Genomic DNA, 144,179 nt, shown 5'->3' on the forward strand with positions numbered 1-144,179 from the left:
TTTGACTCAGGTTTTATCAACAGGACCGAGTTTACACACATTGACTTAACTGTATGTCAGGCATTTCAAAACATTTAACATTTTCAGCTTCCCAACGAGAAACACAGCGACAAAAAACAACCGGAACAATGAATACCACAAGAACAATGAACAACATGGATCAAAGCTATATACTAGCCACAATGGAGAGAATTCGTCCAATTGTCCGCATGTTTTTGGACCAACTGTCAGCGGTACAATGGGACAATCTGGAGGCAGGGTCTGTGGACAAAGAAACTGAAAATATCTTAATGGACATGTGTTTAGATATAATTGACGTTATGTCTAAATATCTCATGTGTGAGATATTCAAAGGAGAGTTAACGGAGGAGAGTGACGTGCCATCCAAATCATCCAAAATCTCTTCTGGATCCAAAGGATCACAGAAGAGCTTGGGTCTATCTGAAAGGCAGGTCCAAGAGTGTTTGGGTGACATGGGTGACACCATTGCACAGACTATGGCTGAGGTGGTGGGTGTAAAAGGTAACATCTGCTGCCCCGTGGCAGAGGACGTGACAGAACTCATGGTCACAGAAATAATGGAGAAAGTAAACAAGGAGCTTTCCCAAAGTGGTGGAAACAGCACAAAGAAGAACGAGGGAGGCAAGCCTTTCCCCATTAGACTCTGCAAATTAGTTAAAAATGTCGGGCAAATCCTTAAGAGCTGTGTGTTAAAAATGTCAGGTTGCTGGGTTAAAAACAATGCTCAGCAACATGAATCTACCTCAACATTAGGACAGTGCACTGAGCAGGAGGGGGAGGAAGATGAAACACCTCAGACCCCCGTCACTCAGTCTGTTACAAGCGAGCAGACGAGTAATGTTGGCTTTGACCATTTTATGGAGCATATGCTGGGATGGCTAAAGGCACAACAGCTACAGAGAAGGAGGGACCCTGTGAGCAAGGCTCCGGGGCAGATTGAACAAGTTATTAACAGAGCTCAGTCTGCTACAAGCAAGTTCCACTCGTCTGTCAAAGCAGTCAAGATGATCCTAGAGGAACAGATGTGTAATGTTGCTCGCTTTGACGGTGAAGAAATCGACCTGCTTCAGTCCAGATCTTCTCAGGACACAGAACGGACATCGGTTGAGATTGTTGAGATCTTAACGAACGACGAGCAAGAGATGGTTGGCACTGCTGATCAGGAAATCAAATCACAGCCTAAACCAATCAAACAATCAATCAGGGAAAGGGTGGCAAGTAAAATCAAGGCCCTGTATTTGCACAAATTTGCCCGGGAGTCAATCCTGAGCATTATGACAAAATTGAGGAGCAAGCTTCACGGCGACCAACCCTGTAAAGACAAAAAAATAACAAAGGTGTTAATAGATGGGGTGGACAGCCTGATGGAAGACATGATTGTGCAGGCAGAAGATCAGGATGTAACAATGTGTACAGATGAGATCTGCCTGTACGAGAGAATTGCCGAAGACATTTCCAGCGGCCACAATGAAGATTTTGCTCAGCATCTGAGTTGTATACTACTCCATCACCTGAAACCTGGAAAAGACAAAAAGGTCAAAGTTCATGTTGAGATTCGCACTGAAGTGGAGCATTTTATGAAGCTGATGTGGGAATGGCTAAATCAGCAGGCACAACAGCACCAGAGAAGGAGGGACCCTGTGAGCAAGGCTCTGGGGCAGATTGAACAAGCTATTGTCACTCGGCCAGCAGCTTCAAGTCCCCTGGAGTCTGAATTTAAAATCCTGTTGTCTGAGCCAGCTGATGAAGCTGTTTATGAAGTTATGGCCCCCATTGCCCAACAGCACCAGAGAAGGAGGGACCCTGTGAGCAAGGCTCTGGGGCAGATTGAACAAGCTATTGTCACTCGGCCAGCAGCTTCAAGTCCTCTGGAGTCTGAATTTAAAATCCTGTTGTCTGAGCCAGCTGATGAAGCTGTTTATGAAGTTATGGCCCCCATAGCCCAACAGCACCAGAGAAGGAGGGACCCTGTGAGCAAGGCTCTGGGGCAGATTGAACAAGCTATTGTCACTCGGCCAGCAGCTTCAAGTCCTCTGGAGTCTGAATTTAAAATCCTGTTGTCTGAGCCAGCTGATGAAGCTGTTTATGAAGTTATGGCCCCCATAGCCCAACAGCACCAGAGAAGGAGGGACCCTGTGAGCAAGGCTCTGGGGCAGATTGAACAAGCTATTGTCACTCGGCCAGCAGCTTCAAGTCCTCTGGAGTCTGAATTTAAAATCCTGTTGTCTGAGCCAGCTGATGAAGCTGTTTATGAAGTTATGGCCCCCATAGCCCAACAGCACCAGAGAAGGAGGGACCCTGTGAGCAAGGCTCTGGGGCAGATTGAACAAGCTATTGTCACTCGGCCAGCAGCTTCAAGTCCCCTGGAGTCTGAATTTAAAATCCTGTTGTCTGAGCCAGCTGATGAAGCTGTTTATGAAGTTATGCCCCCCCAAGCCCAACAGTTGGATGACATCTTCTGTGAACTGATGGTGTCGGAGCTGGTAAGGCAGGTTACGAAAGATCTACCGACTGTTCAGTCTCTTGATAATTACAAAACCACCATAGTGACATTGAAGGAGATGCTCTTGAAAGAGATAAGGGGCTCTGACGTTGATTTTTATTTAGCTCCCAAAATAATGAAAAAGATCTGCAAGGCAGTGGGCAAGGACCTGCGAAAGAAGATTGATAAAGGGAAGATTTGTTGGGGCGTGCTGGCAAAGGATGAGTCGGTGAACAACTGCGTCATCGAGACTCTGAAAAAGCACCTTTTACCAAAGAAGAGCAGTGCCATCAAGAGGTTCTTCAAGTCCCTCTTCAAGCCTCTGACTGCCTGCTTCAAACGTGGCTAAAGGACAAGTCATCGGTGGTCTACGGGTGGTTGGGTGGGATAGACTTTTTTCACAGCTGTCATGTTGTCTGGTAGTGTGCCTACTGGCTCCTGCTATGACAACACCTCAGCTGTGGAAAAGGTCGTCTGGGGCCTGAAGTCCTTCCTCACATCCAGATCAGAGTCTCTGCGCGACCAGCCTCACTTTGGCTCGTCGCACAGAGACTCTGATCTGGATGTGAGGAAGGACTTCAGGTCCCTTCAAAGCCACACAGGTGTACATGTGAGCCTGCGTGTGCTCCTGTGTGGTGTGGGTTTACTCCGAGCGCTTCGGTTTCCTCCCACAGTAAAATAAATTTAAAAAAAAAAAAAACTATCTGTTTCTGAAAAAATAATTTGTGTTTGAATATATGTTCATATCTTTTTCTAAAATGTGCCGCACAGGTTCAAAGATGTAAATCTCACACTTAAGCTCTGCTCTGACACTGTCAAAGGTTCTGATTTATGGTTTCAATCACTGGCGTTATTTTTCCTATCTTTATAAACTGAATATATTTGGGTTTTGGTCTGTAGGTTACAAACACCGTTCACTTTGAGAACTTTCGTCATTAAACATGTATTTTTAAAAAAAGGTATATTAACAGGTGATTATAAAATAATTAAAAATGTACAAACAAACAGACATGAAGACAAAATGGTTGAGGATCTCATACAAGTGACTTCTGTTTGATTTAAATGCATAATGTTGAGGTTCAGAGTGTTGACTTTGATTTCTTCTTAAAGCTGCAGTAGGTAAGATGGAGAAGAGAGCGGACTTTGCTTAAAAATTTGAAAGACCGCAACCTCAAGCTAATGTTAGCCCAACTGCAACACCAACGTAACATCACAGTAACCACAGACATCTTAGCAATGTGGAGACATTTTTTGAAAGCAAATACAGCAGAAATTAATCTGGGGTAATTACCTGTCAAGCAGAAATGTCTAAGGGCCCGATCAGACAGAGGCGCACCGCACTGCTTTTTTTGTTGAAGCCTATGGTTAAAAAAAAGAGCAGCTCACTGCGCCTTTTTTTTTAACTGTTGTTAAGGCAACCACCTTACCACCAACCACCGCTTTTCTGCTTTGAGTTGAAGTTTTTCAACTCAAGGCGGTCAGAGCGTTTCCTCAAAAACACGAGGCACCGAGAGCGAAAAAATGCAAGGTGCTCTGCAACGCAAAAGTAGCGCGCAAAAAGCGTCCCTCTCAATAAAACAATGACAAAAAAGCTGCCCCCAGCTGCTAAAACGCGTTCTGTCTGATCGGGCCCTAACTCAGCATCACTTTATAATCATTTCAGGTCCCGTAGATCTCTCTCAGAAATGTCGGGTCGAGGACTGTCAACATGGAAACCAGAGACCAGCTTTAGTCCAATGTGAGACCAAAAGTCAAAGTTAAATTATTTTAACTAATGTAAGTTACATCATGTCCGTCACTTGTCCTGACTCCCTGCTTCTAAAGTCTCCTCAAAGTCCCGAATGTTAACTTAAACCACATCAGAGTCAGCATCTCCAAGTCTGACACCATGGTTCTCTGACTGAAATGGTGGACTACTTCCTCTGGGTGGGGATTAAGTAACATCCTAAGTAAAGGACTTTAAGTATCTCAGGCTCTTATTCAATAGTGAGAAGTAAAATGGATCGTGAGATGGACAGATGGGTTGTTGCGGTGTCAGTAGTAATGTGGGCTTTGTGCCGAACCAGCGTGGTGAAGAGGGAGATAGCCCGGCAACGCTTTCAATTTACCAGTCGATCTATGCTACCGTCCTCACTTATGCTCACAAGTTTTGGTTAGTGGTCGAAAGATGAGTGCAACTCGGCAATGATTTTAGGGTAGATCAAGAGCTCACTGCTGGAACTACACATCTCATCAGGAATGGGGATCCCAAGGAGGAGCAGAGAAACGTTGCTTGCGAAAGGAACGTCTGGGCTAACTCTGAGCCCGCTGTGACCGTGACCCATCCCACGGATAAGTGGAAGAAAGAGGATGAATAGCCAAGTAGTTTTGGTATCTAAACCAAACCAAACAGAGTGTTTTTTGTTTGGTCAAGATGAGGAAAAGATCAGGGTTTTGGCTTAAATGATACTAAAAATATACATCAAACTGAAAAGCATCAGTTTGGAATTTGTGCTGACCAACAAAAAAATACATAAATATTTTGTCCGTCTGCACTATTATCATTATCATAGGCAGATGTGAGAAAACACTGTGGTTTGGGTTAAAATGAGCAAAGAAGTTATGTAACTTAAGTTCTGTATCGGGAAAATATTGGACACAAATATGGTACAAACTATGGTTCAAAGTCTCGAGTTCCCACGACCCAGACGCCTCCTTACAAAGTTTCTCCCTCTAAAATCTACAGCCACTAGAGGCAAACGTCCTTAAACGTCCTAAATATGGGTCTTTTTTGCTGCTTGAATTGATGACATTTACGGCTTTGTTTTTGGTGGACTGCATATTATGTTGCTTTAAGCTAAGTACAGATAGCTCCATATGTTAACAGCAATACCCATTTATGTTATACTCAATCACACCAAATATAACTGACAAAAAACAAGGCACCTGCTGAACTCTGACTATCTTACCTCCTGCATTGATGTGGGGATCTATACAGCCACATTTTTTTCGGTGTCCGTGTCGTAACATTTCACCACGCTTCCAAAGGTACCTTCCCACAGCTCCTCCATGAACATGTATTTTTCTGGGAGTAGTCCACCATAGATTTCATACAAGAAACATACATTTTTTTTCTGTCCGAAATCTGGAAAGAAATGAGAGAAATAAAGAATGAAGTAGAAGTTTCTTTGCTTAAGGATAACAGGTTATCAGCTACATTGCTGTATTGTACGCCTGTCTGTTAGACACATAGATTCTCTCTTTGCAGTAAAATGTAGACGAAACAGTTTGTGTCTCCTGAGCTCAGAAACGCTGCTTCATCAAGGAGAAAGAAAGAGTAACTTACCTGTAGCACGGTGGTAGATTTCTGTTGCTGTAACGATGTTATTTGGTTCATTGTAGATTAAACTAATGAATCCTTAACTTTGAAATCAGTTTGATCAACTTTATGCTATTTACAAAGAAAAAAATGGATTCAAAGTAGAAACATTTACCTTTACATAAATAACATTGCATGAACTGTATTTGAAAGTGTGTATTTAAAGTGTCTACAAGTAAATGAAATGCATTTTAACATGACAATAAATCCATGGTAATGTAAATACATGTACTGTGATGTCACAGCCACCAAATGACCGTGATGTCACAGTGATGTCACAGTCACCAAATGACCGTGATGTCACAGTGATGTCACAGTCACCAAATGACTGTGATGTCATAGTCATATGGTCTCAGGTTCCACAAGCAGGTCTTCAATGTTCTGGAATGTCATGACATCATAGAGGATCATGACATCATAGGATGAAAGCCAGAATGATCAAAGCCAGACATCCAAGCAAAGGTTATGAATAGGACCCAAAAATTTGACTCGGGTTTTATCAACAGGACCGAGTTTACACACATTGACTTAACTGTATGTCAGGCATTTCAAAACATTTAACATTTTCAGCTTCCCAACGAGAAACACAGCGACAAAAAACAACCGGAACAATGAATACCACAAGAACAATGAACAACATGGATCAAAGCTATATACTAGCCACAATGGAGAGAATTCGTCCAATTGTCCGCATGTTTTTGGACCAACTGTCAGCGGTACAATGGGACAATCTGGAGGCAGGGTCTGTGGACAAAGAAACTGAAAATATCTTAATGGACATGTGTTTAGATATAATTGACGTTATGTCTAAATATCTCATGTGTGAGATATTCAAAGGAGAGTTAACGGAGGAGAGTGACGTGCCATCCAAATCATCCAAAATCTCTTCTGGATCCAAAGGATCACAGAAGAGCTTGGGTCTATCTGAAAGGCAGGTCCAAGAGTGTTTGGGTGACATGGGTGACACCATTGCACAGACTATGGCTGAGGTGGTGGGTGTAAAAGGTAACATCTGCTGCCCCGTGGCAGAGGACGTGACAGAACTCATGGTCACAGAAATAATGGAGAAAGTAAACAAGGAGCTTTCCCAAAGTGGTGGAAACAGCACAAAGAAGAACGAGGGAGGCAAGCCTTTCCCCATTAGACTCTGCAAATTAGTTAAAAATGTCGGGCAAATCCTTAAGAGCTGTGTGTTAAAAATGTCAGGTTGCTGGGTTAAAAACAATGCTCAGCAACATGAATCTACCTCAACATTAGGACAGTGCACTGAGCAGGAGGGGGAGGAAGATGAAACACCTCAGACCCCCGTCACTCAGTCTGTTACAAGCGAGCAGACGAGTAATGTTGGCTTTGACCATTTTATGGAGCATATGCTGGGATGGCTAAAGGCACAACAGCTACAGAGAAGGAGGGACCCTGTGAGCAAGGCTCCGGGGCAGATTGAACAAGTTATTAACAGAGCTCAGTCTGCTACAAGCAAGTTCCACTCGTCTGTCAAAGCAGTCAAGATGATCCTAGAGGAACAGATGTGTAATGTTGCTCGCTTTGACGGTGAAGAAATCGACCTGCTTCAGTCCAGATCTTCTCAGGACACAGAACGGACATCGGTTGAGATTGTTGAGATCTTAACGAACGACGAGCAAGAGATGGTTGGCACTGCTGATCAGGAAATCAAATCACAGCCTAAACCAATCAAACAATCAATCAGGGAAAGGGTGGCAAGTAAAATCAAGGCCCTGTATTTGCACAAATTTGCCCGGGAGTCAATCCTGAGCATTATGACAAAATTGAGGAGCAAGCTTCACGGCGACCAACCCTGTAAAGACAAAAAAATAACAAAGGTGTTAATAGATGGGGTGGACAGCCTGATGGAAGACATGATTGTGCAGGCAGAAGATCAGGATGTAACAATGTGTACAGATGAGATCTGCCTGTACGAGAGAATTGCCGAAGACATTTCCAGCGGCCACAATGAAGATTTTGCTCAGCATCTGAGTTGTATACTACTCCATCACCTGAAACCTGGAAAAGACAAAAAGGTCAAAGTTCATGTTGAGATTCGCACTGAAGTGGAGCATTTTATGAAGCTGATGTGGGAATGGCTAAATCAGCAGGCACAACAGCGCCAGAGAAGGAGGGACCCTGTGAGCAAGGCTCTGGGGCAGATTGAACAAGCTATTGTCACTCGGCCAGCAGCTTCAAGTCCCCTGGAGTCTGAATTTAAAATCCTGTTGTCTGAGCCAGCTGATGAAGCTGTTTATGAAGTTATGGCCCCCATTGCCCAACAGCACCAGAGAAGGAGGGACCCTGTGAGCAAGGCTCTGGGGCAGATTGAACAAGCTATTGTCACTCGGCCAGCAGCTTCAAGTCCTCTGGAGTCTGAATTTAAAATCCTGTTGTCTGAGCCAGCTGATGAAGCTGTTTATGAAGTTATGGCCCCCATTGCCCAACAGCACCAGAGAAGGAGGGACCCTGTGAGCAAGGCTCTGGGGCAGATTGAACAAGCTATTGTCACTCGGCCAGCAGCTTCAAGTCCTCTGGAGTCTGAATTTAAAATCCTGTTGTCTGAGCCAGCTGATGAAGCTGTTTATGAAGTTATGGCCCCCATAGCCCAACAGCACCAGAGAAGGAGGGACCCTGTGAGCAAGGCTCTGGGGCAGATTGAACAAGCTATTGTCACTCGGCCAGCAGCTTCAAGTCCTCTGGAGTCTGAATTTAAAATCCTGTTGTCTGAGCCAGCTGATGAAGCTGTTTATGAAGTTATGGCCCCCATAGCCCAACAGCACCAGAGAAGGAGGGACCCTGTGAGCAAGGCTCTGGGGCAGATTGAACAAGCTATTGTCACTCGGCCAGCAGCTTCAAGTCCCCTGGAGTCTGAATTTAAAATCCTGTTGTCTGAGCCAGCTGATGAAGCTGTTTATGAAGTTATGCCCCCCCAAGCCCAACAGTTGGATGACATCTTCTGTGAACTGATGGTGTCGGAGCTGGTAAGGCAGGTTACGAAAGATCTACCGACTGTTCAGTCTCTTGATAATTACAAAACCACCATAGTGACATTGAAGGAGATGCTCTTGAAAGAGATAAGGGGCTCTGACGTTGATTTTTATTTAGCTCCCAAAATAATGAAAAAGATCTGCAAGGCAGTGGGCAAGGACCTGCGAAAGAAGATTGATAAAGGGAAGATTTGTTGGGGCGTGCTGGCAAAGGATGAGTCGGTGAACAACTGCGTCATCGAGACTCTGAAAAAGCACCTTTTACCAAAGAAGAGCAGTGCCATCAAGAGGTTCTTCAAGTCCCTCTTCAAGCCTCTAACTGCCTGCTTCAAACGTGGCTAAAGGACAAGTCATCGGTGGTCTACGGGTGGTTGGGTGGGATAGACTTTTTTCACAGCTGTCATGTTGTCTGGTAGTGTGCCTACTGGCTCCTGCTATGACAACACCTCAGCTGTGGAAAAGGTCGTCTGGGGCCTGAAGTCCTTCCTCACATCCAGATCAGAGTCTCTGCGCGACCAGCCTCACTTTGGCTCGTCGCACAGAGACTCTGATCTGGATGTGAGGAAGGACTTCAGGTCCCTTCAAAGCCACACAGGTGTACATGTGAGCCTGCGTGTGCTCCTGTGTGGTGTGGGTTTACTCCGAGCGCTTCGGTTTCCTCCCACAGTAAAATAAATTTAAAAAAAAAAAAAACTATCTGTTTCTGAAAAAATAATTTGTGTTTGAATATATGTTCATATCTTTTTCTAAAATGTGCCGCACAGGTTCAAAGATGTAAATCTCACACTTAAGCTCTGCTCTGACACTGTCAAAGGTTCTGATTTATGGTTTCAATCACTGGCGTTATTTTTCCTATCTTTATAAACTGAATATATTTGGGTTTTGGTCTGTAGGTTACAAACACCGTTCACTTTGAGAACTTTCGTCATTAAACATGTATTTTTAAAAAAAGGTATATTAACAGGTGATTATAAAATAATTAAAAATGTACAAACAAACAGACATGAAGACAAAATGGTTGAGGATCTCATACAAGTGACTTCTGTTTGATTTAAATGCATAATGTTGAGGTTCAGAGTGTTGACTTTGATTTCTTCTTAAAGCTGCAGTAGGTAAGATGGAGAAGAGAGCGGACTTTGCTTAAAAATTTGAAAGACCGCAACCTCAAGCTAATGTTAGCCCAACTGCAACACCAACGTAACATCACAGTAACCACAGACATCTTAGCAATGTGGAGACATTTTTTGAAAGCAAATACAGCAGAAATTAATCTGGGGTAATTACCTGTCAAGCAGAAATGTCTAAGGGCCCGATCAGACAGAGGCGCACCGCACTGCTTTTTTTGTTGAAGCCTATGGTTAAAAAAAAGAGCAGCTCACTGCGCCTTTTTTTTTAACTGTTGTTAAGGCAACCACCTTACCACCAACCACCGCTTTTCTGCTTTGAGTTGAAGTTTTTCAACTCAAGGCGGTCAGAGCGTTTCCTCAAAAACACGAGGCACCGAGAGCGAAAAAATGCAAGGTGCTCTGCAACGCAAAAGTAGCGCGCAAAAAGCGTCCCTCTCAATAAAACAATGACAAAAAAGCTGCCCCCAGCTGCTAAAACGCGTTCTGTCTGATCGGGCCCTAACTCAGCATCACTTTATAATCATTTCAGGTCCCGTAGATCTCTCTCAGAAATGTCGCTCTAATTTTTACTCCCATTACGTTTCAGTCTCGGTCCAACTCTTTCTTTTTAGCTTGCCTCTTCCTCTTTTTTCTCCTTCGGTTTAACGGTCCTGTAGTGTAAGCCGTATAGTCGGCAGTGGAGGGATGGGCAGTTTTTCGTTCCCTGTGGTTGTGTTTTTAGCCATTGTGGACACAAACCAGCTGACGCTGCGCACACTGAAGAAATTTAGCGTGACCGTGTGTGCATGCTGAGAGACTGCTCGGCTCTGATTGGTTGTTGTGTTTCGGGAGCATTGGGTTCTTGCAAATGCCCTTAGGAGCAGTAGGAGGAGCCAGAGGAACATCATTTTTTTCACAGATGATCTTTCTCATGTACTACTGCATGTTTAAAGTGACAGTTGTAAACAAATCTGACAAAAAGTTAGTTTTAATAATGTTACCTACTACAGCTTTAAACCATTCTATGTAAAGTCTCACTGTGATGAGATGTAATTTTAAAAAAGATAAACAAAGATTTTTAACCTCTGTGATTTTAATACTTTAAAAACTAATGGATTTGTTTTCCAATAAATAAATACACTCAGATGATACTGCTTTTATTGTCCTAATTTCAATCTAAATACATTAATGAAATGTATTATGAAAGGTTTGTTCAAATTAAAGTGACATCTGTTGTATTTAAATGCATAATATTCTGGCTCAGATAGTAAAAAGTAATTTAAAATAATAAATAAAAATGTCAAATTTTAAACTTGGAGTATCAGAAGTTGAGCTGTTAAGGTGAACGTGTCTGGTCACCATGGCAGAGCTTTTATTTCAGAAAATGGTGTACAGTCTCTCTGTGATGAGATATAGTAAAAAGCTGCTGTCATACCAACTGCTGCTATGGTACCAGTGTCTCATATTAATAAGTTCAACCTGGCAAATTTCCGTCATAAAAGACCTTTTCTGACTTCGCAGTCAGCAAAAGCTTATATGCATGCAATATTTTCTCACAAAAAAAGTTGTTTTGCAGCCTGGTCACACACAGCAGTGAGCACATTAAAACCCATCAAGTTTCTCTTCAAGAAGACAGTAGAACTTTGCTTTTTAATGACGTGGTCAGAAGCCCCAAAGGTTGTGAAACCTTTTCATTTCCATTACTGTAATATCAAAAATATAATATTTCAACAAATATTATATTCCAAAATTTCATGGATGTTTGTCTTGTATGGGCTTGCTCCCCCACCATTAAATTATTTTATACAGAAAAAACACAACAATACCATAAATACCAGAGCACAAACTAGAGGAGACTGTAATAGGCATTGAACAAAATTTAGCCAAATGGTGGTATCTGTTCAAGATACACACTCCTGGAACAAATTACCAGCATGTATCAAAGACTGCAACAACTACTTAACCTTTAAAAAAACACTCAAACATTGGTTAAAAACAAACCAGTCATGCACTCACGCACAACATTTGTCTCCTCCTCTGATGCCCTTTCCCCGGGGCTTCAGGATAATCTTACAATATAACCAACTCGTATGTGGGCATGTTATTTGTCATACATGTTATTTGTCATAAAATAATACATTTTTTTGGAAAATTTGGATACAATTTTAAAAAATATATTTAAAAGATAGACGAAAACAAAATGGTAATATTTCATTAGAATCCCTTTAATTTTGTTGTATATTATTTTGTTTCGTTAGTGACAAATTTTGGGAGTGGAAAAATATTCAGAAACTGTCTGAAAATACAAAGCAAGAATGAAATGTACAATTCCAAGAAATGTGTACCTTGGATATTATACAATATGCATACATAAAAGGTTTTGGGAAAAAAACAACTTTTTTCAGGATGATTCCAACTCTGACTTCAACCCAATTCTGTAGAAAGGTAATGGTAATGGAGAATAAGTACATGTACCATTCCATTTACAGTGAGGACTAAACAAACTTGTTTGTTGTCTACTACTTAGACACACTTTTTAATAAATAATATCAAAAATATATTTTATTTCTTGTGCATAATAATGCAAACTCATCTGATTCTATTACTGATGGTTAAAAAATACCTTGTGCTTTAAAAAAATAAAAAAAATCTTTACTTAAGAAAGGGCATCCAATCCTGAAATATGAGCGCATTAAATTTTGACTTGTATACCAACCACAATATGACCACCAGAGGGCAGCGAAGTTCATATTTTCAACTCCAGGTTTTCGCAGTGTTGTAGTCTACATATTTCATTAATATTATACCAGGGGTATTAGACCTACACAACATTTAATTTTCATGGTTTATCATGGTGGCTAAAGGTAAAATAAAATAATAGCTACTACCACCCCATGTATAATCTGACTGCATTCAAATGTGGTGCTTGCCTATTGCGGGATTTCATATGGAGGAGGTTGAAAAATATTGCGTTTCCGGGTGAATCACTGCTCAGAAGTTATGTGCCGGTGGTATGTGGTTAGAAGAAAGCCGGCTGCCCTCAATGCCTCAGCCGGAGAACTGCACCAATTAGCTGCTGAAAGACAGATGGTAACCAGAACACAGGAGATCCGGCCTTCACAATAAAAGCCTCATACGGTCAGCGTGGAACAGCAGGAATGGTTTCAGTCCATTTCTTTCTGTTTTTTCCCCCAAACTTTAATAAAATAAATTCTGATTGTTGAGATATTTTATTGTGCAATTTTACATGGACATGCTGCCATGTTGTTATACTGCAAAAGACTATTGACGCATTATGTATCTATTATTTATTTACAGATATATGCTAGTGTCGTTTTCAAGTTTTGTTTTGATTTAAATAATCCATTGGTGAATTTACTGGCACATTTTATTCACAGCTATAAAGCCTACACTCAGATAAACCTATATCATCTAATTGGCCGTAGTCAGGGCGGTGCTGGACACATCACTTTTGAAATCACATTTGCTTCTGCATCTTTTTTATGCAGAAACGCACTATAATAAATTATATTAGAATTATATATACTGGCATTGATAGTGTGTTACATTGTACAAACTGCAATAAAATGTAATTTAAGGACATTATCACTTTAAATCGTTATGCTCTAAATCCCCTACACAATAAAATAAAAATTCCAGACTATGTGAGTCAACTAAAGGGCGGATTCTCCCTTTAATCATATCGTTGCAGCTTGACCCTCATTGTAGGCTTTTTATTTTGAACATGTCGAGCGGAGGTCCTGTTTGACTGACTCAGACTTGACAGCGGTGGCGGATGGAGAGCTGGCGTAGGGAAAAAGCAGCGGCTGTGGTTCACCTTCTGAAACAAACAGGAAGCGAGACTGCGCTCCTGTCCACCTGCGAGGACTGTGGGCTGCGTAGGTAGAAAGCGGCGCCGTGGGTCGTGTGTCACGTTGACTTTTCTGCAAGTGAAACTACTCAGGCGTGAAGACAACAGAATTATTAACTTTCGACTGTTTGTTCGGCCGGTTAATTTCTTCAACGACCTCACACCGGAGAGTGACTAAAGGTAAGTTCAAATTTGTCATTTTTATGTGATTTATTTCAGCCACGTTCATTGCACTTGACGAGTGAGGACGTCACGCCAAACTTCGTTCATCATTCTGACAATTTGATGTCGCATTGCTTATGCTGTCCTAAAAATATAACGCTCCCTGGAAGATAATAAGAACTTCTTTAATCCATAGCATTTTCACCTATCACTAACATTCAACAAGCAAAATAGTGAACCTCTCATTATTTAGAAAATATCTGGTGGTATTGTTTAATCAAAGCAACGTTCACTAAACTGTTTCTTCCTAAAAGGCGGTCGCGACGAGTTTTTAAGTTGCACTTTTGTGTATCTCAAGTGTTGTTTCCCGGTCAGTGTCGCAGCCGAATTTTTCAGGAGACCATGTGGATTTATTTAGGCTTCTAACATTGACTGTCGAGTGTTGACTACACCTGCGAGACGAGCCGACAACAAACTTGTTACATTTGTAGGCTGAGTTAGCTCTGTGCTCCCTCCATACGATAGAATTTAGCGTTCCAGAGTGTTACATAGGCTACCTCAACTCGATAGGCGTAATTGATACGTGCTTGAATTGACAGAAGCACTTTAAGCTCTTGAGGCATGAAAGGTCCTTACCTCTATATTTCCACTTAGCTGTGCTTTTTATTGGACGAATCAAGTCCCAGCTATTTCATATTCTGTGTTCTGTAAGAGGTTTTCATGTGGCAAACTCCTGGCAACAGTCATGGAGTCTGCATTCTGTTCTTTTGTGGTTATTTGTGATGACATTAACCTTTATTCTGAAATAGATACCGTTGATCGTCTTTATTGGCCCCCTGAGCCCAAGACCAAAAGTCAAAAGGAACAAGCTAATACTCTCAGTAAATGTGCCACTAATGACAGCTGTGTCTTTTTTATTCAAAGAGGATGTGAAACTTTGAAAAGAGTAATTTATTTAGTCAGCTTTTCTGACATATCCACATTAACCTTTTGGTTTTATTTTCTCAGAGACAGACGATGGCAGAGGCTAAATGCAAGCTTAAGTTATGTCATCCTTGTAATGTAGGTGATCTTTAGCCGATTCATTAAAACCTCTATGAATCAACACTTGTGGATTAATCATACTTAGTTTGGGCACAGCATCTGTCCCAACAAGTCATAATAGCTTTAAATGTTGTAGTCAAGCTTGCAATTGGCATTAATGTGAGCCTGGAAGACGTAAAAGGAGATTTTTTTATTCGACAAATAAAAGCTGACCTGACTGTTAAGTTCCTTTTAGAAGTACTAATTTGAATCATGTTTCAGCATGTCTCGTTACTCAGACATCCCCTCTCACTCAACAAAAAGGATCCTATTCCGCTTTTCTTACCTGGAAATTGTGACCACGAAGCTTTTAGACTGTATGTTTGTGTTCAGAAAGCGACAGTCCTCTCACATCTTCAGGCTGAGCTCACCTCAAGTGGCCTCTCTGCTCTTCATTCACAACAAACCCAAGGTAATGGATTAAATGGATTTGTGAATCTGAGTTCAGTTTGAGCTCAATCTGTGTCAGTGGAGGTCGTCAGTGATAATAATGTCAGGCATCATGAGAAGGATGTAACCAGCAGCCGTGTTGACAGGTGTGTGTGCGCGCTGTGTTTACATGGGTGCCATCATTTCTCAACAGTTTCTCAGTTTAGTTTCCAAGAAATTGCGTTACACAATATGATATAAGTTTACATAACTTAGTACCATGACAGGACTCTTATTGTTGGGTAAATGGACAGTGATTGTGGCTGAAATCAGAATATTTTATGTGACTTAATCAGACAGTTAACTTTTCTTTTAAGACGTATTACCTGAGAGATGACATGCCTGTTAACTAGTCTTAATATCCACAGTTACAGCAGTTCACCCACAGTTACAGCAGTTCACCGTGTGTATTGGCAAGAATCTGGCATCACAACATGTATTGCCAAACAGAGGTTATGATTCAATGTATGGCAATGGATATTGTGATACTGTAAACATGGCTGTGATTAAATCCAATTTTAGGAAAGGTTTTGTATAAAGAACGCATCAACAAATCTGGGTTAAAAATATTGTTACCTTTTACTATTCTTTTCATGCATTCAAAACAATTGTATCTGTTATCATTGTCCCTGTAATCTCTATTTACAGATTCTACATAGAAATGTAGAATCTGTAGGCAGGGACTTGGATTGTAGGGATGGCTGTGTGTTCTGGTTTCCATTTATAGTACGCTTGTAGTCAGAGTAATATTGACCAGTCATGTATCTGACATACGCTGCGGCGTATCCAGGAAAAACAGTCCGTGTTGAGAGCAAAGACAGACCTGACAAAGCTTCATTTTTACTTTTTACTCAGCTGCATCATGATGTTGACATTTCAGCAAACTTAAGACCCGTTAATTAAAGTTAATCACAAGAAAAAAGTTTATTTTTCTGTAACAATGCAGCACACGGAAATGGAGGTCTTGACTGAAAGTCGTTTATCGCTAAACTCTGGCTAGACACCCGGCATGTTCGCCGTTGTCCCAGAGGCAATATCGTCATCAGACTATAGCTGATGGGATCCAGGATCCGATCCCTGTAATCATAGCACTCCTTTTTATACATGCTGATTAATTCACTTTTGCCTACATCAGTATAGAGTAAAATCTTTGCCTGCAAACTATTAATCAAAAACATAGTAACTGTGAATTGATATAGTATACCAAAACATATCAATATTTTCTCACATATTTCTCACAACAGCGCAAACTTGGATCAATGTTTGCAGGGAGAGGATGTGAGAGCCACACAGCATGAAAAGAAAGGGTAGAAGAAGAGTGTAGCTTAGGCTGGGGTTTAGCTCTATGTTACTTCTATCAGGCAATGATACCAGCTGCCGGGCTTTGGGCGGGGTCTGATTTCAGGCCCCTCCCTGAGGTAAAGTTAGAGAACACTGATAAGACTAACTGACGTCACTCCACCGACATCAGCCAACAATGCAGCTATTTACTCCAAGCCAGATTTATTGTAGTCCCAGGCCTCTCCTGAGAAACTGGGCACAAATGACCGCTGAATTCTAAATAACTGTGCCAACTTTACAACTGTGGCGACGTCCATGTCCCGTAGCATTGACCTCACTAAGTTTAACCGCACTGTAATGTGATGTAATTTTCTGAAGGCTTCTGATTCGCATTATGGTTTCAGACTGAGTAACCTGAACATGCAGCGTGTTTGGGGCTGAATTAACAGAGAAAAGAGAAAGTGGCCTGCGACTGTAGTAGTGTGACATTATGATGTAAAGCTAAGGGCAAAGAGGCCTCAGACTTACCTTTCATTCAGCAGTTTGTTTGGTGTCTTTAACGAGAACTGCAATGCATTTCCTTGGAACAGAATGATGCATTCACTGTCAAAGACTCAAAGTATTCCAGTAAATCGAAAGAAAACATCAGGCTGTAATGGAATATTGCATCATGCTGTCTGTAAGTGATAAGTTTTCATTGTTTTGGATCGACTACACCATGTTGGATTTCAAATGAAACAGTGAAAATGCTGACTTTGAACTTTTAAGGTTGTTTGCATCCGTACAGTACTGGCCGAACAGTGTGTGAAAGCTTTAGGTCAACATTTGAGTGTTTATTGCTGGAGTGCACAGTCGTACTATTGCAGACTGCATAGTGGGGATGTACTGGTTATCGGTCTTGTGTCAGGACTGGACTTTTCAGATGTCTTAGACTTGACAGCAGTTTTACTCTGAGCCTCCAATATAGCCTCTTGGAGCGACGGCCAACTTTTCGGGCCTTCCTGTTTAGCCAGCGGTTAGCGATTGTTTACAGTCAGATAGGATTGTTAACAGTCCGGCTAGCAGCTTGAGAACTGAGTTGGAGTTGAGATACGACCTCTAAGAGTGGATTGTTACCCGCACTTGCATGCAGATGTAAGTTTATAGAGATGCATAAAAAGCTAAACCTTCATCTGGATGGCATAACGGTGGATTGTGTTCTGTAAATTGGCACTTAGGTCATTGCTATATGAATGAGTGTGTGAATGTGTATGTAAAAGCGCTTGGTCCATTTACCATTTTATAACTGTCAACGCCATGCTTTGTAATATAGTTAACATTTGGTAAATTGAGGAATAAGGCTAATGCAGTGTAGCCTTGTGGGTAGTTTGAGGGAACATTTGTGATATGCAGTGTGGCTCTCACACTGGTCCGGTTTTGGTCTTTTTAGTCTCAATCCCTCAGATTCAATCAATCAAACGTCCTTTTAACTTCCTGACTCATTGGTGATGGGCCATCTGCTGAGACCGGAGTCCTGGTCCAGTCTTTGTGTCCATACACTCTGGCCTTGGTCATCTGTTTAGGTGATTTTGACTACAACACTACTAAAATAATAGTAACGCTGAATGTTTCGTGTATACAAGAAGTACAAGTACAGGAGAGGAGATGGAAAACAAATAGGAAAATGTGGATGTTGAAGGTTTAATATGGACAACAATTACCAGCAATGTGTTTGTGTGCATTGTCAGGCTCTGACTGTATTGTGTCAATGGTCCTTCACCAGCTGATTTTCTCCTGACAAGTGTGTTCTCTACCTTTTGAGTTTGTGTCTCACTGATTGCCTGCTGTTTTTGAATACGGCTAAATGTTGCTGTAGCACTGAAAAGAAAAAAACCACAGCAGTAGAATTAGAGAAAACTGTGCTTTTCAGTGTTTTTGTTATAATAACACATTCATATGAGACCCAGTTTGCTTCCTGGATTGTATGATCTGTTGTCAGTGTCTTTGTTTGGACTAAAACACCTGTTTTAACCTGTGTGTGTGCACATTTATCCTCAGTGTTTTCTATATCTCCCATCTCTCCCGCTGTGCTCTCTCTCTCTCCACGTACTCATCCACACTTCCTGCTGTTATAGTTTTAGAGTAATCACCCTTCATTACAGTGAAAGGCTTGTGTAACCTCCTCTCAAAGGGTACTATGAAAGGGAGTCTGTACACGTGTGTCTGCTAGCTGGCTTTCATAATTTGTCTGCTACTGTAGCTCGCATGATTTGAGCCACTCAATCTCATCCACTAGCAGTGCTGACGAAGGAAGGTGGATGTTCAATATTTGCCTGCCTTAGTGCCTCTTATAAAACGATATAGATAGAAGTTGCGAGAACAGTGACTGACAGGGAGATGAGAGCGGCCTGCTGGAATTCTCCACTTTGCTGCACAGCAGGCCGGGACCTGCCGAGGAATGCAGGGAAGACAGCAGGAGAGGGAGACGTTATGAACAGAGAGGGAAATGTCAGAGAAGTTACAGTGAAGACCACGAGAGAGGGAGAGAAAGGCGAGGGGGGTTACTATGTAAAATGTGTGAGGTGATGTGTGTCTACACAGTAATATGATAAAATAATGGAGCTGTACCGATACAGATACCATTGGAAAAGGCCTCTGATACCACTTTAAATGTGGCATGTGGTATCAGTGAGTACACCAGTCTGTGCAGCGATCTGATACTGTTATTTTTTTAGCCAACTTGTTTTAAATCCGCTCCTCTTCCATGCTCTAAAACAGTAGCCAACACAGAAAGCTACACTGTACTGCCGCCATCTCTGTGTTATGGCTGCCACAGGAAAATACTTCATTTCAGCAGCGAAGAAGAACTGATTTCAGGTCAGTAATCTCGTCACAGCAAATAACGGTATTGAAGGAATATAGCATTGGTTTGAGAACTACACTTTCTCAATCTAGGACGCCTCCGATGTCATGTCTCGTTCAAAATCGCAGACTGCAGACCCGAAGATCTTTTTTTTTTAGACGACCCACCGCTATATTCACGTCGTATTTCGGATTCTGTATCACTCTGACCCATTGCATGCAGCGATCAATGTCCTTGACTGGAAAACAGTAGTATTTCACTCCAGCGTCTCTCACTGGGTCGTTCCTTTCAGAGGGAGGGGCGCAATGCACGCTGGGTGTTGTAGGAATGTAGAATGGGTGAAACCACGAGCTGTTTGTACAACTATGGCGCCAATTTCAAATATTATTGCTTCTATCGATTACAGAGAACACCAGCTTTGAGTGGCAGTGGCTTTTTCCAGGGGCGATTTGCTCCTTTAAGCAAGCAATTATTCTCCATTCTAAAGTTGAGGCTTTAAAACAGAAGCCCACAAAGCTCTATATTTGATGGAAGGCAATGCTGAAGTGTGTGGCTACCTTGTGATTGAGAAGTTGCTAACACAGTGACCTTAAAAGTAAATTATTTTTTAAGCAAGTACTTTTGTTTAAACACTCTTTTCACCTCGACACTTTAGCATCTGAATCAATATCACAGTCACCGCAGATTTAATATAAAAAATACTTTACATTTAAAAACCACAAAAACAAAATGGCGACAAGGAAAACGTGAACTCGAGGGCTGCATGGTAGTGCACAAACCAATGGGTGAGGTCATGGTAACTAATCATTTAAACAAACAACAGATCTTCCAACCTACATATTTTAATTGTTTCTAATACAGACACTTTAGTAAAGAATGTGGCAACTGGTACGGCATCAGTGGTGGTTTGTCATCTCCTCGCCTATACAGTAGCTTGATGCGGTAACCACAGCAGCCCTAGATGCTATCGGGACTCCATCCTCCACTCTGTAACCTGAGAGGGCAAAATATCATCATCACATAGCACATGATGCACAGCTCCATATCTGCAGCTGCTGATGACGCCCGCACATTATATAAAGAGCACACAAAGTGCCTTGAGAAATCCCAATATGCATACAGCCCTATGGTTAAATGTGCTTCTTATACACATGCTGAGGTGTACACATGCTGACATTATACCGACACTCACCCACCCACGTATCCAAACACTGCTGGAAACTGGTTATGTTTTGCATATTACATGTCGATGTATGTGCTTATTTAAAGACTGCACAAGAGGACTTAAATGAACAAGTCAAGGCAGGTCAGGTCAGTTTATTTTAAGAGCACATTTTAACCCATAGCTGAGAGAATAAGTGTTGCACAAACAACAGAGAAAAGCCATTGTGTGGACAGGCTTATGATGACAATTAAGATAGAGAAAGAAAAGAGACCAGTCTTAAAGAAATCAATATGGGGTAAAGGTCTAATTCTTAGTTGCAAACTGTTGCACAATTTAGGGCCAAAAACGGAAAATGCTCAATCATCTCTATTGGCCCCTGCTGACTGGCTGCAGTACAGGTCATAAAGCCCGCCTCCTTCATGTTATCAGATGGACATGAGTCAAACTATATAATCAAAATACACAGCAAAAACATTTTCTCAAACATGGTTTTTATAGTTAGTTCTTATCATGCTGATTTATGTCCAAGTGTTCATTTTTCGTTGAGTTTAGTTTTAATTACTTGGCATGTAAAAAGGATGATTGACAGCTCTGTTGACAAATCCGGCTCCTGCAGCCGATCTGTTCCTTATTATCAGAGTAGAGGAGGATCAGAGAGAGGAAACAATTAGGGCTGGGTTTAAACAATTGTTTTTCTCCGATTCGAATCGATTCTCATTTGAATTACCCAATATCGATGAATAAATCCCAAGATTGATCTTTAAAAATATGTGTAAAAACATGCCTGATCGCTCACGTTTCTGAGAGCTCCTGAACGCAGCACAACTCAGCCGAAACACGGCAGTGAGGGAGACATGCCCGGACTCGTTTGCTGCATCTACTACGGAGACATCAGTGATCGCCGACGGAGTCTTGCAGGTTTTTGTTCGGTAATTAAAGTGTGTGTTTTGGTTAGCGGAAGTGGCTGTGGCGGCTCCACCCGCCAATCTCCACTGCACAGCTCTGGCTCCAAATGATGTCACCATCGCAAGGTGGCAGCGCCTGTCACGGGGGATTTTTTGGCATCAATTTTGTATAATGAAAGCAGATGGAGATCTATATAGTCACTGGTACCAGCTAGGAGTCTCACTGCTGTAGGCCAGATACAGTATTAGTTGTGAGCATTTCAAGTATAAATAGAAAATTGTCGCACAGGGTTTGGGAACTTTTAGTCAGCAGTTCATGCGTCACAATAAGCCAGACAGCGTTCAGTATGCATGCAGTTTAACACCATCTTCCACCTTTCTCTGGAGTGTTTAGTGCAGGATTCCTTTGGAGAGATCACATTTGTCTTGAACTATATATAGTTGTAAAGCGGTGTCATGCTGTCCTCATGATGTCATTGGTTCATCAAGTCCACAAAGTCTGGAGGGTGTCAAAAGTTTATCTCTCTCTCTCTCACCGTCTCTCACTTCTGTTTTCCTTTCCTCCAGTCAAACTATATGACGTACGACTGATCTCAGCCGGCGGCATGACTCTGCGTGTGTCCGTCTGCGTTGTAATTATGGTGTGACAGATTTGTGTGCGTTTCTGAGTGATCAGCAGTGGGCTGAGACGGACCTTTGCTCAGCCAGACAGCAGGAAGGTAACTGATTTACAGCATCCGAGTGGAACTTTTGATAACACACTCACACTCCACCCACCTGAAGGGCAGCCTCACAATGGCGCCTTAAAATAGAGACTGAAGCAAGAAGCTAAGTAAAGTGCGACAGGAGGAAGAAGTGTGTAAAGGCCAGGGGTGGACAGACACTGACAGAGATGCATTAATAAAAAGACTCCGCTTTGATGATGGTGAACCCCATTTTTGTGTGTGTTTTCGTGTGATGAGGGGTTATAAACATCCCACTGTGCTAATGAGTGGGTGTGTATTGTTTTTTAGAAATGGACAGACAGGGCTCTTTTGTTTACGGTGAGGCAGTGATGACGCATGGTCAAATGTATTGGCCCTTCAGACCACGCTCGGTTTGGGGAGTGTGTGAAATGTGTGCGCTGGTGCATTCCTCTCGCATTCCTTTTGCATGTTTTGAGCCCATTACCTTAATCGTCTTCGCTTGACGATCTCCAGAGACTCACTCGAGATCCATCAGAGTGAAAATAGTTTGTTGACATCTTGCCCTGTTTTTAGTGTTGAAAGCAGTAGTTAGGATATGTTTGCATTTCACTGTATAGGTGTGTCCTACTCTTATATATCCATGCAATAGTTCTACCCCTAACTAAAAATGTTCCCAGTCAACAAGTAGGGATGCACCGATAGCACTTTTTTTTCAGGCCAAGTACAAGTACTTTTGTTTGGGTACTTGCCGATATGAGTACTTAATAATATCATTACAGTTCTCATAATGACTTTAAAAACATGTTTAATTTTTATCAGATATTCCCTAACTTTCTGACTGTAACAAGGTAAATAGACAAAATGGGGTTCAGATTTTCAGTCTGTACATCTGACTCATGGTTTTGATTAAACGAACTGGGGGTCATCTTGAGATTTCGCCACAAGATCTCATAGCGCGAAGAACAAAGCCACATGAGACTAAGAGATATGGGGAAAAACAACATGCCGAAAATACACTTACAGAGTCTAACATAAACATCAGCGCAAAACTAACTTACATATTCCTGGACGCACACACGATAAAAAGAGTCCGTCGGCGATCGCTGATGTCTCCGTAGTAGCTGCATTAAACAAGTCCGGGCATGTCCCCCTCACTGCCGTGTTTCGGGGGGATGCGCTGAGTCGTGCTGCGTTCGGAAGCGCTCAGAAACGTGAGTGATCAGACACGTTTTTACACGTATTTTTTTAAAGATCAATCTCGGGATTTATTAATCGATATTGGGTCATTCAAATGAGAATTGATTTGAAGCGGAAAAATCGTTTTTTTTTTAAACCCAGCCCTACTGCAGATGTCTGTTTATAGAGATTAATAAGAAGCTAAATCATTGTCAGATGACCGCCTGTTTTTGCTCTCCACATGGACTGTTTTTCCTGCATACGCCGATACACGTACGATATACGTGATTGGTTAATATTACTCGGACTACAAGCGTACTACAAATGGAAATCAGAACACTTCCCTTGCTAAAGATTCTACATTTCTATGTAGAATCTGTAAATACGGATTACTTGATAGGTAACATATAAATACAAAACCGTTCTAATAACTGCATGGTTACAGAAATGCAAATGAAAAGTGGTGACCTTTCTCAATGTGCTGAAACCAGCGAAGAGACTGAACATTACACAGTCTAACATCGTCCCTCTCCGCTTACGTCCTGGGACACCTCTGCTTTCTCACAGCTGTTTGGCTTTAGCATGGCGTTGTGGAAATGTTGCATAAAGCAGGGTTGTAATCACGCAGAGTACCAAACACGACACACGTCACTTTGCAGAACAGTGGTACTTGAATGTCAGCGTATTTGGACAGTTCCTCCTGACAAGTGTAGCTTAACTACAGATTTAATGGCCTGCTGAACATCATCATACTTTTGTCACATGGATGCGTTACCCACAAGGCCACCTTCTAATGGAAGTATAGGCAAGTGGCACTACAGATAGATCTAACAAGGTCGAGGTGCAGCTCCAGGATAGAAAGTTTTGGGCTCTACTTTTGTCTACTAGGAGTCTTTATGAATACATTTTGTTTACTATTAGGAAGTAGCCCTATATGCTATATTTCCTTGTAATTAGGCCCCAGGGTTTATTAATTGCCTGTGCATTAAGAATACAATGGAGAAGTCTGAGGACAGGAGCCTTCAGGAGTTTTGGTTTATAATGTAACCTCAGGGCCTGAAAACTCAGCTGCTTACAACAGGAGATACCACTGCCCTTTATGGCCTGAAGGGTGTAACAACATTAAGAATATTTATGAGAAGGGTAGTGACTGACACAATTAAATGAACAATAGAGGGCATATATGGGGAAACGGTTTGTGTGTGTGTGTATGGAAGTGGTCCAAGGTGAGGGACAGAGAGAGACTTGGCTGCCGATGAAGCCCACAGTCCTTCAGCATTTTAGCATTCCTCACATTCCTGTAGCAGAGAATGGGTGGAGGAGAGGAAGGGTGTGTGTGTGTGTGTGTCTGTGTGTGTGTCTGGGGAGAGAGAAAGTCATATCAATGTTGGATTCTCACTGTGGTGTTTATTCAATGATAAGAGGGACAACAATTCCGGGGGAGGCTCTGAGAAAGCTTATTTTGTGTGCATGTGTACCGTCAAATCTTTTTGTGTAAGAATCCACCTACATTACACTTTAAGCTAACGTCACGACCCTTTGACCTGTGCATTGTGCTGGAAGTTGTTCTCCTAGTGCTATAATCCCTCAGAAACAACTTTTACTTTGGCAAATAATTGTTCAGACAAACATGGAGCAGAGGTCATCCCAGCTGCATTGAAGATTCTGCTTTAAAAATGTAGCTAAAGTCATTTCTTTGGGTAAACTGGCTTGACAAAACCTTGAGCCCCAGTCAGAGATAAAGGTGGTTATCAACTTTCTCTGTTAACCTGACTTTCTGTGCAGGCTCACATGAAAGGGGGCTTCTGACACGACAGTTGCCGCTTCTTCTGCATAAATAGGATTGATTGCACACTGCCTACTTCAGTCAGGCTGTTTTAAATGAACAGCAATGTTGAATATTAATACGGCAAAAATAACAACACAGCTGCAACAAATAGGGCAACAGAGAAGTGCTGCAGAAAATTCTCCAGGGTTTCCGTGGCTCCTTAAAAAGTCTTAATCGTTTTAATCTCCTTTTCTTTCTCTTTGGCGGCAACTATGGTGATAAATGGTAATTGCATGAGCACACTTCCCAGACAGTGTTGCATGTGTCACGTCCACGGTTGGCTCCGGTTGTAACTCTTGATTTTCCTGGCTGATGGTCGCTTTCCTTTTCAGACTGTTTGCCTTCATCTGAGCGCCCAATTTGTTTCTTTTTCTTTGGATTTTCACTTGAAGTTGTATCTGTAGTCATCGATCTTTTCTTTGTTTGTAGGTAATAAATTGTCTTAAATTTACCGTAAACTTAGTTTGGGAAAGGCTGATGGAAAAATGGTCATGCAGTGCTCTAACATTACCGTAATAAAGATTATAGAAGCAATCTAAGTTGTTTGACCGTAATGTCTAAGACACTCTGCAAGCTTTACGTGTTATGTTGGCCAGCTACAAACGGCAACAGATGCCTGCATGACATTGTTTTGTTGCTGTCAGTGGCTAGATACGCTAAGTGTAATATATGCTGAAAGACATTCTCGTTAGGGACCACGGGGGTTACACTGTCACTTACTAAGAAGTGGAAATCACACAAGTATTTGGCCAAATCAAGGTTTAAATTGATTAAATATAATTTGTAATAAATGCCTTTAAAAGAATCAACTTTGTAATCAGAAATGTATCTGCAAAACCAGCAGGAAATTGGGACCAAAAACATGATCCACAGTGTGCGTAGCTGCTCTGCATCACAAACTGAATGCATGTAGAGTCCCGAGCTGTGATGCTACCATGACGTGTTGTTTGATGCACTGTAACTGCACGGTTTAATTCTGTGGCTTTACTAACAAAAATGCCGGCTGTAGACTCAACATACCTCGCTAATTTTATTAGTCTTGCTTCGTGGTGCAGCCCTCTGGTCGTATGGGGGGGGGGGGGGGGGTGATGCAAAGCTACACTGATGATTAAACACCCCTCAGGTGCTGGTGAGGCTCTCAGAGAGGGTGTAACCTGAAACACAGAGAGAGAGAGAGAAAGAGAGAACTTAAAATGAGGCCTCAGTCGCTGAAAACAAGCACTAAACTCAATTTTGATGCTTCAAAAGAATCTGAATCCATTTTTACAATCTATCATTCAACAGATTACTTCAGCATCAAACAGCCATTGACGTAAGAGCGAGATTGTTTCCAGAAAACGGCAGCAGAGCTAACTTTGGTTTCTGCCCTCCAGCTGTTATGTCATCGCTGGGTCGCTCCATAGTGAACCCTCTGTCTGTCTGTCCTCTCAATGTCTGCCAAAGTCACTGTAACACTGAAACACACACACACGTACTGTGGATCATGTGATGTATCCAGTCGGTAAGTTAAACATTGACTCTCTCTGGCCTCAGATTTGATCGTTGTGTTAAACAGCACTCTTCCTGGAACTGGTCGTCGCACGTTAAGTATCATTTAATTTGTGTGTGAAAACAACATTTTTTGGGAAAACCCAAATTCCCCTTTATTTTTAAAGACTTATTTTCATCCCCTGTGCTCATACATAAAACTTCCTGACGCACACACATGGGAGTTGTTTTCGTGAGTATGTGTCACACCCTGGTAAACAAGATAGAGCATCATAACCACTGGGGGAACAACAGGAAGTTTACAGGCCTCAGTCAGAGTTTGCATTGCGTGTCATCAGCGTGTATAGCCTCACTGTGTGTTTTTGCCCACAGTATATTTGTTTATCGTATCGCATCTTGGTTTTGATGGTTCGCATCTCTTTGAACTGTGGCTAGATTGTACTGATGGAGAGGCTTTGAGCACTTTGTCTGTACTTACAGAGGTCACGACCTTCGGTTTAATAGACTTTTGAGAAGCTCGATGCACCAAAACCCACGTTTAAATGGAGCAACCCTTACAACCACGAAAGATCCAAATCAAATGACTCAGCAAACTATTATTATAAACCTAACATTAAGGTTTTATCTCATTGCAGCTATTAGCAGAGCTTCTTTAGTTTATGTTACCTTTTTTATTTTCACTCTAACATTTCTCTATATTCTAATGTTTCCATTATATGCAACCCTTATGTTCTTAACAAGTTATTTTTTGATTACTTAAGAGGTGTAAAAATACTGCAATTCAGATCATCTTTAAGAAACACTTAAGGCCTGTGTCCACTAACACCCTTTTTTGCGCCCACGACCTCAATTTCAGAGCTCTTCTCACCTTACTGTCGCTAGGTTATGAAAGTTGTCTGGCGACACTTTTGCTTCCCTTGGAAGTGATCCTTAAGGTGGTAGGCCTAATCTCAAAGATCTCAGTTTTGTTCTCCTCGGTGCCACCTATGGTGATAAGCGGCAATTTCGGGAGCACACTTCCCAGATATCCAGACATGCATGTGTGACGTCCACAGTTGGCTCCAGTTGTAACTCTTGATTTTCCTCGCTGACGGTCGCTTTCTTTTCAGACTGTTTGCTTCATCTGAGCGTCGAATTTGTTTCTTTTTCTTTGGATTTTCACTTATTGTTGAAGTTGTATCTGTAGTCATCGATCCTTTCTTTGTTTGTTCAGCCATAGTAGATTACTGTTTACTCGCAACACTTGCAGAGACTGGAAAAGTAGCCGCTTAGCTCTGCCTACCCTCTCTGGCAGACACCCAGTCCATAAAAATACTATATCCTGCAAATGCTCAGGCTTTCATCAGTGGGCCATAGGCTCAATCACCATTGTGTTACCTCATTCAGCGATAGATAGTGACTTAACAGACATTTATTTACATGAAAATCTTCGATTGTTACTTCTAAGTCTGTTTTAAATCGCTCTGTGTGCTTAATGTTTGCTTTTATTCAAGAAAATATAACAAAGAAAACAAAAACAATGGAAAAGAACCATGTCCCGGCATTAGCAGCAGCTCTAGACCTGGATATTGTACAAAATCTGAAAGTCCCTGTGGATGAGTGAGAAGTGACATTGACGAGCACGCCGGTGTTCCAAAAGTGGAACTATTTTCAGCTGAGAGCACGGCGACACAACACAGCTGCCGCCGAGCCGAGGCTGTTCCTGCGCATGGTACGCCGAGTGCAGAAAACACTCAGATGTGTTGGTTTGGTGCAGAAAACAGACACACACAGGCCCTTACTTTGAAAATCCACTGGAACATTTGTGTTACTGTTTCAGCTCTAGTGCATCTCCTCACCAGGCAGGTGAATGACAAATCTATTAGTTTTATTTTGAAAATACTTTTTTTTCATTTAAAAGGCTGGAAGACTTCAGTAATTACATTTTCAAATCATATTCTGTGAATCAAGATGAATAAAGATTGTAATAAACGGCACAATGAGCTTCATATATACAGTTCAGCAGTTCAGTAGAAAATGTATGACAGCAGACTTTGATCTTTTATTGATTCTTTGAACTGTGCACTATTTTTGAGTTGTGATTCAACTTGTGATATACAGACCTTATGTTCTTCATTAATCAATTTAGTGTTCCATCCATAAAATGGTGAGAAATCCCCACGATGGCCTCCTGGCGTTTGCTTTTAAATCTATAATAAGACAAAAAAAAGCGGCAAATTCTGCGACACTGAAATCAAAGAAATAGAAAGACAATTAATAGATAGTCAAAATGGTTAAAAATATATATTTCTGTGTCTGGTTTTTATTTCTATGCTAAAACAAGCAGAAGAAGGCCAGTGATCTGTAATTTTAAGCTTGTACTCATCTATACAGCTAATATCAGGTGGAGTATTTTAACAAGAAAAACACAGGTGACTACCACGTTACCTCTAAATCCTGCTGGATGCTCACAATATTTACTCTTCCTGCTTGTTAATGGAGGACTTCCACCTGACTGCAGCATTAGCTGCAGGGAATTCCTCGTCCCTCTCGCGGCTGCTGCATCCTGCTTGTGTCTGCGAGGTTTTATTTTGTGCGCTAAAAGGATTTCACACCTTGCCGATGTGACTCATGACTTTCCTTGTAGGTGTGACTGATATTTTTTTCCACGAGAGGCCTTTTGCTTTTCTCTGCTGCTGCAAAAGAAATACTCCTGGCCACAGTGAGCATGTCAGTGGTTGTTACATGCAATTATTGTCCTTGTTAGAACTTATGACCATGACTTAAAGTGGAAAAGATGAATCATACACTGTTGTTTTTCTCCCCTGGTGTTCATGTTGCTCTGGTACATCTGCTTGTCGTTTCAGAGGTCTTTCCAGGGTTAAAAAATTCCTGTTGGATGATTAGTCTTGTTTGTGCACTGTGCATTCTCAGTGGTTGCTAAAATTATCTTTACAAGGACCTTGAGCTGAAGGAATCGATTATGTATCATAGAAAGAGGAGGCAGAAAGAGGAGGATAGATGGAGGTAGAAAAACAGGGGTCAGAGGGGGCACTTTGCAGTGAGCACTCTGTACATTCTGTTGTCTTATCTCGAATGACGGGGCGGCTGGGGCCCCTTCAGGGGGGGAGTTTACACATGCTGATGCAGACTTGAGTTGAGTGCAGAGTCTCACACTGAAAGAGTCTTATTCTGTCTCCGTCTTAAATCAATCACTTTTTACCCCTTCCTTCATAAGTGCTGTCTCTTAAACTTGTTCTTCAACTTGCTCACCTTCTTCTCACATAGATTATTATCACACAAAACAAGGCACCACTCCTAGACATCTACTACATTTTGTGGTTTAACCCTCCTCCCCTAACAGTCACTTTTTTCTGTCCTGTCCTCCTTCAGATGCAGAGTCCCAGCCGCTGTCCAGACACCCCCAGCAAGGAGCAGAGGCACAGGAAATAAGAGACTTAAGGAAACGGCAGGTAAAAACCTCTGCAGTAGTGTGTGGGAACATGCTGTATCTTGTAATTATCGTGACCTAGTTTACCTGTGGTTCTGCCGTGTGCGCGTGTATATACTGTGTGTGTGTGTGTGTGTGTGTGTGTGTGTGTGTGTGTGTGTAAGAGAGAGAAGAGCAACAGAGCGCTGACTCGGCTGGAGGAGGTCCTGACAGGCGGGGAATGCGGGGAAGTCAGCCTGCATGCTTGACTTTCATGTCAAGAGATCAGTGTTACACCACCTGTGTGCACTGTCACTGCATTTGATGTATTGTATCCTATTAGGCTGAGTAACAATGGAACTCGCCCATTTTTTTTTCTTGTCTTACTTCAGCTTTATTGAGGTGTTTGATCTGCTATAAAACGTTGCTGCACCTGGTATTAGTAGTACTTATTTCTTTGTCATAAGTATTGCTTACTTAATGCCATCTTTAGCCAGACTTTAAGCTCTTTACGTAACAGTTTGTCCTTGCAGAAAATAATGTGCAGTATTGCACTTAGGGGTGTCACAATTCTCCAAATCCGCAATACGATTTTCATTTTCAATTTTAAGGTCAGGATTTGATTCAATTTTAAAGTTAAAATGTCAATGAAGGCTGCTTTTCATCTGCAGTATCCGGCTGTGTGTGAAGTCTGCAGCCTAAGATGTAAAATCAAGAAACAAGTAACAACAATCACTATGATTCCAAGCATGTCAGTACAACACGGACAGGGGCAGTAATTCAACAAAGCATGTAAACAGCATATTCTGTTTGGTTATCCGAATTTAAGTCTTATAAATGTAGCGTTTTCTGATTAAGACGTGGGATATGCCGATATTTTTCTGTTTTAGGAGCATGTTTGGGAAAGCACATTCCGAATATTCCTCTCAGTTGTTTTTTTTGCGACCAATGGCCTCTTGTCTTTTTACAGACTCCGAATATTTAGTGCATGTTAAGGTTGTAATTGCGATTAGGGGTGCAACGATTAGTCGACATTAGTTGCCAACGAATTTAAGTGGCAATAATTAGTTGTTGATAATTAGTTAATGAGTTGAGCATGCACATGAGTGACTGGGAAAATTGCGGCGGCTGATGCACCAAAGTCGCATCACTGAATCGCAAAACTTAAAAACTAAAGCCTGGGTGCATTTCACCCTCAACACTGCAAAAAATCGCCTTTTCCGATTCGAATCGATTCATATTTGACTGACCCAATATCGATTAATAAGTCCCGAGATTGATCTTTAAAAATATGTGTAAAAACGTGTCTGATCACTCACGTTTCTGAGCGCCCCTGAATGCAGCACGACTCAGCGCATCCCCCCCAAAACATGGCAGTGAGGGAGACATGCCCAGGCTTGTTTACTGCACCTACAACGGAGACATCAGCGTTCGCCGACGGACTCTTTTTAGCGTGTGTGCGTCCATGAATATGTTAGTTAGTTTTGCACTGATGTGATGTTTATGTTACTCTCTGTTAGCGTCGGCTTTGGCCGCGAATGTATTTTCGGCATGTTGTTATACAGTATGCCTTTCCCCATCACTCTTAGTCTCGTGCGGTTTTGTTATTCGCGCTATGAGATCTCATGGCCAAATCTCAAGTTGAACCCCAGTTTGTTGGATCAAAACCATGAGCCAGATGTATGGACTGAAAATCTGAACTGGAAAAAAAGTTCATAAGCTGTCTAATTTATAAAATTGGTAATATTGTGCTTTCCGTTTTACCCCTAAACAAATCGAATCGAATCGGAAATCGAATTGAATCGGGACCTTGTGAATCGGAATCGAATCGAATTGAGAAATCCTTATCGATACCGAGCCCTATCCAAAAGTACATTTCAATTATTTAAATCATCGAAAGGTAATTTTGATCAATATTCAGTTATGAATTGAAATCCTGGCACCCTGAGCGTTGATTGCTACCTACAGTATATGTGAATGATGTTCTCCCTCACTGTAGTTGCCCAGTGAGCAGATCAGCGGGCCCGTTTTTAGAACAGATGTGGTGATTGGATGAATGGCGATGTAAAATGAACCATTAAAGCAGTGAACTGTGTTACTCTCAGCACTACTGACCCAGTTTGTCAACCAAACCCCAAGTGGAGTTGAGTAAGTCTGCTGCTTGTCAAGTGCTGCATAGTTTGTTCATTACAGATGGTATTATTTGTGTCGTAACTCACCGCATTCTATCCTGCCCCTTTTACCGCTTTAGCATACGAGAGCTGTTGAACTGTTATTTCAACTCTTACTGACAGATTAATTAATAATAGAATAATCATTAGCTGCAGCCCGATGTCGTATTACAGTTTTATTTCCTTCTGTTGTTCCCCACGCAGAGCTCACAGAGTAAACACCGTCTATACTTCCTCCTCCGCTCAGATGTCGCGCAGTCGTACAGGTGCAGCTTCGACAGCTATATGCATAAAAACCCAATTTCCTGCTGTCAATCAGTGCCGGTGGCCAACAAGCACCAATAATCAGCGCAGATGCCTCCCACCTGCACTCTCTGTTTGTCTTCCTTCACTCCTACTAAAATGTGGAAAAAATAGCTTGATCCAATTACTCATGCTGTGCTCTGTCTCCGGTGATCTTCCCACCGACTCCAGAGGTTTAAATGGCACTGCAACATCATTACATAGCTCCCCATAAGGCAAATAAGTTTCGTCTGCACTGACTTTTTTCTGAGAAATGACCTTTATCGCTTTCAGTATTAAAACTGTGTGTTGAAACCGCTTGACTCGCACAATCCTAGGAAACCCTGCCCTCAGGCTCATTCTTAGTAGTGTTTGGGTGGCATTATACTCTTTGCAGCGACCTTGTAACCCGATGTATTTCAGAAGCTGTGTATAATTAGACTTGCGTGTGTTTTCAGCCGGACAATAGAACAAGTACTAGCACAGCTTAATTATAGACTGTCAGTAAAATACGCTGCGTTCTCGCATGAAACATTATATTTCCTGTCTGCAGAAACATGATGTTTTTGTGCGTCTGTCTCAGCAGATGACAAAGATAACACAAAATATGTTTGGCATCGATTCCTGTGGAAAACATTGGCTTGTGTGTGCTGTATTAATAGTTAAACAGGAATGGATTCTGTGGCGGCGCAGCCCAGACGGACGGATGGATGGATGGATGGATAAACTGGAGAGACGATCAGCGGCGTGTCATTTACCCCGGCTAAGTGTTCCAGGCAACCCGGTCACCTCCTATAGCGAGACGACATCCGCAGCCAAGAAATGTCTCCCATTTCCAGGCGTGTGTGTCATTCAGTGCCAGTGTGTGGCCCTTTGTTTATGAGGGAGATAAATGGTGGATTGGCAAGATGCTAGGAGACGAATACTGAAAAATCAGCAGTGTGTGTGGGAGCCGTCCCCGCTGCATTCACACCAGCTCGGTGTTATTTCTGCTTATACCTCTCTGTTTTTTTCCACTTTTCACGATAGCAGCCGTGGAGACTGTGTGACTCTGTCTGACTTTTTTTTAAACTCTATTTTTAAACTTCCCATATTTGAAGAATCAAGTTGCAGTGTCGTGCGGCCTGCCATGACCCTAAACAACCTCTCAATCAGCTCTGTTGTTCTCTGTTGTTCAGAGCGTGTTTTTCACGTCCGTCAGACTCCTCTGTTGTGGTTGTAAATGATGTCAATGCCTCTTAGAAGATTGCTCGTAATGTTAAACATTGTTCAAGAGTACATTGTCATGAAAATAATGCCATTGTTGACAGTAGTACTACATTCTACTTATTATAAATAGAGCTGAACCACCTCAGGGGGGACTGAGAGTGAGACAAAGTTACTCATAAGACAGGTGAATGCTGTTCTGAAAACAACAGGAAGTCGGTTATCAAAGTTTGGCCCCATGATTTGGCTCACAAATCATCAACTTCAGCAGCTGTAGCTGCGGTCACATGCGACTCCTGGAGGCTGCTTGGTTATTTTAAAACTCTTCTGATTTGGTCAATTTACATCAAATCTGAAGATGTGGACCTGATGCACATGGATGTAATGAATCAGTGTGATGTACACTGTTTCAAGAATCATCATTATCTTCATCTTCATTCTGCCTAGAACGCCAGAGCCTGCTTAAGAGTCGTGTTTTTTTACTATCAAAGTCATTCAGTGATAGTTGTGAGAACTGCTTATGCTACTATTCTTCTACTTAAATTGTACTTATTCATACTTGGAATGTGTGGATTTGCCCAAAATATAAACAGATGTCAACTTACACTATAGTTCGCTATTTGCATCCCCAATCTTAGCTCACATAGCACATCCTCGAAAAGGCATAATGGGAGCTGTAGGAACAGTAAGATTTTCTTCCAAATAGAATTAAGACTGAAAAAAATAAAAGTAACAATATATATCAGATTTTTGTCCTTAAAGACCCCCTCCAGTGAAAATCAAGTGTTTAACCTTGTAAAAATTCCCATGTGGTGTTGTTCATGTGCTACAAGACACATCAGGGACAACATCAGCAGTCATCTCCATGGCTGCAGCGTACCAAGGACAGGCTGAACAACACGTTTTCAGATTGGCAGGTTTGAGACTTCACAAACCTAAGGAGCCAATCCGGTTAATGAACGGGGTGATGCTATGCATATCATTATGTGTAACCTATGGCAACCACTTTGGTGATGCGTAACCGTCATCGTAATTTTTGCAAACTCACTACTGAGTACTAACGTTGACGTTACTGCTACTAATTACTACATTGCAAGCTAGCTAAGTTACAAGCTTACAAGTTTCAACAAGTTGCCTCTAAATGATGGCAGAGACGTGTTTTGTTTTTGGCTGTAATTTTTACGAAAAATTGAAGCACGTAGTGGGCGGGGACTATGCAGGGAGAAGGAGGAGATGCCTTAGGAATATTTTTACAAGGTAATTAAACGTATTTTGCAGAATAAAACATATCAGACACAATTTATTATTTCAAGTAGAGCATTTTATTTCTTTAAACAGGACTGGAGCTGCTCCTTAAGGAATATTTTGGACATTGCTCAGGCTGTGGATGTCTGTTTGTCATGGAGAGATGGAACTGTGCTGGTGTTTGTGGGGGGCAAAGTTATCTCGAGTTTGTCTGAGAGAGGCCCAGACTGGGTCAAACTTTAAATAGTCATGGATTAGACGAATCAATTTTGATGAGCAACTGTAATAAATACATATATTTTCTGGTTCTGTTAGCTCACAAAGCTCAAAAAGACATTTTTAGTTTTCTGAAACTTTATCGACTTCTATTAAAAAGGTTTTAACATGCAGCTGTAGAGCTAATATATACATACTAGGTTAGACAGGCAATGTTAATATTAACCGAAAATTTTTAGATACAGCTGTCAGTTGACAGTTAAAGTAGCCAAAGGTTGATGTTGTCTTCAATGGAAAAATATTGACCTCCATACGAAAAAAAACAAAACACGTTCACTCCCTAATGATAGCTGTTCATTGTTTCCTCTTTGTCAGAGTTTCCGAGGGAAGGCTTCCTCTTGCGCTTTTCAAAAAAAAAAGAAGCTGTGGTGTCGAATGGAACAAAGGCTAAACCTTATGTCATCCTCACAGAGCAGCTGTTAGCACACGGTGCCACTCGACATCAAAACAGGACGAGCCATACGGGCCACCTCCAGTCAGCCTGCTATCATCTGTGGATGCTTCAAACCGTCCTTTTTCATAGGAAGGCACAAGGAAGTGAACCCAAAATGTAGACTCTTAAAAACATCTTCTGGTTTTGTTTTGATGACATCAAGTGTGTTCCTGGAAGGCAGGAACTACTTTTATTAAACATCTTCCAAGAAATGCCCTGCCTGCATTTGATTCATTGTCAAGAGCAGAAAAGGCAAAGAAAAGGACATCGGAGTGTGTGTGTGTGTGTGTGTGTGTGTGTGTGTGTGTGTGTGTGTGTGTGTGTGTGTGTGTGTGTGTGTGTGTGTGTGTGTGTGTGTGTGTGTGTGTGTGTGTGTGTGGGTGTGTGTGTGAGAATTTGCCTGTGCGTTTAATTTCTGTGTTTCCTGTTCCACAGAATCAGATTAATTGGAAAGGTCATTTTGAATATGTGGGGTTTTTTGTCTCCTCAAGGCTTCCCTGTGCACGTAGTGTGTGCGTGTGTGTGTGTGTGTGTGTTTGCATGTCTGGGAGCTTGCTTTGAATAATGAACTGTTGTGGTGATAAGAGTTTGCATAGTCTGTAGCTTTTTAGTGACGCTGTGTGAAGGTAAACTGAAGCAATGTTTGGTTGCTTTGCTTGCATGTCGTCAAGAAGTCTGGTGTAAAGATGTTCCGATACCAAGTTTTTGCCTAGTACCAAGGGCTGCGCATTAAATTACAATATAATCATTATTGCAGTAAGTACACATTGCAAAAGCCTGAATTTAACCCAATGTCTAAGAAACATTTTAATGTAAACAAGCCATGCCTTCTCACTAAGCATGCACATTAGACGGTAAAATGCTTTCACACTAGGGATGCACGATATTAGATTTTTTGCCGATATCCGATATGCCAATATTTTACAACTCATTTAGCCGAGTACCTACACCGATATTTTTTCCCCGCACACCTAATTGCAGAGATCATCAACTCTCTTCTGTATTGGAATTAGCGTACAGTATAATGGTGATACTCTTATCACATCTGTTACAACGGTCGGGGTGACGGGCTTGAGATGGTTAATCAAGTTTGTAGTGTTGAAAGACTTTGCCTTGGCTCCTCCTCGCATCACTAAAGCTGAGCAGTCATTGCAAATAGCAGTTTTGCTGTCTATTTCGGACACTTTGAAAAACTTCCACACCACAGACATTTTGGCTTCTAACTCTCTCATGCTGCAGGTAGACACACGTGACGTCATCACGCTGCGCCGCGCAGGTCTTCTTCGCGCCGGGGACATTGTGCCGAGGTCGGGATTTAATCAAGTATGCAGCAGCCCATTATTTTATCGGTTAATTATATATCGGCGTGTTGGCCGATACCGATAACGTGCTGATAATATCGTGCCTCCCTATTTCACACCATTTCGATTCGATCAAATGAAGCCCAGGTTACCTAGCAGCTTAAATTAGGGCTGTCATGGTAACCGCATGACCCCATGACCGCAAAACCAACCGTGGGGTGGACCCAGTGACCGTCATCACCACTTTTTTTTTATTTTTTATTTTATAGACCAACTGATGTTGCAAGGTATGTGTCCTGCATGTCATTGACGCATTCAAATCTAAAAGGGACGCATTAAACTCACTATCCATGCGTCCCAGGGAAACACCTCATCTTTCCCATAAAGAACGATACATTATGAACAATAAACTCATTTTAAATATCACAGTAATCACCAAAAGCAACCTGGCTGTCGGTCTCGCAACATGCTCGTTTAGCCGCTACAACGACAGCTAGCCCGTCACCACAGATTTCATTTCAACAATTAAGGATACGAACTTAGAGTGACTGCAGGTTTATTAACCACTGCTGTGTTCGCTCATGTCGATGATGTCTTACCGTCTGGGGGACGCGCTGTAGTTAAACAAAACATACTCAGGCTGGGACGTCGATTAGCCACCGAACAGCAAATCATGAAATCGTTGTCATTTCCAGTTTCTTTCATATCGTGCAGGCTAGTACCCCTCCAATACTAGTGTGTTATAAAAATGTATTCATAATATTGGTAGAAATAAACAGATTTTGCTCACTATGACCAACATTTCACTCGGCTAGCACCACACTGTTGCTGTTTGTTGCCTGATATTGCTTGAACCAGTGGATTTGGGGGGTTAATGGTTATGGTATAGGATTGGTGCATTGACTGGCGTACTCGCTGATACCTGATAAATGCCTGTTAGGGACAACTCTAGTCTGTTGTATATGTACTGTAGTGTTGTTGCCTCTAATCTGAGTGTTCAGACTTTAAAAAAAGCAGCTAATTTGCATTGACCCTTGTGACTGATATTGTTGGGGGGGCACTGTGTGACCAGCGCCATGTGACCCTGTTGCCCCCTCCAGTGTTTTTACTGGAGCTCAGTGTCTGTGTGTGTGTGTCTGTGAGGCCGAGCTTTGTGTGTCCGTGAGGGGGGAGAAATGCTGCAAAAGGGGGGGTGGGTTTGTTGTGAGGGTTGATGGGGGGCAAGGGCATTACAAGGGCAGTGTTTGTGCAGGGCACGGGACTGTCCTCACTGGCACGCACGTACACATACAAACACGCACACACACTTGGCAAAGACAGAGGCTTATTGTGGACACCCAGCCCAGTCGGGTCCACGCACTACAGTCGCACATTGTGTCGCACTTTGCCTCTGCAGCTCTTTTTCTCTCATCTTTCTCTTTCTTTTTCTACTCAAATTAAAATCTCTTTTTCTTTATTTCCTTACCAACTTCTATTCTTGTGTAACTTCTGACGTGATTATCCTCACCTGAACGTTCAGCTCTCATTTGCGTCCTTCCTTCAAGGCCGTCAACATCTTTTTTTTATCTCTTAACCACCCTTTCTTCGTAACAGAGTCCTTCTCCCCTCGTTTTGAGGCATCCTCCGCTCCCCTCTCTCCTTCTTCCTCTGAGCGAGGTGAGAAAAGTCTGACAGTTGAGTCACGGAGAGCGAGAACAACGTTTTCACGCTGCTTATATTGACGTCTGTGTGTCGCCTGTGTGATTCTCCTCACTTGCCTTGTGTCTGTGAAGTGAATCAGGCTCTGTGGAACATCACACTTGCAAAACACTCTCTCACCCCCCCCCCTCCTGGCATACACACTGACACTCAGATGGAAGCTAATAAGATTAACTCATAATCCGACTTTATTATGCAGACAATCTGCAATAGCAATTAAAATCCACATCATATTAAACTACTCTTGAAATATTAGCGATGTAATTACAACTTCTTAATGCTAATCATCGTATTGGGCTTTGTTTTTTGCAATATTTAACTCTCATTTTCTCAAGATGTGACCTCCCGCCGGTTGTGCCATCAGTGTGCGAGTGTGCATTAGAATCTAAGCCTCCAACATTAATGTATGAATGTGTGTGATTAGGCTGAAGGCGTGTATTAAAAAGCGCTTTGAGTGGTCTGAAGACAAGAAAGGCGCTATATAAGTGCAGTCCATTTACACTATAAGCTAATTGATATTCTTTGTAACACTTGAGGTTTATTACCGCGGTCACTAATGCAACAATATTGTTCATCCCTCCTCTTCGCTCCCTCCGTTGCCAGCCCTTCCCTGCACCGGAACTGCATTTCCACCCAAAATAGTTTTAGCCCCAGGAACTACTTTTAACAACTTTCCCCTGCTTTTTATTATTGTTAATCTTCTTATCACAGCTGCTTTAATCTATTGTTTTAGCTTATTAGCACATTACCCGCAACTGAGGATAAGGACCTTTGCTTAAACCTAAAATTTGCAGGAGTTTTGTAAGAGTTTTGGGGGGCATCCTGGAGGGAAAAAGCTTTTCTACAGCTATTTATGAATAAAAACGTGTTCAACTTCAACACTATTACAATTTATTTTCTTTTTAAACACATTCAAAACACGCAAAATATAGCCTACCATCTGTTTTGGAAACCAGAGGCGTAAAAGTCCCGCCTCGAACTGGCAGTGTGAAAGGAGCTGTGGATTGTTGTGAGGGTGGCGGCTGCACTGGCGATCATGACGAAGCTTTAGCGAGATTATAGCGCCGTTGTCTGGGTAACGTAACACGAGATAAAATCTCTCTCTCTGCCTTTTATACTGGTATATTGGTCGCACTGCTATGTAGGAAGCAACCCACCTTTTTAGATGGGAAAAAAAAGCATTAAGAGTGCGTCTTATACACCGAATTTTACGGTAGATGTATTCGGGATGGGCATTTGAAGGCATATCAATATTCAAATAGTGTATTTGCTGACAGTGAAACGTAGTTGTTTATGGGACAGAGCAGAGGACGTGAGGAGACGAGGGAAACAAAAACACGCCGTCTCTCAATCGTGATACTGCTTTCGGTTTGGTGCCGATCTGGTGATGCCAGAAGGCTCCACACACGCCTGCTTCACCTCAAGGAGACCCCTACTCATGCCCCACATGGGCCAAACAGCCAGAGACCGACACCAAGCTCTCTAACACACACACGACTAAATTTATTATAATCCTCAAACATAACGACCTGTGGCACTTACAATCGCGCCCACAGATAAGAATACACTGTCCTTACCTGACTACATCGATCACACTTTCAATTAAGATATTTAAATGCAAAGCTTAATAAACATGCAACTTCAGGACTACAAGAACTCCACCACACCGTCCTTCTTACTTTTCAAATATTTATAAAATCAACATTGCTGTTTGTTCTACCTTTTGAAAAGCATAAAACAGTCCAGCAGTAAGCGAGACGGTGTGTGGGAGTTCTTCTCATTGTTCTCAGATTTACAAGAACGACCACGTTTGGTTCACAGCTTTTTATTTGTCTGCAAAAATACGAACGTGGAACACAAAAGGTGTTTGTGTGCTTCAGCAGGGACGTAGGCTGCTGATGGCTGCAGTTCACTGCGCACAGCGTCTGATTACAAAAACACATTAAAAACCAGGTTTTGTCTCACTGTGATATGACTGACAACAAATCACTTTGTATGGTCGATTCAGCCAAACTTTGCTTTGTTAACACCACAACTCTACACCAGTAGCAATGCAATAGCATGTATCTAACAGGCTAGGGTAAATATAGCATGGCATCAGTTAGCGTTTAGCATCGCTAAGCCGTATGTAATTTAAAGTCAAGCGACTTGCATTTCTGTTTATTCCAACATGGCTTCCAGCAAAGCAGTAGCTTGTCTGCCCATGCCACAGCACCAGAGAAGGACAGCCTGTGACCAAGCAACACATTCAAACCCCTCTGCCAGTCCTCTAATGCTGCAAGTTACAATCATAATGTTCAGCATTGTAAGCTCTACCCCCAAAGAGTACATTCGGAAAGTACTACCCCCCTGAGCAGGGACATTTTTGGGACTACATAATGTCACCAGGACATACTCTATACCCTGCAGCAGCAATTCACTGAGGTCCTCCAAAGATTCCTCGTCCCTCCGGAATGTTCCCTCTGCAGACACACAACTTTAATTTGTATTCCTCAAGTAAAAACACACACTGTCAAGGCTACACCAGTGTCCCAATATGATCTCTTGCAACACTGAGGCGTGATTATATCCTTTTACTACAGATATCTTCACTGCTCTCTGACAGTTCACCATCTCCGAGTTTATCGCCAGTTTATGAGTTGAAAAGAGCGATAATTACACATACAGTTTGCACATTTGTCTGTTAACATACACCAAAAACACATGTTAATTATATGTCATATGCATAGTGGGAATTTCTGAAATGACACAACACACCAGCGCTCATCTTTATACAGTTCAGTGTGGACAACATGTTCTGGGCAGGTTCAAACTCATGCTGCGTTTAAGTGGAACTTGTGAGAGCATGTGTGTGACGGGGAAACATTAGCACGTAACATTCAAGTAGCTTAACTTAAGAGACCTTCGTTTCCAGGCAACTGATTTCAAAAACGAGATGTTGCCTTGTTTGTCTTTTCAGAAGTGATGAATGATTTTGTTCCAAGCTTTTCAAAGCACCTTTGAAGCCATGCTGTTTTCACACCCCGTGACGTTACTTCACTGCAGGTGTTTTCCATCAATAGTGATGAGCAAAGCTCCTGCTGTGACACAACTGGACAGAGTTCAAGTCAAAGAGGTTAGCTTTGGCAAAAGGACACGTATAGATAATTTGCTGTATGTTCAGGTACAGTAATAGGCAAAAATGCCTCATGATGCATGCACATGGATGCCTTAGTTGTCCCAAGTGGATTTTGATGAGTTAGTTGACACTTTAAAACGTGCACATGCCAAATGAAGCATGTATTTTGCATCAATATGACATATGCAAGATAATGAAGGTGTAAAACAAAGTATGTGTAAATTTACAATTTACAACCGTTGTGGCAATAAAACTTTGTCAGTTGTGTCAACCTTATCAAACATCCACACATGCATGAGTCCGGGCATTTTTCTTTACATTATAAACTGCACACTTTGGCTACATCATAAGCACATCCCAAAAGTCGCAATGAATTAATTACAATACAGAAGAAGCATTATTTTATGTAAACAAGCCCTGCTCTCTCACTAAGCATGCAAAGATTTGACATTTTGGATGGAGCCCTGAATATAATGGCCGTGCTTTATTACCATTTCGATTGGATCAGATGAAGTAGGGGTGGGAATCGCAGGATAACTCATGTCACGATACAAAACATAATACTGGGACTATGATAACGATAATTTCACGATGCAGCAATTCTGCGATAATCGATATATTGCAAGACAATCATATAATGATACATTGTGATATCTGATTAGCTGCAGAAAAGACAATGTCTCTGAAAAGGTTAAGAGCAGGATGAATGTATTTATTCACTGCAATTTGGTGTCAGTTTCACAGAATTTGACAGAAACTGATATGACCCGATGTACGTGTTTTCAGTTGTTTATTTTAAATTACAGAACTATAGAACTATAAAAATAAATCAGACACATCTGGCACATCTCTTGACTTCTTTTCACCGCTGTCCAACATTATCACGCTGTCTTCTTCTTCCTTTATCCTGCTGTCAACTTCTTCCTCAGCCAATTAATTTCCATTCACGGTACCCTCATTCATGTCATAAGCGCCACCGCGAGGAGTCATGAAGTAGTGAGTCAAAATCGCAGGGAAATCTGTTTAAAGCGCTGTATATTTAAAATATCGATATATGGCACATGAGTCAAGATGACGATATATTGCCGTATCGATATTTTGTCCCACCGCTAAGATGAAGCCCAAGCTAGCTAAGATTAATTGGTATCAAGTTAGTGGTAAAAAATAATTGTAAAATTTATATCAGATTCAGAAGGGGCATGTTGCAAGCACAGGTATTGTCTATATAGCTGTGCACCCTTTAATATTTGTTAATTCATTGCACTTAATATCGTAGCATTGAACAACGTACTCACACATTGCAGAGTTTCTCATATCATGCAGGCCTACAACACACAGTTACAACTTGCTCAGCATATCTGTGTTCACAGCTGCAGTCCGCACACAGCACTTTGTCTTCATTGCTTTTACTGAGTACTGTTAGATGTGTTATGCAATGCTCTGAGAGCAATCTGCGGTGTGCATGAAACGGATCTGTTCCCGTTGCACTTCCCTCATTCTCTCTTGCACCTGAGCTGACCTGATCCTCCTGCTAATGATGCTGCTGCAGAAATAGGTAGCAAGGAGAGCACGTCAGACCCCCTAATGTCATCCAAACTCGATGCAGTCACAACGCAGACTCGCGCTGTCAGAATCCATCTGGCAGATCGACACATCATGATGTCAGGGATAGGGGGACTTTGATGTGTCGTGCACAGTTGTCACAAGATGTTTACGAGGATATGTCCTCTTTCTTTGTCTGTGATGTAACAAGAAGCAATGGACTGGATACAATTAGCGTCACTGTGGATTAATGGTCATTATACACATTCTATTTTATCAGAGGTGAATTATAACCATCTTAACTGTAATGTAGTTAAGTTAAAGTCATATAGGAATCCATTACTCAAGGTATCCGTGCTTGATAAAGTCATGATTGTGATGCAACAGTGATGCTAGGGGAAACTGCGTACATCCTCCCTCCTGCACTGATAAGAGTGAGATGGTGGGTCTGGAGAGCTGTGTTGTCATCCTTCAGCCTGGAATGGAGATTACTGACATAATGGGGGGGATGAGCAGAGGCAAAAGCTGGCACATAGTCAGGAGAGCAAGGAACATTCCTGGAGTAAAAGGGGAATTAGTTGAGTGTACATAGGGCTGGACACAGCAGGCGTTAGGGGGAGTAGAGACCCGCTCATGCTCTGCGAATGTTTACATTTGACATTTAATTTGTTTACCATAAATTGTTAACTTTAGCTGCAGTTAGTTTTGGTGCAACAGTCTTCCTCTCACATCTTTGTCCACTTGTCTGATTTGGAACGGAAGCACTTAGCCTCTGCCATGATGAAAGGAATCTGTTGTAGGGCTGCCGCCAAGCAGTCGACTAAGCCAGTAGTCGATGAGAAGAGACCATGTTTCATTTGGTTTGTATTTTGCAAAACAAAAAAAAACCTGCCACTATAAGACAGGTGGTCTTGTGAGTTACTTATGCATGTTACGCAATCTGGTCGGTTTGTTATCGAAAGTGAATTTCTCCCGTGTGTAACAAGAAAAATCCAAGAATGCATTTTGTGTTTGTGTTGTATGTTTGATGTGTTTGTCAAGTGAACTGAGTGAATAACCTGTTTTATGCAACATTTCATGACATCTCACGACCTTTCTCACTAGTTGGTTAGTTAGCTAGCTAACAGCTAAAAGCCAAGCTAACGCAAATGAGCTTAAAGAAGCCAGTGAGGAGGCTCGATGTTATGCTAAGTAAGGGATAATATATGGAGAGCTTCACGTCAGGGCCTGGTCACCCTGTCGGGGTTCCATTTCACCATAACAACCTGCTCACTATACATTATCCCCCACTTATTACACAGCTTTTACTTACAAAATCAATTATTTGACAAGATACATTGTTTTCCGTTTTTAAGAATAGCCTGTCACACTCACAGTGGGAGCTGTGTCCATAGCAATGGCTAACTCTGTAGCCTTCTAAGCTAGCTGTTTTTACTCACATTAAATGGAGACATTTTCACTGATGGTGAAGTAAGACAAGGTGAACTGGACCGCAGGAATCAGCACCTGATTAAGGTTTTCTGTCTCGTCCCTGTCGGAGCCTGTTGACATTTTCTTTACCATTCCACCATCTATAAACACTGCCGTATCCAGTACTGTGTTCTGTTTAATGTTTACTTTATGCCGTCTTCAGTTTTGTAGCCTTCAGTTTAACCTTTGTTGCTTTCTCTCCACTGTTGTGTCTCTTTTCTTTTTCCCCAATGTAAACAAGCCAACATCAAATTTTTCTTTTGGCACACAAGACACACATCACTAGCAACAGTCTGTTCTACGTAACAACCGTCTATATCCGAGAAATAACAGACCTCAGAATGTTGTGATTAACCAATTAGAATCAAGTATTTAACACAGCTGTGTAATAAGTTGAAAATAAAAGTTCCTTGTGTTGCCTCTCCTTGTGGTTGTTGCGACACATTCAGAATCATGTCACTGCCGCGGTTAGCCTCGTCATTAACAGGCAGTTTGCTTTGTGTATGTCTGTTAAAAAGCAAATGTTTTAAAGGCTAATTATAGGGTTATTAAAGGGTTTTATAGATCTTTTAAATGTAGTGCAGTGTTAACAATGTTACCGATAACATTCTTTCTCAGCCCTGGAACTTCAACCATTTTTCGAAGCCCTTCCAAAAATATATCTTTGGATAATTAAATTTATAGCCTATCATAAACATGTAACAAGCTCATCAACTGAGCGCTTGAACTACTACCCGTCTAGGAAGATCTTTAGTCGAGGTGGCCTTTATGTGTTTCCTTTTATGTAAGAGAGACCATGATCATTTGTGCACTATGAATTCTGTTGCTCCAGCCATGCAAACATATTTTTATCTTCGACCATGTTGGTTTGGCTACAACACAGTGAGCCACATTGAAAATAACTCTCCAGGAACAGGAATAACATCTCAGCCTCTGATTCAGCATTCATCATCCGTTTTATGAATGACTGGCAGGGACTTTGGCTCTGGTTGTTGTTTGTCACTCATATCCTGTTTGGTGTCATTGCTTCCTGTCTGAGAGGCGGGCATGTGGCACTGTGTCACTGGAGGTGGTTAGCACGATGGAGCTCCGTTAGCTCTCCGGATGTGGTTGGTTTTCACACAATCTTACACACACACACACACACTCCTGTACTCACACACTCCCACTCATTTACTTCATTCACATTTCCTCTCAGATGCAGCTTGTACAGATATGATTTGTTCCCTTGTGACTGTAGGAATAATTTTACAGGGGATTTTGTGTCCAAACACTTCCTCTTTTCTAGTTCTGAGTGTGATGCATTTTTGGTTTCCTGTTGGAAGCAGCATCGAGATGATGATTCGATTGTTAACATCAAATGAAACTGACCTTTGTAGAGGAACAAAAACATTTAAGTCGTAGGATTCAGCAAAGTTCTTAAAATCAAATCATGCATCGGTTACAGAATGTTACAAAGGAAGGACACAAAGTCATGCACGCACACACACAAACACGTCTGTTGAACGAGCCACAAAGCGTGTCAGAGGTAAAATGACCGTGACACCCATGTGAGCGTTTACTGTCTACATCCACTCCTAAATACAGTAAGTGTTAGTATTCACACATACACTTAAGCCTCAGTACACAGACACACACTCCATCTGAACTCTGATCCACTCGCCAGACAAACACATACTCTGTTCACTCTCACAAACACACACTCATACACAGGCAAACAAGCACTAATATGCATCCAGATTTTCACACAGGAAGTATATTGTTCACAAAGCTACTACCGCGGTTCTTTCATCTCCGCCGCTCAGACTCTGATGTGCCATGTGCTGTTTCTAGGAACATTTCAGTGTCGGTCTTAAATCACAGGACTAATAAAACACGATGTGAAGAATAGTGGGTACAGTACAGTTGCTTCCAGCACCACTTTTATCTTTGTGGAAGACGTGGATAATGTGACAATTACAATGCTTAATTATTATGATGGTTAATTTTGATACCATATGTAAATGAAATTAGGCTCCAACTAATTTTTTTCTTCATCGTTTGATTTGATTTTTTTTTCTTCATTAATTAGTTTATGTAAATGATACAATTCCCAGAGCCCAAAGTGCTTTTTTCTTTTATTAAATGATCAATTTCATCAAACGTAATCAGAGAATTATAAGCACCTAATCAACTAATCATTTAATTGCTCAAAGTAAAGTAGTTAAAATAGTCAAAATGACTATTTCCCCATCTACTTATATTGTTAAAGCATCTTCCCAGTGCAAACACTTAAATGGCACTTAAGATTTAGCAGTTACTGAGTGAACAACTTTAGGACCCAATGATTTCAATATATATTGCGTCATAGCCCCAGAAGTCAGGAGGCGGGGTTAAAAGAAACGCTAATACCCTTACTGTATGGCCCCTCAGATCTGGGTAATTAAGTCAAACCTGGTGATTTAGTGTTGAGTTCTCCTTATAGATCCATGATGGAGCCATGCAAGGTAACATACACCGCAAACTACCCCCACACACTCAAACTGACACACACACACACTCACTGTGCTTGGTGGAAACACTGACTCAGGAAGTCTCACTGTTGCCTGTGTGTATGTCACAAACTCATTTACGAGAGTACAGTGTTTGTGGTGTGGAGGTGAAGAGTTCTGAGGTCCTCTTTGTGAACTCTATTTTTAGCACAGTGTGGAAGAAAATGTGTCACAGGACCCTTAATCACCAGGCATGACTTTTTTACACACACACACACACAAACACACATTTATGTTAGCCCTTCTTTTTTCAATCAGTCACACCCACAGACGCGTGGACACACACTCTATTGTGGAGCGCCTCACAGGACTCTTACTGTCAGACAGAGAGAGCTTTAGAAACAGAGTGCTGAGTAACACCAGTGTTTAAATAACCATAAATGCATCTGGGCCTGAAAGCCTTCACAACATGTCACTGTCACTGCTTCAGAGGGACTGCTCTCATGACGAGCAGAGATTTACTTTGTCCATATTTTCTGAGGTATCTTATTGTGGCGGGTTGTAGGGTACTTTATTTTGAAGGTGTTCTGTGTTTTTATCTTCCTTTTTAAAAGTCAATGTTACAAAAGCCACACCACTATTTCTCTCAGCTGAGCTTCCCTTTGATCTATCAGCTCTCTTTTGATTTACTGACACGCCCTTCTCCAGATGTTCGATCAAACGTGAAGATTCAGAGATGTGAACAGATGACAGTTTCTTTTTCATCCCAGCCAGCTGTAGTTTTGTGAAAGGAAACAAGCAAGGCCACAATTTGGAACAGTAATGAATCTTTTGATATAAAGAATGTGGACCAAAAAAAAAAGGCAGACTGATATATATGTTGCCTTAAGCCAACTCGGTGTGAGGCCAAAGTAACCTCCTCTATCAAACAGGACTTTCTCTGTACATATAGGTATCATCTACAGCAGACATCACCTGTGGTGTACCCCAAGGCTCAATTCTTGCCCCCCTCCTATTCTCCCTATATATGCTTCCACATATGCTTAATCTGTCTCCTTTCACAGCTATGCAGATGATTCACAGTTATATCTACCTTTAAAACATAATGAACCAAATTGCCTCAACTCCCTCAGAAACTGTCTCAAAGCCATCAAATGCTGGATGTCAGAAAACGTTCTTCAGCTGAATGAAAACAAAGCTGAAATTGAGGTTTTTGGCCCACAAATTGCCAAGAAAAAAGACATTTTAAAGGACTTATCATGTTATGTAGTGCCAACAGCCAGAAATCTAGGTGTCATTTTTGATTGTCAGCTGACCTTTGATGAGTAGGTGAGGAGAGTTGTTCAGTCTTGTTTTTATCAGCCCAGAAACGCATTATAAAATAAGAGATGAGAGAAAAAAAATTGTCATTTTTATCTCGGAGATAACGAGAAGTCGAGATCTCAAGAAAACAACAGGAAATTACTCGTTATCATGAGGGAAAAAAGTAAAGAAAATGTATGGATGCATGTCCGCTTAGGGCTTCCGCAGTTACCCGATATTATCAAGCCGATATAGGCCCATTAGGGGTGTAAATCCCAAGTTTGATAATTGTACAATATTATATTGATTCTTTGGACACCAATAAGATATATGATGATATCATGAAGTCTGCCACGATACAATTGACATTTTATTTACTTTATGGGCCCACGGTCAACATAACACGATATCAGAGGCCCATTTTATATAATCAGTTACATTTATATCAGCTTCAAAAACTTTGGACAATTTAACTGCTGAACTCTCAGAAATTAAATGAAAAAGAATTATTTTAAAGTCTTAAGCCTTTTAGATCACATCCCCAGTAATACTGTGCATCTATTTGACAATATAGGCCCTGATCATTTTTTCTTCCTGTAAAACAAAAGATCACGTGTGCTTACGTAAGCTAGTACCAACCAATTTCAACCAATAACATCATGACATCCACCTGTCAATCAATCTGCAAACTTTAGCCGCAGAGCACCAAGAACGCTCGGTCAGTTAGCTAGCTACTGCGCTGTGGAGAACGTCTGTCTACGCCCACTTCTCAACGGTCAAATCAAATCCCTCTAATGATATGTCCCGCCCGCACGTCCTGTTTCACTCGGAAATACGTCTCGATACGGAAGCTAGATACTCTCGAGATGCCGTTTCAGCTCCACTTTAAATACAAAGAAAAAATATCCATCTATATGTGTCAGGTGGAGCACTTTAGAGATGACTATATGGATCAATGTTTTTACTTGTTCTGAATCATTGATGAGTGAATCAATATACTGATCCATACTGATAGATCGTCACGCCACAAAGATACAATGCTTGGGGTGATTTAGAGATGGTATGTAGACAATGTGTGTTTTCATTTGAGCTCAAAGATTCACTTTAATTGATACACAGCAATTGATACATTGAGATACAGTTGGTTTTGTTATATAAATACAGAATCTGCCTTTGTTTGCACAGAAAACCGGCAAAGCAAATGTAAGTAAGATCCTATTTCTGCACCTTCGAACTCACACAGTCATGAAAATGTGCCTCGGGAGCTGTGAACTAAAGGATCCACCATGAAACATCGTTTGACGTCTGATATCGTAGCGAACTGCACGGTTCCCCTCAGGCCCCGCTGTTTGTCGTCACATGAAACTCTCTCTCCTTCGCCCTGATCTCGCAAACCCATTTGCTCCAGTCTGATCCAGCCGCTGAAACCTGACCTCGCTGCAGACCTCTGGCTGTCTGCCACCACACCCTCAATAACCCTGCTCACCTGTGTATATACAGCTTGTGTGTGCGTATGAGAGAGAGAGAACCCTACTGTGTTAGCCTCACAGCCGGATGAGACACTATTCAAGCTGTCTGCTGTGAAACCGTCACTCTAGAAACTCATCAGTAATGAGACGAGTGTTTATATGCAGAGACGTGAATGCACATGTACTTTATCATCCATCCCTGACTGCCGGTGTTGTCTGTGCGTCAGGCAGACATGCACGGTGTCATGTTACCTTTCATGTGTGTAACTGTGCACCTTTGTGACGTTTCAGGCTCGCCATTGTCTGCCCTCTAACTGTTCCACTGAATGGTTTCTTGAGTTGTTTTGTATAATGTTGCTTCCTAAAAGTGCGTGTGTGTGTTTCATTGATGTAAGAATTCCTGGGTGAGATAATGTGTGTGCTTGTGTCTTTTGTTTGAAACTGATTTTGTCCATGTCGCCCATTATCACGTGCCCTAATCTGCCCTTTAAGAGATGTTCAGATAACAGTCTACAGTTTGCGCAGCACACTAGAAACACACACACAACATTGTTTCCATTTGCATGGCCGATAATGTTAAGTGGTTGAGATGGTGGCTCCAAACACACAGCAGATATTGCACAGTTCTGAGGCACGTGGCGTAGCGGCGTCCCATCTGCTGCTAGCTCGAGCACTTAACTTGGAGGGGAAAGACCATTAGAGGCAATCAGGGCTGCTGTTTTTAATGGGCGGATCGAGATGAAACGGAGATGGACCTGTGGCCGAGTGGAAGAGTTAATGTTCTGGGCCGTTTGAGGACGAGGTGAGGAGAAAAAGGCAGGTGGAAGTGGTGACATTACAGCTGCGGTCGAGGCAAGAGCCCAAATGGAAACCAGGCTGTGGGCTGGTTTTACATCAGCAGCTGGGAAGCCACTTACTGCAGTTCACTGGAACTCACGACCAATACCTGCACATGCTCCACATTTGTTTTTGTTGTTGGAAAAAAAGGCCTACGCTGTTACTTTGCATGCATCTAAGGCCTGAACAGTATGGGGAAAATCTGCAATGTGCAAAGCTTTAATAATGCAGTGATCATATGATGTGCAATAAATAAACAAATATTATTTTTAGGGATGTCCCGATACTTTGCCCAGTTAATAGAGCGGCACACAGAGCTGTTTACAAAAATAACTAAAGTAAACAAATGACCTAAAAGATGTCTTCAGTTTATTCCATTTAACTTAGTCCAGCTAGCATTGTTGAAAAACTGACATATAAAATCAAAATTTGAATCATCTAACAGCTTCATTTAACTTTCATATTCAGTCACAAAATAAATCACAAATCCACTTAGTGCTATATTAAAAAAACAAAACAAGTATACTTGAATAGAAATCTTATTCAAGGTGTCCGAGATGGCAGGGCATTACATTGGATCCAAAAGACTACAAAATCCTGCATTCTCCACCACGAACATGTGCTGGTTGTCTAAAGCGATGAATTCACCCGCCTTCTTCATAATCTTTTTGGCCTTTTCACTCTCTCAAGGATATTTATCCTTTTAAAGTCCAGAGTTTGTTGCTTCGGCGCAGCAGCCTTTCCTCTGTTGCTTTAGTGAACGTGCCGTATTCTGCTGCATGTTTAGTTTCACCAAATGATCGTATTGCATATATTGCAAGTGGCTGTTGGACCGTTTTCGCTTTCTAGTTTCAAATATTTCCACACTGCTGACATTTTAGCCACAGGGTTGCTAATGCTAAGGTGCTTGCGGGTTTGCATTGTGACACAAATTGTGCTCAGTTTACGACAGCTGGCGTAAATGATCGGGATGAGATGATCGGCTGAAATTGACGATCCCAGATCAGTAAAAAATGCCCAGATCGGCTCCCATCCGATACTTGAGATCGGGATCCTTACATCATCCCTAGTTATTTTTTCTTTCTGCTTCATCAACCACATTTTCCATTACTTTGAGACCAATGGGTCTGAAGGTAGCTGACAGTTAGCTGAGGCTTCACCTGAAGTCCACAGCCCATGTATCCAGAGCTGCATTGGATTGGTCACATGTTGCTTCCTTAGTGTGAATGCATTGCAAGTGTTGTTTTTTTCTTATTTGCTGCTTGTTAGCCGTCTTTTGCTATGTGTTTTTAAAAATGTCCATGTTGCAAACACTAGGAAAATACTAACACACCTAATTTTATGGTTTGAGTCTTCTGCATGTCTCACTGGCAGACAGAAATAGCTTTTCTCAGCCGGTCGTTTTGAACATGTAGAGAGGAACAGTGGCAGGCTGACCCCCTCCTGCTTGATAATTACCTCAGCAGCAGCCACCCTGTGTGCGTGTGCGTGTTGGGATAACATGCACGGTGTGTTACATGCACTTTAAAGCATACATTATCCGTCTGAGTGTGAGAGTTTTCTTTGCGTGTGTGTGTGTGTGTGTGTTTGTGTCTGCCTGGGGACCAGCTTGTCAGAGGAGGGTTGGGGGGGGGGCAGGCTGACCTTTTGTTCTGTTTGCTTAGTGGGCATTCCTCTGAGCACTGGCCCTCACCCAAGTCAAAGCCTCCGGCTTCCCACTGGACTCAGCGCAGTGCTGCCCCCACAGACCGACACTGACAGTGAATCATTTGCCCCCGTCACCTTGTTCTTGATGAAAACTATACTAGAAACAGCACATGGTGGTTTTTATATTGTTAGAGTGTTTAGACTTATCTATCAATTTAATTATGAGGGTTACATCTGGGTTGGAGACATACAGTGTGTTTGCATAGCCATTACTGGTGCAAATCTTCTACAGCCTCTCGAAATCAGCATGTTTAACATATCTTTACACAGCTAGCACATATCTTTATAGCTTAAAGCAGGTTGTGTTAGACTAAGCAAGCTTTGAGGAATGGCCTAATGGCTCTCTGGAACACCACCGTAAGCTGCAAGGTCACCACAACATATGATTATAACGTGTTCACATGAAGCGTATTTGCCTTTATGTTGATTTAGCCCATATTCAATGAATGACTCATGATATAGTTTTCTTTTTGTTAGTTCTGCAATTGTTACTTTACCAGCTATCTAGCCCTAGCTTTCATTATCTCCTCTGTTTATGCTGTTTCTACTTCAAGAGAATAAATGCATCTTAAAAAATGTGAAATAATGCTCTGTTCAATCATTACAGTCAGCCTGAAATCTGGTGTTTGTTTTTGCCCCCTGTCCCTCCAGGTCCTTATGGTTGAGGTGGTGTGTGTTGCCCCTTGCCATGCCTCCTGCCATGACAGACCTCCTGGACATATGGGCGGCCCACTCGCCCCTGGCCGGCCACGCTCTGGACCAGATCACTGTGGACTTTCTGCTGCCCACCGGTATCTACATCCAGATGGACGTTCCGCGCGAGGCCACCATTCAGCACATCAAACTGGTGAGTGGCAGAGGGTGCATCTGACGGCACGGGTTTGGACTTCAAGGGGATTTTCAAGCCCCAACATTTGCAGTATTCTTCTCACTTAAGAGAATACGTGGAAGCAGGATACTGTTTTCTGTTCATTGTCATTGTTGGATTACTTTGGCCATACGAACAAAGAAAGGGGATGTTGACTACAGACGATAAAACTATTAAAAGAAAATAATTGGACAGTCAGACAAAGTCAAAAAGCCAAACCATCGCTGTAATTACAATTAATGACATAGGTGCTGCCAAGCATTACGAAGCTGACATCTTTAAGAGCCATACTTTAAGCAAAATGCTCTTTGAAGTTAATCCAGCTGTGTTGTGATGAATATGAATTTAATACTGAATATATCCTAATAAAATGTAGTTCAAACACACTTTAAAGACATTAAATTAATTTGTTTTCCTGTTGTGTGTCCTGACGTAATGCTATTGTCTTTACACGCCTATTGTCAAAAAAATAGAGCCCATAGTCCACACACACACACACACACACACACATACTTACAAACACACACACACAGACGCACAGCTGGTCGGTCAGACATGATCTAATGCCTGTTTTCATAGACTCGGCTGTTACGACTGGCTGGCTGTTTTTTGTTTGCGTGTAGCCATGTCATGACACAAATAGCTCCTGACATCGTGCATGACTGCAGCTGATTTTGTGAAGTGGAGGTCAGAGGTCACAGATTGATCACTCTTTTTGAAGTTGTTTTGACTTAGAGTGTTTACAAAGCTGTGCAACATGTGTATCCGTGTGAAGGTGTTTGAATGCGCATGTGATGTTTGTGTGTGTCTGTAGTGAATTTGAGGCTGAGCTTTATGGTTGTTTTTAATGACTTTGTGTGTTGATATATTGAAAAGAAGTTTGTGCAACTAATTTACACTTAAAAAGAGTCTATGTAGACTATGTAATATAATCTATTATCTGACAATGTATATAATATAATATGATTAAAGGATTCCATTTAACAAAACCAGAGTTGGATTACCGTAAAATTCGGCGTATAAGACGCACTGTTAATACATTTATTCCATCTAAAGATTGGGCCGCGTCCTATATACCGGTGCGACCAATATACCCGTATAAAATGCAGAGAGGCATTTTATTGTGTTACGGTATTTTACCCCGACGATGGCACTATTAGCTAGCTGACGCTTCGCCGTAGGCATGCAGCGTCATGACCGCCAGTGTAGCTGCCACCCTCATAACAATCAATGTTAACGTAGGCTGCTAGCCACCGCACCAGTAGCTAGCAAGACTGCAAACTCTACATGGCGAAAACAGATGGTAGGCTATAATTTGTGTGTGTTTCGAATGTGTTTTAAATAAAAAGAAATTGAAATAGTGTTGATAAATGGTTATAAAAAAGCTTTTAAGAGTGCCTCTTATATTCCACATTTTACGGTAATTGAAACATAACTTTGCTGCAGTGTTAGTATTTATTATTTTTATTATTAGTGTATTATTATCATCTTTATAGAGGGCTGTTTTGTTGGATTGCATTATATCCATAAAAAAAAATAGTTTCTGGTTACACAATGTAAAAACTTTTTAGGACACGTCAAACATGTCCTGCTTTGACACAGCAAAAAAAACATGTTTTTCACACACTATTAAACAAAGCCAGAGGGAGGAACTTGTTCTGAATAGCAAATAAACAAGTCTGTCTCTTTGTGTGTAAACATTTTCTAGAAATCTTTCTCGGCTTTATCAGCCCAACCAAAGATGCAGACAGATTTCACTTTGACATTCATAGATATTTGCTCTTTGAACTTTTGTTTTCCTCTCCACGACAAGCAAACTTTCAGTGGACTAAATGTACAGTACAAATGGGTGTGCATCCATAAAAGTCTGTTGGCACGAGATCTTCATCCCCTGAAGCAGCGGAAAGAGAGTTATACAGAGAATGAAAGAGAGGGGATGAAGGGTTAGAGAGCAGGAGGTGTTTTAGTTTAGCCAAAGGGTGGAATATAACTTTGGCCTTTGCAGGCCTCTCACAAGCTTCATACTGGACTCTTTATTAGTCATCACAAGCCATGAATAACTGTGATTTTCCCAGAAAGCACAAGTTTTCAAATGTTTTGTGGAACTGACTTTATCATTTGAACAAAACAAAAGTCGCTGTGTGGCAATGGTCAAAGCATCGATATATAACTTCTAGGAACCTAAAATAATGAAATCCTCTATGCATGTAGCATGTGGTTTGTGCAGAGATGTGATCAACATAACATAAAATCACGAGTGTTCCTGCAGAAGGAGGTATTTGTTGGGAGGGCATATGTGACCTGTTTACAGTGTGCCACAGCCGAGCTCTCATGCTGCCGGGGCACATGGACATGAATCATGCTGGGATCGTCTGGTTAACGTATTATTCACATCCTGATCGGCTCACCGAAGAGATGCGTCATGCTGGCATGAGTCATGTTTGTTCCTGACCATGAAACTTACACTTTTGTCAATAGGTTACATAATTGTATGTTCCTGTTAGTTTCAAGGCCCTTGTGAAATAAGACTTTTTCTGACAGTCATTCATGGTTCAACTCCACAGAAAGCACTGTGGTGCTCCTGTGAGTGTTAATAAGATACTATAAAGCTACCTTAGTCCAACTCCAACAAAAAACAATAAATATTCTCCTGTTTTCAAAACAAGGAAGCTGTTCTTCCTGGTTGCGCACAGTTAAAGTGGAAATTATTTCATTGAATCTCCTGGAGACATAAAACACTTCCTGTGGTTTAAAGCACTTATGTGAACTCTTCTTCTTCTCCCTTCCAGCTCTTATGGAAGCAGGCTCAGTCTTTCCCACTGTTTCCCTCCCTGGGCGAGATGGAGAGCCACATGTTCGAGTGCGTCAACCAGGCAGCCGTGCACGAAGAGCTGGAGGACGAAACTCGCCGGCTGTGCGACGTTCGGCCTTTCCTGCCGGTGCTCAAGCTGGTGACGCGCAACTGCGGCCGAGCAGAGCGCCTGCTGGACTCCAAAATTGGCGTGCTCATTGGCAAGGGTAAGCAACATGACTTCTATTTTCCTCTAATATAAAGCAGCAGATTATCATGCAAGCTTTCACGCACATTACTCCCTCCCTGAATGATTCGTTTACTGTCTCTGTTCGACACTCCCAATAAAGAAAAGCACTTACAAGTTGGTAAGTGGGACAGTAAATCTTTCCCACACACATCACGCTGTAAGCGCCTCCTGCAGTACAATAAGTAGCTCTCCCACTCAGCACTTTCACCCCAGCCATCAGACATGAGGCCCATCTGCAGCTGGCTCCTATCAGAGGCCCTGCTGTCTGATAGAGAAGCGTGAGGATTGACTGGACGTGTTCCTGACATGTCTTCCATCACTTGTCACTTTGTATTATCTCAGGCGAGGATAAGGCCTTTTAGAGCAGCAGAGGGGATCGATCCGAACTGTAAAAAAGCAAACTTCTCTGAGGTCATTAAACATTAAACTTCGATACGGTGACAGAAAGTTTATTTCTGAATAAGAAAGCCACTGAAACACCCAAAAACATGAAAATGCACTCCTCACGACTGGATCAGGACCAGTTACAGCAGAGTGTGGGGAGAGGACCGCAGTCCAGCAATCTTTCTCTGCTGTTCTCGAGCAACCAGCTCGTTGGCTTGATCGATAAGTTAGCCACCCAATCATTTAGTTTTGTCCAAATAAAATACTTGGATGGACTTACTGCAGGGCTGCGATGGCAGCAGCCTTATACCCTAGAAGTGGAAAATTGAAAGATTAAATGATAATGAAAACAAGCCTTTCTTGTACCCCTACTAGTTATAGTTGCATGAATTATAATACTATACATGCATTCATACAACTACATACATGCTAAGCAGTGTTGAGTAACGTTTCTTTTAAAAGTAACGTTACTGTGTTACCTACTGAGACTGAAACGTGTTTGATTACTTTTGTGTTTCCAAACATGTAACCCACTTTGCGACTCTTGACACATGTCGATTATGTTGTCAGGACGGCCTACTGTAGCCTACTGTACCTCTCCCTTTGAATGTATTGACTCTACCGTCATTGCAGAGCCTCGTTTACTGCTCATAATCTGTAACTCTGCAGCCTAATAACAGGAATGACAGACACAGAATAACCTTTACAGCTCTTTATTATGCTAACAGTCTGACAGTGAACTGGGCAGAGGCATACAGTGTAAGGCACAGCTGTTTCCATGACAACAATACAACACGGGCTCTTAGTCCCACTAGTGTAGCAGAGCTGTGTTGAGCTGCAGATGCTTCTTCACACTTGAAGTAGAGCTCTTTGCCGCTGACGAGCACTTATCCTCCAGGCACAACTTACATTTCACCATGATGTTATCGTTTAGCCCAAAAATAAAAATGAATGGGAAAATTTCCACGGAGTAAATGCTGTCCTCTCTGTCAACTCGTTAGCTAAATTAGCTATCTTCACATGCGCACTGCCACAGAAAGGAAAGTACGGCATTTCTTTTTATGACAATGTAACTAATAACGGATTACTTAAATTGCATAACTAATGTGTAACGTTACTCGTTACTTTTTATTTTGTCACCTGACCTACAAAATCATACAGAGAATCAACTATTTCATCTCGCTCTCTAACAAGTGAAGGCTCAAACTCACACATTCAGCCGCCCTGTGAGTGAGATATCGAGGATGAAGTCCTGAGGTCACAGCAGACCTCTCCAGAGGAAGAAAGAGGGAGAGAAGGGTCTCTGAGTCTAATTGAAGGAGACTCAGACGATATTGATATTCTCCCCTCCTGGCTCCACTTTGGTCTGACATGATCTTTTGTCAGACTCAAGTGGTGTTTTCAAAAGGAACCCCACAGGCACGTCTGGATAGTCCCACACACACGCACAGACACACACACTTAACCTGGTGCAGACGAGTATTACACGCTCACACAGCCGCCCTCGCACAACAAAGCTAATGTGGTCCAAAACCCTTCTTTGAGTGCTGAGGGTCATATGAATGTTTAATGGCTTTAAATGTCAACATGTTGTTTTCATTCTCCAGAGGGTATTGTGCAGAGCGCTGCTGATAAAAACACAGCAACAAAAGCTCAACAAGAAGCAGAGATAAAGTGTCATCAGCCACAGTTCATACCTCTGGCATTTAGTAGCAGTGTGAATATTAGGAAGCTGCACTTTAATCCTTTTTACACATTCAGTACCAACAGGTGCCCGAGTCAAGTGTTGCACAGGTGTTCGTGCATGTTTAATGAAAGTTGAAGCATGTTGCCTAATGTAACAGCATCCTCCTTGACAGCTTGATGCTGGGTTTACTCAAAGGAAGAACACAGAAGAAAAAAAGAGTCTTGATCTGTTTCTAAAGACAATATTAGCACCTAGTAAGAAGTCATGTTATTAAATATACTGTTCCAAAATGTTCCACTAATCTATCTGAATAATTATATATTCCACCATACAGCAATGCTATAACAAGGATCTTGCCTTTTAGGTCTCCATGAACTCGATGGCCTAAACGACCAGGAGGTGAAGGACTTTCGCAGTAAGATGTTTCGTATGAGTGAAGAAAGGATGCAGCGAGTCCAGGTGATGACGTGTACGGAGTGGCTGCAGGCCTGCTTCTCCCCACAGCTGGAGCCCACAGCAGGGACGCCCATCACAGACGGGCTCAACGACCTGCAGGCCGACCTGAAAGTCATTATCCACTTCGACCAGTCCCAGGTGAGAGTCTGCAGCTGCGAGTGCTGAAAGCTGTGGACCGTGAGATCATGTCTCAACTTTGATTCTTTTAATTATTCTGATGGTAACCAGTTTAAAGCCCAAACTGAATAAAAGTGCTCACTAACAATATAACGGAAACTACAGTGCTTCAACGATGATAGATTTCCATCTTTAGGTAGATGATCAAACTCACGGAAAAGAGATGTGTGGGGACGGAAATGTAGTCCTTGATAAATGCATGATTTATACTTCGCTTTCGCCGTTGCAAACAGATTATATGCATTGGCTCATGTACCCACCAGACTATAAGATCACATCCCATGAACACAGCTGACCAGAAATCTTCAACCGGCTTAGTTCCATCAGAATGGAAAGATTGTGCAGGTTGTTGCTGCTTCTGATAGCATTCAAAGGGACTGTCATGGCCGCCAGCACACAAAGTCCCCCATTGAAGAGAAAACCTTTATTGAGGCTCAGGATTTACCTCTTGATAATAAACAAATCTCTTTATTTCCGTCCATTATAGATTGCAACTATGCTGGGAAGCTTTTTTTTTTATTATGAGTTTTTTTCAACTTGTACAAAGTAGTTTACAGTGTACATTTATTTAAGGCAGAACTATTCTCTATTTACAGATTCTACATAGAAATGTGGAATATGTAGGCAGGGACGTGGATTTGAGGGATGGCACGTGTTCTGGTTTCTGTTTGTACTACGCTTGTAGTCTGAGTTGATCAATCACGTATCAGCAGGCTACGGCGTATGCTGGAAAAACAGTCTGTGTGTAAAGCAAAACACACGGCTATGTGATGATGATTTAGCTTCTTATTAAATAAACAGACATCTACATGTAAGTTCAGCTAACAATCCCTTCTAGATCTTAAAATTCAACTTGAGATAAATTCCCATGACGCTGTGTCACGAAAGCAGTTCAGCATTCAGATTTCCCAACTCCCTCGAATGCATCAGAAATAATCGATCCGACCTCCGTTCAACAAACGAGCATTTTGAAAGTTTTCTTCTCCTCTTGAGGACAGACCCGACAAAGCTTCATTTTTATTCTTAAAAATTCTGCTTGGCAAAGGTAAGACCCGTTAATTAAAGTCAATCACAAGAAAAACTGTTTTCTGTAAACAAAGCAGCACGCAGAAAAGGATGTCTTTACTGGAAGTTGTTTATCGCTTACTGCTGGCTACACGCCTGGCATGTTCGCCGTTGTCCTCAGAGGCTATATCGTTGTCAGACTTTAGCCGATTTTTGCCAAATATTGAGTCAGACCAACAAAAATAAACGTGACAAACAGAAAAAAAACAGACAAATATATAACAAACACAAAAGCATAGCAGTCCATGCGTAGCAGAGAACCAGAGGGGTTATAAAAAGAACTGGATCCCTTTACCTGAAATCTGTTCTATTATGGGTCAATAAAGTTTTACAGTTTTGAATCTGAGACATTAGTTATTACATTAATACCAATTAATATATGATGAGAACCAATGCACTAAAGAACATAAAGTTGCTCAGTGACCTGTTGGCTTTACAGTAATTTAACCGGCCACAATAAACTCTCCAAAATGAATTATTACTGTATAATCAAACATTATAGGCAGCTGTTATGTTTAATGACATTGAGATCAATTCTATGTTAAGCGGCTCCTGGATAGATCACATTATGCTGGGAGATTGTTGTACTTCTGAGTAAGCAGTTACTAATAACTAATTTATGTTCTTTAATCTAATTTTTGAACTGCAGGAAACTAAAAGAATCCATTGATAAACCCATAAAGTGCAGCCTGCACAATAACAGCTTGGCTTACTACCGGCTACCGGAGCTATTTGACTCCCACCAGCACAGCTCAGCCTCTTCTTCTGCTTGTAGTTGGCAACTCCACAATATTCACGTGACTGAGGCCAAATAGGAAGTCACGTGACCACACTAAGTGGGTCAAAATCATCAGAGAAATTATGCCATCCTCCCGGACACACACTCACATTAGCTTGGCAGCTCAAGGGACCGAGGCACTGATTAAAATGATTCCTTTCCCTCTCCTTCCCTGAACTCTGTGACTGTCTCCTTCCATCTGTCTTTGTCTCCGTGTGTCTCTCTGTGTCCTCGGTCGTAGATTTAATGTTATTTAATAACAAAGCAGATGGTCAGGTCCGTTCAGACCTCTGTATATCGCTTTTGATTAACATCACAGACACACACATACACAAAGACGGGCCATCTGTGCCGCTGCGCTCAGGTGCACACTGGCAGGAAGTCTTATTTAGGGGTCAGACACAATAAGCCACATTATTGACAGGAAGTGTGGTGGTGTGGTTTAGTGCACCAAAGTTTCTACGACCAGACCCATGCATCAGTTGGCTATATTATTGGCAGACATGGGCCTTCTACAGATGTATGTACCAGCATGAAAACAGGAAATATGCAGAAAACAATGCTTGGGGTGTTTAAGAAATTGTGTCATCGATTTGTTTTCTAAGCAGTGTGCACTTACACTTCATAGTTTATTCTTAACACTGTTTGCAGCACATGTGATATGGTATGCTCTAGAATTAGATGACAATGTATAATAATGTGACATTCTACAATACAGGCATCGTTTAAAGTCTTTTAAAGTCGTATAATCTTGAAGATTTTAATTTAAATAAATGTCTGTTAAGTCACTATCACTGAAGTAGGTGAGTCTATGGCCCACTGATGAAAGCCTTTGCATTTGCAGTATTACAGACTGGATGTCTGTGGCGACTTTCACAAAAAAAAATCACAAGCTGCGCCCAGGTAGTGACTCGTTTTCCATCACCCAGCAGTGGTTGGTCTGCCAGAGAGGGTAGGCGGAGCTAAGCGGCTGCTTTTCCGGTCTCTGCAAGTGTTGCGAGTAAACAGTAATCTACTATGGCTGAACAAACAAAGAAAAGATGGATGACTACAGATACAACTTCAACAAGAAGTGAAAATCCAAAGAAAAATAAACAAATTCGACGCTCAGATGAAGCAAACAGTCTGAAAAGGAAAGCGACTGTCAGCGAGGAAAATCAAGAGTTACAACCGGAGCCAACCGTGAACGTCTGGATATCTGGGAAGTGTGCTCCTGCAATTACAGCTTATCGCCATGGTAGCCACCAAAGAGAACGAAACTGAAATCTTCAAGATTAGCACTTCAAAAAGACATGATAAATTAAAATACAATTTTAATAAAAAATAAATAAATAAAAGTTAAATTAAAAGAATTGTTTATCACTGAATTCTCTGCTTTAACCGTCGCAAAAATCCTGTATCAGATGGGCTGTAATGACCGCGGTTTGGTGTGAACCCGTTTTAAATTAAGTTTTCCGCTCTGCACGGGCATTCAAATATTATCCAACTTCAACTTTTGATAATGTTTAAAGGACCCCCATAAAGGATCTATTTTATGTTGTTAAATATTAATAGATGGCAATTTATCAAACCCCTAGGATATGATCATTCCATCTCAGGTATAAGGTGAATGCTGTGCTATAAATAGGACGAAGCAGCGAGCCTGAGTGTAACGCTCAGAACATTTGGTTCTGGAGATCTCACATGCTTGTTCATGCATTTTTAGCGCACAGTCTGTTGCAGCGTGAGTGCATTTACTAACGAATGCACACATGGATCAGATCTGTTGATTTAGAATTCTACGTATTAACACCTGTGTATGTCTGTTTGTCATTGAGATAATGTTTTACTATCTTAGCGTAACTCTTCAATACCTCCTGCATTCTCGTGTTTCTTTCCTTATACCTTCTCGTGTAGTTCAGATTTTGCAAAAAAACACACAAAAGTAGTTATTAGAACAGTTATACTCTCTTACAATGTTACAATTTCAGTTAGCAAACACTTCTGTCCATCTGCTCAGCTCTCACTTCACAGAGATCACTACAATCAATCTCTCTGCCTCTTGTTTTCCTATCTTGTCTTGCAGGACTCAGCCAGTGTGATGGTGCCATCGTCTTGCACCCCCACTGAGCTGATGGAGCAGGCCGTGAGGAAGTGGCTGACCACCCACGGGCCTGAGGAGGAGGCGTGGCGGGGTCAGTACGTGCTGAGGGTCAGCCACTGTCTGGAGTTCCTCTGTGGAGACCAGCCCCTGAGTCAATATAAGGTCAGTTGCTATGCAGTGGACACAGTCAGGTGTCTTTAAGTTACTGTGTGTCACCTCTTGATGGAGAGATTAAAGGAGCTGTTAGAAACGATCTAGAGGAGGATGTCACACAAAGAATACATAAAAGCAGGTTAACAGTAGCATATTAAAGACATTTACTGGTAGAATTTCATCTGACACTTATTGTTTTTAAGGGAAAGAGTGATTGCAGAAAAACATATTCAGTGTGTTGTTTCATCAAGATAAACTCAGTGTATGTTTCACCAGTGCTGCCTCACCTTTGAGGGGTAATTGTCTTATAGTAAGTTTGGGTATCTGTTGCTCTTGGACTTCACTATGAGACAAGTATCAAAGATTTTAGGAATATCCCAATCAGAAGTCCATTAAGCCGGAGATATACTTGCTTTTAACTACACGTTCGAGTGCGCATGATTTCTGCCCCGTGTGCCCTGCGTCTGTTTGGAGCGGCAGCTGTGCATGTCCTTAAAACTTTACTCTACTGGTACGCAAGATGCAGTGTGCACATGAACGGTAGGGGCAGAGGGGATGTGACGGGGTCAACCCAGCAGCAGGGACAACAATGGCAGAAAGTTTTGAAGAAGAGGTGATAGACCAATTTTCCACATCTGTACGATGCGTCATTGCCACTGCACAGCGACAAACATGCCTGACAAGATAGCAGCGACAGATAAGTTCCAATTTAGAAGTCCGGGACTGTGACTTCTGTGCACGGAGGAACATGTTGGAGAAACGGAGCGGGGACGGTGCTGACGGTGTGTTCTGTCCACCGAACACTGTCGCTTTTTCTTCTGCGATCTCATAATTAACATAATAGTTGCCCCCTGGGGTGTTGCCATGTCTGTTGTTTACATCCAGCGCATACGATATTTGCATACAGCCTGAGCTCTCTGCTGTGTTCTCTAGAGGTATCCTCCAGTAACACGCGTAGTGTTAATAGCACAAGTATGAACAATTAGGTTTGTGACGCAGCGATTGTGGATGCGAACGCAAGGCTAAAAAGCAAGTATATCTCCGGGCTAAGAAGCACTCCCTGAGGGTGAACTCAGTAATGTTATGTGTCCAACTAGACAAAAGCTTTTGTGAGGAACACTTACATCTTCAAAGCAGCGTTTTTGCAGCCTCAGTAGGTAAATATACATATATCAGAAGTTCAGCTCGCTTTTAACATAACATTTAAAGCAGTAAAGTATTTGAAATGTGACTGCTTTCTGTCTGCAGGCTGTCTTGCATGTCAATTTCATCAAGTTTGCTTTCAAGCTGCACTTAGATTAACACTTGTAATGGCTTGTTGTTTTTCTCTGTAAACTGAGATGGGAATTAACAAGTTAGATGACCTTAGATAACCTTGAGTAAGTAGTGCTTGTTTGTGAAGTTGTAACAGCATACATTTCACCAACACTTAAGTCCACTTTAGAGAAAACTATTCTGCATTAGCTCTGTTACATTGGCCTCCATTATGCTTTTATTTATTTACTTTTCTATGCATTCATGCACAGTCCATTAAGAGACTGGAGGTCGTGTGGTCCTGTGTCTGTTATCCTTCTGCAACCATACCTCCACTTGACTCTGTCTATAGCAGCTACAGTCCTGACGCCACAGCAGGTGTACCGCTTTCATACAGCGTTAGCAGCTAACGTTTACACACACATTAAGAGCACACGGTGCATCAGGGCTCTGAGGTCAGGTCGTGTGAGAACTGTGAGACACTGAGTTCTTTCTTAATGTAAATATTTAAGGTACTGGTGTGCAAGCTGTGTGTACATTTAACACGGTACACTCATTAGTTTACCTTAAGATACAGAGAAACAGAGGAGTAGGGACTGCTAATGCTTTAACCTCAGATGGTCTCCCTGAGTTCGAAGAGAAGTGAACGCACGTCTGAATGTGCAGTTAAACATGAACGTCACAGCATATTCTCCTTATAAGCCTTATTGAGTCCTCTGATATGGACCTGTGATATAACTCGCTCCTTAAGTCATTTGACCTACTAGTTTTGATCTGAGCAGACTCTCATCTTGACATACTGTACAGCACAAACACAAAATTGGGCTTAGACATGCAAATAGCTGAAGACATTTCCTGTCCTGTCTTGTTTTGCAGTACATCCGCACATGCATGCAAGCCAAGGAGCCTCCACACCTCACCCTGGTGCACACCAGCACCGTCAAGGCCATGTTCGACAAGGAAATCTCTGCTATCGGCGCGGTGGTTAGCCGCAAGTCATCCAACCCACCTTTACCACTACCTCCAAAGAGAAGAGTTCCCACGGTCAGTCGAGTAACATGTGTGGCTGTGTGAACGAATGTACTTCTCTTTTGTTTTGTGGTTTCTTTTTTGCTTTTAATATCAGCCGCAGGTGCAACAAAAGTGGTTGTTTTGTGTCTTCAGCAGCTAAAATACGGAAGCCCAAAGAGACAAGGGAGAAAGAAACATTCTCACGATCTGCTCTCTCTTCTCTTCTGTGTTTATGGCATAAAAACTGGTTGAAAAAAGTTTATAAAAGCATAATCTTTCTAAGTTATTTAATTATTTTTCATCTGAAAAAACAGGCGAGAAAAAAGAGACACTTTTCGTGGGGAAATGTTTTTGCAATAAGAAAAAAAACTGTTCTAACTCAATCTGGAAGTAAACATGAGTGCTTTTAGTTTATAGAACATGGAGGAGAGTTGCACTTCAGACTCTTGTGTTTGAAGTTATCTGGTTAAACAGATGAAAAATAAACAAACAAACAAAAAGTCGAAAGGCAAAAGGAAAACAATTATACAGTTTAGTTTATTTTTGCCACCTAATTAAACTTTTTTTCAGCTGTTATTCAAGTACAACCTTTTTTACCACCTGTTCCAAAGATGAAATAATACATTAAAGCACTTTATTACACAGCAGTGTGTTAAATACTTGATTCTGATTGGTTAATTATGGCAATCCGAGGTCTGCTGTTTCTTGATAACAGACCGTTGCCATGAAGAACAGACCATTGCTAAGGATTCGGTCCTAATCACACAATCCGGAGGACTAACTGTAATCATATCAATCCACTGAAAGAAGTCTAGTAAATTGGACGTGGGTCTGTTTACAGAGGGAAAAAAGAATAGAGACAAAACAGCGGAGAGAAAGTAATAAAAGGTTAAACGATGTAAAAACTGAAAAGCTTTTGAAAAACTGAAGCTACGACAGAGAGATCTACAAAACTGAGGACGGCACATGAAGTGAACATTAAACAGAATACAGTACGGGATACGGCAGCGTTTAAAGAATGGAAAGGACTCTCTGCGATAACAACCTGCTCACTAAACATTATCCTTACTTGAAAGACTTTGCTGGCAGAGTTTTTGTTCTACTGTTCTTCAGTCACAAACACAGAAGAGAAAACAATTAAGTTCTGGATTTAAAAAGAGAAAGATATTTTCCCTGCTTGCCTCTCAGGACTGAAGTCAAGAAAAAAATATATATTCTGGTTCAATTTTGTGTCAGTGACTGATGGTTTTAACTTTATGATCTGTAATTTTTAAGATGTTCTAATGTATTCTCGATAACAACCACTCACTGTAATATCCGCCAATGTTTACTGAGTGGTGTTATTCAGTTAGATTGATTCACCTGCACTAAAGGAAGCAGGTGTGGGGGTTTACCAAGTAAACATGTACTCTGCAGCTGCCACCTGCCATTTATGAGGCTGTGTTGTCAGTGCGTCACATTAGCCCCGCGCGGCCCTGCCAGCATTCGCCACGTTGTCAGAGAACATTGCTGCCTCCTCGCTGCTGCTGCTGCTGCTGCTGCCGCTGCCAGGTGCACGGTGACATCACTCCTCGGTGTGTGCATCCACATTTTAAATGTCAGGTTGGATTTAATTGCTGTTAGTGGGTCTCCTGGGGGTTTTAATTGCCCAATACCATACTGATGCCCAGTGATGTGACAGTCTGTACATTCAGTATGGGTGTCAATCATCTTACAAAACAGTGTCACGTAACAGTATCACATATGATCGTCCCAGCGTTTATAGTCATTTCATCACTGTTCCCACCTTATGATTAAACATGGTTTACGGTAAAAGCAGCCACTAATTTCATAACACTTCCACATTTTTTTTGGACAGTACACTTACAGGAATATCTGACTCGAGCGGCGTCATCACAAATTCCTAAAGATAAAGCTCTCATAATTCTTCTTATTATCAGTTAATCTGTTATTATTTTTCTTCCTATAATAAATGAGTTCTTTAGTTCTTTCAAAAATTGTAAACCATATTGCCACAATTTTCAAGATCCTCATGTCATGCCTTCAGGTTGTTTTTATTCTGTTGGACCCAAACGTGCTCAATTTACTGTCCTGGAAGGTGACGAGGTGGAAGTACTTTGAACTTTAACATTCATATCATCAAAAGTGTGGACAGTCAACTTTATTTAGTTTGTATTATGGATTAATTGACTATTTTATTTAGCTCTTAACCCCCTCTGTAAACCCTCTTGTTCAATCTTATTTTTATCAGCACATGAATATTTCAGGCTTCACATTTTCTCTCCACATCACACCAAAGAGCCTCCATCCTCTCCTGACTACACCACTGTAACACCTGGTGAATATCTCTTCTGTTTAAAGCCCCCTCAACATTCAACTGACAAGGTGTTAACAGGAATAAGATACGGCATCACCGACTCTGGTTTCACTATAGTGACTAAAAGTTGACTTTTTAAAGATATTTTCTTTTCTATTTCTTTTTCTTTTTACCGGTGTCTGTTCTCAGATCCTTTGATGTTTTTGTCCTGTGTTTAGACACAAAGATAGAGAGAAAGACCAAAGTATGTCTTGCTTGAGAAGACGAGGGCCACAAATCTTTTTTTATGATAATAGTCCTTCTTTAAGTATCTTGTCTTTGATTTGTTCATTTGTTTTCTGTTATGGCAATCTTATTTAAAGTGATCATCTTGAAACGGTAACTGTGTGAGCACACTTCCCAGATATCCAGACAGTGCTGCATGTGTGACGTCCACGGTTGGCTCCGGTTGTAACTCTTGATTTTCCTGGCTGACGGTCGCTTTCCTTTTTAGACTGTTTGCTTCATCTGAGCGTCGAGTTTGTTTCTCTTTCTTTGGGTTTTCACTTATTTTTGAAGTTTTATCTGTAGTCATCCATCTTTTCTTTGTTTGTTCAGCCATAGTAGGTTACCGTTTACTCGCAACACTTGCAGAGACCGGAAAAGCAGCCGCTTAGCTCCGCCTACCCTCTCTGGCAGACCAACCACTGCTGGGTGATGGAAAACGCGTCACTAACTGGGTGCTGCTTGGGATTTTTTCCATGAATGTCGCCACAGACACCCAGCAAATGCAAAGGCTTTCATCAGTCGGCCATAGTCTCAGTCACCATTGTGTTACTTCATTCTGCTATAGATAGTGACTGAACAGACATTTATTTAAATGAAAATCTCATTGTGATCCTCTGATGCTGTTTCTTTTTTTTGTTGTTCATCTGTAAAGGTTTTAAGGGCACAACAAAAACTGTATAGCAGCGCACTGGATAAGGGGTTATAAGAGGAGACTGTTATAATGTCACCATAGCAGTTTTGTTGTCTGTAAAAGGAAGTTGGGTATATTTTCACGAAAGGAACCTGTTATTGGATTCTCCGCTGTCGTGCAGAAGGAAGCCTGACTGATAATTCGTCCCGACAAGGCCGGAATAGAAGAAAAGGACGGGTTGTTTTTTTGATGATACAGTACAGGAAGCTCTCGTTTCTGCATGTAATTGTAGAGGCAGACACAAATATAGTCTCTTATCTCACAAGAGAGCAAATCACACACACGCCCTCACGCTCACGCAGACATTATAAACACGTCTACACACACACACAGACAGAGGCAGCAAACAGCAGGAAGTGTGCTGGTTAGTCATGTTCATACACTCCAGAGGTCATGTGATGCTGTTTTTCCTGCCGACTGCTGACCCTCGCAAATCCACTTGGCTTGACATCAGAGTGACCTGCCTGACCTCCCACACTGTTTGTGTTCCTATATGTTTGTGAGTGCAGGGAAGTGGCGGGTGTGAAGGAGCAGCGTGTGGGAGTACACATTTTTTACAGTGCATTACGCTGATGTTGCTCATTTAAGTGTCTCTTTCTCCTCTCACTTTCCCCTCTGCAGCAAGTACAGACGTGCGTGTGGGACGTGTCTAGCCCGTTTAAGATAGTCCTGGTGAAAGGCAGCAAGGTGAACGCAGAGGAGACTGCCAAGGTAAACTCCTACTTTGTCCACGTCCATGAAACAGTCATTTATTCCTGTTAATATGTCACTGCCCACACAGAAACATCTCCCACACTGCTCCACATTTACAGTAGTAACACACAAACATTGCCAGTCAGTTAGCGTGTCAGAAAAGGTTTTGAAACACTTCAGATTAGAGCCCAAAATACTTTTTAGACACATTTTTTGGGTGGGTGAATTCACAGATGACCGATATTTATGTAGGGTGATATAGTCAATTGTGGAGCTGATCTTAAGAAAGACCTTTTTTATTTGGCCTGTGCTCAATTAAGATTATGTAATGGTTCTAAAAATGCTGCTTTCTTACAAATAACTTCATTTAAAAACATTATTATACATTGTCAGCTAGGGGTGCAAACAAGTATTTTCGACTAAACGAGTACTCGCTAAATAAGTCATAATCGTTTACAAAGAAATCTAATCGATAATCATTTTGTAGTCCTGTATTTTTTCTACATTTTATCCCAGTAAGTTCCCTGTGTCATGTGGGCCCTTTCCTTTTATTTAAAAAGCTTTCATGCTTGTTGCTTAGTGTTTTAATAATAATCCCCATGGCAACGTTGCAAATTCCGCGATGAGGTCATAGGAACCGCACGCACCCGGCTGTAGCTGAAGAATCCTGTGAAGACTCAAAGCTAAAAGCACTACCGGGAGTCGGTCAGCTGCTTGGCCCCGCACGCTCCAGCTGGTCATCATTGATGCTTTCAAGGCTGACGCTAACGTAGAGCAGCTTGTCGAAATGTGGCACATGTTCACCACACGCTCACTCCACCTGAAGCAGGATCAGACGGCCCTCACAAAGCACAGCCAGTGTTGTAAAACCACGCTGGAGCTCCGTTTATGAAATGTTTTTACGCCTTGGTGAACAGAGGTGGGCAATCATTGCTGTCCTCTCTGACCGTTCTTTCACCAGCCATAGCAACGTGCGCACACACTGGAGCTCCAGGGGAAAAAAAATGTAATCGGTTAGAGAAAATATTGAATTTCTCCCTATTGTCAACCAAGTCAAGTGAGGGCCAGCGTCTGCTCAGCTGTGACGCTCTGCTACATGTGCTGCAGGCATTGTAAACTACAGTCTGCTGGAAAAACTATGTGATGAGACCATTTCTGAATCACACATCATTGATTTTTGCATTTTATGATCTGCACAAGAAGTTTTTTATCGGCGCATATCAGAAAACATACAGGTTAATATCGATATATCTTTGATAGACTAATAATATCGGCCCAAGCGATATATCTGTCTGGCTCTATTTCGGATTAGCTTGCTATCCTGCATTTGTGATACTTAATGATAAATAAATAATGAAACTGATGGTCAATTTGTCGTTTGTGCATCCAGAGCCTGATGTAGTGTATTTCTCTTTTACATAGAGCGCTATTGTTGTCCAAAAACTATTAAAAACACATAAAAAGTTAGTCACTCTGTCAAACTAGTTAATTTGCTCCTCCATTACACACTCTAGTGTAATATAAATCCATCCTCAAGACGTATCCTGCCAGCAAAACCCACAAATGCATTAAATGTGGATTAAAAGTCAACAAAAGACACTATTCTACACTTCAAGTCAGACTTATCCTCTAATTATGGACCAAAAGTTATATCTTATCAAATGGTTCAAGCTGGAAAAATTCAAAGCAGGCTGACAAATATCTGTAAAATTAAATAACTGTATCACACTATATTGCCAACCCGCTCAGGTCCAGGTGAGGGCGGGGCTCTTCCACGGCACGGAGCTGCTGTGTAAGACGGCGGTGAGCAGCGAGAGCAGCGGCCGCTCCGACCACACGTGGAAAGACAGCACGCTGGAGTTCGAGCTCCCCGTCTGCGACCTGCCGCGCATGACCCGCCTCTGCTTTGCGATCTACGCCGTCATGGACAAGGTCAAGAAGCAGAAGTCCACCAAAAACCCTCACATAAACAAATACCAGACCATCCGCAAGGCAGGGAAAGTGGTAAGACACAAACCCTGATTGTCTGTCGTTTGAAGTTCAACATAAAAACCGTACGCCACCTTTATTCATTTTGGCATATTTCCCTCTGCTTGTGAACCAGCACTACCCCATAGCCTGGGTCAACACCATGGTGTTTGACTACAAAGGTCAGCTGAAGACAGGTGACATCATCCTGCACTGCTGGTCCTCATTTCCTGGTATACACACACACACACACACTCACTTATTTACTTTGTAGCTACCTAAACAATGACACAAGAGTTAAATGAGCTTCTCCATTGATTGCCACCTTGTCTAAACGTATGAGGTTTCATGTGTGTGTGTGTCTTTCCCAGATGAACTTGAAGAGATGCTGAACCCCATCGGAACCATTCAGACCAACCCGTACACTGAGAACGCTACAGCACTGCACATCCACTTTCCAGAGTACTCGTCACACCCCATCATCTTCCCTCCCTTCGACAAGGTCAGACAGCTGTCATTGTCCTCCCTCCCACTCACAGAGACTTACCCTCTAGCCAGCAGCTATGACTTTAAATTTGTAGTAAACATGAACAAGTCATTTCATCAGTCGTGGCATGTCATGGCTGCCATGATTGTAACGTACTATCTTTAGACTTTGCCTGATATTCGACAGCGTTTTTTGGCCCATTTTCAAGACTTGACTGCAGCTGAATTTGTCATCGCAGCGGCTTAGAGCTCTTCATAATGGTTCCTAGTGATTATGATGAAGTGGTGGCTGTTAGCATGAGAGGATCAGGATGTGCTCGGCCTGACTAATGCGCTGTATCAGCGTGTGTATGTGTGTGTTCATACGGTGCTAACTGTCCTTTTTGCAGATACTGGAAAAAGCTGCAGATATTGCCGGAGCAAGCGACAGCGTACCCGTGGTGAGTTCATGTGCAGTGGGAGATAATTGAGTGTCTAGAGCTGCTTTCCCAGTGATCAAAAAACTCAACACTCGCTAACACACAGCTTTTTTGCTGAGTGGGAAAGGCTACAATCTGAGTTCAGACCCGGGTCAAATAACTGCAGCAGACCTGGGTAATTATCGCCTCGGCTCCGATCAGCATTATTGGGAACACAAACCCGGGTCGACATGCTAATGTCCGGCGCGATGCTATGCTCCCTCGGTAACTTCTGCAACTTGTCATCTCGGCTACAAATTCCGCCCGTCTCCGTCTGAGCAGTGCTCGAACATCGCTCCAAATTTTGTCGACACCGAGTTTGATAAATAGACTGAATGAGTAATAGATACAATAAAGACCTAACCACTGAAACATCTTCACTGTTTACCAACCCTGCTTCTGGCACGTTTGTGCCGCCAGACTTGACACAGCAGAAAAGACACCGAAAGGAGTATACTCCACTGGCAATGGGAAAGGGGTATATGTATGCGTTTGACATATGAGAGATAAACCGTTAGAAATAAAGTGGTGCATTTGTCTAAAGTTGGGCTGTAAAGGAATCTCTGCTCTCTCCCCTTCACGTACACACTCTTAAACTTATACTATAAAGGCGCACACTGCTGTTGCCTGGGAAACACGTAGTAACTTCTGCAGGGTGTAACAGCAAAAATATTTCAATCCCCTTCAAAAGTAACAGGACGCTAATCAGATTATTGTATGTTTTCCTGTCTCAGCCCCCTCAGCCACAAACGCCTTTCTGGGTGTGTTACAGCCGCTTACGTAATCCTGTGTTATGTAGAGGGCATGTCTGAACGCACCCCTCTGATGTGGGTGTATGTAGAGAAACTGTGGATTAGCACCGGCTACGACTTAGTGTTTGTTTTTCTACTGTGTGTCAATTTGTGTATCAGTTTAAAGATGCACATTTATTCCTCTAATCTAAGTTTGACCATCTGGTTTATTACAGTCTTACTCAGTTAGCTTTTATATTGTTGCCTGCTTAAAGAATATGAATCCTCTTTTAATCAGACAGCAAACAACATGATTCAAACAGACAAGTTGATGATGTTCGTCCTTGGTTTAGGCATTTTGATTAACTGCTTTCAGGACAGAGAAACAGCTTGATACTTTGATACACTCCTGCCATCTTGTGGGTCTTTTCAGTTTCTGCTGCTACTCATCCTCATCTTCTCATTTCCTGTAACGTCCTGCCGCTTCTTTTCAATTATATTCCCCTTCACCTTTCTCTGTCTCACACTTCCCAACCCCGCTGACCTTTCTCCCTACCTCCTCCTTGTTTTATCTCAGGGTCGCGGGGGTAAGAAGTTCCACATAGAGCTGAAGGAGATCATGGAGCGTGACGCGCTCTCTCAGCTGTGTGAAAACGAGAAGGATTTGATCTGGACACTACGCTTCGACTGTTGGGATAATTTCCCTCAGTCGCTGCCGAAGCTGCTGCTCTCCGTCAAGTGGAGCAAACATGAGGACATGGCCCAGGTAAGCCGTGGTTTTCTCTGTTAATGCATTTTAGCAGGACAAAATCGGCTCTTTTCAACCTGCAATCGTGTGAAAACAAAGATTACAATTAGTTTATCAGGCTATTGAACATAAAAGTTTGCTTTACAACTGTGTACTTTTAAAGTGATGAAGCTTTTCAGGTAAAATATATTCGTAATGGGACTACTTTCAGAGAAATGTATCTTTCACACACTCATTTTAAAACTTAAATATAGTATTTTTGAAACGTTCTGTCACTCTATATAAATATTTACATGTTTTCACGCTTAGCACATCCTCCTCTCCTGACAAAGCTCTAGTTATCCATCCATCTATGGTGACAGAATTGTTTTAAGTGCATTAACAAATCTTAAAATGACAGGAAACTGCCCTCATGATCAGATAACGCCTCATCGTCCACAGTATTAAAATGATTCTTTGTTTCAAACTAAAGCTGACTTTCTTTACGTGAAATTAACAAGACTTCTTAAAGATAAATGCAACAAAATTGTGCCAACCAACTTTTCACACAAACACTGTTTAGATTGCACCTGCATGTTACTTGTGGACAGACGCAGCTGTTGCCTGCAGAGAGTACCGTGTTTGAAAAGCAGAGACCTGGCAATCACAGCAAACACACACCTGTGACAGACCTGGGGTATTTACTTCAGTGCACCAACACAGAATATGTGAAAATAAAGTATTAGCTGAACACATTCTCAATTTAAATTCATTCAGATTCAGAAAAAGATCTCACGATCCATTGATCAAAAATCAGCAGTGTTGCGGGCGCTGTGCCGGACCGTCGTGGTGAAGATGGAGCTGAGCCATGAGACGAAGCTCTCAATATACCAGTCAGTCTACATTCTAACCCTCACCTGTGGTTGTGAGCTTTGGGTAGTGACCGAAAGAGTGAGATTGCAGATACAGGTGGCTGAAATTGGTTTCCTTCAAAAGGTGGCTCAGCCTTAGAGATAGGGTAAGGAGCGCAGACATCCTGAGGGAGCTCTCCTTCGCATTGTAAGGAGCCAGTTGAGGTGGTTCAGGGATCTGATTAGGATGCCTCCTGGGTGCCTCCCTGTGGAGGTTTTCCAGGCACGTCCAACTGGGAGGAGTCCACCGGGGCAGACCCGGAGCTTAATGGAGGGATTATATATCCCACCTGGCCTGGGAACACCTCCCCAGGAGGAGCTTGAAAATGTTGTTAGGTAGAGGGACGTCTGCCACCGCTACCCGACTCTGGATAAGCGGAAGACAATGGATGGATGGATGGAACTCAGAAAATTATGATTACACCTATTATAACTTTGAGAATAATTGTATAAGTGTCTCATGTTCTAAGCATCTCTGTGTTTATGTTTGTGTGCTTCAGCTCCAGGCGCTGCTTCAGATCTGGCCCAAACTGTGTCCCAGAGATGCTCTGGAGCTTCTGGACTTCAACTATCCAGACCAGTATGTCAGAGAATATGCTGTGGGCTGTCTGCGGGATATGAGGTAAACGCATCGATGCACCCACGCATACATTCTTAAATAATACACTAACTTCTCTGTTGTTCTTTATTTCATATTCATGCCTCTGCATTTATATCATCCAATGTTATCCAGTACACTGTTACATTCCCCCTCCTCCTTGTTGTTTTTATTTGATTAGAAATGATTATATCCATTAACTTGTTTCAAAGGAAGCAAAGACACATAATTATTTATAATCCAATGAAAAAGGAAAGATGGGTAAAAGTTATATTGACTGAAATCGCTCCTTTCCCTCTCCAGTGACGAGGAGCTGTCGCAGTACTTGCTACAGTTGGTGCAGGTGTTGCGATATGAGCCCTACTATGATTGTGCCCTCACCCACTTCCTGCTGAAGCGTGCTCAGGGGAACCGCAAGATAGGACACTTCCTCTTCTGGCATCTACGGTGAGTACGGACACGTGTGTCTGTGTGTTCAGTATGTATGTTTGAGTCATCCTCCTCTCACGGCGTGTGTTCTGCTGCCCTCTACAGGTCAGAGATCCACATGCCCGCTGTTTCGGTCCAGTTTTCTCTCATTCTGGAGGCCTACTGCAGAGGCAGCATCCCTCATATTGAGGTTCTAAAGAAACAGGTAGGTCACATGCAGAGGTTGAATTGAGTCCCCAACATAGTCCAAAGCGGCCTGCGACAGCAGTATTTGCAATAAAAAGAAGACTGACCCTTCTCCAAAGAAGATCCTGGGTTACAAAGAAAATAGAAAACAGAACAAACAAACAGAAAACACACACACACTTGTGTGGGGATCAGCCATAATATCAGCCAGGGTACAAGATAAGGCAGAGTTTGCAGAGTAAAAACACAACATAGCAGCAGAGATCATGATTCATACAGTTAACTAAGCGTTATCTAGGAATGTCAAATATGGCTTCCACACCTTTAGGAAATAACTGAGAATTTAATCTGCTAAAGCAAATCTGTTCCATCTTAGCAACAGAAAGCATTTCTCTGAGCCACCTCTTGAAACATGGGGATGCTGGAGACTTCCAGTTTGGTAATATTCATTTTTTAGCCTCAACCATGCCTGCATCAAGAGCCTGTTTGTGATGGGAGGGAAGGGGCCTCGTCCTATCAGAGCAGCCACATTACAGTCTTGTTGAGTGTTGATTTCATACTGTTTGGAAAACCATTTAAATGTCACTCTGAAAATTATGTTAAGGGCCAGTTTGTCGATTTTCAACCTCAGTCCTATCATGCTATGATGGGGAGCTAATGTGATTTAGGTAGAAAAACCTTTGGAGGACGCTATCCGCTTCTCCAATGAGCCCTTGAAAACCTCCACCAGACCACGTAAAACGTGTCATCTGGCGGAGGCCAGGGAGCTCGCCAAACTACATTTTCTCAATCTAGGCCGCCCGCCTCAGAGAAAACGGCCGTACTTCACTCCAGCGTCTCTTTTCCTCTTGCTCTCCTTACACTCCGGTACAGAGCAGGTGGACACCATGATGCTCTGTTTCTTTTATTTCTAGATATACTTGGTAGAACTCTATGTTGCAGACCTATAACTTCCTTATGAAACCACGCCCTCGCTGGGCCGTTCCTTAAGGAGGGGCGCAATGCACGCTGGGTGTTGTAGGAATGTAGAATGGACAAAACCACGAGCTGTTTGTACAACTTTCTCCACAGCTATGGCGCCAGTTTCAAATATTATTGCTTCTATCGATTACAGAGAACACCAGCTTTGACTGACAGGCGAATTGCTCCTTTAACACGGGACAATGCCAGAAGAAGTGTGATAGTGATCCTTCTGCAGTACCACATCTATCACACATGATTCAAATATCTGTTGCTATAACTTTAACTCAGGATAAGTTGCAGCAGGTTGCTGCCCCTCAAATGACACCATAGCTAGGTAACACAGCCTAAGATTTTTACCCCGATCATACGTGTATTTGTATAGATGTATTTCCTTTATATTTCTAAATATCAGAGGTTAAAATTCAATTTAGTAATGGGTGAACTAAAGCCTGTCTCACCTTGTTATATTTTACCTTGTTATAGTTTTATAAGTTGAAGTTATCAGCAAGCATATCCCAGTTTAACCTCTGGTGTCCAAAACACATTTTCTCATTGTTACTTTTCCATTATGTCCCGTTCCTTCATTCCATAGTTATGTTTCAGCCTTTTCCTCCAGAACCAGAATAGCTTCAGTCTATTGTCGACCCCAGCAGGACCAGATTTATGGTATTTTTAGCCCGTCACAGCGACAGCAGTGTCACTCTCCTGCCCTTAAACCTTTGCCCTCTACACTGTTGATTCTGCATGTCCTGACCTCCTACTTCCTCATCAGCCCGTCATTTATCTGGCCCACTTTCCTGTTTGTAAGAGCGCGCACACTGCTTTCACAATGCCGACGTGGTCTGTTTAGGAGAGTGAGCTCTAACAGGAATAAATAATTCATATGTACAACTTATTCTGCTCTTGTCTGCGGCAGGTGGAAGCCCTGAGTAAGCTAAAGTCAGTGAACGAGCTAATCAAGCTGGGAACCATCAAGAACGCTCGGAGCAAAACCAAGGAGGCCATGTTGACCAAGGAGGCCATGATGACTTGTTTGAGGCAGAGCGGCTACTCTGAGACCCTGTCAGACCTGCACTCCCCTCTTAACCCCAACGTCCTGCTGTCTGGCATCAAGTAAGACAACAGTCTTCTGATCGTAGTTTGAGATCAGTTTGAACTTAGTCTCTTCTTTATCATCATCCCCCGCTTCTCTCATTCGTCTGTCAGTGTGGAGAAGTGTCGGTACATGGACTCCAAGATGAAGCCGCTCTGGATCGTTTACAACAACAAGCTGCTGGGGGGAGACAGCCTGGGAATCATCTTCAAGAACGGAGATGGTAGGAGGGATCAAAGAAGAGGGAAGGGAGGTTTGGGGAGGAGGAGGAGGTGTAGCGATACCGCAAGGCCATGAGGAAAAATTACTGATATCAGTTTTCATCTTAAAGTTAACTCTTCTGTTTCTTTTAAAAGCACAATATTTCATTTTGAAGGTAAGAAAACTGTCCTCTTTTTCTTCCCAGACTTGAGACAAGACATGTTGACGCTCCAGATTTTGAGGTTGATGGATCTACTGTGGAAGGAGGCTAATCTGGACCTCAGGTAAGTTTTGTTTACTTCCATCTGTCAAGGGTTGGATGATAAAAAGATCTCAGTAGTATACATTGAAAACGATTATTTACAGGACATTTTTTTACTGTGGCGGCGGCGGCTCAGTGGTAGAGACGGTCGTCTCTCAATTGAAAAGTTGGGGGTTCGATCCCTCGGCGCTTTTCTAACTTGCCTGTGAATTACAGGCCTGGCTTCAGTACCAAATTATATACCATGATAAATACCAATATTGATCAATATAATATAAAATACTGTGATCATATTTGTTGCCACAGGCCCGACCTCGGCAGCCCTTTGTTATACAGAGACTCTGTCTTTGTTTCACACTGAACCAAACAGCGCTGAAATATAGCTCTGTGTGATTTGACAACATTATTGTATTGCGGAAGCAAAAGAGGGGTGACGTGTATACAAACAGCAGCAGTGTCACACACACACACTCACACTCACATTTACACAGATGCCTCTGTTACACCTCCGCTGCTAGCTTAACTTAAGAACTATTTATCCCGCCTCTGCACCTCTTATGCAGTACTGCAGGGCAGATAAAGGCGTAACAGTCTGGCCTTGGACAGGCTGTGTAAAAGGGGCCTGTGTGCGTTAACCAGACAGACTTTAGAGCTTGTTTGTTCCTGCTCTCTGTGGGGAAGAGGAAGCTCTGGTGGGGTGCAGCAGAGGAGGAGACACTAAATTACCCCATGCTAGTTTGACCTCTGACCCTTTTACACCCTAGATTTCCACACACACAAACGCACAATTTCTGCATTACATCCTAATCAAACCCACACTTTCACACTTTTACAAACCGCTCTCCTCCCTCCGTCGTACCCCGACACATCTGGAGCCGAGCGGTCGCCGGGGTTGTTTTGACAGTTGAGCTCGAGGACGGTGCTTCGGATTACAGAGGACGTGGGTTCACAGTTCGAGCACAGTGAAGGGACATTGTGAATGAAGGGAGGGGCGTTGTAATGAAAGCACTATGATGCGATGAAAGAGTTCTGTTCTGGGAGTTCTTGCTCATGCATTTTGCAGCAGACGTCCTTACTTGTCCGATGTCTGTGGCCTATTTTCTAATGTTATAAACTCAACACTCGTCACGTTAAGTAAGACATTCCTTAAAGGCGTTTGGTCTCTTTTAAACCTCTCTCAAACTGCAAATGAAATATGTCGTCTGTTTTGTTTAGTATGAAAGTCTTGCAGGCACTTTGTCACATAATTCTGCAAAAAGAAAACCTGCTCCCATCTTGTAAGGAGAATGTTTGCTCCACATGCCGTCACATAATCACCATATGTTCTTCACCATATGGCCCCATCTGTCCTGTCTCAGCTCAGTGTAAACACCATGATACCGTATACTCCCTGACAGGGGTTAATTGCACCTAGGAGAGCAGTATATGAATGACCCTACAAATAAACCGCAGCCTGATACTTTAATCTTATAAACACACAACACTGGAGCTGGATCAACAGCAACAGTTACAGTGGATATAATTAAGCCCTTCGCTTCTCTTTCTCCTCCTGTCATGCAGAATCGTACCGTACGGCTGCCTCGCCACAGGCGATCGAGCGGGGCTGATCGAGGTAGTGTCATCGGCAGACACGATTGCAAACATCCAGCTGACCAGCAGCAACGTGGCCGCAGCCGCCGCCTTCAACAAGGATGCTTTACTCAACTGGCTGAAAGAGAGAAACTCCAGGTAAGATCAACATAATTTAAAGCTCCTGTGAGGAGTTTTTAGCTGGTTATGAAACGGACTGAAATGAATACTGATGCCTCTATGTGAGCTACAAACACAAACAAGACCATCAGCGACAAGATTGATTATTTCTGTATAGTTATTTTTAATTGCTGTAACCACTGCTGGGGGTAGGTGTCAGACAAGGCGGTTAACTTTGCGCTGCCAAATCGTCATTTTACATGGCAAAGATTCAAAAAGAGTGCTAGGTATAAATGCTAAAAGAAAGCAGGATGAGACTTTTTGTTAAAAAAAACACTTCTTACGGGCTGCACGGAAGGTCACCGGTTCAAACCCTGGTTTGGGCAAGGTGGGCCTTTCTGTGTGGAGTTTGCACGTTCTCCTCATGCATGCGTGGGTTCCCTCCGGGGTCTCCGGCTTCCTCACACAGTCCAAAGACATGCTTGTTAGGTTCATTGGTGACTCTAAATTGCCCATAGGTGTGGGTGTGAGTGCGAAAGGTCTGTCTCTATGTGTCGGCCCTGTGATTGACTGGCGACCAGTACAGGGTGTACCCCGCCCTTCGCCCAATGACAGCAATGATAGACTCCAGCCCCCCGCAACCCTGAACAGGATAAGCGGTATAGATAATGGATGGATGGATGGAAAACACTTCTTACACATGTACAGGACAAGATCAGCAAAGAGATGGGAGGTACCACTTTGTCCACAGGGGGCGCCAAAATCAACACGAACTGAAAGTCTGTCATAGGAGCTTTAAATAATCAATATAAAATCTAAGAATAAATTGATCTGTCATATTAGGATAGGTTATGTTCTAGCCTTAGAAAGGATAATAATAAACATACAACAGGGGGATATTTTATGAGCTAACAGACATCCAAAGAACCTGCAGCTATGAGATTAATTTTAATCATACAATTTATTGTCTTTGGAAAATACAAAGCTATGTAATTCTTCCATGGATCTAAGGATGCTATAACATATGAAAACAACAATTTGTATTTCAGTATATAGTAAAGACCTTTATAGACACGTATGAAAAACATAATGTATACCCCAAAAATCACAGGAAAAGAATATAAAAACTGCAGGAAAACAAACTAATTTAAAGAGCAATATAATACAAACATGCTGTAAAGATGTAAAGAAAGATCATCCATCCATCTATACCGCTTATCCTGTTCAGGGTCGCGGGGGGCTGGAGCCTATCCCAGCTGTCATTGGGCAAGAGGCACCCTGGACTGGTCGCCAGTCAATCACAGAGCGGAGACAGACAACCTTTCACGCTCACACTCACACCTACGGGCAATTTTAGAGTCACCAATGAACCTAGCGAGCATGTCTTTGGACTGTGGGAGTCGTGCATGTTCATGCACAGGGAGAACATGCAAACTGAAAGGCTTCTGACTTCGTCAGAACTGGGGTTTGAACCAGGAACCTTCTAGCTGTGAGGTGACAGCGCTAACCACTGCACCACTATGCAGCTGCTGTAAAGATGTAATGATAATTTTAATGTAAAAATGTAAAATCACAACCACAGTATTCTCCTCTCAGAGGACTCACTTAAACAGGACAAAGGGTTGTTTTGGGGTCAACTTCCTCTTCAGTTTCAGCTCAGAGCTAAAGCTAGGTTTGTCTATAATGTGTCTGGTCAGTATGACTGTTCAAGAAAGGGAATGTTCTTATTTGTATCTTTTGCGTTGACAGCGATGCTCTTGAGCGGGTCATCGAGGAGTTCACTCTGTCGTGCGCAGGCTACTGTGTAGCCACCTACGTCCTGGGCATCGGAGACCGCCACAGCGACAACATCATGGTCCGCAGCACCGGACAGGTTGGACAGAAAGTTTATTTATAATTCAGTCTCCTTTTATTTTTATTGGTTTCACGGTGCTCACCGCTCGTCTCTTCTCGTCTGTCAGCTTTTCCACATAGACTTCGGCCACATCCTGGGAAACTTCAAGTCCAAGTTTGGCATCAAGAGGGAGCGTGTGCCGTTTATCCTCACGCACGACTTCATCCACGTCATACAGCAGGGCAAGACGGGATACACCGAGAAATTTGGCAGGTCTGTTCTTCTTAAAATGTATTTGTCTGTTTTTGATTGTTTGTTCATTAAAGTGGCAGACAACATCCCTTAATAACACACATCAACTTCTGTTTTTCTGTCATCTGAATAAATTGGCTACATTTATATAGCACATATATGACAGACCACCAATCCTGTGCTCAGTGTGCAGATCACATCTCATCTCTCTACCTCCTGAGCCACCGCTGCTCCCTTTAAAATAGGCCTGTTGTGGACATAATAGCAATCACACTCTAGTACTAAAATGAGTGCTATGTAGCTCCAACTCCAGCATAAATAATTTGAGACGCTGTGTAAAATGGAATTAAAATTTGCAGGCATCGAGTTCAGAAATATTACCAAAAAACAAGTAAGTTTGTCACTTTGAACCTCAATATCTCATCTGTGAGAATCATCCTTTTGACAGAGACAAAGTAGGCTTTATTTTCACAGGACTTAAATATTCAACTTGCTAAAAAGAACACCGGTAAAGCTTTACATACAGTAAAAAGCTAGGATGATTGTTGTTATGTTTTGAAGACACTCATATAAGTGTGTGTGCTGTTTTTAAGACAACATTTAGACACATCACAGAAAAGCAAAATGAAACTCATGACAAGTTACTGTTTTTCCCATGTTTATTATTTGGAGCTGGTCAAAAAGGGAAGAATACATCAAGTTATGATAGTCTTTCTGCAAATAACTATTATCAGGGGCACACAGAAGGCTTTTATATGGACACAGGGCAAAGCACAGCTTGTGTAAGTTAAACAGTGCAGTACCCTCTTCCACCAGCAGAGGGCAGTATAAGCTCAGGCACTGATGAACGTCTCCAAGCAAGTTTCAGTGTTCTTATAAGATTTAACTGTGAATTGATTTAAAAAAAATAAGCTGTATTCTTTTTTTTAACACACTCACACCATCAACATAGATACAATGACTTGGCAAACAATATATATTCATGTGTACTTAAAGGACTTTCTGATTGTGATGATCTGACAGCTTTAGGGGTAAGACAGTAGCTCCAGGGGGTAGACAGTAGCTCCAGGGGGTAGACAGTAGCTCCAGGGGGTAGACAGTAGCTCCAGGGGGTAGACAGTAGCTTCAGGGGGTAGTCAGTAGCTCAGTCTTTAGGGACTTTGCTTGCCATTTCCTGCCCTAGGCACTGTCGAGGTGCCCTTAAGCAAGGCACCAAACCTCCCAATAGCCCCCTCACTCTGACATTAATGCATGCCCATAGGGACCTGTTTGTGCATGTGTGTATTTGGGGCCTATGTGTGTGCAACATGTTTGTACTAACAGAGTGAAGAATAGAATTTCCCCTCAGGGATTAATAAAGTATGTCTTCGTCTTCTTCAGACAAGTTGAGAAACGTCACGTTTTATGTGGTAAAAAGACAAATAGAAACATTAGGCCTTTTACCCGCAGCCATATCTGCACTACAGATGCCTTTTAGTGCTGAGCTGGAATATACAAGTCTATATATAATAAGTCTAAATACGTGCCCGTCCTAGTTTAGAAAGCAAAGCCTGCCCTGTTTTCGAAAAGGCTCCGTGGACGCATTAATTAAATGTTTGAGGTTGCTGTTGCATTTTTTATACACAAGGTGGGTCTATTAAACAGCTGCACACACCTCAGCATGTTTCTCTGTTAGTGGAGTCGTAGCGTGGTGTGCATAGGTTTCATAACCCCAAGTGTACGTTGTTTACCATTGGTGGGTAAATCATGTAATGAAAGTGGAAATACCCGTGTGTTACGGTAATCTGTGTTGTCATGACCTAGTTTCTTCAGCGCGCCACAAGAAGATTAACATGTGGAGACAAGTCCTGTGTAAAAGCACCTTGTTCTGTGGCTGAACAGAACAGTTCAGAAAGAGTCCAAATAACTATCTTTATCTGTCATGTGCAGATAAGAATACTAAACTTAAAGAGCCCTAAGCATCCCATTAGCCTGTTAGCCGACATACCCGCGGCGTGTGAGATACCGCAAGTCCTTCCTCCCTGCTGCAGTCAGACTGTTCAACCAAGCCTGCTCCCAGTAGAACAATAAAAACACACATCCAACTGAAAATTATTTCTGTTGTTATAATGTGCAATACATGTATTCATTTTGTGTGCTTCTTCTCGTTCCTATCGGCTGCGGTGTAACACTGAAATCAATAAAGGTTTTCTATTCCATGCAATTTAGTTAGCACTAGCAAAGCTGGATAAAGCCTGTGACCGTGAAAGCGTCTACGTTTTCTCATGTCTACATTTTTTTAATTTAAGAATGAAGCCTCACAGCTGGATGTTGCTGAATAGCAGAGCCAGAGGTGCTCTTCTCTTTGTAAATGTCAGGCAGGAGGTATTTCAGATAGAGCAGTTGTGGTGCTTTGCTGCATCAGCAAATGTGGTCCGTGTGGGATCGAGAAATGGCACCAAGAAAACAAACAAAGGCATTCTTGTGACAGCGGAAATACCCCGGCGGAGACAAACCCTCTGTATGTTTACCATAAGTGCATTCAAAACCGACCCAAGTGGAATTATTTCCTTTTTGCCCAGTTGGTGTCTAAGATTATTGGTTTATGTAAACTGGAGGTGTGAATTACTCGCTCTAACTTGTAAAACAGTTAGAGTGATTATGGGAGAACAGTTTAACAAGCAAACACACTGATTCGATCTTGACAGTCTGCGCTTTAACGAGAACTTTAAAACCTTGCTCGTGTGCTGACACAAGTCAGAATGAATCACCCGATCACTGGCCTAAAACATAAAGAAAGTGTTTGTCACGTATAATGCCTGACACGTAACAGCCTGACGGTGACCTCATTTAGCCTATAGATCTGCAGATTGGTTTATCTGTGCGGAAATCACCACGCAGGTGGTTAAGAAGAAAGCGTGCACTACAGCTTGTGTTTTTTTATCTATAAACTTGAAAGGAAAATATCGGCGATGACAATCAATATGTGTGGGTTAGGCGGGAAATCATTTCAAGATGCTGGGGGGTTTTTTTCTTTCTGAGGTGCTGAAAAAGAACAATGCTGGCAAAAAATGTTGTTTACTGTCTGTAAAAAGAAGCATCACAAGACAACATCATAATGTTTTGACATTATTGTTGATATTGTGTTGTATATGTCAGAAATAATGGACTCTGTGTGTGTGTCTATGTTGGTCTTGTAGTTTCCGTCAGTACTGTGAGGAGGCCTATCTCATCCTGAGGAAGAACGGGAACCTCTTCATCACTCTGTTTGCTCTCATGCTGACTGCTGGACTGCCTGAGCTCACCTCGGTCAAAGACATCCAGTACTTAAAGGTATCACGCACGCTTGCACGCACAAACACAGCGGTTTTATCCATATACAAAATATATATCAATCACTGCGAAATAAAATTGATATTCAGTACCTTGTTTAAAAATCTACACCTTGTAAATAGTGATGATTTCTCAGGAACATAAATTAAAGACCAGCTCCAACCAAGTTTTAAGACCTTTAAAATGCTCTGCCTGAAATAATAAATTGTGTTTTTTCTGCAAAATACGTTTAATTACCTTGTAAAAATCCTCCAAAGGCATCTCCTCCTTCTCCCTCATTTAAAATTCACGAATCTGCAAAGTCCCTGCCCACTATGTCCTACGTTTTATCCTTCCACAGCAGAAAACAAAACACGTCTCTGCCATGGTTTCGTGGCAGCTTGTTAATCTTAGCTAGCTTGAAATGTAGTAATTAGCAGTAGTGACATTAGCGTTAGTAGTCTGTAGTGAGTTGAGAGATGACAGTTACAGCTGGCTCGCCCATCGCCCAAGTGGTTGCCATGCAACAGGGAGGGTTCCTCTGTTTGACACATAAGCAGGATTATGTTCACATCACAGCTATTTTGCAGTGAAGTAGCAGCAGTTGTGCCCTGCAGTTACACTTCTGTACTAAAAAGTATTTGGCATTAATAAACTAAAGATTGTTCAGTGAGGGAGAAAGCGTAATTGTCATTTAGGATTGCAGGTCGAGTGACGATTAGGGGATCTACTCAGCATACATTTTTTCCTTCTCTTTAGTGCAAAAACATCTGATTACCGTCTTTAAATCTACAGAAGCAGCAGGTCTCATTCAGAGTCATGTTGTGCCCCAATGTTTTTACAGCAGCCCAGAACACAGAAACCAAACACTGACTCTAGATCAGGCTTTTAAAAAGGTCTTTGCGAGTTTTGCAGCCACCAAAGATTCTTCTTCACGCCATGAAGGGGAAAGGAAAGGCTGCAGTTGCAATCTACAACCTCACCACTAGATGACACTAAATCTAAGACACTGTACTTAAATAGGGTAATGCAACTTTTCTGTCTGAAAGAAACTTGTGCTACTTCATGTCTGGATGGGGTTACCTATCATGTTGTTTGCCAAGCAGAGACTTACTTATATAATGCACCAGCCTTTTTCTGGTGTCGAAGTTAGTACTGTTCTTACTGTTATTTGTAAGCAGCCTATATATACAGAAAGTTCTGTGTCAACTTAATCATCCTCCTTTCCCACAATGCCTCTCTCCTCAGGACTCTCTGGCTCTGGGTAAAACAGATGAGGATGCGCTGAAGCAGTTCCGCCAGAAGTTCGATGAGGCCCTGAGAGAGAGCTGGACAACCAAAGTCAACTGGATGGCCCACAATGTGGCCAAAGACAACCGCTCTTAGGGCAGACTAGACCCCTCAAAGTCAGGGGTCAGGGGGCCAAGAGGACACAAAAGCGGAGTGTGTGTGCGTGCATGAGAGGGAAAAAGGTTTGCCAAGGAGACAGGGTGACAGCCACCCTGATTTTAAAAAGGGAATCTCGGAGAATATCCCAAAAATGAGCAGACTCAGCCCCGCGTACTGTCCCCAATGAGTAAACCTACTCTCCCAGACAGTTCAGTTAGCCTGCACCCTTATTTCCTGTTTCCCTCCTCGCCTTGCATCCCTCTGGCATGGTGCCTCCTAAAAAATCCAGATTCATGGTCTTGAGACATTTCGGTGGAACCATGGTGGGTAAAATCGTTGCAAGTTTTGCACAGGCACGACAGCTGATGGAGCACACAGCCAAAGTAAGGGAACTGAAGCACCCGCTCTGCACACACTAAAGATGAACTCTCCCTGAGGAGCGAGCTGACATTAGAAACCCTGTTCTGGACTGGTTGGCAGGCAGACTTGAAACTCTGGACTCTGAAGGGGGAAGAGGTTTGACTACGCCCCTGAACTGTTGTTAGTACAGCGGAGATAAGAGGTGGGTGTGGAAAAACAAAAACGTCTGACCCCCATGTCTTAAAACAATGTGCACAACGCCCACAGGAAGTGCGTCTTAACAGTCTCGCTGCCGCTGCCTCTAAGTGTGCCTCAAAACTGCGGGAAGATTGTATTTTTTATGACTTATTTTTTATTTTGCCATTTAAGAATTTATTCTGAGACGTTTATGTGCCAGACTACTTTATCAGTCCACAGAGAAATGTTGTGTTAGAGAAATAATGACGAGAAGAGAGTGATTAGAGGTAGAAATGTCCTGAGCCTGTTGGGCCACAGTTTGAATCTTGGTTCGTTTGAACCAATGACTATAAATAGATGGACGACACATGTACATCTGCTCCCATTGTATGAAAGTGATGCCAAAATAGCCCCCATGGTAGGCGCTGCCATCTTGCGATGGTGACGTCATTTGGAGCCAGAGTCTGCGCCGTAGAGATCGGCGGGTGGCGCCGCCATAGCCACTTCCGCTAACCAAAACACACACTTCACTTACGGAAGAAACGGCAAAGATTCCGCATGTTTAATTGCAGAACGGCTTCTCTGTGTTGATCTGAGGTTCACAGGTATGGAAACTTCAGTGACTGTAGTGATTGTGTTTGTTTCCTCTCGCCGTTCGTCCTCTACTCTGCTAATCAGATCGGCTGCAGGAGCCGGATTTGCCAACAGAGCTGTCAATCATCCTTTTTACAGCATCAAATAACTAATTAAAAATAAACTTGTCAGAAAAATTAACTCTTGGACGTAAATCAGCATGATAAGAACTAACTATAATGACAGAAACCATGTTGGAGAAAAATGTATTTGTTGTATATTTAAATTTTATAGTTTGACTCATGTCCCATCTGTTAACATGGAGGAGGCGGGCTTTATGACCTATACTGCAGCAAGTCAGCAGGGGGCGATAGAGAGGGTTTGGCTTCACTTTTAGGGCGCTGTCATGTCGTCCATCTTTTTATACAGTCTGTGGTTTGGATCTTTGAACACTGGAATGTTTTCACAAAGACATATATGAGGAATTACAAATTATCATGTAACAAACTAAACATTTTATTTTTAAGTTTATTTTATTTTGAAATGACTTTTGAAAAATTTTCAAATCAAGAGAATTATTGGACAAAAATGATCACCTGTGAGTTAGTCAACTTAACGTCTAAAAGGATGTCCGCTTTTAAAAGCGCCATCCCACTCATGCTAGCAGCCATGACAAATAAAACTGATACTTTTAACATGCCAGGACCAAAACACAAAGCCGATCTGTAGTAATTTTATTGTTCATACTGTGTTTTTAATTATCTGTGTCTGAATTGAATGTGAAAATATGTGCCGCTCTCTTTTTATTTGTTTTTATACGAGCAGGTGTGGGCGGAGTCTGGGGCCTGTGTGGGCGGGGTGTATCAGTAGGGACATTACACTGCGATGCAAAGCTACTTCCTCGTTCTTCGACATACGGTGCTCCTCGGCATCCGCATCTGTGTTTGATTTCTTTGTGCAATATCCTTTGAGTATATGAACCATATCCTATTATATCAAACCTTAGGCCCAGGCCTTCGCCTATAATGGTTTCTTTCTGTCGGTTTATGTGTGATGCAGCTGTGTTTCGCACCACTAGCCTTCAAAAGTCTAAGACACTGGATATTGTCAAATGTACAGGCTTTTATTGTTTTGCTGGTTTTTGTTTTCATAGGAGTTTTATTAAAGTTATTTTCCACCGCGCTACATTTCTGCCTGTTCTCTGCTTCATTGTTCTGCATGTGGGTTGTGTGACTGCACCCACTCGACTCAGAGCACCCTTATGGACTTGGTATTTTAAAGCATATTGACTCCAGATCAGATGTCAATTCAAACCTATTTTCGCCTGCTGTATGTGCGTGAGAATGCATGAATGAAAGTAGCTTCATTGACAAATAGAAATCACATAAATACACGATTTTTATTTTCATTCATACAGAGGCAAGTGGAATACGGTTAAAGGGGTACTGCACATTTTAATAGCTGTTTCTGCTGTTAACTAAAGAACCACTGTGATGCAACAAATCAATTCAGCTGTTTTATTCTCACCAAATTGATGACACGCCATCTTCTGTTTTATATCTTGCAAGGTCAATGCTTACGTGACATCTATTCATCCAGTCGGAACTGGAAATGTATAAAAGCAACATTTTTTTACGCCCTCTAATTAAAGTCGCTGAGCCACTCCTGCCTCACATATCCTGCCTCTCCTACTCAGCCCCTAACCCTGTGATTTCTCTCTCTTGTCTCACAGGAAGCAAATCTTGAGCTGCAAATATGATCATGAATAAATGATTCAGGTCACACCGCACAATGCTACACAAGAGACAACACACTGAGGCCTTTACAGAGAGAGAATTTTGCTAGTCCAACTTCACGCAAACCCGTACCGAGGGATGTGGTTTAAGTGACTTTATTGAATTCAGGCATATCATGTAAAAAATCACAACAAGGAGAGCGACAGTTGTTTTTACACGTCATGGGTTTCCTTCAATGATCGTCTGGAAAGAGAGATAAACCAGAATGAGGCTAAATTACACCAGCATATCTAATAACCAATATACCACCATTAGATTTATGAGTACTGTGAAAAAGGGTCCAAAGCCGATTTCTTCCAAAAGACCTGGAAATATATTAACAGCAAACTTAATAACTTCTCTGATGTAATATATTAAGATGTTCACCACCTCCGTTAACTGCTCCGCGAGTTTAAAGCCCTCTACTTTCAAAAGACTGTCGTAGCCATGATACATCCTGGAAATGGTCATGTGCTGTACAGTAGGTGACATCATTGGTTTGCATAGTGTATTAGAGTTCTGCTATCTTTCAAATACTTCACTCAAAACACACTTAAGACTTGATATGAAGATGATGCAAAATAGTATTTGCTTTCCTTAAAGTAATAATCTGGAGGATTTTCATGTAAATAAACGTCTGTTAAGTCTCTATCTATCGCTGAATGAGGTAACACAATGGTGACTGAGCCTATGGCCCACTGATGATTACAGACTCAGTGTTGGTGACGACATTTGCGGAAAAAAACACAAGCGGTGCCCAGTTAGTGACTCGTTTTCCATCAGCCAGCAGTGGTTGGTTTGTCAGAGAGGGTAGGCGGAGCTAAGCGGCTGCTTTTCCGGTCTCTGCAAGTGTTGTGAGTAAACAGTAATCTACTATGGCTGAACAAACAAAGAGAAGATGGATGACTACAGATACAACTTCAACAATAAGTGAAAATCGCCAAAAAAAAGAAACAAATTTAAAGCTCAGATGAGCCAGCCGTGGTCATCACACATGCAACACTGTCTGGATATCTGGGGAGTGTGCTCCCGCAATTATCGTTTATCGCCATAGGTGACGCCAATGAAACTGAAATCTTCAAGATTAGAACCTTAAAGTCTTGGGCTGTGTTCGAAATGCTGTCCTATACACTACATACTATATACTGCATACTGCGTTCGGCGGTAGTATGTATGGAGGAGCTTTTCAAATTCATTTTTGCAGTATGCTACACCTGCGGAAATAAGCAATAACCGCTGCTTCTTTAGCTATAGCGCCCCCTTCTGCTGGAATACTGCTCCTCTCCATCATTTCAACTGCTGCTGTGATGTTCCAGCGCTTTGCATTGTGGGATACAGTAGGTGAGGCAGACTGGTATTTTTGGCATACTGCACATTTAGCTTTTGTTTGCATACTGCACACTACATTTTGGCCAAATCAGTACGTACTGCTAGTGTAGTATGGCATTTTAGTACAGCATTAGGTTAAGAAACCAGACTCTCACTCTCGCTGCTGACAAAGCTCCAGTCAATACACCATTATTACCCTCCAAGCAACCCAACCCACTTACATAATGCAACAATTTACACAGACTGAAGAGTAAAATTAACTTGATTACTATTTAGAAAACCCATTTTTTCTGCTACCTGAAGCAGAGACAATTGAATTAAGTGGAAGAACCAGGTTCGTTTTAGTAGTTTAGTCTGATCCTTCAAAATGAAATGTAAAATGACCCTGCTGCTAGTAAAAAACTACCATATAAAATGTTACATTCATAAAATTATTTTAGTTTATAAAAGCGTTTGGGGGGAAAAAAGACTTAAATGCAGAAAGTGTTACTTTTACATCACACTTTTATTTTGAATTTATTTTAAGTTTGACCTTTGCTATAATGAAGGGTAGCAGAGAGAACTAGTGTAGCAAATGTGTGTTGTGACCTCCAATCTCTACACTAGAATTGAAGGGTGCAGGGGATCATCATGAGGCTCCTTTTGTGTGCTGACTAAAGTTTACAGAAGTGTTTTTTTTTATGACTCACAAAATGCTTTTCTTTTCACTCCATGGGGAATGTTAATAACGTCTCTACCTTCAGCGATCATCCTTTATTTGTTCTACATTACACAGAGCTACAATCATTGCTCAGTGTGAACTGTGTGTGTGTGTGTGTGTGTGCGCACGCTGCTGTTCTCTGCAGTTACATAATTCCATAACCTGGTAAAAGGGAGGTTCACAGGGAGTGCAGATGCAGAGGGGAGATATCCTGTCAGAAGGCGTTAAAAGGGAAATAATGAGCAATAATCAGTCGAAACAAAGTGAAGAAAACCAACAAAAAACATGTTGATATGTTGCATATTATACACATATTGATATATTGCATATACATCTGAATGTCAGTAATCCCACCGAAATCTCTTACGTCATCACTGCTACCTGTAGTTTCTCCCTCCACATCATCCGCCCTTTTCCCCACACTCCCCCCCGCATGAAACAGGTGGCTGATGGCTCCCGATTTTGATATTCATGAATACTGCATCCATCACACGGTGCAGGACAGAGCAGTGGACTGGCTGTACGCTGTTGCCGTCCTCCACTGACGCATCCCTGACACTATTTTCCACTCCCTTAACCGTATCTTACACATATTTAATGCTGGCCTACTTTCCAAAGACCACACCTACACACTTCAGTCTCAGGCTTGACACGTTCCTCTACCTGATGTATACCACGGCCGGGCAACAGATAACCCACTGTATGTGATTTTTTAAATGCATTAAAATTACTATATAACCGGTGACAGCCCTTAAACATATTCGACCTTGATATACTGTCTTTATTTATTCACATTTGTTAAATGAACTTTGGTATATTAAAGTAACACACATTGGTGGAAGTGCATGTACTCCAGAACTGTACTTAAGGACCAGTTTGAGGTTTGAAAATGTCCCTTGCATTGGTGTATTAACAATAACATCATGCCATATACTGTATCTTAGTATCATGCATCATTGGGCTTATTTAAATATATTTTTCAGATAATACATTTGAAATTAGTTTGTAGACTTTTGAATGAAGGATTTTTACTTGCATTTGAGCAGAATTTTCCTGGTTTTGCTCATCATTTTTACTTAAAGGGCCAGATTTTCAACCTCACTTATCATGCTGTTATGGGGAGCTGATGCAATTTTGGCAGGGGAAAAAAAATGCAATGTCACTCTGTGCCTTTTGAGGACGCTATCCGCTTCTCCAATGGTCCCTGGAAAACAAGACAAGTTGAAACGCGTCATCTAGCAGAGGCCAGGGAGCTTGCTAAACTACACTTCCTCAATCTAGGACGCCCGCCTCCGATATCATGTCTCGTTCACAATCGTCAGGTGTGAGATATAGACTGCAGACCTGAAGATCTTTTTCGGAATCTGTACCGCTCTGAGCCATTGCCTGCAGCGATCAATGTCCTTGACTTGAATACAGTTGTATTTCACTCCAGGGTCTCTCGCTGGGCCGTTTCTTTCAGTGGAAGGGGCGCAATGCACCCTGGGTGTTGTAAGAATGTAGAATGGGCGAAATCACAAGCTGTTTGTACAACTTTCTCCACAGCTATGGCGCCAATTTCTAATATTATTGCTTCTATCGATTACAGAGAACACCAGCTTTGACTGACAGTGGCTTTTTCAAGGGACAAATTGCTCCTTTAAGGCAACTTAATTTACGTAGCAATCTTCATCCATCCATCCATTCCTTTTACCGTTTATCCTGTTCATAGTCGCGGGGGAGGGGGAGCTGGAGCCAATCCCAGCTGTCATTGGGAAAGAGGCGGGCTACACCCTGGACTCATTGTCAGTCAATCACAGGGCTGACACATAGACAGACAGACAACCTCTTACGCTCACACTCACACCTACGGGCAAATTTAGAATCACCAATGAACCTAATGAGCATGTCTATGGGCTGTAGGAGGAAGCCGGAGTACCAGGAGTTAATCCACACATGCACGGGGAGAACAAGCAAACTCCACACAGAAAGGCGCACTTAGTCCGAACTGGGGCTCGAACTAGGAGCCTTCTAGCTGTGAGGCAACAGCACTAACCACCGTGCAGCCTAGCACACCTCAAACAGAGGAAGTTCAGTTTACATAAGCAAATTAAAATGTTAAAATTAAATGTATAAACAATGAGTAATAAAAACCAGAATAAAGTCAATTAAAAAATGTAATAAAGTGAAATGAGACACAAAACACAGTTACAGTGTGGTAATAAATTGTGAGTCGCCCCAAATGCAACAAAGGGACTAAAAGTGATTTGATGGTGTGCCAGTTGGCTGCTTCAGAAATCTATTTTTGTTCAGAGATTATTTCAGGAACACACAGAAATCTATTCTGTTATTATCTGGAAGCAGGTGTAATGATTTGAGAACAGGAATGATGAGCTCAGTTCTCTTGGTTCTCTGGTAGCAGAGATCTTAATGAACTGAAGTTGTCTGAAGGACAGACAAAACCAGACCAGGTAATAACCATAACCTACTCTGCTGTAATCGAAGGCATGAACGAGTTAATCTAAATCTTTACGGGACATGATGAAACCTATAATTCATGGTTTTTGTTGGAGATGATAAAATGCTGCCTTGATGTGGCTTCTAAAGTTCTGGTATAAGTCTATTAAAATACCCATATAAATACAACATTTTCAACCACTCACACACATTTGGTTTGCTATTTTACAAATAAATGTTCATATATTTCATAAATAAAATGTTTTAAGTGGCAAGAATAGCACAGGGACATGTAGTTAAAGGTAGAGGATATCTGGTTAGATAATCATGATAATCATGACCGCCAGTCAAAGCTCCTGGACCGTACAGATGAAGCCACCCACATTGTGACTCACTGTCATATAGGGAATTCCACCCACCTGTAGGATCTCCCAGGCTGCTGCCACCAGCAGCAAATTAAATGTGTGTCTAAATTAAAGGATCTCTAAATCAATATTATTCAAATTTCAATCAGGTGTGGTAAGGACTCCATGAATTCAGTCTACTGCAGCATTAGGCTCTCAGTGTGATACTGTCATTTTTAGAGAGGCTGGATGTGAGAGGCTTGGTTCTCACATGTTCTGCTGAGTGGACACTGAGCACTGAGGCAGACTGCAGGGAGTCTTGTTGACTAGAGTGCCACCTCAGTGGGGGTGATGTGGCTGCCGCTTCAAACTGGCACTTATAGCACTCGAAAAGTGTCCAGATTTCTGCAGGGAGCTTTTCTAACAAGGCTGATGGCTGGGGGAAAAAAATCTGGTGTTGTGGCTACAATACCAGAATGTGGAAACAACACAATGTGCTCTCCAGTCTGAGCCACTCTCGATGAACTATGATGAGTAAGCTTGGCACAACGCATTGTCCCTGTCGTGATTACAGGCCGTTCAACAAAGGTTGTCTGGAGTAAGGACATGATGTAAACCCTCGTCCTTCTCAAATGTTATGCCGATGATGCAAGCAAGAGGAGGGGGTTTTTTCAAGTGTTGTATCTATTACAAAAATTTAGTGTAATTGTGTAGAACTGTACATTGATGGGGAAAAGTGTAATACATGTTCTCTTTCAAATAGTCTAACAAATAACACTATGTAATATTGGCATACATTTTATCCGTGCTTTCTCGAGTAAAAGCATCAAAAATCGAGCTCTAAACAGATGTGATGCAGTCAACTGTGACACACGTCAAGCTATACCCCGATAGACGTAGACTTTCCCCCATTCCGCTTCAAGACAGTATTTTCAGCCATTTTACTCAATTGAATTAATTCAGCGTCTTTTTAAGGTGGTAGAATGTAATTTAGGTGCTATGGTTGCGCTAACTTATTGGACACCTCGCTTAGAAATACATTTTATTGCTAAAGCGTCCGAACGGTTTCGCGCTAACTAGGCTACATCATAGCCGAGGTAAATTACAAGTATTTCTGTCTGATATTTGGAGTTGTATCATCATTTCCGAGTTGTTTCCTCCTTGGACTTTTGCATTTATGTAATTTCAACACTCGATACGTTGTTTTGGCCACTGCGTAGTCGTAACTCTCCCGGTCTCACACAGCACGATTCACACAACATGGAATTCCACGTGCAGTGGATGACTTGTTTATATAAAACGACTGACAGCGCTCTGGACCAATGAGATTTTGTTTTCGCAATTCCGTCATCTTCACCATGGAAACCCGTAGTTTTAAACCAATTGGGAAGCGCTAAGGGCGGAGTCTGAATTGAGGTCGCGCGCAGAGCTCGCCGATTTGCTACTAGGCAGTTGCCGGAGAGAGCAAGGGAGGATCCATTGACTACTGTGTCAACCCGTCTGACTGCCGTCTCCCATTGAGGAATGCTCGATGTTTTAACCGAGTGTTTTATCCACCGAGCGACTTTCTTTTTACTTGACAACAAGGACCACAGAAGAGACGATTTTTTTGTCGGCAGTACAGGTTGGTTTGGATTTATTTTGTGCTTTGGTTGTAGCAAGAAAGAATAAGCGAGTGTAAAAAATAAGTTGCATAACTTAACCCCATCTGCGCATGCGCGAAAAATCTGATTGCTCTACTTTTTGTACTTTTATAAGAAAAAACGCCGGTTTGAGGTTTTCTGTTCACACGTAGGGAAGACAAAATGTCTGCTTTGATGAAATGGCCCCTTAGTGGCCGAGTGGCTGCCGTTTTGTGGCGGGTTTTGAACGATATCGTTACTTTTACATAACTGTGTCAGTGTACCGTGCAGTGGATTGCAGGTCAACGTGTGTGAGGATTTTGAATAGCAGGTCAATGGGAGTTAGATGGGGGAAGGGATGTTTGCTCCCTTTAAAAAACCTTTTTTATGGTATTTTCTATTATTGAACCTTTATATCTTTTAAAATAGTCAATATAGGAAATACAATAGTCAATGTTATATAATGATTTCCGTTAAAAAAAAAGATCTTAGTTTGTTTTCCATTTCAGATGTTAGGACTTAGAAAGCATAGACAACGTTGTATATCCCTTTTTCCTATAACATTTTGAAAATTGATTTATTTAAATACATTAAGTAGATGTATGTCAAATGTTATATGATGGGCGTTAATTAAAAGGAAATTGGTTACTTTTTAGTGAGTTTATATCTAAACTACCTTTCTAGGGCCTACTGTCCTCGCACACAGAAACCTGTTTGCGCCTGGCACACTGGCCTACCTGTGGCTTTAAGGCCGACATGATAATCACATTACAGTTCAGTATTTTGTCGATATTAATGCTACACCTTTATAATAAATAACCACAGGTACACATTGAGCTGTTTTTGACTCTTTATGGCAAATATGGGGCCATCATATGACATCATAGAAAGCAAGTGGGAGTCTACCTTTAACACAGAATAGTTATTCAATCTTGCAACATTGTTTTAGTTACTTTGCATAACATATCTCCTTCAAAATGTGTCATTCTGTGTGGTTTAATATAATTACAGTTTTACAGACATGTGTTGTCTCCTTTCCTGATTCATAAGGGAAATGGAATAACTTTAAAAAATAGAGCAGTAATGGCAGGTGTTGTGATGTAACTCACTTTTAATGAGGCATTTTAATGAAATACTGAAGTAGGAAAGTGGATGAAAATACTTATTGCTCTTAAATCTTATTCTCTACAGGTAACACTGACCTTATGTTTTGCCCTGTGATTAACCAGATTATGTAAAAGATGATCAAGGGTTTACATCCTTTTTATTAACATTATAAAGTCTAAGTCTGTTTTTATGCTCATGTAATTTCTGTCTCACATTTTATTGAAGAATCCTCTTCATCAGACTGTGGTTGGATACAAGTGAAAGCATGTGGTTTTATGAAACAGGGCTACCACTGCTTTGTGCTGCACTGAAGCCAAATCCATGTGACTGGAGCAGCGTTGTATAATGCCTGAGATCTGTGCTAGTGTGTTGGGGAGTATCAGCGCTCCGACTGAAACAGTGCTGAGCTGAAGGCAGAGGGAGTTCGGTTTCATTATGTCATTCTTCTCTTCGGTTTTGAGAGTTACATGTTTGCGTATTTGCGTCTTTGACACATTTGAAGATATGGGGAGAAAGCTGTAATTCAGTACTTGTGGGATCTTGCCTGCTTGTCTGTTAGGTGGAGAAAGCAGTCTCTGGTAAGCTCATATTCGTACTGCATGCTCTTTTAACCAGTGAATTATACAGGAAATGGCGAAGATATTCTGAAAATGAATGTGATCTAGGGTTTTCTTTGGTGCACCTGTTACATGCAAGTCAATATTTCAGCTGAGTTTTGGAGTTTAAAGTCCTGAATAGTTTCATAACAGCTCAAAATTGTTGTATGAAAAATTATGACAGAGCAGCAGAAGATAATATGGCTGTTTGAGAATTGTTTTATTGTGCTAAGCTGGTTTTGAAATGTATTGTTGGCTGTTAAAGGCTTTAATATCCTTCTGCATATTGTCAACTGAGTAATATCAACTAACTTGCTGGTTTAAACTTTAACTACCTAGTTTAATGCTTCTGTTTGAAGGTTGCGTAAGCTTAAACATGCTATACTCTTCAAGCTTTAGTCCTTTTCATCGTTGCAAATAGAAGTAATAGGCCAGAATTGTTTCCACTGGCATGTTTTCAACCTGCCATCATCCCTTACTTCCTCATTATTGGCTGACATCACTGCCTTCCCTGCTCTCCTCTGATTGGTTCTTTGCAGCAGCCAATAGAAAGTCCCCTCTAATCGCTTGGTTACCGCCTCAGTTATGCCTGGGAGTGGGTCACTTCCTAAGGTGACAGTGGCTGTGTGGGTGGGCGGAAAGTCTGCTAGGTTTTTGGAATTCTTCAAAAAAACGAAATCCTTCCTTTTAAAACTATGAGACGTTATGTAAAACGGCTTATGTAAAGAGTGAAGAATAAACGAGCAGCCGAATTTACACTCTTACATAAATGGCTGCACACTAATGTTGGATTGGATGGCCGGGAAACAATGAAATATTTGGAGTTCTGGCTGCGGTACCTGTTGCCAGCAGTTACTAATGTGGCTTAAATGGACATAAATAGCTCAAACTGCTGCTATTCTGCTGTGGAGGCTGAAGGAGGGGGAGGAGGAGGCTGAATGAAAACTGTTGCTCTTCTATTTAAGTGCATGATTATGAGTCCTCTTATTTAACACTGGTTTGCCACAAAAAGTCAAATTCAACTTGTATTTATGACAGTAACTTAACCATCCACAGTAGAGTTTAGAGATGACTTGTGTAATAACTGCATTTGATGTATTAGTACACTGTGAATGTAACATGACGTTCTTTTCTCACCTTTTGTTATTGTTTTGTAAATTGAGGGCACAGCGCTTTGTTACATAAGGCTGTGTTTATTTAATAATGACCATGGTCGGTGCATTAACAGGTCTGATTTATCATCTGTTAGAGTGAGCTCCACGGCCTTGGCATTAATGATAATGCTGTTGTTTGTGAGGGAGAGCGGGCTTCTCCCCAGAGAGACCTCCTACCTCTTTATTATTCGTTAATTTGTAAAAGGCCCGACAGGGAAGGGGCTTAAATAATGTTACAAGTGATTAATAAGTATTACGTTTTTCCTCCTCGGGAAGGTTGTGCCAGGTGAACATTTGTGTTCGTGTCCTTCTTCAGAGCTGTGTTTTCATCTCTTCTGACTCGCCTTTCATGTGAAAATGCTCTTTTGAAAAATTCAACCAGATCACACCGGTCTGGGGCTTAAGTCTGCCCGGAAAGGGCAAACAGCGGCCTATTTACTGTGCAGACCTTTTGAAGGATGGACTGCAGCTGTGTGTGTGTATGTGTGTGTGTGTGTGCGTGTGTGTGTGGCTGACTGCACAACAACAACAAGATCATTTTATCTGTGCTGCCCTTTTCTCACTGACTTGAAAAAAAATGCTGCGACCCAGGCCTGCACAGGCTGATCAGATCAAAGTGTACAGCTGTATTTTAATGCTTGGCTGCATCTAATCCCCATTGATTTCTTCTTATTTTAGGGATTTCTTTGCTATTGATCTACTATCAATAGAAGTGCACTGTACTGAAATGGTTTGTCTGAGTACCTGTGCTTTTTTTCCCCCCCTCCTTTTAGACTGCACCCCCACTCAAGAGGAATCAACTCCTTTTACGTCTCAGTGCTATGCTCTTCATGGCAGTGCCATGTGGAAGGTAACTTAAGCTCCAGTATTTCGCCCCTTGGCTCGTCCCATGTCTGAGGACAGCGATCCCAAGCACTATCTGTACTCAACCCTGGAGGGGCGCGAAAGGAACCGGGAAAGGGTCGGCTTCCAGGCGGAGGAAGAAGATCGCTCTGTCTGCAGTTCCATCAGCCAACTTCACCGCATGGCCAGCAGTTACAGCGAGGGTTGTGGCAGGCAGGATGGGGTCGAACTGGACGCGGAGTTGGGAATGGCCTCCGAGGGGAGCGACAGCAGCCACGAGCACCCGGCCTCACCGGGCTCCCCGCACGAGGACAGGAAGCGTCCGCGCGCGCCCTTACACGAGGACGTAGAGATGGGCGGCAGCGGCTCGAGCGGGAGCGGGACAGAATCCCATGGTAACGAGTCGCATGGAAATGAGTCCCATGGCAATGAATCTGTGGGCAGCTCCAACGGCAATGGCAAGGACTCTGCTCTTATGGAGTCTTCAGGGAGCAACAAGAGGTGAGACACATCAAACGCACTGAATCATTTTGAATTACGCTTTTTTCCCCCAACACAGCGGGGGAGCGGACCATCTAGGTCACGGAAGTGAGGTTCATTAAATGTAATAGAAGGGCCGTTTTCTCCTGTGTGAGTCATTGTTGGTGTGAATCAGTCTAACAAGTGTATCAAACAGTGGGAGGTATTCTGCTCCTATTTATGAGACAGACTAAAAGAAGATCTGGGGTTACGATTCATTATATTACAATACAGCATTGTGATAATGAAAAGAAGGCCACAAATTTCCCCCCCAATATGACTCTGCCTGTAAACTAGGCGTGGTAAATGTGTTTTTAATGAACCAAAATGGAACCAAGCATCTTTGCATGAAATCGATTAATTTAAAATCGATAAGGTTTTTAATGACAATCAAAATACTCACGTTTGTTGAAAGTTTCTTTCTTCTCCATCATCAATGGAAATCATGGAAACACCTTAAATAACAGGCAATCCAGTTAAATGTTACGTCTAACTTCTGGCTCAAGTTTTTGTAAATATTAAGCAGCTCACCACAATGCCGAGCATAAATTAAAGCCCTTTAAATAGAGGCTGTATTACATCGTAGCTTTACTTTTATACATATTTGTAGTTTGTGAAATACTACTCAAACGTCGCCAGAGCTGTCCTGTGTGGACCTTACTGCACACCACTGAGCCAGTGATTGACTTTCTCATTGGCGGCTGATGTTACACACAGAAAACGTGCTGACAGAATGAGTTCAAACACACACCTGAGGAACTTGACACACTTGCGACCCATTAGGAGACACAGAAGTAGGATGTCGGCCACTGGCTTCAGTTTGACGGCTACAAAGAAAAGCAGCTGCTAAATATCTTCTTCTGTGGTTATTATATTGAATTATTTGTAGTTAACCTCATTTCTCTTTCAAGAGGCTTGCTCCCAATGTCGCCTTTCTTGCTCCGTAGCTCGTCTTTTTGGATAAACCTCTTCTAAAAAGATGGTTGTTCATGTGTGGCTGCTTTTCATGCTGCTAATATGGAGAGACAAAAAGCAGAGGGTAATGTAATGTAGTTTATCACATGAGGGACATCAGTAAAAAAAAGAAAAGCACTAGCAGTAATAACTCTTACTTGTGCATCAGTGCGTCACTCTGTGTACAAGGGAAAAACCGGAGGGCAACAAAAGGCACTAATGCTGGTAAAGTCAGCTGTCAGCCTGCCAGCTGCCCGGTCGTCATCAGAAACTGTCATTGCGTCAGATGAAGCCTCGGGTCACGTCATAAGAGTGTCCTTGATTTCTTCTCCTTGCGTATCCCTCTCGAGGTTAAAGTGGTTAAGAAATACAAGAAAAGAGTGAAGACATTGTGGAGGCGTTAAACGGGCTTTGCCTGTATCTCACATTCCTCACCTCTTGTTCTCCTAAGCTCTCTGATTTAACACACATGCTCTGCTTGTCTTGGTACTTAGACTTAAGTTCAGAATTTTGAACTTGTGAGTTATAATCTGGTATTGTATTCCTCTGTGACCTTGAGCTAATCACGTCATATATAGATATAGTCTGGCTCGATAAATCAATGTGCTCCAGCCACTGCGATAAGCCTCCCAGTAGCTGAGGCTTGTGTTTTGCTTCCCTTCACATAGCCTTGTTTCCTTCTGCAAGATTGATTTGACCCGATTTGTGTCCTTTTTTGCCTCATTGCATCATCATCTGTCTGATTAATGTGTGGTTTATTATTCCCATTAGAGATAAAATATAATCTAAATCAATGTGGGGGAAAAAGTAGGGTAATATTTGTCTTATTAATGTGGTGAGTTCGACATTTGACACCATGATCTATACTGAACGGGGAAAAACATTCCCTAGAAACACTTAACAATGTTGTAGTACATGATAACCTCACATCCACTTTACATTAAAAAACACAGGATACTTTTATTTCTAAAATACTTCTTACAGTGGTAATCTCGGTGATTTATTTAAATGTGAATCTGCAAGATAATAAAAAAACGAGTCCTTATTTGAATTTATCTTTTTAAGTTGAGGATTTGGGCCTTTAAGAAAGGCTCTTGCGTACCACCAGTGGTTCAGGTACCACAGCTTGGGAACCACTATTCTATAGTTTATAGGCATAATTAGAGAAAAGGGTAGTTTACATGTCGCGGTGCACCAGCTTGTCTTTGTGGTGAACTGTCTGTGCCTTTTTATTTTTTAAATCCAGAGAAGGAAATATTTGCCCCTCCTCTCCTGTGTGCACCTGCAAGCTGCTGTCCTTGTTTGTATAGACTTACAGGGGGGGCAGATGGTATGTGTGTAGCAGGAACACATTTAGGGCCTTGATTTTAACGTGTTTAGTCTTACCTTCTGTTTTGGCGCTTTAACTGTGCTTTCACAATGTTCTGTTTTTTGTTCTCTCTGTTCATCTTCAGTAACACAACATGTTGTTTATGGTTACAGCTCAAACTCTCACAGCCCCTCACCGCCAAGCAGCTCCAACGCCTTCAGTCTGCTGAGCTCGGAGCAGGACAACCCGTCAACCAGCGGCTGCAGGTTGGTTCACTTGTGATATCTTTATTTTTCAAAATTTGCTTTGAATCGAGATGCCTGCATTCAATTTCATAAGACAGTAGAAGACTTATTTAATTCTCCTTAGATGTGAAATGAATTGTCAGTTTTTACTTGCATGCAAAGATCTCAAAGTTCGACCAGGGGGGGAGATGTAATGGTTAGCTACCCCCTCCTGTTCTGCTCTCCATACTGGAAAGCCATGCTTCTCAGGAGTGCGAAAGCAATGGTGAGACCTTGTCATTTTGACACACGTGTATCTGTCTCATGTTCACCCTGCAGCAGCGAACAGTCAGCCAAAGCTAAGACACAGAAGGAGGTCTTCAAGACCCTAAAGGAGCTCAAGATGCACTTACCGTCGGAAAAGAGGAACAAGGGCAAGTCCAGCACCGTCAACACGCTCAAGTATGCGCTGCGATGCGTCAAACAGGTGAAAGGTAAGACACGCTTTGATTGGCACTTTTTTTCACGCATGTACTCAAGTCATGTTGGTAAAGGGTGTCAGAGATTATTAAGTTTTTTAGGTGATTAATGAAATGTAGAATGTAGGCTGATCCGACGCGTACATTCTGATTTTTCTGATATGCATGATGCAAAGACAACAGACCTTCTCCTTTTGTGTGAAATGATGTGTGCATTGATTCATCTTCTTGTTGTTTTGCAGCCAATGAGGAATACTACCAGATGCTGATGATTAATGACAGTCAGCCACCAGGGTTTGATGTGTCCTCCTACACCATCGAGGAAATCAACAGCATCACGTCTGAGTACACCCTAAAAAACACTGTAAGTACCTCCGATTCACACCTTCGATAAAGAAGGAAGAACACATTAATTAGATTGTTAACACCAGTTTAATTGTAGGAATTGTTTGAGTTGGTAAAGACGTGTTAAAGAACTTGTTTTAAGGGAATTTTTTTGTCTTGAATGGGCAGGATATTTTTGCTGTAGCCGTCTCGCTCATCACGGGGAAGATCGTTTACATCTCGGACCAGGCGGCGTCCATCTTGAACTGCAAGCGGGAAGTGTTCAAAAACGCCAAGTTTGTGGAGTTCCTGACGCCGCAGGACGTCAGCGTGTTCTACAGCTTCACCACGCCCTACCGCCTGCCCTCATGGAGCATGTGCACCGGCGCAGGTACCACCTCTCTTCCTCCTGAATAATTCACATTTTTACAATTTTGTCCTGATGAAATAAACTGACACGCGACCGACATGATCCACGTCGCCCCCACAAAGGGCACGTGGGGAAGCCACATGAAACACGGCCTGGACCATCTGCACACACAAGCGTCAGTTTCCTACACATGACCCGCCCCCACACACACATGCTCATACACACATAGCACGTATTCCATTAACATATTCAATCGCACATTAGCAAACATACGCCTACTCACATACACCTGCCACATATTTGCAGAGGACATAATCATACATTGGTGCAGCCATGAGTTACAGGTTTATCAGTTACACCTGAATACATTAATGCAAACACCTGCAGAGGCCCTGCAACAAATCCAGGCTATGCTCAGATTTGGAGACATGAGGGGTGTTTTATGGGACCGCATTATAATGATGGATGTGTTTAATATTCTGTCTCGATTAACTAATCCAACCTTTAGAGATGTACAGCAAATTATGTAACCGGTTTCTTCGAGCTGGTTGTGGCCTTTTACTCGTCCTACAAGGCTAACCCAATGCCAGTGCACTTTACTGCGGTTGATTCTGCAGGCTCAACAGCTTGTGGTCATTTGCTTTGGGAGCTGTTATCAGCCCAGCAGTGTGGACGTGGCAGAGATTACTGAGTAAATGAGGCTGCTTAAGTCAACACTGAACAGCTGCATTTTATATTAAACTTTTGACTACAATGAGGCTTCAAACTTGACTTGCATAATTATAGAAAACTCTCACATGGCCTTTCTTGTTTTTTTTACCTCTTCCTTTCTGGAAGAAAGACTCCTGTTGCATATGGGTGACTAACAGATGTGTGCTTTGGAAGTAATCAATGTCATGCATTTGGCGATATATTCATCCCACCTTCTCCCTGTCTCTAATTCAGAGTCGTCTCCCACGGAGTGCATGCAGGAGAAATCCTTCTTTTGCCGCATCAGGTGAGTGACAGTGGCCGGCGGCTTCTCTGATCCATAGTTTCCTGCTCAAACAAGCTCTGAGTCAGCACAGGGTTAGCGAGCAAGGGGGAGGAGGAGGACTGAGAGGAGGGAGGAAGTCAGCGGCTGTGAGCTCTGCAGCTATAGAGCAGTCTAGTGGTCAGAAGGGGCATTGCAGCTACAGATTAAGATCATTCCTTAATATCCGGTTTCAGTTATGAAACTCCTTGCAGGCAGTCTTTTCAGTCTGGTGAACTTAACCACTTGTTTTACATGATGTCTACAACAGACACATCTGTCGATTCTTATACAAAAAGCTCAGTTTCAGACACTCTCAAATATATTTTAAGGCACCTTTAGGTAGTAGTCCAATGCAATTAAACAGTGTAATAATACTATTTGTGTGTCTGTGTGTGTGCTGTAGTGGTGGAAAGGAGCATGAAGGGGATCTTCAGTACTATCCTTTCCGTATGACTCCTTACCTGATGAAAGTCCAGGACGCCGAGCTGGCTGAGGAACAGTTCTGCTGCCTCCTGCTGGCAGAGAGGGTGCACTCTGGATACGAAGGTGAGGACTGCACCCATATTTTACAACAATGCCTCAGCTAATCATATCAGGCTCAAACTATTGGCTTGTGTATAAAAAGTAAAATAAATAAAGCATTTTAATTTTCTTCTTTTCCCTCACCAGCACCCAGAATTCCTTCTGACAAGCGTATCTTCACCACCACACACACGCCTAACTGTGTATTCCAGGATGTGGATGAGAGGTGAGTGCATCTGTGCGGTTTGCTGCTCTGCTGAACAAAGCGCAGGTTGAATTCATGGCCAAGAAAACTGATCAAAAGTGGAGGATTTTTAAAACACTGTCGTTTCTCCATCAGGGCTGTTCCTCTGCTGGGTTACCTCCCTCAGGACCTGATCGGGACCCCTGTGCTGCTCAACCTGCACCCGAGCGACCGACCATTGATGCTCGCTGTGCATCGCAAAAGTAAGAACAACTTTTATGTGCTTGTTTACTGACGCGTTTTACAGATTTTTGCATTGCATCCTATATGTTGCACAGCTGTTCCTGACACTCTCTCCCATCCGTTGCCTACAGTTCTGCAGTATGCTGGTCAGCCGTTCGATCACTCCTCGATTCGCTTCTGTGCAAGAAACGGCGAGTACATCACCATCGACACCAGCTGGTCCAGCTTCGTCAACCCCTGGAGCCGCAAGGTCTCCTTTGTCATCGGCAGGCACAAAGTCCGCATGTGAGTATCCGAACCTGTTGTCTTAGTTCACGTCTCTTTGTCTACACAGTATTTCTTTCACTATGTGTCACTTTGAACATGCAAGATGATGACAGTTTGTGTTTTTCAGGGGTCCTGTGAATGAAGATGTTTTTGCAGCACCGGCTTTCCATGGAGGGAAGATCATGGACTCGGACATCCAGGAAATTAGTGAACAGATCCACAGGCTGCTACTCCAAGTACGTACACACACATTTAAGCAGTCCCCCACTCAAATACTCATTGTTCACTGGTTTTTCAGTACAAGTAACAACCTTTTCTCCGCGCAGCCGGTCCACAACATGGGCTCCAGTGGTTACGGTAGCCATGGCAGCAATGGTTCCCATGAGCAGCTGGTGAGCATCAGTTCATCCAGCGAGAGCAACGGCAACGTCACAGCGAGGAAGACAGCGGAGGAGACGGGCAAGGCCAAGCCTCCGAGGACGTTCCAGGAGATCTGTAAAGGTGTCCACATGCTGAAGAACCAGGACTCCCAGGTCTGCCTGCGCTCGCCTTCCTCTTCGCCCTTACCGTCGCCATCCAAGCCCGAGCAGAAGAAATGCGCTGACAGTGAGTTCAGTTTGATCTGTGGCTTTGACTTTGAGTTCATGACGAGCAGACTGTGGGCAGCAAAGAAACTCAATTTAAACTTAATGGTTGGATACACACCTGTAAGTTCAAAAAATCACATGCATCTAGCAGTTCACATTTATACAAAAAGTGTTTATTTTAAAGAGACAGCAAACATTTGAGTTCAGTTCTATCTGCCTTGCTATGCAAGTTTCTAATATTCTCATCCCTTGCAGTTGCAGCTCAGAAGAGTCCAGCGATGCGCCTGAAGGACTCAGTGCTCCCTCTGCAAGTCAGGGACAGTACTGTCGCCGCCATGGACGACTTCCCCTGCAAAGACCAGACTGTCCACTCGTACCAGCAGATCAGCTGCCTCGACAGCGTCATTAGGTGAGGCTAGTGTTTGTGTTCATGGGGGGCGTGACGGTTAAAAGGTCACATGTGTGAAGCGTGAACTCTGTGATTAAACCAGTTTCTGTTCCTCAGGTACCTGGAGAGTTGTAACATCCCCATCACAGTGAAGAGGAAGTACCAGTTCTCCTCCAACGCCACCTCGTCCAACTCAGACGATGACAAGAAGGGCTTAGATGATAGCATGCAAGTGCCTCAGGACACAAACCAAGGTATGTACACATCATCATGCTTGTTGCATCTTCAATTTTGCTTAGAAGCATCCCTTCTGTTGTACAAGTTTGGAGCTTACCAAGGATTTCTCTATTCCAATCCAGACACTATGATGCTAGACGGCCAGCCAGGTCTGTCGAACATGAAAGCACCTAAGAAGCCCGTGGTGGGTGGCCCCCTGGCACCCCTCACCCTGCCCAGCAAGGCTGAGAGCGTGGTGTCCATCCCATCACAGTGCAGCTACAGCAGCACCATCGTCCATGTGGGAGACAAGAAGCCTCAGCCAGAGTCCGGTGAGCGTCTGTTTTTTAAAAGCAGTAATACTGAACATACCTGCGCTAAAGCATATGGTGTGTATTTGTGCGACTGTTTTATAATACGCTCTGTCTGACTGATCTGTATGGCTCCGTTTCCTTCCACAGAGATTATTGAGGACGTGACAGAGAGCCCTGCACCCCCACCTCTGCCTGTCAGTGTTGTGTCCCCGCCCAGCCAGGAGAAGGAGGCCTACAAGCGGCTGGGACTGACCAAACAGGTGCTGGCTGCACACACCCAGAAAGAAGAGCAAGCCTTCCTCAACCGCCTCCGAGAGGTCCACAATGCCAGGACTTTCCAGAAAGACTGTTCCACATATCTGCACAAACAGAGGGGTCCGGCCAACGCTGCAGGTAAACATGGTTTAGCAACTACAATGGCTCTCATCCTTTATTTGCTTTTGCTTTGATTTATGAATTTTCCTCCGTCTTTTAGGAACAAATGTTTGAATTTTTAAGTGTGAAATTGCAGCTTTTTCGCTTGCTACACAAAATAAATGCTAATTTTGCAGTCACTTCTGAAACTAACCGTCTGACTTCTCTATGTTCCATGTAAGAAGCATCTGGACCACGAGGTACAGCCAAACAGGGCTCCACTAGGCCCGAGACCGCTGCCAAGAAGGGCAATCGCAACAGGAAGTCCAAGAAGCCACGGATGAAGCATCCTGATTCTTCAGACAGCGCTATATCAAACCGCAAACCCCGGCCGCCCCTGCAGGGTCTCAACCAAACGTCATGGTCTCCATCCGAAGCCTCCCAGTCAGCTTTTAACGTCTCCTACCCAGCCATGGTGCCTGCCTACCCGCTTTACCCTCCAGCACCCGCAGCCCCGGCTCAGGCCCCCCGCCCTGACCCCTCCCTTTCCGCAGGATTTGGAGAGGGGCAGAGCACCCAAGCCCCTCCTACTGCCACGCCATATGCTGCACCCATTGTCACACCTGTGGTGGCTCTGGTGTTACCAAATTACCTCTTCCCACAGATAGGACCGATAGGACAGATAGGGCAGCTGGGGGCTGCTCCTAGAGCAACATTTTTCCCCGAGCAGACACAGACACAACATGCATACACAACTCAGCAGCCCTTTCAGCCCGCGCAGCCGGCCTACACCATGCAGACACAAACACCTTTCACCAGCCAACAGCCGTTCCCCGTGCAGACTGCTTTTACCCCCCAGCAGCCATTTCAAACAGCCCAGACCCCCTTCCCTACCCAGCAGCCATTTCAAACGGCCCAGACCCCCTTCCCTACCCAGCAGCCATTTCAAACGGCCCAGACCCCCTTCCCTACCCAGCAGCCCTTCCAGGCCCCTCAGACTGCTTACACCACCCAGCAGCCTTTCCAGGCCTCTCAGCCTCCCTACACTACCCAGCAGCCCTTTGCTGCACAGCCTTCTTTCCCAGTGCAGACTCAGTTTGTGACTCAAGCCCCGTATCCAGCTCAGCCCTTCCCTTACAGCCTAGCTGCTGAGCCCCCCAAAGCACTGGCTGTGGAGCCCCGAGAGGGGGCGGCATCACGCTCCTCCACCCCGGCCTCTGGAGCGAGGGAGCCCGCCACATCACCGCCGCTGTTTGAGTCGCGATGCAGCTCGCCACTGCAGCTCAACCTGCTCAGCATGGAGGAGGGACAGCGCTCAGTGGAGCGACAGGACAACTCGGCGCCCCCTGCTGGAGTTCATTGCATCTGTTCAGCAGCCGCGTCAGGAGCAGCTGGGGAGAAAATAGGAGGCACAGCCAAGACCGAAAGCCACCAACAGGTGAGAGACACAATGCACCGATTGACACCACTGGTTTGAAATGAAGCCTGTTACAGTGTGTGACTGATGGGTGAGGCTTTATCACTGATGGTTTGCTATCTTGTCTTTCAGGTGGATTCTCCAGCAGACGGGGCGCACAGCGACGGTAACTCGTCATCCTGCGACTTGCTGGACATCCTGCTGCAGGAGCAAGAGGACTCCCACTCTGGCACCGGATCAGCCACCTCTGGCTCCATGGGCTCAGGATCTGGCTCCGGCTCTGGCTCAGGCTCAGGCTCGGGCTCTGGATCGGGCTCAGGCTGTGGTACATCAGCTAGTGGAGCTTTTGGCAGCAGAACAGGTCAGTAGAGGAACACCTGAGCTTAACAAGAGCTTTGCTTCCTGAGTACACTTAACTTCTAATTATGCTACTTCATGGTATTACTAGTTTCTGATTAGTTGTCTTCCTGTTTCTCTAAAACTGTGTACAGGGAGCAGCAACACCAGCAAATACTTTGGCAGCATCGACTCCCTGGAACACGATCACAAGGCCAAGGCCAAAACGAAGATGAGAGGCGAAGGGGGCTCCAACGGGGGCCAGTCCCAGGCCAAGGTCTCGACCCTAGGGGATGGAGATCATCTAATCAAATATGTTCTTCAGGAGCCCCTCTGGCTGCTGATGGCCAATGCTGATGACAAGGTCATGATGACCTATCAAATGCCATCCAAGTGAGTCATTGACATGGATTACAATTCATTTAAAACCAATGCAAAAGTTACTTATTCTTCTTGTTTCCACACACACGTTATCAAAATGTGTGTAAGTCTTGCCGGTGAACTGTAATGTGTGTGTGTTTCCTGACCCACAGGGACATTCAGAGGGTTCTGCGAGAAGACAAGGAGAGGCTGAGGCAGATGCAGAAGAGCCAGCCTCACTTCACCTCAGACCAGCGGCGAGAGCTCGTGGAGGAGCACCCCTGGATGAGGAGGGGAGGTCTACCAGGTGCCATCAATGTCAAGGTATGGACCAAACGCTTGTTGTTTATCTCAAAGCTTAGTTTACAGTAACATATTAAGGTTGCTTTTTTTTAAAGACATGTCTAGATATATTTAACATTTCCTTTGTGTGTGTGTGTTTAGGAGTGTGTATACTGTGAGGACGCAGCGGCGGATCCCATCGAGGAGGACCTGCCAGACATGGACATGGGCGACCTCGGCGAGGAGCTGAGGCGAGAGGAGCAGAACGCCCAGAGCCAATCAGAGGCGTCTCAGCCTCAACAGGACACTGGCTCCTGAACACACACTCACAGCCAGCACTGGGACACTCTCAACCAGCCATGAACCCTCATGACGCACACACACACAAACACACACGCACATTGTGGATGTGAGACAAACAGCTGTGTGCCTGACCATCCTCGCAAACACACAAATACACACACAACATGAACTCTATCAGAACTCTGTGTTGCCGTTGTGGTGAATATGAGGATGCGTGTCGCTCGTGTGTTCATGTGTGTGTTGTGCAGAGGACTGCTGCTGGAATGCAGCTCGTCATGGGGGGGCAGGGAGGCTTTACATAGGACTTTAGCCAGCTCACGTAAACACAGCCCGTGTGGTTGGTGACCTTTGGCCTCCCAGATATATTTTTATGTAATTGTTCCTCATCGTCTTTGTCAGAGATTTACAAAAAGTTAATTTAACAAAAGAATTTTGTTAAAACAAAAATGTAACCAGCAGCCCAGCTGTTTAAATCCTCTGCCACCAGACATTATGTTTGTCTTTACTTGTTATGCCACATGGTCCCAGTCGGACCCCAGGATTCCCTTTGTTTACCTGTTAGGAACTATGTAGAACAGTCGAGGTGCTCATTGGATGATACAGTCCGGGGCAAAGGTCACAGGCTCGCACTTTTGTATTACGGATGAGTTTTTATCCAGGGACTGTATGTGGAACATCAGCAGTGGTAGCAGTGACAATCTGATACATAGAGCAAGGTGTTCATAACTTAATATCGTATTTATTTTCTACCAAATGTATCTAGAGTAGATGTATTTAAGTTTAAGCCAAATCCACCAGCTGAAAGACTTACACAGGTAAACACAGATGATTTACGTTTGGATCTAGCTCGTCAGAAAATTGATACATGAAAAACAGAGGGTTGTTAATAACCTTCGGCTTCAGATGAGCTTAAAGCTCATTTATGTCAAAACTAAGACAATTTATATCTTTAAAAGAATATATTTTTAAAGAGAAAGTTGCAAAGTATTGCAAAAATTGGCAATTTTTCAGTCAATATGGTGCAGCACTACTACAAAGTGTCAGTTTAAGACCAAATCAATGCTGTTTTATGGATTTATACATGATGCGAAATTATATCGTTTCCATTTGCACCCTTTCTGAGACTTTCCAATTTCCTCTCGCTTTCTATTTTTCTGGATTACAGAATACAAACACACTTCTTGACCTGCTTTTAGGAAGTTTTTTTAAACAATACTGGGATATTTCACGACCAAAGGGACTAAATTAACAGTCTCTACTGGTGTGTGCACAGATCGCTGAGTATTTTACAAGCTGTTGGTCAAGGCGTTGAGAGGTCTATGAAATAAAGTGGGAAAACAGCATTACAATTGTAGCAAACAAGGGGACCATGTTGCCTCAGTGACCTTGTTTTGTACCCTGGGTAACATAGGAAATGTTGACATGCATGCATGGGCGAGCCCTCCGTCATCTTACATGAAGTATTAAGGAAACTGCGGTCCACATTGGCTCCATGTAGGCGAGTCCAGATTAACAGTACAAGAACTGGGAACAACTCTGGTGCTACGGCAGAGACACTGCCGGGGCAGGGTTTGTGAATGTAACACAGACTGGACCAAGTCTATCGCTGGCTTAGTTTGTCTTCATGATTTTCTTTTTTTTTTTTTTATTTCTCGTCCACTTGTCTGAATTTTTTTTATTATTGTTCTATTTTTCTATGTTTTTTTTCTCTTGTGTGTTTTACTTTGTTTGTTTGACAAAGGTAAACGTTTATGAGTGTCATGGGGGACAGACCCTACCTCTAATAAATCCCAGGTCATGTTAATAGCAGAACATAGCACGTGTATGAATGTGGGCAAAGCGCAATGAACAGTGGTCAGATACTTTAAGTGATTCCGGTGAGTGACGGGCTTGTGCAGAGAGTCTGTGGACTCCAGTCTGCACAGAGAGGACGAGCGCCTGTCACCACCCTCAACAACTGCAGTCTGTCTTATGTCTCTTTTCTGTGCAAAATATCTTGAGGGGCGACCTCCAACACTCACCTGTGTATAACCCACACCAATGCAAGAATGTAGTTTTATTAATTTGCAAACTGAAATGCTGAAATGTTCAGTTCTGAATGCAGAGCGAAAGCCAGAGAATGATGCTGCACTAGTTTCTAAGCCGTGCCTTTTTCATAAGGCCTCACAGAGAGGGAACCCGTTATAGTGGAGACACACTGGTGGGCTGTTGGAAGCACCCTGATCTGTAAACGCGTACACATGGTACTGGCACATGATGCTGTGTATGGGCGTGTAAATTTGTTTCATTGCCACTGTATGAGTCTGTGCTATATTAAACTAGCACAGTTATGTGCATTTTTGTAGGTAATGAGATGTGCTGTTTGAGACATGGAGACAATGTTGTAATAAAACTACAGAAATATAACAACGTGTGACTCGTGATTACTTTATTATTTTGCTTATTGTTCAATATATGAAGGTCATATATGGGTGCAAAAAAGAAAACACGAAGGAGAAATGTATAGAAATATATGAAGAACCTCAGGGTCTTCTCAGCATCCTTACACACATCTTTATTGTATAGGTGGAATAATACCATTCTTTTGAAACCAAGGTTAAGGGATATGAACCGCACATTGAAAAGTTTATGACACAACAGGGGTTGCATTTTGTGGATCTTTGTAGTGGATAAATAGGGATGTGAACAGTTATTTACATGATAGAGTTATCTATTACTTTCTTAACTTATCAATGACTTTTTAAAATGTTAGCATAGCGTAATATGACAATGATACAATTTAATTTAGTAGACGCTTTTTTCCAAAGCAAAAGTAACACCTAGAAAAACTACAAATTTGTATATAAAATGCAAACCTGGAAGATTAAAAAAGTAAAATATTTTTCTTAAAAAAACAACAAAAAATATGTTGATAATGAAAAATAGAAACCAAATTGTTTCAATTTTTCTTTCAATAAACTAAATTATCACATGTTGGTCATGATTCAAGATGTTTATTGTCACTCCGGTTATACAAGTACAATGGTGTGAAATTCTAATGCTGGGAGGCTCCATTAGAAAGGGTTAATATTTAATATAAGAGACATAAAACTGAATAAAATGTAACAAAAAAAACAAGGAAGCAGTAATTAAACAATAAAATTAAAATAAGGATGTGGCGTTAAACTTAATGCTTGCTATATAAAAACAGAAAACTTATCTGACATCGTTAAGCACTAAGTTACTTAAAATAACCTAAAAACTAAACATAAAAAACCTAAAAATAATTTAAACTAACGCTAACAAGCGGAGCTCCCTGCTGGTCGCCAGCTTCCGACGGCGCCTGCCCTTCTTCAGGGTCATGGAAGTTACATGAAGCTGGCCTTCCAACCTGTGAGGCCTGCTGCTGTGGCTTAGCTATAGCAGATGCAATGTGGATATAATGCCTGATTAAGCACCCTAATGATGGGTCAAAGCATAATTCAACATCTTTTGGCTTCCAGAGCAATGCTCACACAACTTTTGGCACACGTCAACATGTGCATGTATACATTAATGCAGTGGAATCATTCCATCATGGAAGGCTCTTTGTACATTACATTATCGAAGGCTGCTAGAAAAACATCAGCTTATGGCACAGAGCGCTTCTATGGAAAAACATTATTTTTCTTGAATGCCATCACTGGAATGCATACATTACATTAGTACAATTCTTTCAAATTGGATGTGGGTTATATTATTTATTTTAGACTTGACAAAAGCTCTCCAGAATCACAGAAGACCATTTTCACAGACCTTTTTGTACTCCCATGAAGTAAACAAATCAAATATTGGCGGACAGTTGACATTTTCTTGCACATTTTAGATAAGAAGTCAAACTAAACTGCTGCATAAACCAGTGTATTGTGTTTTGCATGCAGCGCATATTCGCTGCTGCCCATTAGAAGTGATTGTTCCATCACAGACAGTTGAGCAGCACCCGAGGTCTGCAGAGAATCCCCTCGGGGATCCATTTCAGTGCCATATGCTCGTCTCTGCCGTTGCATCACTCTCACGCCAACTGTTGCACTGCACTGACCTTTGACCTCAGAATTCATATGCACGGTCACAAACCCACAGCTGATGCTTTTGGACACAAAAGTCCTCCCTCCTGTCTGACTTTTTTTTTTTCTATTTTCCCCGCTAAAACCAAATCTGGTAATGTGTTCAGTGTGTCATCTGTCACTTTCAGTTAGCAGATTGTGGTGACGCGTAGGCGTCTGATGGCGGGACATTTTCTCACAGTCATTAACTAAGGCTTTTACATATTACACTGGAAACATTTGACTATGAAGAAAGATGAGGTTTAAGTTCAGTGATGTGATTTTGACTGGTCAGAACTGGGTGCGTCTGTAATTAAATTTAGCTGAGGGTCCTTAAAATCAACATCCACACCCACCTGCTTGTCTTTCATTTAGCTTAACATCAAACTATAGGATTTCAAACTATCATTACTCCAGGTTTAAATGACTTGTGTGTTTAGGCACTGAGAATATGTTTATAGACATTGTATTCTGTAATTTAATTCACTCTGCTTGAAACAGCGTGTGGCTAAAATCTACTAAAGAACAAAGATAGAATCACTGAAGAATAGTTCCACTATTGTTTCACCTGAATTGGGTTTTAAACTGGGAAGTGTGTGTGATATTTGGTGACAGTTGATATCATTTTAATCAGGGATGCATCCAAGATCAGTATCAATAGTAGCATAAATGTGCAGACGTATGAGTTGTGGATTGAAAACTGATTTTTTTTTTCAATTTGAAATAGGATTATGCACAGACTTGGCTGAAGATTTAGCCTATAAATACACTATTAGAACACTCTTGGTTCTAGTTACTGGTTGCCTGAACTTAATAACTTAAAGGTCCCTGCATTAATCATAATAAATCATAGAAAATGATTGTAGTTGTTATTTAGGTTGAAATGATTATTAGAAATAGAAAACTAGTCACCAAACAACATTTTTTCTTTATATGACCTATAGCCTACTTTTAAAATGTCATGCTACTGTATAGACTATGTTTTGTGCTATTTCAATACCACTTCGCTCTATCTATGACAGCTTTAGATAAAAAACATACCTTTATGATTTATACTCTACAGCTAGCAGACGATTAGCTTAGCACAAAGACTGTGTTGTAATTGTCAATAACTAGCCGGGCTCTGTCTAAAGATAACCACCTACCAGCATCGCTATAGGTCACTAATTAAAATGTGGGACTTGTAGTTGGAGTAGAGATATTTTTATTGATGTAATAATAGGATCTAAATACTTTTTCCAACAGTTTTTCTTGTAGTGTTGTGACGTTCGCAAACGATTTGATTCTTTTGAACGGCTCTTTGATGCGAACGACGGAACCGAGTCACAGGTGAGAGCCGTTCTTTTTATAGTTGTGCTCACATTTCAGTGCCTGCCCGAGATCCACTCCTCTTTCTGAGGAATTACCACAGGCAGCTTTTTTCAACTGCAACTCCGCTATACGAGGTCTTGTGGACATCGGAATCCCCAACTCTAGTTTCTTGCCCTTAAATTTCCACCACCTCCAACAAGGATGCGTCCCTGCTGGCCCACGTCTTGGGTGTCTTGTTCAGCATCCTGCAGGTGAGAGAGAGTGTATTTGTGTGTCTGGTGTGTGTGTGTGTCTGTGTGTGTGTGCTAGTTGCTCCCTTTGAAGAACGTGAGCCTGCTTGTATCCTTTGTAGCTGTGACCATTTGACGCTTTTCTGTCATATGGTCGCAGCTTTGATCAGCGTGTCTGTCCGCTCCCATTTCAATGTGCTTCCTCCGACGTTCACACCCCCGAGTCCAGCCTGTGAACACCCCCCTCCTCCTGGGTCTGTTCATTGTCCATTTAAGCCTCCAGGACCAGCTGAAAACAGATAATGAAGTGCGATTTTCACCAAATAGCCTATTACATGCAGCCTGTTGGTTTTGCATTTATTGTGAAAAACCAGAGAAAGTGCGTGTTTTCCGGGTGTTTGAATCAGGAAGTGACGGGCATTAAATGCTCTGCCGCCGTGAGCTCGCTGCAGGATGGTGACTGTGGGTCAGACAGTCCACACAGGATTTAACAGGTCTTTGTTAATGTGCTCACTGAACGGGAGGTGACAGAGAAGACACATGAAGAGGTGCGAGCCTTTCAGCGGTGAGCTTGGGGGTGTTTACAGGAAAAGCATGAAGTGAGGACATCCTCTTAATTTGTAGATGAGATATACTAAAAAGGACCAGCTCAAGTGATTTTCAGATTGTTTAACTAAATTACATTTTGTGAGGATAAGTAGAGAAAATGTGTAAAATATGCAAAACGCAAACTCATAAATAGTAGGCTTTTTCCTTTTATTGTGAGAAATGTATGGAGGGTTATTAGTGCCAGAATAAAAATCAGAAGATTTGCATTTGGGAAATTTCAAAAGTATTTTAATGAAGTCAAACTGGGGATAATCAAGTCAAAACTCAAAGTTGTTTTTTTGCCAGGTAAGAAAAAATAACCCAGAAGAAAAAGATCCTTAAATCAGGGATGTTTCTTTTTGACATTTAAACTACGCAAAAAAAAAAAAATGTGGGGAAAAAAAATATCTTTCTCCTCTAAAAGTTTTGAGTGTCCCTCCTTTAAATTTTCCTATTTTATTACTATAAGCAGAACAAGCCATGTGGTTGGGATTGAATGGGCCATGCAGTCAAACTTAAATGAAAGTACTCTTAGCGTAATAACTTATAGCCATGCATCGTGTAAACAGCAGTGACTAGAAATATTTCACCAACAAATTAACACTCCCGGGCGATGTTTTTGTCTTTGTTGTGACACAAAGAGTCAAGGCATGCATCAGCTTTTCTATACATTATTTTATTAAGCAAATTCATACACTTTACTGGCATTTCTAAACATCATTACAACATAAAGTGGTCATTCTGTAGGAGGCTACATGGTCCAATAAGCTACAGGCCTTTATGAAATACAATAGAAATATTTATATTAATCAGAGGCATCGCCAAACTTCTCAGTTTCTAAAAGAGCTTTTTTTTTCTCCACGTACAAATCCTATATACACAGACATCAAAATGTGTGAACTTTTAACTGTTTCTCATGTGTACATGAGAGTAGAGCAGAAAGGTTTCAGCTTTCTCCGGGTGTAAGGAAAAGTCACAGAGGACTCACAGCCAGGGAGTTACGGCTCGAGTCCTTTCTGGAGGTCACAAGCTGCCATGGCCCCGGAGAGGAAGGGCCCCTTTAATGAGATTAAGGACAACTCCACCCTTTAACACGCGTTTTCCTTTGATATCCAAAGCACTAAAGGCATGTTTTCCTTTGTGTGCTTTTACGTCACTGATTGTTTTCATACATTTCCCAGAATGCCAAGAAAAGGCTGCTACTATGGGTTGTAAAAAAAAAAATCCGAAGTCGTGGTCCATCCAAAACGCAAACTGATCTGCATTTTGGTTTAACTGAGGGGTGTCATCAGTGTGACAGTTGGTCTCTCTCTGTCTTGTAGAACAGATTTTATTATTGGACATAAATGTGGAGAATCCAGAAAAAGTATCCGTGCATGTGGGAAGTTATCTGCCGGGGTAAATAAGTCCAGAAATCCAAGGTAAGCCACCAATTTTTTGAAGTGTCAAGGAGTGAAAATTTCCCTTCCAGTAAGAGGCCCAGTGTCAAACCTTACAGGAATATAACTCAACGGCATCCCATCCAAACCCCAAAACCCTTACCAGGGTCTCCACATGGACCGCGGGTAGGACATGGTTGGCATGCTCAGGTCCTCCCTGTTCTCCGAGCCCTCGGTGGAGCTCTGGTTGTGCTCGCTGTCGGTCTCGTCCAGGTCAGAGCACAGGTCCTCGCTTGACGTGATGGAGGGGGCCGGGGAGAGAGCCGAGGACGACCCGCTGGACAGACTCCTTCCTCCGGGAGAAGCCAGGGTCGAGCAGAGCGCCTCGCCGCCCTCGTGCCAAGTGCTGCCGTTATTCCCAGACGTGTCGGTGATCAGATCCATCAGCACGTCCTGGAGGTGGTCCTCGTTCAGGGGCATACACTCCAGCAGGTGGTTGAGGAGCTCCGCAGCCACCGTGGCGTCAATCCCCGGACAGCTGGACACAAACATGTGGACCTCGTGCATGCACTGGATGTAGCCGGCTGCAAACCTCTCACTGGCTTCTCGGTTCAGCGTGTCTGTTTCTGTGGGAGGAGAGACAAAGAGGATGAAAACACTGCAGCTTAGGTAGCCAGCCAAGTCTGTAACAGTTGTGGGGTTTACATTTCTCATGACTTCAAGGAGTAGTGTGAGACATTAATGCGTATTTTCTGCTCATCCAGGTGAAAACAAAAACTAATCCCTACTAAAAGCATTGATAAAATTACGACTTTGATGGCCTCTAAATCAATAGTCTCCAACCTTTTACTCATGTGTTCCCCTAATCCCTTCATTGGTTGCACATGCCTATCAGTAGTGACCAATCCTTTCCTTTTTAATGTACTGAAGGAGTCAAGTTACACACAACTTTGTTTTGACTGCTTTCTTCTTCAGTTGAACATCCACATATTATTGGAAACAACTGCACTAAATTGCAGGTTAGATTTACTTCAACATCCCGACATTATTTTGTCCCTTTTATCCAAATCTTGGATGAGTGTGCGTCTTCTAAAGAAGGAAGCGTTCTCACTTGTTAGAGGAACTGAAAGTTATCACTGTCGTCATATCAGACTGGACGTCAGACTCGGATTTACAATCATAATAAGGTGGTACACCTTTAATATGGACTTTTATTTAGAGGTTGAATTGGAGCCAGGCTCTACAACATTCATTAATTTGTTGGATTATTGTAGCAGAGTGATATAATAATCTGTTTGGCTGCATGTTGATTTGACTTTTCCCCAAAAATATCAGTATATTTGGTGTCCTTGATGGTGCACAGGACAGATCAGTCAGGTCTAATTGTTTAAGATGATGCAAACCTTACTTGTCAGGATATAATGTAATGAAAAATAATGCAGACTTTTTATTTACTAAATGTCTGCCATTAAACTCCTCAGAACTGCTTTGAAGGCCTAAAGTGTGAGTGAACAGAGCTGCGCACACCTTGGCTTCTGTTCTTCAGTATGTCCTCCACCTTTTTCACCGTCATCTCCAGCACCTCTGCGTTCTCCATCTTGGAATGAAACTGTAGGGGGGGGGAAACAATAAAGCTCCTTTTAGAACCAGAATCTAGAACCGGGACAGGTGAGTTTGGGTGCAAGAGGTAACTAATGTACTCACGTCTGTATCCGCCAGCAGAGTCCGCAGCTCCTGCAAACTCTCATTGATGCGAGCTCTCCTCTTCTTCTCCACCAGAGGTTTCCTGGTCTGCAGGGACACAAAGATCACACTTCATGCACTGACAAAAAGATGCGTAAATTAAGATGTTGTCAAATTATTGCTCTCTGAGTAATATTTGAGATGAAGGAAAATTGACTGTGATAATCAATAAGTTTAAAGACTGTCATCGGCGTAACTGCCAAGTGCGTCCAAAGTGTTAATGTTATTTCCTATAGTCCCGCGGTTGGTACCTTTCTGTCCCCTTTCTGAATCCCGTAGTAGCACTCATCCTCCTCCATACCAGGTCCGGTGTCGCTGGGCCGAGCCGCGGGGGCCATGTTGGTTGGATCGCCGCTTCTGCTGCTTCTTCCTCCCGAGGCTTCAGCAAAGGAGCAGCTGGCAAACGGAACCGGTTACAGGAGGGGGAAAAAAATCGACCAACTCGCAGGCGAGGCGAGGCGCCCTGTGTTTATTGTGCAATCCTAGTGAGACGTGCTGCTGGCGCTGAGTGGCTGTTGTTAGTATTTATAGGGGCTTATTAACATGTGAATGGAGGCTGGGCTGTTCTCGCTGGGGGACAACAGAGCGCACACGGCCGGAGCCAATGAGCATCCACTCCCTTTGTCTCCGGTCAGACCCGGTCTGCGCCCCGAGGAGCTGGATGGTGCTTTAATCATACAGTTTGTTGGGTTAGGGGCCCGACCGCACTGTTTTTTTCCCAACTGCGTGTTCTTTCATTTAGCTGTACGTAGTTTATCATCATGCAGACACATAATAAGCTGTATAGGAGTATCAGCTACACTTTATTTCAACAAACTGTGATTAATGTTCTTCTTCTTAATGTTGTGGGGTTTATTTGTTCTTGTTTTAAGTTTGGGTTGATACATTATGTGTCAAATTAAATATATTTTGGTTACACTTTTGAGAATGCTGCTTTGTTTTTGTCTTTGCTGCGTACTTTTCTAACTGCTTTTACGCATCAGAGCTTCCCAGAATAGCTTCTAACAATTCTCTGCCCTGTCTCTGTTTTTCTGCCCTACCCACTCTCCCTTCTGTTCGCCTTTGTGTCCGAGCCTCAGCACATTTACCCGGCTGTTTGGCGGATGTAACGCGATGCCTTCAGTTGGCAGCTGCTCTGGCGGCCCCTCGGCCCAAACTGAATCAGCCGGGGGAATTAAGGGCCCTTCTCCAAAGAAAGCGACAGGTGTTGCCCTGCGCCTCGTTTGTTCTCCTCGTTGTTTGGTGACTTCTGATTTGTGTGCAACTGCATTCTCGAGTTGCCTGCTCTGCTGTAAGAGACTTCACGATGTCTGGTGGATTTAGCTTAAAAACAATTTTTTTGCTTCATGACATTTTGATTGCAATGTGGTTTGTGTCTAATAATGTAAATTATAAAATTCACTCTTTTGGAGTGTTTTGAAATGATGCTGGTATTTTTCAGTTTTGGACATTCTGCGTTTGGATGTGCTGGATCAGTCCTTTGCGCACAATGTCTATTTGTTTATGTCTAATAAGAGCGCTCACCCCTCTGCCCTCGTTATTCTACATGTTTTGTGTAATGTATTATCATGCAAATTAGCCGCACAATGGTGCAATTCTGTCTGATCGAAGAGGGACCACGCAGGCATCTGTGCCACCTTCCAGGTAAATGCAATCCTGTGTTTTCAGGTGCTATTTTACGCACAAACGCGCCGCATTTCCGCAGAATAGCACCACAAAACTCTAGTGCCCATAATGCAGGAAGAGTTTCAGACCTTTCAAGTGGAAGGATTTTGGCACCTCGCCACCCCCAGATCCCTGTTCCAGATCTTTAATGGTGTGGACTGTGGAGAGAGCAGCTGTCTCGGCTCGCTTTTGTTGGTGGGCTCCGCTCAGGGACCAGGCGCCCCTCCTCTATGTCCCTCTCTTCAGACCCGCCGCCTGGCTCCATGTGGCGACGAATCATAACGGCAATAATAGCGGGAGAATAGTCCATATGTAGGTTTCTGCTTTTCAAAACCCAATGAAGAATAACATCTTTATGAAAACGTAGATCTCTTGCTTTGAAGTCTGCTACATCCGAACGTTTTGTGCGCCAAAATGGAGAGTTGTTATGATATTGCACAACTCATATCTGTCAATCCAGATCATTTTTTAACTCTTCTATGTAACTAGAGGCATATTTAGACTATATGCATAATGCAGACTATGCACAATGCAACACCTGTCACAGAAACGTTGCTCATTATTCCTTTGGTGGACCTTGGAATTGATGTTTTGTCCTCTCAGTCCCAAAACACATATTGCCTCTCCTGTTAAAATGAGTTTATGTATAATTAATACCTCAGTGTACTTCTCTGAAGACAGGTCATGAGAGTAACACTCATTAAAAAAACATATAGTCTGACTTGCCTTTTTTAATTTACACATCAACAGTGTCAAAAGAAAATTGGAAGATAAAATAAAAACGTGTTTCCACCAACATTGTGCTGGTATAACTCAGGATTTCCTCTGATTTCACATTGGGAATATTCTACTAAAGTAATAGAGGCCTTAGCTTAGCTCACAGGACTCGAGACGCAGTTGGACCACAGCCTATTGAGTGTGGACTGCTGGCTGGAGTTCACCCATTAAGTACACTGCTGACGTGCCCTTGAGCAAGACACTGAACCCTGTACTGCTTGGGACGGTTACTACGTTGCAGCGGCATCACTCTTACATCTCTTTAACTATTGCATTTATGTGTGTGTAATAAATAATAACAATAGAGATTTAAAACAAGAACTGGAATACATCCAAGATGGGATAAAAAAAAGTAATCCTTTTTTTCTTTCAAGTGATCCCAGTGGAAAATCTTTGAAGGAAAAGCACAGGTGCTAAGTAACGTAATAGCTCCTCTATTCTCCTATAAGCCATAACAAGGCGGAGTTCAGCCATTATTTATACCTGTGCTTTTCCTGTAATGTCAAAATACCCCCTGTTGAATTTAAGCGAGCATCGTATTATTTAGGCATCTAAAGCTCATAAAAATTAAACTTAATATAGACATACTATTGCTCTATGATTTGGATGCAACACCCCTTTAATTAAAGATGCATATTTGGTCACTAGGGGGCAGAAAATCTCTCTAAACTCCTGACATATTATCAACATATTCGCTAAAGTTGTTGTAGCTAACATGCTAGCTAGCAAGCAGACATAAACAGCATAATTGAATAAATTATTGCTACATTCTATTTAGCTGCTTCCATTTCTGGCTTATGGTATTGTGCATGCCTGTTCGCTGTCAAAGTGTCTGCGGCCTACATTCACTCTCCTTTTAAGGGACCTGATAGTCTAGCTAGCACCTAGCTAGGTTTCTTCACCTGCTAGTTGCTGACTTTGTCGGTTTGACGTGTGTTGTTGATCAAGTTGCGTTTATATGTTGTTGTTTTTTACTGAAAACAAATCTCTTCTGCTGCTAGAAACATGCTGCGACAGATGTATTTAGTACTTTTAGTTAAAGACATTTATTAATGAGCTAAAAGATGCTTAAAGGATACACAATGGTGCAACGTGAGTGACTCACGGCTACATGACATTAGCCACTTACTCTGAAATGTATATAGCCTACTTAATAAATATATAGTATATTATATATACTTTTTTATATATCCTAGCTTGTGATTAAAGCAGCTTTTGAAATGTTAACTGACAGTAATAAGGTTTGTCTTTAAGCTAGGCTAGGTGGCTGATTTCCACCTCAACCTTCAACGGTTAGAATCCAGGCTGTCTGTTACAAACACTGATATTATCTCTAAGTATTGTTATATTAGCAAACAGCTGAGTATCATTATGAGACCAAGGGAAGCTACAAGGTCTCATTTCCTCTCTTTCATACACTGTATGGTGATTACTGGAAACATCAAAACATAACAGACAAGAGCAATTGTACGAACAACAGCGGAATCATTTCTAAAGAGTAACAATAAGCTTTATTATTATTAATGTTAGGGTTAATAATACAGCAAAGAAGGAAGATATAAAAATCTATGCAAGGCCAAGCGAGTGGTCTAAGAAACAAAGTCATGCCTTATAATATCAAATAAATAAAGCTGTTAATACAATAAATACATGAAAGATTAATAAGAGCCTTCTACAATGCAGGCTACAAGAAGTCGACTTCTGAAGGGAAGTACTGAGAAAAGGTCTGTATAGAATCATTATAGCACACCTACAATAATAATGACTGGAACAAAACTGCCCCAAGTTTGTCTTCTGAGCAGCATATCTATAAGATACATAACACAGATCATTAATCCACCAGGTCACCACGGCCTCCACATCTCCAGCATCCCCAGGTGGGAGCTGTGGAAAGCCGCTCTCTCTGGGCGTCCGGACACGTTGCAGGTGGGCGCATCTCTCTGGAGCTGCCTCCCACAGAGGGGGTCTCCTCTGAGGGGGGTGCCGGGGAGCCCCAAGCCTGGAGAAGGGACATCGTGCCTGGGTGAGGGCTGGAGGGGGCGCTCATCCCTGGGCAGCGACTTGAGGAGGTGGTTGAGCAGGCGGGAGCCCAGAGTTTTGTCCATCCAGTCGCAGGTGAGGAGCATGTTGTGGACCTCGTGCATGCACTGGATGTAGCCTGTGCTGTACTTCTGCTGGGCCTCCAGGCCTAATGTGGGGTCTGCTGGAGGACAAAGTATAAACTGTGAGGCTATAGCACCCCCTTGTGGTGACACTCAAAATGCATCCAGTGCTTAAACTCCTGCTATCATCAGGAAGCTGCTCAGTAACACAAAATCTTTCACTACTCACAACACACCTCTACTTTACTGTTAAGATAGTGTGAGGAGAAAACAAACGCTGCTCTTATCATCACTTTACAGCTGAATACAGTAGATATAGGCTGCAGGAGGTGCGAGAGTATAGATCAGGGGAAAACAAGCTATTTCACTGCATATTTTTCGAATAGCCCAGTTGTTAGCTCACGGAAAGGCATTAAAGTTTAAGATAACAGCCAGTGTGACAAGGGTCAACAGAAACTAAACCTTACCGAAGCCGTCTAGCATCAGACGCACGACTTAAAGAGACAAGTGCACAGATCCATGCTCCTTACCGTTGACTTTGTTGCTCTGGATGTTTTGTAAATGTTTCACCGTCATCTCCAGAATATCCGCCTTTTCCAGTTTGGATTGCTGTTGAGAAACGAGCAGCCTTAAAGTTAGTACTTGATTCAGCCGCCGTTGTTTACTAGTCGAGGAGATGAAACACGTGAGAACATACTCACATCCAGCCTGAACGCTCCGATCACAGTTTCTTTCAGCTGGTCCAAACAATTATTTATCCTCTCTCGTCGTTTCCTCTCAATAAGCGGCTTTCTCAGCTGTTAAGGTTAAAAAATAAAGCCAGTTAAAGGCGTTCAGGATGACCATGCTGGAGCGCATGTGTGGGATATCCTAACAGAGAGATGGATCTACAGTAGGCTATATCCGAGACTGAAATACCTTTCTCTCCTCCTTGGCACTGGCGTGTTTCCCCACGTTGTGCGCCATAGATGCAGCAGTCATGTTTCCTCTCGGGTGTCTGTGCGCTTCTGCTGCCTCTCCTCTGGATCTGAGCGCGTCTCTAGGGCCCTCGGCGCGGCACGGCCCTCTTATTTATCAGGCGCAATTAGCATGTGAATGCTCCAACGCTTTGGCTGCGGGATTTTCCCACACACGGGGTCCCATCAGTCAAGACTGACAGGTCACTGGCTCCATTCAAAAACCGAGAGACCCGTCCTAGAAAAAAAGAAATTACTCACAAACGACAGATGTCCAGCCTGAAACCATGCACCACCCTCCCACCCAACTCTCCACCCAGCAGGAAAAAAAGGACAAAACTGCAGTTTCCTCTTCTCCCAGGGAGGAACAAGAGTGTGCAGTTACCGTGCTGTACTCCGGGGAGGCCCTCGCCTTTTCTTTTCAGGAGCAACATTACACTACCTGCAAAAAGGCCAAACCCTTCAAAGCGCACAGAGACACAATAGGCTGACAAATCACCCCTGTATATATCCGCCCACACAGGACAGGCTTGATAAAATAAATTATATATCAATATTTTTTTAATAATTTCTTTAAATGATTGAAATCTTAACAGGTATTCTGCTCTGGTCTTTTCAGAGGGACTTGTTTTCAGTGCATTCAGCCAGCTTTGATCACTCTCCATGCCTTCACATGTCAGACATCTGCTGCTAACTGTTCGCGAGCAGATGTCAGATTGACCAGATGCCCCCCCACCCCCCTACCTTTGGGTCCCTTCAAGCGAGGGCCCCTGTTCTTAGAGCCACGCGACTGCCAGGCGAATGCCGGGTCGTGGGAACCGGGGCCGAACAAAGGCCGCCATTCATTCAGACCTAATCAGCATGAAGAGCGTAATAACCTCCAGAGAGGGGGGACAGGCCGGCGGAGGAGGAGGAGGAGGAGGAGGAGGCTTTGGCAGGTGACCAGTGGATGATGACCAGTTTCAGTCAGGTGTAGCCTAATGGGTCCAATCCAAATAAGCCAATCAGATCAGAATTTCTGAAACGTATGACTTTGGCCTGTTGGAGTACTTTTTAAAAATATATTAAAGGCACAGTCATTGTTTCCTTTTTTGTACGGGAAACGATGTTAACTATAATATTTTTCTTTTCTTTAAGTCTTTTTTTTTTTTTTTTACAGTAGCTATTAATTTACCTTTGGCTCGTAACTTTTTACATCTAAATGAAAAGAAAACAGAGATCATCAAACTCTACGAGCTCTCAATCATCTAACCAATCACATGAGACCTTGTGCAAAAAAAAGGTTGGAATAATATTCGATAATAACCTGAAACCAGTCAACAAATCCAGCTGTAACTCAGGATCACATCCAAAATCAGGACATTCCAATTGCACAAAGATTTAAAGAAAGTCATCCATGCCTTAATATCCATCAGACTACTGTAACTCTCTACATTATAATATCACCAAGGCTTCCATTCATCGTTTAGATTGTTCAGAATGCCACAGACTCCTATGCAGATACAAAAAAAGGGAACACCTGTATACTAGACTCCCTGCACTGGCTCCCCATTCAGTACCCCTCATAAGATTCTTCTGTTTGTTTTTAAAGCCCTTCATGACCTCGCTCCGAGCTATGTTACTGAACTCATATCCCCATACAGTAGGCTCCTCAGATCGTCTGATCAGGGGTTATTATCTGTCCCACGGTCATGATGAAAACTTTTTGGAGACGGGGCCGTATCCGCAGCCGCAGCCTCCCACCATAAGGACAGCAGAATCTCTTGACTGTTACTCCCTTGCCTTCCCTTGCAGTTGATTTCTAACCGATTTATAGCTGCTAATGCTAATAATGGACCTGGTTACTTCAAACTGTCACCATTATTATTATCAGTCTTTTCTAATGCTGTTCTTGATAATGGTACACATTTGTACCACTATTATTGGCATGGTAACCACAGGTATGTATCATCTGTTGTTGTTGCTCTCTTTGCCTGTCTGTATCCTGCATCTCCTTCTATCCCACTTTTTGGCCCATCCTGTCGAGATGAGTCTGGTTCTGCTCGAGGTTTCTGCCTGTCAAAAGAAAGGAAGTTTTTTCTTGCCACTGCCGCATGTTGCTAAGTGCTGCTCGTGGTGATTCATGGGCCTCTCTCTAAATAACAAAGAGTACGGTCCAGACATGCTCTTTTTGTAAAGTGTGTTGAGATAACTTTGGTTATGATTTGGCGCTATACAAATAAAATCGAACTGATTGATTTGCATTTTACCTTGTTTAAAGAAAGCTTTTAGAGTCTGTGCGCCTGTGTATGGATGGGTGTGTACTCTACTATGTATTTGTCCTTGTATTTCAAATATTCATGTCATGTAATAATCTTTTAATTGCTCTTTTCATTTGTTCTTAATTGCTGTTGTAAAGTTTGTTTTTATGCTTGTTGTAAAGCACTTTGGTACGAACCCTGTTTGTGTTAAACCACTCTATAAATACATTTGACCTTGACCTTAAAATTGTAACAAAAAACATTTCTGACATAAAATGTACAAAATGAATAATTTATATTTAAACAATTTTAGTATACTCTTTCAGTTGTAACAGACTTATTAAAGTCCTCCGTCACATCAATTATCTGTCCATCCTCCAAAGGGTCAACACCAACCTAAAAATTCTACATAAGAATGTGGAAGCTGCAGGCACAGAACCTGAGAGTTCTGGTTTCTGTTTGTCCTGTTTGTAGTCTGAGTAGCTTTGACCAATCACCTAGGGGGCACTTTAGGCTGTAGCTTAATGGTAGAGTTGGTCGTCTCTCAATAGGATGGTTGGTGGTTCAATCCCTGACTGCTACAGTCACATGTCAAAGTGTCACTGAACCCCAATGCTCCCGGTGGCATAGAAATCGGTGTATGATATGAGATTGTGAGTGTGAAAGGGTGAATGTGACATGTTGTGTAAGAGTGCTTTGAGTGGTTGGAAGACAAGAAAAGTGCAATATAAGTACAGACAGTACATGACTTTGGTTTACGCAGGAAAAACAATCCATCAGACAACGATTTAGCTTTTTATTAATCTCTGTGAACAGATATCTGCATGAAAAGTGTAGCTGACAATCTGTTATTAGACGACAACTCCATTCTCACCTCTAACATTGCTCATCGAACTGTAAACAGTGCAGCCCCAGGAAAGGAAGTCTTAAAGTTCTTTACCACTAACAGAAGGCATAACAATTCGGCGGTCACTCCCAGAGGATATATCCAAGTGTCAACACAGATGAAGAGTCCCATGTTTGTGCTCAGGACTTATACGTATTATACTGTTTATTTATAGTGTTACAGAGTCAGGAAACAAGCAGGACACATCACTGCAGAAACAAACTGTTCAAACGTCTCCGCTTTGGAAGGCGATGTATTTAAAGTACCTGTTACATAATAATATTTCATCATATTTATTTCACTGTTGTCTCACTGTCTACAAGTGTTATTGTTGTTGTGTTAAATTATTATTTTTCTTTCTGTAGGCTTGTCCAGCTCTTAGCATCTTTAACAATGTGGTAATGTAAAGGAGAGCATGTGGAGAGCATGCAGAGTCCTGTGATTGTGATAACAACATTATCTAGTGAATAAATATATTTCTATCAAATTGATAAATACTATCTAGTGATGCATCTATGTGGCTAAAGTCAAAGAGATACAGTGCAGTCATTCAATGCAGTTTTTTGGGTTGGCTTTGTACTCCAGCTAACCTGCGGATGTTTACACTCTCATCAGATGACCTGAAACAAGGACAAGTCCCCCAATTTAAACCATTAAATATTTGATGTTGGCCTCCAAAATTCCTTCAGAATTGAGTTATAATCATCTCTGGTTCCTTTTCTATATGTGACCCCAGTAGCCCAGTTCCCACATCCAGCCACAGCCGGGTGCAACCCCAGATTTTGCATTAATATCTGAAATATAACAATATTAGATGTTGTCAGATGTTTCCTGAGAACAACCTTGTCTTTCAGAAATACCTCAGTACCAGTGCTATCTGCAACTGCAGCCTCTGCATGCAGACTATTTTTTTAAGCCCAGCTTTAGCTTTAGCTTTAGCTTTATTTATTTATTTTTAATCCACACTCCAATCCAGTTGGTGGCGGTAATGCACCATAAAGTTGTTTGCCAAACGCCAATAAAAGAAAGGAAGAAGATAATTTGCCAGTGGGTTTAGCGCACCCTCCTGCGGTCAACTGCCATAATCGCGCGGTGCAACCGTCACTCCTGCAGTGACGTGAGATGGCCAGAGGGGGCGGTAGAATCTGCTGCAGTGACAACGGCTCGTCTGCCAGCGTTACCAGTCGGGCTCAGAGAAAGAACTAGGAAACAGGGACCGCACAACTAACTAACGCTTCAGTTAGTTACAAACAAGGGGAGGCATCGACCAAGGATAACAAAGCAATTATTGTTCCAAGGAGCACCTGGGTTGCCTTTTGCTGTCTTGACAAATCGGGAGAAACTAGTGAAAACGCCGTTCACAAGGTACTGTGTTGTTTATATCATGTTATTAATTTAACTTAGAATTGGGGTGTAAGGCTAACATACACTGGCTAACAACGGGTAGCGACATTTGCTGGGCAGCTCTCTGTGAGTAGAAACGATTTAGCTGAAACTAGCCTGCAGTTGACGATCTGCTAAATTCAGACATGAGCTTCACAGGACTGACGCGAGGAGACACTGCCAGGCCTGGCTAACGTTATGCTAAGTTAGCTAGCTAGCTAACTGACGTTACCAATTAGCTTAGGGGACAAGACAGGCTACCATATGTTTACTTTGCTTTCTAGATCTTCAGCTATATTACAAGATGTTAAAGCATGAAGGAAATGTTTGTGTGTTAAGCAATAGGCCTGCTGAGGCCCTCTGTATGTCGACAACAAACACACTTTCACAAGCAAACTAGCAGCACTGTTTGGTGAACATTGATTGAAACACTACAGGCCACGTTAGCTACATAAGTAGTTAGCTGTTAAGTAAAAGGTAACTGAATCACATAGCTAACTGCGGCTCTGTGTTATAGTAAATGTAGAATAACGCAGTGAGCAAGCTTTTGCAAGCATTGCGTAAAGTTGTCAGGCTTCACACCATCACAAAGCAGGCATGGACAACAGAGAGGGGCGGTGCTCACTGTCAGCTTCATGTCTGACCGCTCACTGGGCCACGTTCTAAGTCTAATTTTTTAAGTTGAGCTGTTTATAACATTAGATAGGTAAGATAGGTGTAACTGAAAAGCGTTGGAAGTTTGTGATACGTGTTAATAAGTTAGCAAGCTGATAGGACTGGCATTAGCTAGCTGCTTGCGAGCTTACTGTCAGATGATAGCAGAGCATCTGCCGCTGTCTGCAATGAAGGGTGGGGGTGAGTTTGTCGTTAAAGCCTTCTTCAGACACTCTTTGGTCCGTTTTTTTTGTTGTTGGAGGGTTACCACGGTTCAATCTCCTCTGACTGTTGTCTCTATCATGATGTCACAAAACCAGCGGCTGAACTGCTTTACGGCACGTTATTTTGACAATGCTTTACGTTTTTATCATTAAAATCCAGTCCACAAAAGGACTCAGGCTCAGCCCAATCAAAAACGGAAACTCAGTACTTTTTGTCAAATATTTAATTTACACAGGATTATCCAAAAATAGTTTTTTAACCATGTGGTTATTTCATATAGACTAATTATTTGTTAAATTACCAGAAAGCATGATATATTGTGATATATATCATTATCGAGATATGAAAAATCCTATATAGTGATATAAAGTCAGGCCCATAGGACTCCTGACGTTTTATTGACCTAACATCACTCCTGCACATGATGCCTGATTAGTAAGGGAGTCATTGTGGGTGACCAGCTGATTGTGAACCTGCCATATGTGTTTCCGCCCTATTTGCGTCACTGTTTCTGATGCGGGTCAGGAACACAGAGGCGCTCCTGCTGCTGCCTGCTGCCTACATTAACGAGCATTAGCCTGTGTGAAAGACGGATTTGGCCACCTGGCGAAGTTAAGGTGTATCTAGATTAATAAACATGTAAGCAAGCACAACCTAAGTAAGTGCAGGGCTCACAGTTGAACACTGGGAAAAGCTTTTATATTTCAGTTCAGTCACACATGACACATCATATATGAATGGTGGACAGCACCTCCCACTTAGGTGCTGCCAGGTTTATATTCCTGGCCACAGCGTTGCTTTCTAAATGTGGACTGCCTGCCAAGACATAAGAGGAAGAGTGTGACTGCTTCAGGGTTCGTGGCCAGTTTAGAGGATCCCATCTGAACAACAGGTTGGTGTTAGACCAGTGCTTCATGTGCAACTCAAGTAACTAAAGTGTTAATATTTTGTGACAGTGTTTTTAGCTAAACTGATCATGACACTAGGATTAAGGTGCATTCATGTGTATTTCTGCTTAGGGCTTTTGGAAATGTTTTCATCTGACTTGACCCAATTTATGAGTAAAAAAGGGCACAAATGCTAATAACACGACTGTTAAGTTGTTCTGAAAACATTGGCTTTTGCCCCACGTGAGGTGCTTGGGTGGGACAGGGAGTTGTGAAGATAAGGGTCCTTCCTTGTTGTGTAACCCAGTAAAAGCAAGCGCAACACAGAGATATGGATGTCACATCTGTTCGTTGCACCGCACATGCCTTTGCTGTAATCTTTGTTCTGTGGTTCAGTTTCATCCTGGTTTTAAGAGTTGTTGTTGGTGAGTCCAAATGGTTTTTGACCTACATAAGTTATCTGAGAAAGTACAGTACGTTAAGTTGTGCGACAGTGTATTTCCTTAATTTTGTTAGTCACTGTTTAGGGCGTGGGTCATACAAAGGTCTGGGGCTATGTCATAGAGTATGTAGGGATATGTCATTGCAAACACTTCATGGTTAATCATTTACTGACGATGACCAGAAGATCCACAAGATTGTACAACTGCTAAATTATGCTTTAAAGGTCAGCTCTAGATATGAAATCCCATGTTATAAAACATGACCTCATCTCTGTCTTCTTGTGTAAATTAAACATTTTCTAAGCATTAAATACAATATCGGTATGGGTTCTTCATAGGTGCTAAACTTGCAGTTTAGTATCAGGGCTAGCTGCCATTGTTTTCTGTTTTACAGCAGGAGCTAATAATAATTTTCATTGGATGTGCCCGTCATGAAACCTGCTTTGCTCAAGGTGACCACACCAGAGCATCGTCTTTGCACTTGGTTTGAAAGATTGGCTCCAGTTGTGGAAACTAGACTCAGCCCACTAACAGTACCTTTTTTGGGGATAAGCTCTAACAGCAGAACCTGATTTTTTTTCTCAGGGTTGCTGTTGGTTTTGATACTCTGTAAAAGGTCTGGAAATCAAAGGAACATCCTGAACGCTTGATGCTAGAGTGAGGAGATCTGGTGGCTCTGTTTTGTTGTGGGGGTGGGGAAAGGGTCACTGAAATTGGTCCAAAGTTGATCTAAACGCCATCACCATTGTTTGTGTCACACACAAATGGTTCATTTTATACAATGTAGGTCTTTTTCTGCACCTTTGCTGGTTTACATGCCCTTCGTTCTCCTCTCAGCAGTCCCTACATCTTTACATGCTCTGATCCAGTTTTACACGTCATTCCTCAGGTGGACAGTCCGCTGCCTGGTTGCTCGTGGTAACGCTCCGCCATGCCTTTCCCCTTTGGCAAGTCCCACAAGTCGCCGGCGGACATCGTCAAGAACCTTAAGGACAGCATGACCGTGCTGGAGAAGCACGACATTTCGGACAAGAAGGCTGAGAAGGTAATCGTGCACAAATTCACCTGTCCTTCACGTTCATGACCTCTGAAATGGCAAAAGGAGCAACAAAAGTAATTTAAATGGTTTTCTAAGGAAAGAAATTGAGAACATATTGTGGACAGTAAAGCATCAAAGAAACTAAGATTTTTAATGTGAAACTGCTTCATCCTGTTTTTACTGGCCTTAATTTACAACCCATTTGTTTTGATGAGGAGGACACCTTTGTGGATAATTAGGCTCCTGACAGAAACTTCCAGCATGATAAACAATAGCCCCCTTTACATGACCAGTTCAAGACTGTTATGCCTTGCATTTAATGTAAAACACACAAAGGCGGAATGGTGAGGCGAAGTCGTTCCGCCTCTGAGCCGCCATCGGAGGTAGAGGCGTAACAGCGTGAGTATAAGCGGCGGAGCCAGCAAGGCGGAACAGCGCTGTGTGTGTGTGTGTGTGTGTGTGTGTGTGTGTGTGTGTGTGTGTGTGTGTGTGTGTGTGTGTGTGTGTGTGTGTGTGTGTGTGTGTGTGTGTGTGTGTGTGTGTGTGTGTGTGTGTGTGTGTGTGTGTGTGTGTAGCACGCAATGTTTGTTTACACGTTACACCTCTTTTGCTTCTGTAAAGCCGGTACTCAATATATGATCACACTAGGGCGCCTTTGCACCGGTGTTGCTTGGTAAAAATTTGAGATAGACAACTTAAGCACATGTATACAAGCTATATTCTGAAGTTTAACTTGTGAACATTCTGGTCTCAATCATTATCAAGATTATCAAAGTATGTGTGATATTAATGGGTCGTATTTTTTCTATATTGCCCAGCCTGACCTGTGTGTACTTTATATATGTATGTGATTCAGGCCACAGAGGAGGTGTCAAAAAGTCTGGTGGCCATGAAGGAGATCCTGTATGGGACTAATGAGAAAGAGCCCCAAACAGAAGCAGTGGCCCAGCTTGCCCAGGAGCTCTACAACAGTGGCTTGCTCAGCACGCTGATAGCGGACCTGCAGCTGATCGACTTTGAGGTGAGACTTCATGTGTGTTTTGTACAAAATGTAGTAGTCAGTAGAGTGGTTAAAGTGTATCTGAGGTGCACACAAGAAAAATCTGACTTTTGAACATGAGAAAGGGATGTTTTAAAATTCAACATTCAGGTAGAGAAGTCTGGCTATGTTGATATGTTGACTAACTCACGTCTCCCTGCAATATGTCAGAATGGCGCTGTGTGGTAACTGCTACTGCAGGCTTTCCTGACTCACCCTATCACAGCATGACTCACTGTGTTGTGTGAACTCTTTCTTCCTCTTTTACCTTCTCTCTCCCGCCCTCCCTGTGCAAAAAGAGAAACTGCCACACAAAAAAATTAACATCTGTAACCAAAATTATGTTTTTTTTCATATTTGTGTGCACATTTTTGTCAGCATGGTGATAATATTATTGTAGCTATTGTCAACTGCCATGTCATTATCTTAAGAGGTCATCTATCTTCCTCTCCCCGTACTGAAACAGTTGAAATGAGAGCAGAAGAAAGTCATTTCTTAATCTTAACTTCTGCTTAATGGATGCTTTGTCTGCTGTTGCCAGGGTAAGAAAGATGTGGCTCAGATCTTCAACAACATCCTGAGGCGTCAGATTGGCACGAGGACACCCACCGTGGAATACCTTTGCACGCAGCAGAATATCCTCTTCATGCTGCTTAAAGGGTAAGGAGGCCAAAGCACACAGGGGGTCATCCTGCCCACATTGATCATTTAGACTTTTAGATATTGCAGCAACAATACATGTTCACAGGTTATTGAAAAACACACAACTTCCTCAGTAACTTCCTATCGTAAAAGGAAAGGGCCCCTGTTTTAAAATAGTCCGACAGCTGTCAAAAAAAGAATGAAAAGCTCAAATAGTTATGCCGATAAGACAGAGGCTGTGCTTTTCTTCATGTGATGTAAGTTCAAAATACTGGGAACAACTTAAATACAGGCTTTGATTAAAATTGAATTAAAAAAATTAAATCGTAATTTTTATCTCCTTAAAATAATCCATTTAAACAGAAAGTACTACATGGTCTCTTCTTCAAAACATGTAACTTCTGCAACAAACATGTGGGCCATTGTCTTTTCTGTTTTTTGCGCATTTGCCAATAACAAAAAAAGTACTTTAGCTCCTGGGCTGAATTTCCTTTCAAAGGTAGAAAAGTAAAGAAACGCAGCTTTAACTGCGTTAAAGGTGGGGTATTATGCTAATTTCAAGCTTCATAAATCACTCTGTGATAACTGTGGAGTAGCTTAGCATAATTTACTGTTAAAAAAACTCCTAATTTTTCTCACACTGGTGCTCTGTGCAGGCCCTCATACAGCCTCTGACTTAAACGACTCAGTCAACTCTGTCCCTTTAAGAAACCCCGCCCCCCGCCCCTCTTTCTTCTGATTGGCCAGCTCTCCGAAGCCTGCTGAGACATACTTTTACCTACAGATTTGAAACCTCATCCACGTTTAGTACATCCAACATTATAATATTAGATATATGTCTTAAAATGTAAACAGCGTAATACCCTCTCTTTAAATATACAGGTATGTTAGAGTCTAAAGGAAAAGGGCAATGATACTTGTGCCTGATGCAGTCGCCGCTGATATTGACACATTTTATCGCCTTTTCTCGACTTCATTTAGACTCTTTTTTGCATCGTAGCCAATAGTTGGCAATGCTGGAAAAGCAGTTTTTTGTGCAGGATGATGAACAGGCTAATAGGATTTTATAGGAACACCATTTCTGTAAAATGCCCAGGAATTGGCAAAAGTCTAGCTTTTCTTGAGCCTGAAAACGAAGTCAAGAACAGGTGCAGAAGTCCAGTGTTCTCTCAGACAAAATGAATTACAAATGCTGAAAGTTTATAACAGAATTATGGCCCAATGACACCCAAAACACTTAATTACCCTGCTTAAACTTTCTCTGTGTAAAACAACAAATGCTTAGCATGAACCCAAGGTTTAAATGTTAAAAAACTACTTTTAAAATTAACCCTAATCCTTCTCTGTTGTGTGCAGGTGGTTTGTGAAGTAATGTTTCCACAAAAACAGATTTACTTGTTATCAGTTAGCTTAATTAATAACCTAAGTAGTAGAACTTGTCTTCTCTTTATTTGTCATACATTTGGCAGGTCATTCACCTCTCATTTCGGTTTACCATCCCTTTGCAAATAGTCTTTGTAATCAGCACATTAATAAGTGTATGTGTGTGTTGTATGCTTCTATATGATAACTCCTTGTCTTGTGTTGCTGGTCTGCACAGGTATGAGTCTCCAGAGATCGCCCTGAACTGCGGCATCATGTTGAGGGAGTGCATCAGACACGAACCGCTCGCTAAAATCACGCTGTGGTCGGAGCAGTTCTACGACTTTTTCAGATACGTAGAGATGTCCACGTTCGACATCGCCTCAGACGCATTCGCCACTTTCAAAGTAAGTCACCTTATTTGTTCAGCTGTTGCAGCTCAGCAAACTTCTGTTACTCTTTGCATCCAAAAACTGCTTTGCAACAGAATCCAAAATGTCAGAAATAACTCACAGAGATGCTGTTAGTGATTAGCAGAGATGCTATTTACAGTTTATATCATCTTTTTCAGTATCCCCGTCTCCTTCTTCCTGCTACTTTGTTTGTTTTTTACATTTTATATGATTTAAACATTGTTTCGCTAATACTGTTATTATAATGCCAATACAGATACAAACACACTTGAGGGCCGAGGATTTGTAGCCAACAACGGCTGTTATAATTCGAAGTTTATCTATTATAAGCAATGTTATGCAAAGTTTTATAGACCACAGACCACAGTCTGCCTTGTCTATTTCCAGGACCTCCTCACAAGACACAAGCTACTGAGTGCAGAGTTCCTGGAGCAACATTATGACAGAGTAAGTCCACAATGAACTGAAGCATAGCATTATATTAAATGTAATGTAGTTATCCAGAGTGAGATGGATGTATTTGCTTGTCTGGTGAGCCTGGAGGAAATAAGTGATGTATCCGTACCGCTAAAGTTCATTGGAAGATGATAGAATTCAGATGTTACAGTATTATTATTTTACAAGCTTTCGCTCTAGTAAAATAATAAGACTGTTACAAATACAAATTGTCGTGAACCAACGAGTTTCTTCTCCCCAGTTACATATAAAGTGAAACTCTGGCAGTCTGGGTGTGAAGTATGCAGGCTGTCTCTTTCCTAATGACATCAAACCAAACATTTGGGACACGATTTGCAGGCTGAGAACACAAAGAAGCTGTCAGTCTGAGGGCAAATCTCTCATTTTCCTGTCATTGTGTTTTGATACAAGACGCAGATGCATTGTGGGAACCATTACTTGGCTGATTAGATTACTGTCGCTCTCTCTCTCACCCTTTCTATCATTCTGTCCTCTTTCTGTCTCCAGTTCTTTAGTGAATACGAGAAGTTACTCCACTCAGAAAACTACGTGACTAAACGGCAGTCTCTCAAGGTAAGCACCCTGGTTGTGCCAGTAAACACGTCTCATGTAGTGGTGCAACTCTATTCAGAGAGCTATTTAAAGATGGGGTCTCTTCAGAGTGTTGGATTTCTCTGGATATCTCCGTCACCTTGTTATGACTGCCATCTAGTGGTGGGACCATGTATATGTTTCTTCTGAATCCCCGTCATTGTATTCTTCTATTGCCTAAGGTTTTGGGCAACATTTAGTGCATACTTTGACTGTTATTCAATTTGGAGCAACAATTTTGAATCCAAATGCAAACAAACCAGTGCTCCATTTATTATTGATTTCTGAAGCGTGTTATTTTCTTCACACTGATAACCGTATGTACAAACATGATAAGCAGGTATAATTATGCAATTGTAATGCAAATTTATCAAACTAATTTAATAATGTTAATTAAAAAATGTTAAATCTAAAAAGTGTTACAGTATTTCACCCAGACGATGGCGCTATAATCGAGCTAAAGCTTCATTATGGACATGCGCCATGTCCAACAATTGTTACCGTAGCTCAACTACAGCACCGGTAGCAGTATTTCAAACTCAACATGTGTGCAGTATTTCAAACACACGTGTGTGTTTTGAATATGTTTCAGATGAATATAAATGGAAATAGTGTTGAAATAACTTGTTTACAACAAGTACAACAGACTGCTTCTTATATTCCATCAGACTTATATTACGGATTTTCGGAAAGCCTGATATTTAGGTGTCTGGGAAGCAGCCACACTGTAAATTTGGCAAATCTGCAACAATATATGACATATGGCAACTGTATATAAATCAGAATTTTGTCAGTCAAGTCAGATTTTGCTGTTTTTAATTTGAAGCTTTCACTATTCGTTCCTTTTTTTCACACAAATGCAGCCTCATATTTTATCCTGTCTTACTTTTAGGTGTCATGTTCATCAGAGTTTTCCACAAATGCAGGCTACCGGCGGGACATTAAAACATTTCCAGCCGACAGCTTAAACGTTGAAAATTAAACTGCTTTATTCCGTGATTTACTGGTTTTGATTAACTGTTCTGGGAAAAAAAACCTTTGTGATTAAAAATTGAAGGAATCTTAACCTAGAAACAAGCTGGTGGCAGTTCTTCTCCCAGCGCCTGACGTCCTGTGTCTGCCAAAGAAAAGAGTCAGAGAAACACATTTATGTGAAGCTGCTCTATTCAAGGTTTTATTTACTTTTTATTTTTTACCAGTTTTAATTACACAGGAGGAGACTTCTTGGGATATGACGGTTCCTTATAAACCTTTTGAATGATTTACACTGATGATTACAATGATGTGTATAATGACACAGATAAAAATGCAGAGATTAAACTGACAAACTGACTTCTGGAAATGTTGACTTTAAAGTTGCAGCCCTACAAGTAGCTAAAATTTCTGTATCTCACTGTGAACTAGTTACTGGGGGAGCTGCTTCTTGACCGGCACAATTTCACCATAATGACGAAATACATCAGCAAGCCAGAGAATCTCAAACTAATGATGAACCTTCTACGGGACAAGAGCCGCAACATCCAGTTTGAGGCTTTCCATGTTTTTAAGGTAAGAATGAAAACGCTGCTACATTAAACATGTTGAATAATACCTGCACATATTCACATCTTTGCCGTCCTCCTCCACGACCAGGTGTTTGTGGCCAACCCGAACAAGACGCAGCCCATCCTGGACATCCTGCTGAAGAACCAGACCAAACTCATCGAGTTTCTAAGCAAGTTCCAGAACGACAGAACAGAGGACGAACAGTTCAACGATGAAAAGACTTACCTGGTCAAACAGATCAGGGACCTCAAGAGGCCTGCCCCCCAGGAGGCCTGAGGGAGGGTACAGGGGTGGGGGGTGGGGAGCCACCAGGACCATGTCTGGACAACATCCAGACAATGTCTGCCTAACGGACCCATCAGCAGCTGCTGTTCTGGTTTCTGAACAAAAATTGAGGAAACAAATGAAAAACCAACGTCCCCATCTTCAACTCATCAGGAAGGTGCCAGCTCCTCTGCTCCTCTGTGAACTTTTTGATTTTCTTTTTTTAGTCTTTTTCCTTCAAAAGAAACAAGAGAAAATAATAGATGCTGCTGCTTTCTTGCACATTGAGACATTAAAGGTATATTATAAAGAGTCCATCAAACATAACGACAGAAAATGTCAATCAGTTAAAGCAAGGCACACTTCCTGATTAACACAAAAAGTAGACACGTTTACACATAAATGTATTACATAAAAACATGCATACACACATTCTGCAAGAACATCGGCTAAATCCTCGTGATGGAAATGGTACGAGCAAGTTGAACGTTGGTGTGTTTGTTGCATGCCTCGAAATGTGACAGATCCATGGCTGTGCCGAGCGCCGACTCTGTGACGGCCTGCCCGGTCCGGCTCCCGCGTTCAGTGCCACAGACTCGGAAATGCACGTGCGTCACAACAACCGCTACAGTCCATATCTACGCCTTCATCCAACAAAGAAACAGGGGTTCATTTTAACAATTAATGGGGACTTGCTCTCAGATGCCATCACACAGAACCATTTACCTCCTGCGTGCTCTGTTATGAGGCAGCACTTGAAGCACATGAGTAAAGGAGGGAAGGATGTAAGGTATGAATTTGGTAAAAGCCCAAGAGTTGGGTCTCTTTATTGTTTTTTTTTGGGACAGGGTGAACATGTACATATGCCTTTTTTTTTTGCTTTGTAGATTTTTGTTTAACCTTGACATATGAATATATATTATATATATATTACCTTAAACATCAAGTTTTTGGTTAATTGTAATCAAATTACTTTCTAAACCATAAAAGAAACAAGCTAAGTGATTTTGTTTTTGCATTTCAATTTACTGCTGAAATGGTTGCTGGTGGGTTTCTTTGTACATAACTTAGGGCCAGCTCACGTTTAGCTAACCTATAGGATATTAACAATTTGTACAGCGGAGGAATGTCATGGTATTAGCTCTGGATCTGTTAATCCTCTTTATCCTTTTCTCCATCTACCTTTTGAACATGCAGGGGTGTGAGCAGTGCAGGAGGGGAGGGAGGGTGTTGGGAGAGCATTAACTGAAACATTAAAGCCTGTGTGTTTGTGCACTTTTTGAGGTGCTGAGTGATCACCTAACTGGATTCCAGGTATTTCCTCCCCTCATCAATATCATTAACTTGTTTTGTTTCTCATTCTCACTTCTCTTCTAGTGGCCAGGGAGTGCCGTGTGGCCTCACAGTGGGTGTCATTTGGACACGATTTGCATATCATTCTTAATTCCCCCTTTTTGTCCTCATGTTTTGAGCCTTTCTCTTCAGAGGGATTATAATTCCAGTACAATTATGAGTGTAAAGCATTGTGGGTAGCAGAGTACTTTGGGCATGTTGGACTGTCCACATGGTGCTGAGCAAAACTGGCGAAACCACAGCTTTGTTCATTTATAGTGAATGACGCGGTTTCATTCATATATACATGCAAAGAGGCAAATAAGGAACCATCTCCGAGCAGACAACAGCACTGCTCAGATAGCCCACAGGTCCTCCATACATATTGAACATGCATGTTCCTCCACTGGCTGTGCATGATGCTGTACTAAAGATGTTGTACTGGAATTGTTTCTTTTTTCCAATATTTAACAACATTGAAATGTCAAATTGAGCTCTTGGCTGTATGCTGACTGTGACTCCAGTTTCAGCGTAGAGCGTGTGGGTGCTTTCAGAAGTGTCAAAGGCCTGGGCCCTACAACCCAAATAAAGAAAAAAACATTTGGAATAAAATAAAGCTGTGGTCATTTTCTACTTATGTACAGAAATAAATGTTTCTTAACATGAATATCTATGTATATTGAAGTTAGACCTTTTGCTCAGGGGATAGAAGTATTCAGTTTAATTTTGTTTAAAGCTCCTGTGAGGAGTTTTTCACTGGTTATGAAACAGACTGTAATTAATTCTGATTACTCTTTATGACCTACAAAAGCAAACCAGACCATCAGCGACCAGACGGATTATTTCTATATAGTTATTTTAATGTTAGAAACCGCTGGTGGGGGGTAGGTGTCAGACAAAGCGATTAACTGCATGCTGTCTATGTTTACATTTTTCAGGATAAAAATTAAAAGTGAGTGATACATATGACTGTTAAAGAAAGCAGGATGAGATTTTATTTAAAAATCACCACTTCAGCATGTACAGGACAAAATCAACAAAGAGATAAGAGGTACGGCTTTGTCCACAGGGGGCGACAAAAAGGATACAAACCAAAGTTCTTCACAGGAGCTTTCAGTTAAAATATTTAATTACATGTAAAAAAAAAAAAAACCTTGCATTCAAGAAGTATTATCAGTGTTTTAATCTGATAACTGCGTTTATTTCACAAAACTTTAATTGACTAAAAAATACAATATATACCTCCGAGTTGCATTGGAATAGAGGGATGTAGTTGTAATACCAGCACCCTAAAGCTGTACGAAATGAATGATATATTTTATGACTGCGTTGCCCAAACTTAGTTTCAGTGAAGTGGAATTAAATTAATCATTACAAAGTAAAGCAATTATCTAAGTAAAAAAACACAAAAAAACCACATTAACGAAGCAACCTTTCGCTGCAAAAAAAATGGATGCCCATCTAAATGGAAAATAAAACCACATTTTTATTATTCGTAATGAAACAAATATTGAAAACGCAAGTACGGTGCATAATATTTTATTTGTATAGCACCTTTCAAGACAGAAGCACAAAGTGCTTTCCAGAAACAAGTTAAAAGACAATCACAAATGTAGACAAAAAACGCAAAATACAAGCATGCAGTTAAACAACTGTAAATAAAACAAGTAAAAGGTAGTAAAAGACAATAACTTTAAATATGATTGAACGCTGATTGAACATCCACCTTAAATATGGCTTTAAATATTTCTCTGACATTTATATGAACAGTTAACAACCCTCGCTTTGGTTATCTAACATTACTCATTAAAGCGACTTGCAGCTGTGTCTCTGGCCAACTTGCAGGTGAAAGTTGGATGTTTAAGCTCTGTTTGTGGTCTCTACCAACTACTGAGGTTTATATCAGGCTCTTTGGCTGCTAAATGCTCCGCTCATATCACCAGGAAGGCATTAATATTGTCTTTCTTCCTGTTGTTGCTAAGTCGTTTGCCTAGTGGGTGTAGTGTACAGTGGGTGTACACAAGCAGTAGGAGGGAATCAGAAAAGTGAAGCGGTGGTCGGACAGCTACACAATGAGCTGAACCCCACAATAAAGCTCCATAATATAATTTTTAAAAAATCATCACACAACAATAAGCTGTGTTTAAATAGGTTTGGTCAACGTAATGTTGTATTTGTTGATGGAGTTTAAATTAGGTTCGTCCTTTTAATGCACTATTGTATTAAAAAAAAAGCAGCGGGTTGGTCCTTTAAGGGTGCTTATTAGAAAAAAGAAAAAAAAGGAAACCGCACACTTCCGGTTGGATTAAACAAAAACAGATAGAGGAGCAGCGGTGAGCAGAGGACGGCCCGTCGACGAGGTGAGGGGATTTGTTTCTGAAAGGTGTCCAGCTATTGTTAAGACACCTGCAGCAGACAGACAGACAGACAGACAGGCAAGCAGGGACACCGAGCCATGGTGAAGATCAGTTTCCAGTCTGTCGCGGGACAGAAAGTGGAGAAGGAGAGTGATGGCGACAAAACCGAAATCCTCATTCCTCATCCGATGGTGAGTAACGCGTCGCACATTGCTTTTCGTCTTTTGACTTATTTTTATACAATAATGATTCAATGTGATGGTTCCTGATGTGCACAGGCTCCCCTGCCTGGTCGGTCTGCAGGTCAGCCTGCACCTGCACAGCCATGAACAGCAGGGCATTTTGACAGCATCTATCGCCATTTACTTGCAAACAAAACATGTCATTGCTGTGATGGTTCCTCTGCGCTAGAAGCCCACG

At 42.2% G+C, this 144,179-nt stretch overlaps 6 protein-coding genes across 8 annotated transcripts in view; 4 read left to right on the top strand and 2 right to left on the bottom strand.

Annotated features, from left to right (window-relative positions):
- The first annotated feature begins 13,814 nt into the window (after nt 1-13,814).
- On the top strand, nt 13,815-89,501 carry pik3cb (phosphatidylinositol-4,5-bisphosphate 3-kinase, catalytic subunit beta). The gene is made up of 24 exons (XM_069676561.1): nt 13,815-14,011; nt 30,249-30,328; nt 53,465-53,660; nt 56,471-56,699; nt 59,158-59,387; nt 63,335-63,514; nt 65,636-65,803; nt 69,667-69,756; nt 71,488-71,742; nt 71,843-71,939; nt 72,078-72,208; nt 72,582-72,632; nt 73,959-74,147; nt 75,520-75,641; nt 75,921-76,064; nt 76,152-76,251; nt 78,112-78,308; nt 78,402-78,511; nt 78,695-78,773; nt 80,312-80,479; nt 82,190-82,313; nt 82,402-82,547; nt 85,706-85,838; nt 87,066-89,501. Exons 3-24 carry the CDS (start codon nt 53,502-53,504, stop codon nt 87,201-87,203), a joined length of 3,240 nt encoding a protein of 1,079 aa, XP_069532662.1. The 5' UTR covers nt 13,815-14,011; nt 30,249-30,328; nt 53,465-53,501; the 3' UTR covers nt 87,204-89,501.
- Nucleotides 89,502-96,375: 6,874 nt separating this feature from the next.
- Nucleotides 96,376-113,584, top strand: LOC138604738 (period circadian protein homolog 2-like). Of its 2 annotated transcripts, none has more exons than XM_069676719.1 (22): nt 96,376-96,524; nt 100,153-100,723; nt 103,178-103,270; nt 103,568-103,722; nt 103,950-104,071; nt 104,221-104,422; nt 105,347-105,398; nt 105,820-105,962; nt 106,086-106,164; nt 106,279-106,385; nt 106,497-106,650; nt 106,760-106,868; nt 106,959-107,238; nt 107,475-107,628; nt 107,725-107,861; nt 107,967-108,155; nt 108,285-108,530; nt 108,734-109,929; nt 110,041-110,269; nt 110,400-110,637; nt 110,778-110,928; nt 111,049-113,584. In XM_069676719.1, exons 2-22 carry the CDS (start codon nt 100,269-100,271, stop codon nt 111,202-111,204), a joined length of 4,647 nt encoding a protein of 1,548 aa, XP_069532820.1. In that variant the 5' UTR covers nt 96,376-96,524; nt 100,153-100,268; the 3' UTR covers nt 111,205-113,584. The 2 variants fall into 2 exon arrangements, with proteins under 2 accessions (XP_069532820.1, XP_069532821.1); XM_069676720.1 differs by having other exon boundaries at nt 108,737-109,929.
- A 4,417-nt stretch (nt 113,585-118,001) lies between these two features.
- On the bottom strand, nt 118,002-121,019 carry her13 (hairy-related 13). Its single transcript, XM_069676612.1, has 4 exons — nt 120,753-121,019; nt 120,463-120,549; nt 120,286-120,367; nt 118,002-119,384 (listed from the first exon to the last, which is right to left on the bottom strand). Exons 1-4 carry the CDS (start codon nt 120,837-120,839, stop codon nt 118,918-118,920), a joined length of 723 nt encoding a protein of 240 aa, XP_069532713.1. The 5' UTR covers nt 120,840-121,019; the 3' UTR covers nt 118,002-118,917.
- Nucleotides 121,020-124,474: 3,455 nt separating this feature from the next.
- her8.2 (hairy-related 8.2) lies at nt 124,475-126,061 on the bottom strand. Of its 2 annotated transcripts, none has more exons than XM_069676699.1 (4): nt 125,964-126,061; nt 125,747-125,842; nt 125,576-125,654; nt 124,475-125,143 (listed from the first exon to the last, which is right to left on the bottom strand). In XM_069676699.1, the coding sequence occupies exons 1-4, from the start codon at nt 126,024-126,026 to the stop codon at nt 124,788-124,790; spliced, it is 594 nt and encodes a 197-aa protein (XP_069532800.1). In that variant the 5' UTR covers nt 126,027-126,061; the 3' UTR covers nt 124,475-124,787. The 2 variants fall into 2 exon arrangements, with proteins under 2 accessions (XP_069532800.1, XP_069532799.1); XM_069676698.1 differs by having other exon boundaries at nt 124,475-125,146.
- A 4,210-nt stretch (nt 126,062-130,271) lies between these two features.
- On the top strand, nt 130,272-142,018 carry cab39 (calcium binding protein 39). The gene is made up of 9 exons (XM_069676641.1): nt 130,272-130,492; nt 133,609-133,764; nt 134,615-134,779; nt 135,339-135,457; nt 137,040-137,208; nt 137,602-137,661; nt 138,178-138,243; nt 139,666-139,809; nt 139,894-142,018. Exons 2-9 carry the CDS (start codon nt 133,651-133,653, stop codon nt 140,080-140,082), a joined length of 1,026 nt encoding a protein of 341 aa, XP_069532742.1. The 5' UTR covers nt 130,272-130,492; nt 133,609-133,650; the 3' UTR covers nt 140,083-142,018.
- Nucleotides 142,019-142,101: 83 nt separating this feature from the next.
- The window catches only part of itm2ca (integral membrane protein 2Ca), a 7,538-nt gene continuing 5,460 nt past the window's right edge, over nt 142,102-144,179 (top strand). Inside the window, exon 1 of the mRNA XM_069676646.1 lies at nt 142,102-143,950. Within this exon, the coding sequence (XP_069532747.1) occupies nt 143,858-143,950 (93 nt within the window). The 5' untranslated portion in view covers nt 142,102-143,857. The remainder of the gene's footprint in view (nt 143,951-144,179) is intronic.

This window comes from Semicossyphus pulcher, unplaced genomic scaffold, assembly GCF_022749685.1.
Source record: "Semicossyphus pulcher isolate SPU_LCO1_2020_fin unplaced genomic scaffold, fSemPul1.0.p SCAF_26, whole genome shotgun sequence".
Classification (NCBI taxonomy): Eukaryota; Metazoa; Chordata; class Actinopteri; order Labriformes; family Labridae; genus Semicossyphus; species Semicossyphus pulcher.

Coding starts and splice junctions, on each gene's coding strand:
- her8.2 (XM_069676698.1), bottom strand. CDS start 126,026: ATGACTGCTGCATCTATGGCGCACAACGTGGGGAAACACGCCAGTGCC. Junction 125,843..125,963: donor GTGCCAAGGAGGAGAGAAAG/GTATTTCAGTCT, acceptor TAACCTTAACAG/CTGAGAAAGCCGCTTATTGA. Junction 125,655..125,746: donor TCGGAGCGTTCAGGCTGGAT/GTGAGTATGTTC, acceptor GTTTCTCAACAG/CAATCCAAACTGGAAAAGGC.
- cab39 (XM_069676641.1), top strand. CDS start 133,651: ATGCCTTTCCCCTTTGGCAAGTCCCACAAGTCGCCGGCGGACATCGTC. Junction 134,780..135,338: donor TGCAGCTGATCGACTTTGAG/GTGAGACTTCAT, acceptor TGCTGTTGCCAG/GGTAAGAAAGATGTGGCTCA. Junction 135,458..137,039: donor CTCTTCATGCTGCTTAAAGG/GTAAGGAGGCCA, acceptor TGGTCTGCACAG/GTATGAGTCTCCAGAGATCG.
- LOC138604738 (XM_069676719.1), top strand. CDS start 100,269: ATGTCTGAGGACAGCGATCCCAAGCACTATCTGTACTCAACCCTGGAG. Junction 107,862..107,966: donor GCCTCAGGACACAAACCAAG/GTATGTACACAT, acceptor ATTCCAATCCAG/ACACTATGATGCTAGACGGC. Junction 110,270..110,399: donor AGCTTTTGGCAGCAGAACAG/GTCAGTAGAGGA, acceptor AACTGTGTACAG/GGAGCAGCAACACCAGCAAA.
- her13 (XM_069676612.1), bottom strand. CDS start 120,839: ATGGCCCCCGCGGCTCGGCCCAGCGACACCGGACCTGGTATGGAGGAG. Junction 120,550..120,752: donor TTCAGAAAGGGGACAGAAAG/GTACCAACCGCG, acceptor GTGTCCCTGCAG/ACCAGGAAACCTCTGGTGGA. Junction 119,385..120,285: donor ACTGAAGAACAGAAGCCAAG/GTGTGCGCAGCT, acceptor CTCCTCCCACAG/AAACAGACACGCTGAACCGA.
- pik3cb (XM_069676561.1), top strand. CDS start 53,502: ATGCCTCCTGCCATGACAGACCTCCTGGACATATGGGCGGCCCACTCG. Junction 71,940..72,077: donor CTGCTGGTCCTCATTTCCTG/GTATACACACAC, acceptor TGTCTTTCCCAG/ATGAACTTGAAGAGATGCTG. Junction 74,148..75,519: donor AACATGAGGACATGGCCCAG/GTAAGCCGTGGT, acceptor TGTGTGCTTCAG/CTCCAGGCGCTGCTTCAGAT.